The 142925-nt window shown below is 47.4% G+C and overlaps 2 protein-coding genes and 1 long non-coding RNA gene across 6 annotated transcripts; 1 reads left to right on the top strand and 2 right to left on the bottom strand.

Moving 5' to 3' along the window:
- The first annotated feature begins 27499 nt into the window (after positions 1 to 27499).
- PXYLP1 (2-phosphoxylose phosphatase 1) lies at positions 27500 to 104259 on the top strand. Of its 3 annotated transcripts, XM_014789166.2 has the most exons (7): positions 27599 to 27721; positions 28037 to 28169; positions 68403 to 68534; positions 85306 to 85464; positions 86265 to 86391; positions 95271 to 95410; positions 99937 to 104259. In XM_014789166.2, the coding sequence occupies exons 3-7, from the start codon at positions 68456 to 68458 to the stop codon at positions 100869 to 100871; spliced, it is 1440 nt and encodes a 479-aa protein (XP_014644652.1). In that variant the 5' UTR covers positions 27599 to 27721; positions 28037 to 28169; positions 68403 to 68455; the 3' UTR covers positions 100872 to 104259. The 3 variants fall into 3 exon arrangements, with proteins under 3 accessions (XP_004419360.1, XP_014644652.1, XP_087286596.1); XM_004419303.3 differs by lacking the exons at positions 27599 to 27721; positions 28037 to 28169 and adding an exon at positions 27500 to 27570; XM_087430470.1 differs by lacking the exons at positions 27599 to 27721; positions 28037 to 28169 and adding an exon at positions 44818 to 44882.
- On the bottom strand, positions 41166 to 46072 carry LOC147916968 (uncharacterized). Of its 2 annotated transcripts, none has more exons than XR_015552160.1 (2): positions 45103 to 46072; positions 41166 to 43887 (listed from the first exon to the last, which is right to left on the bottom strand). XR_015552160.1 is itself a non-coding variant. In XM_087430471.1 (2 exons), the coding sequence occupies exons 1-2, from the start codon at positions 45338 to 45340 to the stop codon at positions 43879 to 43881; spliced, it is 1158 nt and encodes a 385-aa protein (XP_087286597.1). In that variant the 5' UTR covers positions 45341 to 45446; the 3' UTR covers positions 41166 to 43878. The 2 variants fall into 2 exon arrangements, 1 of the variants encoding a protein (XP_087286597.1); XM_087430471.1 differs by having other exon boundaries at positions 44192 to 45446.
- A 2444-nt stretch (positions 104260 to 106703) lies between the features above and the next one.
- On the bottom strand, positions 106704 to 110291 carry LOC147916967 (uncharacterized). The gene is made up of 3 exons (XR_015552161.1): positions 108338 to 110291; positions 108079 to 108142; positions 106704 to 106831 (listed from the first exon to the last, which is right to left on the bottom strand). It is a non-coding gene; the product is annotated as an uncharacterized LOC147916967 (long non-coding RNA).
- Between the last annotated feature and the right edge of the window lie 32634 nt (positions 110292 to 142925).

Here is a 142925-nt window from a genome sequence, read left to right as displayed (position 1 = left end):
CCGGCTGGGAACTCTCCCAGGTGCTTCTGCTGGTGGCTCACTCCATATCTCAAGACAATGTGAGTTTAACATGCTTTCTAGACTTACCAATTGTGGGCATTATCTGTCAGCTTCCTGATTAACCTGAGTTTAGATAATCTTCTGCAGTCTTCATTTGGACGCCTTTGTAAGTGTAAATACTGTTATATTTCCACTCCTAGGTCCACCATCCTTCCACGGTGTCTTTTGACTCTCCCTTGGTGAGATGAAGATACTAATTTCTCTCCTTATTCCTTCCTCTCAAGCCTGGTCAGCTTTACTTTATGACTTCAAGATTGATGTTCTGTTTCAAAACTACATGTATAGTTCTGTTCTCTGTTTACAGGCTGAGTCTAAAAATTGAAAATCAGGAAGCAGTATTTACATGATTACGACTAGGCAAATATCGATGGAGGCTCAGCCAGCTACTGTAACATGCTGTCAGCACACTGTGTTTCTTGCAGGCTTTTTGTTCGTCCTGGAGTTTCTATTTGCTTTTCTTTTCTTTGTCCTGTTTGCCTATCTCGTATCCTCATTTTTTTTTTCAAACTTTCCATCATATCAGATATTCTAACCAGTAGGGAATTATACCAAAAATATTTAATCAACAATCAACCCAATTTAATTCAATAAATGGGGATGATTTATACTACAGAGCAATCAGAATGGACCAAGTACTAGGCACTGAAGCACGTGGCAGAGTGCTAGAAGCCCCCTGCTGTGCCAGACATTAACTCCTCAGGGTCTGGATCATGGTGAGGTCCAGGAGACTCCTGGAAGAGGCTGGGCAGTGGAAAAAGAGTGGCTCATGTTAGCTGCTATTTAACAACCATTTCAGCAGTACCCCAACTGGCACATCTTGTCTAAACATCAGGCCTGCCAGCAAGTCATTTTCCGCTGAGTCCTCTGGCCATAAGCTCCATCTGAACGGGCTGCTTTCTGGACCTGCTGCCCAGCAGCCATTCTGGACCTCCCCTGCCCTGCTGTGCTGTGGGGGATCCCCTGTGTCCTGGATCCCATGTCTTCTTTTTTGGTTTACCCCCTTGTTTTGCCAAATGTAATACCCAGTTTTGCCATTTTGATATTCAATTCAGGGGATGATATTAAACATATTTAACCACCAACTAATTCAAAATTTTTAATCACTTGACATCTTGTTACAAAGTCACACAAAGATTCTGATATTTGAAAATCTCACTTTTATAAAATTAACATCAGTGACATACTATAGTTGAAGAAGTACTGCATTTGCAATTGCTTGAAAGCCAGCAAACGAGAGAGGGGGCCTCAGTAATCCATCCACAGTGGGGAACACCCATCCTCTTCTCAGGATGCCTCACGTGCCAGGAGCGATACAGGGCTGTCCAGTATATCAGCTGCACCATTATCAATCTGGATATTAAATATCAGGAGATGATTAATTATGTTCTTGTTATTTAGTTAAAAATTAAATGCAAATGGAAGTTTTAAAATTGTCCTCCTGCATCCTAGTGGATCGTCTTACACAAACCCCGAGGCGCCCGGCTCCCACTTTGGGCATCACTGCTTTATTCAACAAACGTTACTGAGTCTCTCATGCTCCAGTCTCCCGTTCTCAGGTAGCTCACTGTTTGGAAGGGAATACTGGCAAGGGAACAGACCATTACAACCAGAGTGATGGGTGATGTGATAAAGGGAAGCATAAATGACTGTGGGAGCACTAGGAGGGACTTCACCCAGGGGAAGGAATGCCTAAACAATTGTTTAGATGGATGTACAGATAAGTGCGTGGATGGATGGAAAGATGGATGGTGGGAGGGATGGATGGATGGATAGATGCATGGATGAATGCATGGATGAATAGATAGATAGGTGGGTAGATAGGTGGATGGATGGATAGGTGGTATATATGTGGACGGGTGAGTGGATGAGTGAGGGAATTGGTGGTGGGTCAATAAACAGGTGTATGGATGAGGTGACGTCACAGAAGGCGGTGGGGAATGAGGGCATAGTCCTGATCAGGGCAATCATCCTTTTCCTAGACTGTGAACACCTGAGGGTTGGGGATAATACCTGAGTCATCCCTTTATTTCCATACCTAGCACAGGCCTGATTCATGGTAGGCCTTCAATAAATGTCAAGTATGTGAATCAATGAGAATCAATGAACACCACGAATTCAGAGAGTTCAGCCAAATCTCTTCCCCTTTCTGGGCCTCAGTTTCTCTGTGTAAATCGTATGTGAAAATACCTGCCACCAGATTTATTCACCCACTTTAGCACTCCACATCTGTGCCTCTCTGAGGCACTTCATGTACATTATCTCACTCAATACGGGATAGGTATTATTATGATTATGCCCATTTAATAGATGAGGCTATGGAGGCTCAGAGAGGCTAAGGAACTTTGAAGTCAGTTTAATGAGATTGAAATCCTGGCTTTGCTGTGAAAACTTGGGCAAGTTACTTCTCAGAGTAACTTGGAACCCTTGGAACCTCTCAAAGATGTAAAGATGAAATGAGATGAAGCATGTCAAGTCCACAGCACCCAGGAGGTAGTTAATGGTGGTTCTCTTTGTTACTCAAGCCGGGAAGTTACAGAGTGAGATTCTGTTCTTTCTATCACCCATGCTGATGCCCTTAAGTTAATTAGCAAAAAAGATTGAAGTTCTGCTTAGGCTATGGTACTTCAACATAGGTAAAGAAGATTTCAACGACACATTTTGAAACTTGTAATGTTTAGAATAGCTAAAATAATCAGCGAGCTGCTATGGCCTTTCCCAGGAAGAAAATGCGCCGTTTCCTTTCCCCGTCTGCCTCCTAGTGGTGAATACGGGCACTGCAGGCTCAGCGGCCGACCAACGTTCCACCAGGGGAGACCGGCTCACCGCGGCCTCGCCAGGCCATCTGGTGACTGTTAGCACTGCAGAGCAGGAAAGCTGGAGCATGTGCTCAGGAAGTGATTGAAAACGCCGTGCCTGGACCTCACGCCCTGCTCCGTCACTCACTGGCTGTGCGACCTTGGGCGTATCGTGTAACTTCCCTGAATGTTAGTTTCCACGTTGGTAGAGTGGGTATGGCGCCCACCTCGGAGAATTTTTGAGATGAATAAGATAACTGAGGTAAACACCTAGCAAGGACCAGGTGCTCCATAAAATATAGCTCCTCTCCTAATAAAATGAAAAATTAAATAGCATGATTAAATTATTACAAGCTGGCTCATTGGTTTCATAGCGAGTAAAGGGCCACAGGGCAGATCAGTTTTGAGGGCAGCGGGAGAAGAGCAAAAGGGATCATTAGGACAATCCAGGGCTTGGGGCACAGCTGGGGAGTATGGGTTTGGAGTCAAGAAGACATTCAAGATCCGACCAATGACCTTGAGAAGTGACCTCTGCTTGTGTCGTGAGGACACAGACATGTGGAGGTCACAGGACACAGCAGAGCAGGAGACATGAACAACAGCAAGTCTTCCAGGAAGGACTGTGGGCCAGGCCAGTCAAGGAGGGCTCCCTGGAGGAGGGGATGTTTAAGCGGGGGTAGGATCTGGAGAGTGAGGCAGAGCTCGAGAGGGTATTCCAGATCAGGGACGGGGAGAAGGAGGAAGCAGGAGCAAAGGTCCAGGGGCTTCATGAAGGAGACCAGCTAGAGAGAAGGCAGAGCAGGAGGTCAAGCCAGACCACCCTGGGGCCAGGAACTTCACCTGAACCCCCTGGACGGGGAGGAGCCTGAGAAAATGTTCAAACGGCCTGACATGGGCAGATGCTGTGCACAGCAGCTTAACTTGACATCTCTGTGCAGGTTGGACGGGAAGAAGAATGACTAGATTTGGTCAAATGCACAAAAAATTCAAAGCCACAATCCCTGAGAGCAGTATTGGATAGCAACAGCAAAGGGACACAGGTGTCTCCTGGCACGGGCTCTTTTCAGCAGGCTCTGCTGGGCCTGCCGCTGGGTACAGTTCCCTCATACTCGGCCAGACCCTGTGCAGGGCTGTAGCTGCCCATCGGGGCCAACCAAGCGGCTCTTCCTCCCGCTGTACTGGAGAAGCGGCAGCTTCTCCCACTGAGGCGGGGCGAGACGCAGTGCAGGGCCAGCCCTAGACCTGCTGAGCCTCGGGACTGCCTGGGGACTGGGGCACCTGTGAAAAACCACACTTCCCCACTCCAGCCCAAAACAGCTGAAGCAGAATCTCTGGGGTTGGGCCCTGGAATCAGAATTGTTAATAGCTCTGCAGGTGGTGAAGAGACTCCTCCAGGCTGAGGGTAATCCGTGAGCAGGGAAAGAGCAGGGAATTGGAGTCAGACGGACCTGGACCCAGGGCCAATAGCAGACCCGTTCCTTTTGAGCTGTACTGCCCTGGGCAAGTCACTTCACCACTGAGTCCCAGGGTCCTACCTATAAAACAGGCATGAAAAACTCTCCCCAAAGGCTGTTGGAGGCTCCTAGCACTGGGCCAGGACATGGTAGATGCTTAGTGGATGGAAGACCAAACCCAGGGATGCCTGGGGGCTCTGACTGCCCTACGCGCCACACGCAGCCTGTGAGTTGATAATTAGGTCTCCCTGAGAAGAAGTGTGTGGAAGTGACTTTGGGGAAAATGAGGCTGGTCCCCAGGAAGGGATGGCCACAGTAGATCCAAAAGACAAATGTCGACCTTTGGCCTGGATGTCCCCTTGCCCATGACGCCATCCCAGCTGGCTCTGGCAGAAACAGTGGGGCAGACAGGGCACGTCCCTGGGGACTCATGTCCAGCCAGGCGCTTTTCTCCCTCTGTCCAGCCCACAGGTACCCTCACCTCCCCCTCCCCTTTCATCTCAGGCAAGCAAGGGCTACCTCCCAGGCGAGCTGCTGGCATTCAGAGTTTCGGAGCCCCCTGGTACCCTGAGGTCTATGGGTGGTTGTGGGGTGATCATTTATGGTGGCTGAACGAGGGCCTAGAGGCAGACCATGGATCCTGAGGTCAGCGCGGAGGGGAGAATGACTGGGTGGGTTGGATTGGATCACTGGTTGGGTATAAGGAGATAGGAGGGAATTGAAGGTGATGCCTGGTTTTGGGTCAGGACAAGGGGTGAGCCAGGAAGGGAGTGGGGAGAAAGGAGCGTACGTTTTACTGTGGCAGGACAGGACACACAGGAGGAGCAGGTTTGGGGTGGGGAAGATCATCAACTTCTAATGGGCGGGAGGAGAGATGTATCAGGATTCGTTTCAGCTCCTGGACACAACAGACTCAACAGCGGCTTAGACACAGCGGTTCTGTCTCGTGTGCCTATTTTTCTTCTCCCATAAAGCAGGCCAGATGGGCATCCAGGGCAGGAGTTGAGTCCCACCAGGTTATCAAGACCCGGACTGCTCCCATCTTTCTGCTCCAGCACATGTGACTGGCACCCTTCACATCACGTCAGGATCCACGATGGCGGTGGAGTCAGATGTCACATGTCCTTCCAGTCGGTGAATAGGAGGAAGGGGAGAGGCAGATGGGATGGGACTCTGAGTTAAGTGAGCTTCTTTTAAGTAATCTCAGAAATCCCCCATGACACGTCCCCATCTATTGGGCAGAATCAAGTCACAAGGCCTCTACTACTGGCAAGAGAGGCTGGGAAATATCATCTTTATTGTGGACAACCAACCATGTATCCAGCTAAACACGGGGGACCTGTTCCTAGGTATAAGGAAGAAAATAGCTGCAAGGAGGCAACCGGCAGTCCTGGCTATAGTCGTCACTCAAGATGTGCAGAATTTTCCAGGGAGAGATGTGGCCTAGAAACAGATGGTTATCCACAGCAGCCTTGCCCAGCGAGGGTTCGCAGGGTGAGAAGCCTGAAGACAGAGTCCTGCAGAACTACCATTTCAGTGGGGGCAGGAGGGGCCTGGGAGGAGCCGGAGGTGCAGGAGGGAAGTCGGGGAGCAAGTGTGAGGTCCCAGAGCCAGAGGAACTGGTCTGGACAGGAAGGGCGTGTTCGCGGATGGAGAAGCGGGGGCTGTGGAGCGTCCGCGGGATTTCACCACAGAGAGGTCGCCGGGGACGGGAAGGGAGCAGGTGTCGCTGGGGTGGAGCCAGGGGAGCCCGCTGGAAGGGTTGGCACTGGAACACCCAGACCATGAGCAGAGACAGCGTCTCCAGATCTTGGCTGAGAACAACGGGAGAAAGGTAAGGCGGCAGCGGGAGATGGAAGAGGAGATTTAAAGAGGCTGTGGGGTTTTTTCCTACCCTAAGGATTGAGAGGGAATTAAGAGTATTTAAAGGCAGATGGAAAGAAGCCAGCTGAGAACGTAGTTAAAACCCAGAGAAAGAGGAGAAAAGTAGAAGAGTGGGGTCCCGAGAAGGCAGGAGGGCGAGAATTCCACCTCAGGTGGCTTGATTCCGGGAAGAGGTGGGCACCTCTCCCATTTGGGGTCCGGTGGGGCCAGAGACTGGAGACAGGTGTTACCGAGGGAAGAATGGTTAAAATTGAAATTGCCTGTGGCTCCTTCCCCACTGCCACCCTCTCCTATCAGAGGGTCAGTGGGGACAAGAATTTCTCTGCTTCCCCTCCACCTGGCAGATACTGGTGGGTAGGAGGGACCCCGGGACGTGGGGGCTCGCAGGAGGTGCCCAATGTTTAGCTGAATATGTTGAGTCTTCAGCAACGTAAAGAGAGGCCTAGGGTAATCCAGGTGTGGAGGCTGGAGAGGGCTACCCCGCTCTGAAAAAGAAGGGGGGCCTCGTGGTTGACAGGGCTGTGAATATGGCAAACGCAGGGTGAGGCAGAGCTGCACGTGGGACTGTGCTCCAGTTGGCAAAAGCGGCTGAGGGACTTTTTAGGGACAGGAAGGCCTAATGTCCTATTTCAGATAGTCTGCCTCTCTGTGCTGTAAACGCCACTGGCCTCCGAAATGATTGGGACAATCTGCCATACCCCCAAATGCTTTGTGAGTGCTGTGGTGACCCTCTCGGACCCCCAGAGTTGGTATAATGATTATTTTAAAGTGAAAACATTTGAGCTACAGAAGATGCAGTGTAGGGGTTCAGAACTGGCTGCCTCCAGATGTGTCTCTTTGGCTTGATTATTTTTAAGGACAAGAGACTCTGAAAGAAACTTTGACCTTCCCCCTAACTACCTAAAAGAATTTAAGACAAAAGGCCTGTCCCCAGGACAGGCCATCACCGTAGATAACTCGGGGTATGGATAGACTGGGAGGGTCCTTGCTAAGCCCGCTTTTATCAAAGTTCTGTTTACCAAACATTTGCTTTTCCATCTCCATGTAAATTGCCTTCCTCCCCTTTGAAGTCCCAAACCACTGCCCCCAACATCCTCCTTTGCCTTTAGCTGAAGATGGTATTTAAGGTGGTGACTTTGGTCGTTGTGGTGAGTTATTCAGTTTTTCTCGGCTTTTGCCAAGTATACATGTTATTAAACCTCGTTTGACTTTCTCCTGTTATTCTGTCTCATGTCAATTTAATTCTTAGACCAGCCAGAAGGACCTAGAGGGTAGAGGAATTGTCTTCGTCCCCTATAACAGAAAGAAATCTTATCTGAACCTCCTTTATCTAACTAAACCTGGCCTCCCCAAAATACAGCTGCCCTTAACCCCCCTGCGAGGGAGTTTCCTGTGAATTCACCTGCCAACAAGACAAACTGCCCATTCCCACTAGCATCAAAAAGCCCAAGAGAACCTCCCACACGCTCCCATTGAAGCCCTAAAAACTCTGCTTTTGTTGAGTTTATATATATTAACCTTTACTGCAGGCTATTCTGTGAGCTTTCCCGTCAGTGGGGGCTTGTGCTTGCACGTTTGTCTTTTCTCCTGTTAGTCTGTCTTTTCTCAGTTAATTTGCAGGCCCCCAACCACCGGACACAAGTTGGGAGAGGAAAAGTTTTTCTCCCAACAGTGGTTTTAAGTGGACACCAAAAAAGTGCAGGTGTGGGGTAGGGAGGAGCAGGCAGCCAGTGCAGGGACAGGAATAGGGCTGAGAGGCGCTGGGGGCAGGCTCTCAGGACTGGAAGGGACCTGAGGGTAAGGGCCCCAGGAATGTGCGGACACTCTTAGGGTGAATGTGGGAAGGGGGTTAAGCTGAATCTGGGTCACACGTGGACACTTGAGGATATGCTGGCGGGATGCTGAAGGAGCCCCTATCTGAGAAGAGCGGGCAAAGTCATCTGACACGGGGAGGGGCAGGGCTGGAGCCTGGGGAGGTTTACCAAGAGCCGCTGTGGCAGTCCGGGGGAAGAATTCCTGGCGGCACTGAGGACCCAGCTGAGGTGAGGTCCACGAGGTCCGGTTCTGCCAGCTGAGGCTGCGATGCCCCCCCGCTGCTCTCAGCCCCGTGGAGGCGGCGCGCAGGAGCAGACCATGGGACTCCCTCGGAGCTGGGGAGATTAGGGGGTGAATAAGATGGCTGGACAGAGGGGCAAGGAGGTTCAGGATACCGCGGAGGGTGGAAAGCTTGACGCCCCGGTGAAGCGGGAACAGCAGCGAGCGCGGGGAGAAGCGCACGTCCAACACAGGCGGGCAGATGTCCCCGTGGTGGGGCAGGGGCCGCGAGCACGCGGAGGGGCGGCTGGAGGGCCAGGGACCGCGCGGTCTGGAGAGCGCGCTGTGTGCGGTCCAGGTGCTCGCGGTGGACCGGGCTACGGCTCTGTGACGGGGGGTCCGGAGGGGCTGCGGGAGTGACTGGCTCGGGTAGACGACAGGTGAGGGTCCTGGGGAAAGGGGCGTCTGCGGCCTGAGAGGCTAGGGTCCTGACCGGTCAGCCCCGTAGGCCCTGGGGGGAGCGAGGAGGAAGGAGAGAGGAGCTGCCCGGGAGGAGGACGAGTCAGCCCCGAGCAGCGGTCCAGGGCGACGCGGGCACGCGGCAGACCTCCCAGAGAAGAGGAGGGGTCACGCCGGCTGGTTTGGAGGTGGCATGAGGAGCAGGGACACCTGGGGTCTGAGGCACGAAGGACACCTGCCTCGAGGAACCCCGTGGAGAGCAGGGTCCTGGGGCCGGACAGTGAAGCAGGCGGCGGCGGAGGCCTTCAGCGAGGGGGTTAAGGATGAAGGGGTTGTTTCTGTGACACAGGGGGTCCAGGGGGCTCAGTGGGAGGGACTGGCCGCTCCTGCCTGTCCAACTGCCCGACTGCTCTGCAAACCTGACTAACAGGTCACTGCGCTCTTCCCCGGCGGACCCTTGAGGAGCCTCGCGATCCTCAGCAGAGTTGCCCGGGAAGTCACTGCCAACGCATCAGATCAGGGGTCGGCCAAGTCCAGTCCACAGGTCAAATCTGACCCGCCGCCTGTTGTTTTAAATAAAGTTTTATTGGAACACAACAACGCCCATTCATTTACTTACTGCCTGCCTGCCTGCTCCAGGGGCAGAGCTGCCTAATTGTGACAGACATGTGTAGCCCCGAAAGCTGAAAGTGTGTGCTATCTGGCCCCTTAAGAAAAATGTAGCTCAGTTAGAGACTGTATGAGAGATCAAACACACCTGCTCTCCCTGGACTCCAGTAATACCCTGCTCAGGACTAGCTGCATTAAAAATTTTTTCCTATATATTTTTTGATGTTGCAAAAGTGTGACGCAGTAAATTGCAAAAAGTGCACTAATTTTCAATATATAGCCACTGAATTTTTACATATGAATATATTTATGTAGTCACCATCCAGATCATGATAAAGTATATTTTCAGCCCCCAGAAAGTTCCTCCACGCCCCTTCTCAGTCCATATCCCAACCCTGAGGTCACCTCTATCACCATTGGTTTTGCCTGTTCTTGAACTTCCTGTGAATGGAATGATAGACTATGTAGCCTTTGTGCCTGACTTCTTTCATTCATTATATGTCTGTGAGGTTCATGCACGTTGCTGCATGTATCAGTACTGGATTCCTCTTCACTGCTGTGTAGTATTCCATTGCATGGATGTCCAGTTTTTACCCATTCTCTTGTTGATGGACGTTCAGGTTTTTCAGTTTGGGGCTCTAACAGAGAAGGTTGTGATGAACATTCTTATATATGTCTTTTACCAGATGTATGCACTCATTTCTCTTGAGCACATACCCAGAAGTGGAATTTCTGGATCACGGAGCAAGTGTTTATCTTTAGTAAATACTGCCAAACAGTTTTCCAAAATTGAGCCAATTTATACCCCATCCATGAACTGCATTTAAACGGCATGAAAACCTGAGCTACTGAAGTGATGGCTCCTGAAGGTGAACTCTCGGGTGTTATTGAGTAAATAAGGGAAATGCCAGTCCTGGAAATTACAGCAAGAATGTGGTTTTGCCCACCTGGTACAAACAAGGGTCAGTTGGATGTCATTCATGCCATGTAAAGTGGACAATGCCTCGCTGGGCTGCGAGAACCTGAGGAATCCAGGCCTGGGCTGGGCTGGGGCTCTCAGGCCACGCAGAATGATGTCTTTCACTGTTTGGCTCACACTGACCGTACTCACAGGAGACTGATGTACCCCTCCCCCAGAAGGGGGTGTAGTCACAATGGTGGGATCCTGACCTGGAGTCAGTAAGGTTCTTGGTCCTTCTCAATGTGTCCATGTGCTGACAAGGTAAAGTCTTAATCATTTAGCTGCTTAGGAAGCATTGACCCTGAATCAGAGAGTCCTAAAATAATCTCCCTCCCATGGCTGAGCTCCCTCTCTAGTGGCAGGACTGCCCAGGACCCGTCTATCCAGGGTCTCTCCTCCTTGGACAACAATAGTTTTCTCTCTGAACCCCAGGTTTTCTCTGCTGCCCACACTCTCTCTGCTGCAGGCTTCTTGAAATGGGTTCATGTCCCTGAATTAGCTGTAGTCTCTCTGTGCTACTCTGGACAGACCAAAAGACATCCCCTGTGGATTCCATTCATCAGAGCTTAGAGTTCTGGGGCCTTGCCATTGTACATGTCATGAGAGTTTGGTCTAGGGCAGACTGAATTTCTATTCCCTTTGGGACATGCGAGTCCAGCAGGAAAATAAACCAAAGAGCTTAGGAGATCCAGCTGGATTCAGGATTCAGACTTGATAAATGAAGTGGATGAGATCACTTTATGAGGGTACGTAAAGCAGAAGGCTGAGAAGTTCATCTTGGAGAAACATCAAAATTTTAGGGCAGAGTGGGTAGAGAAGCAGGACCTAGAAAGAACCATGTGCTTTTTGAAAATGAGAACATACTCATCAATCCTGCCAGCATGTAATAATTATTCAACATATTGTTTCAGAAGGCTTTGTGCTATTAGTATTGGTACCTAGAAGAGCTTCCCCATGTATTAGGCACCAGGAGGACTTTGGACTAGATTCTGTCTCTGATTGTCTACTCTGACCACATTCATTCAGAAAGTGCTTTGAGGGAATCTCTTGGATTCTGCTTCCCGAAAACTGGGGAGCAAAGTTTACCTGGACATCCTCCAGCAGAACTGAGATGTGTGATTGCGTAAATGAGAGCTCAGGAGTAGTGGAGGAGATGGTGTTTCAGGGCAAATACCCAACGTTGTGCGGGAAAAGAAGATTAGATTGTATGAGAACAGAGGCCATATCTACTTTGTCTCCAGTTTTCTATTAAATGTCTGGTTCTGTTTGGTGCTCCATAAATATTTGTTGAGTGGATGGATGGGTGAATAAATGGATAGATGGATGGATGGGTGGGTGGATGGATGGTGGATGGTTGAGTGGATGGATGAGTTGAGTGAATGAATGGATAGGTGAGGGGATGGATGGAGGGCAGTGTGAAGTTTCAGTCACCCGTTTTCCAATACAATTAGATTTGTGCTCTTCCCCTCTCCTGTGGCAGGAGACCACTAAGCAGCAGGACCCACTAAGAAAATATAGAAGTCTTTTACTTAATCTCAAACTTCAAGGACAATAATGCAGATTCCTCTTTCAAACCTGAGGTTTACATTTATTTAACAAAAATATCATACTGTGGAACTCAAACCTTACTGAAAAAAAATAAGGTCAAGGGATTAATAATGTATGTGAATATGTAAAACTTCTAATATATATTTATATTGACTCTAAAAGAACATGATAGTGTACCACTCAAAGAAAACCACACCATTTTAATGGCATTTGAAACATTTTAGGTTAGCAATAATGGATCCTACATAATTAATTCACGAGAAATATTTTCAGGATCTTCCTTCTCTGAAATTTCAAAAATATACCTGTAAATAAATTTTTAAAAGGATTCCTGTACATCCACTTGCCTTTGCTGTAAATACTGTGCATCTGAGAAGCACTATTTTTCATCTGCTTCATCTCCCATGCAAATATTCAAAGTCTTTCTGACATTATGATCAGGGTCCCCAAGTCACAACTGGTGTCACTCGCCATTTGTCCTGCCTCCATTTTAGTGGCTCCCGAGAGTGGAAAAAGGACCCAGAAGTCCAGCCACATAGAGGAGCATTTTGAACTAGAGGGATGCAAAGTTAGGGAGGGATTCCTGTACCTGCCTCATCTACCCCACAGGGTTTCTGGGAGAATCCCTGAAGAAAAATGGACAAGGGGCTGTTTGTCACTTTCTAGGCCCCGTGTATCCCCTGTGAAATTCATGCTGTGGGTGTTGGAAGAGGACCATTCTTCCAGAAAGACTCTCACACACAGGTCAGATTGCATCACTCACCTGCTCAGAAAGCTCTGGCACTGCCTCTTACATGGTGAATATAAGCCACGCCCTCCCCACATCCTGCAGAGCCATCCATGACCTGACCCCACTAACTCTGAGCTCATCACTTACAATACTCCCTTTACTAACTGGGATTCAACTTGCCAAGCTTGATCTCATCCCAGGACATTTGAACTTGCTGTTCCCTCTGCCTGGAATGCTCTTCCCTTGGATATTCCCACTTCTTCAGTTCTCTGCTCAAATGCTTCTTCATCAGAGAACCTTCCTCACCAACCCTATCTAAAATACCACCCACCTCCTGCTCTCTTCCCTTGCCCTAATTTCTTTTTCTTCATGGTAATAATTTATTAATTTACTTATTGCCTGTCTCCTGAATTCGAAGGGAACATCCATGATGGCAGGGAATTGTCTGTCTTGCTCACTGGTGTGTCCATGGAACTTAGAACATCAGTAGGTGCTTGTTTTAGTCACCTATTGCTGTGTAACAAATCATCACAAAGCTAGTGGCTTAAAACAAAAACATTATCTCAGAGTTTGTGTGGGTCAAGCATCCAGGCATGGCTTAGCTGAGTCCTCTGTTTCAGGATTTCTCATGAGGCTCCAATCAAACGCTGGCTAGGGCTGGAGTCTCATCTGAAGTTCTGATTGGGGAAGAATCTACTTCCAAGCACATGTGGTTGTTGGCAGGATCTGGTTCCTGTGGGTTGCTGGACTGAGGGCCTCAGTTCCTTTCTGGAAGTTGGCTGGAGTCTGCCCTCAGTTGCTTGCCAGAGGGTCTTTCCATAGCATAGCTCACAATATGGCATGTTGCTTCATCAAAGCCAGTGAGGGAGAGAGCCCACTAACAAGACAGAAGTTACATTTTATGTAATGTAATCACGGAAGTGTCATCTCATTGGCTTTGCCATATTCTAGTGGTTAGAAACAAGCCACAGGTTCTACCCAGTACTCAAGGGGAGGAGATTATGCAAGGGTGTGAATACCAGCAGGTGGGGATCACTGGGGGCCATTTTAGAGTCTATCATCTGCCACATTATTTGCTCAATAAACACTGAATATTACTAAATCCAATATCAAAGGCGACACTGGGGTAAGAGAGCTGTCTGATTTAAGATTCTTGCAAGTCATCTCTTGCACAATGTAGAACTTCTGTGAAATTTACTTGTTCTTTTCCTAACTTCCCTCTGATGCTTTGTGACCAGGCTGGTCTGCTTGCGTGCACGGGCTGCCCCAGGTTTTGAGGATTCACCGAAGAGAAGTGATCCACACACAACCCAGCCCCTTCAAGAATATACAACTCGAAGATCACCATTCACAGAGCTTATTCCTGATCCACCAGGATCTCTGGAACTGGTGAGTTGCATCCTTGTTTATTCCATGCTGGAAGTGGTGTTCTTCTTGAATGGGCACTTTGCATTTATGAGGTCCTGCTGCGAGCCAAGTTAATAATGCATCTAAAAAAAAAAAAAAAAAAAAAAAAAGAAACACATTGTTCAGCTGAGTAGATCTTATTAACATGATTCAGTTTTAAAAGGGCCATTACTTCTGAGTCTTGATGTCTGGGATGCTGTTAAAGAAGAAGCTTTTTTTTTTGAGTCACCATGACGACAGAGAGACCCCACCTCCCACCCCCCCACCCTCCTGCCTGAATCAATTACAGATTTGTCCTTGTAGGGGACTGGAACACATCCAGCTTATTGGAAATTCTTTTCAGCCTCCTTTGGCAAAACCCCTGGCTTATTGTCCAGAGTGAGCGGGAGTCCCAAATCCATCAATATTCGCTGATGAAGCCGTTGCCATTCATTAACAGGGACTTGATCAGCAGACATTTGTTGATCACTAGGCATGTGCAAGGCACTTGGGGGATTTAGAGACTTCGTCTGAGAAGCTGACAAGCCCACTGCAGTGACAAGTCACAGCCGCCCGAGGCAGCTGGAGCCATGTGGGGCTGACTCTGGGTGGTGCAGACCCTGCTCAGGGACCTGGGACCTGCCAAAGGAGCCTGGTGAAGAATCATGACATCATAATGTGCACGCTGGACAGTTCTGACCTGCGAGGGGGTTCTTGACCTGTGGGGCAGGGCTGCACTGATGAGAGGCCTAAGACAGGGTAGGGGAACCCGCCCTGGGCCTTAATTTTATACAAACTCAACCACCAAATTTCTGGGTCACCTTGGGCATGTCGCTTAACGTCTCTAGCCGTTACCCTTACCCCTTACACGAAATGGGATTACGTTTTTTTCCCGCTGAACAATGATCACATTGCGGTCTGTTGCTTGTTTGACCATGTGTCTCCCCTGACAGGCCTTGGAGCTGCTCAGGCAGTGACGATTCACTGTTGTCTTTGAGGTACCCAGCACAGTGCTGAGCATGTCCTAGGTACTCAGTAAATGAATGAATGGGGACTGGAGACTTCTTGCAACCGCTCCATTCTTTGCCCACCCTTCTATACTGCCATTACGCTGGCCTCTCATTCTTCCAAAGGGATGAGGATCAAACCCACCTTTGGTTCTCCAGGACAGCAGGGAGCACCCCAGTCGTCCCCTGGCCTGCTTCCCATCCCACCACAGCCTACAGCTCAACTCAACTCCTCTGCTTTGGGCCATTCTGCAACCCAGGGAGGGTCCAAGGGAGCGGGATGAGGTGTTGGAGCCAGGTATGATGGATGAGGAGAAGGGAGCAGAGGAGGGAGGGGTTAAGGCTGTTTAGCTCCTTGCTCCCTGTAAGATGTGTCAGAAAATGCTGGGTGCTCTGGGCATTGAGGGATGCCCATTAGCCACCTAGATCTAGCATTGCTCTAGTTTCTTGGGTGGAAGAGATCTTTCGAGCCCCACCAAAGGCAGGTGAATGACATCCAGGCTTACACAGAGCTGGGAATAGTTGGTGTTCCCATCAGCCAGAGTGGAAAAACTTTGTAATACATGGAGAATTGGGCAGAGTACTCAGAAGGGTATTATCTTAGTAGTGGGGCAAAACCAGCTATAGACTCAAGACTGCTCTGGTCCCACATAACAAAGTTTAAAAGTAAAGATTTTCAAAGATCAAAATATTTCTAAGTAACTTTGTGTCCTAAAAAAGTTAAAAAATATTTTTAAAAATACAAGAATATCCAGTACCCATCAAGGTATAATTTACAATGTCTGGCATTCAGTCAAAAATTACTAGGCACATAAAGAAGCAGGAAACTATGTCCCATAATGAGGAGGAAAAAAAATCAATCAATCAAAATCAACCCAGAAATTATATAGATAATAGAATGAGTAGCCAAAGACATTCACATAGAATTAGAACTCTATTATATATGATCATAAAGTAAAGGAAAATATGAGCATGTTAAAAAGAGACATGAAAGATACTTTTAAAAAAAAGCCCCAATCAAGCTTCTTCTTTTTTTTTTGTGAGGAAGATCAGCCCTGAGCTAACTTCCATGGCAATCCTCCTCTTTTTGCTGAGGAAGACTGGCCCTGAGCTAACATCTGTGGCTATCTTCATCCACTTGATGCGGGACGCCACCACAGCATGGCCTGACAAGCAGCGCGTCAGTGCGCGCCCTGGATCTGAACCCAGCCCGCCAGCAGCGGAGCATGCACACTTAACTGCTATGCCGTGGGGCAGGCCCCCCCCAGTCAAGCTTCTAAGGGTAAAAAATTAAATGAGATGAAAAATACACTGGATGGGATAAACAGCAGATTACACATTGCAGAAAATAGATTGGTGAACTTGAAGACATAGCAATAGAAACGATGCAAAATGAAACACAGAGTGAAGAAAGATAGAAAAAATGAACAGGACATCAATGAGCTGTGGTACAATTTCAAGCAGCTTAATATGTGTATAATTGGAGTCCCTCAAAGAGGGCAGCGGACAGAAAAATTTATCAAGAAATAATGGCTGAAAATTTCCCAAATTTAGTGAAAACCATAAAATCACAGATCCAAGAAGTTCAGTAAGGCACAAGGAGAAGAAACACAAAGAAAACTACATCAAGGCAAATCATAATCTAATTGCTTAAAACCAGTGATAAAGAGAAAATTATAAAAGCAAGCAGAGGGATAAAAAGACATTACATAGAGAGGAAGAAAGGTAGGAATGACAATAGATTCTTGTTAGAAACAATGCAAACCAGAAGACACTGGAGCAACATCTTTCAAGTACTGAAAGAAACAGACTGCCCATTAAGGATTCTATACCCATTGAAAATAGCATTCAAAAATAAAGGTGAAGGGGCCGGCCCCGTGGCTTAGCAGTTAAGTGCATGCGCTCTGCTGCTGGCGGCCCAGGTTCGGATCCCGGGCGCGCACCAACGCACCGCTTCTCCGGCCATGCTGAGGCCATGTCCCACGTACAGCAACTAGAAGGATGTGCATCTATGACATACAACTATCTACTGGGGCTTTGGGGGAACAAATAAATAAATAAATAAATAAATAAAAATAAAATAAAATAAAGGTGAAGTCAAAATTTTTTTCGGATATAAGAAAGCTGAAAGAATTTATCACCATGAGACATACAGTACAAGAAACGTTAAAGGGAGGGGCCAGCCTGGTGGCGTACCAGTAAGTTCCTGTGCTCCACTTCGGTGACCTGGGGTTTGCAGGTTCGGAACTCCGGGCACAGACTGATGCACCACTAGTCAAGCCATGCTGTGGCGGCATCCCATATAAAGTAGAGGAAGATGGGTACGGATGTTATCCCAGGGCCACTCTTCCTCTGTAAAAAGAGGAGGATTGGCAACGCATGTTAGCTTGGGGCTGATCTTCCTCTCAAAAAAAAAAAAAGAAAAGAAAAGAAAGGTGTTGTTTAAAACAAACAAAAAAGAAATGTTAAAGGGAGTCCTTTAGGCAAAAGGAAAATAATACCAGATGCAAATGTGGATCTATACAAAGAAATGAAGAGCACCAGAAATGATAATTATGTAATTAAGTATGAAATGATTTTTTCTTATTTTTAAAATCACTTTAGGGGGCCGGCCCCGTGGCTTAGCGGTGAAGTGTGCGCGCTCCGCTACTGGCGGCCCGGGTTCAGATCCTGGGCGCGCACCAATGCACTGCTTGTCTGGCCATGCTGAGGTGGCGTCCCACATACAGCAACTAGAAGGATGTGCAACTATGACATACAACTATCTACTGGGGGTAGAAAAAGGGAAAAAAAGGAGGAGCATTGGCAATAGATGTTAGCTCAGGGCCGGTCTTCCTCAGCAAAAAGAGGAGGATTGGCATGGATGTTAGCTCAGGGCTGATCTTCCTTACTGAAAAAAAAAAAAATCCCTTTAAAAGATAGTTGATGCCTTAAAGCAAAAGTAATAACAATGTATCATGGAGTTTGTAACAAATGTAGACATAAAATGTACAAAAACAATATTGCAAAGGGCAGGAAGGGGTAATTGAAGTGTATTGCTGTAGGTTTCTTATACTGCACATCAAGTGGTAAAATAAAACCAGCAGATAGACTGTGATAAGTTAAAAATGTATACTTTAATCCTAATACAACCACTGGAAATAAAAAACCAAAGAGATATAACAAATAAGCAAACAAAGGAGATCACAAGGAATGCTAAAAAAATACTCAATTAATAAAAAAAGAAGGAAAAATAAAGGAATGGGACAAATAGAAAACAAATAGTAAAATGATAGCATTAAACCCAACCAAATTATTAATCTCATTAAATGAAAATACTTTAAACACCTCAAATGAAAGGCAGAGATTGTCAGAATGAATAAAAAAGCAATACACAACCTTATGATGCTTACCAAAAAACTACTTTAAATATGAAGACACAAATAGATTTAAAGAAAAAGGATGTACCATACTAACACTAATCTAAAGAAAGCTGGAGTGGCCATGTTGATATCAGACAAAGTAGATTTCATATCAAAGAATATTAAAAGGGACAAAAAAGGCCATTTCATAATGAAAAAGAGGCAATTCATCAGGCATACATAACAATCCAAAATGTTTATGCACCTAATAACAGAGCTTAAAAATACATGAAGCAAAAATTAACAGAACTGAAAGGAGAAATAGACAAATACATAATTATGGTAGAAGATGTCACTCCTCACTCAATAATTGATAGAAAAAATAGAAATGAAATCAGTGAGGATCTGGAAGAGTTGAAAAACACTATCAACCAGCTTGACTTAATTCACATTTACATGACTCTCCACCCAACAACAGCAGAATATACATTCTTTTCCAGGATACACAGAACATTATTGAGTTAGACTATAATATGGGCCATAAAATAAGTCTCAGTAAGTTTAGAAGGAATCAAATCCTACAACGTATGTTCTGTGACCACAGTGGAATTAAATTAGAAATCAATAACAGAAAAATAGCTAGAAAATCCCCCCAAGTTCAGAAACTAAAGACACTATTAAATAACCCATGGCTCAGAAGAGAAATCAAAAAGTCTTTTGAACTGAATGTAAATGAAACAACATATCAGAATTTGTGGGATGCAGTTAAAGCAATGATTAAAAGGAAATATATAGAGCTAAATGTCTATATTGGAAAATAAGAAAGGTCTGAAATCAATGACCTAATATTCTACCTTAAGGAATCAGGGGAGCAAAGAGAGCAAAGTAAACAGAAGACAGTAAATATAAAGGTAAGAGCAGAAACAAATGAAACAGAAAAACAACTGAGAAAACCAATGAAACCAAAAGCTTGTTCTTGAAACGCTCAATAAAATTGATAAATCTCTAGCAGAGAGAGGAAACAAAAGACAGAAGACCCAAATTACCAATATGAGGAATGAGAGAGGAGAAATCATTACAGATCCTGCATGCATTAAAAAGATAAGAAGGGAATATTATGAACAATTTATGCGAATGTGTTTCACATCTTAGATGAAATTGACAAATTACTTCAAAGACACAAATTCCCAAGGCTCATTGAAGAAGAAATAGATATTTTGGACAGTCCTATATCTATTTAAGAAATCAAATTCACAGTTTAAAAATTTCCCTTATAGAAAATCCCACGTCTAGATGACTTTAGGGGTGATATCCACCAAACATTTAAGGAAGAAATAGCATCTGTTCTACACAGAATTTTCCAGAAACTGAAATAAGAATGAACACTTCCCAAATCATTGTGTGAGGCCAGAGTTATCCGGATACCAGAACCACAAAATTACTTTACAAGAAAAGTAATTAGATTAATATCACTCATGAACATACATGCAAACATTTTAAACAAAATTTTAGCAAATCAAATCCAGCAACGTATTAAAAAAATAATGTACCATGACCAAGTGGAGTTTATCCTAGGAATCCAAGGCTGGTTTAACATAAAAAATAATCAGTATAGAGCCAGCCCGATGACCAACAGTTAAGTTTGGTGCGCTCCGCTTCGGCGGCCCGGGCTCGGTTCCCAGGCGTGGAACCACACCACTCGTCTATCAGTAGCCATGCTGTGGCAGTGGCTCACAGAGAAGAACTAGAAGAACATACAACCACATACAACTATGTACTGGGGCTTTGAGAGGGGAAAAGGAAGAAAAAAATGAGGAATATTGGCAACAGATGTTAGCTTAGGGTAAATCTTCCCCTGCAAAAAAAAAAAAAAAAAAGTCAGTGTAATTCACCATATTAACAAATAAAAGAGAAAAAACTATATGATCATCTCAATAGATGGATAAAAAAGCATCTGACAGAATCTAACATCCGTTACTCATAAAAACTCTCAGCAAGTTAGAAATAGAAGGGAACTTCAACCTGATAAAAGGGATCTATGAAAAGCCCACAGCTAACATCACACTTAATGGTGAAAGACTCAAAGACCCTCTAAGATCAGAAACAAGATAAGCGTGTCCAATCTCACCACTCTTGTTTAGTGTTTCACTAGAAGTTTAAGCCAGTGTAATAATAACAAGAAAAAGAAAAGGCATCCAGATTGGAAAGGAAGAAGTAAAACTGTCTTTATTCACACATGACATAATCATCTCTGTAGAAAATCTTAAGGGATCTACCAAAAAGCTACTAGAACTAATAAATAATTTAGCAAGGTTGCAGGATACAAGGGCAATATACAAAAATCAATTGTATTTATATCTACTACCAATGAACAACTGGAAATGGAAATTTAAAAACAACATAATTTATAATAGCATCAAAAATGTGGAATCCTTAGGGGTGAATTCAACAAAAAATTGTGTAATACCTGTACAATTAAAACTATAAAACATTGCTAAGAGAAATTAAAGAAGACCTAAACAAATAGAAATACATAGTGTACATGTTTCAGAAGACTTAATATTGTTAAGATTTCTAACCTCCCCAAAGTGATCTATAGATTTAATGCAATCCCAATCAAATTCCCAGCAAGTTTTTTGTAGAAATTCAAAAGCTGATTCTAAAATTTATGTGGAAATGCAAAAGACCCAGAACAATCAAAACAATTCTGAAAAAGAAGAACAAAGCTGGAGGATTGTGTTAGCTGATATCAAGACTTATTATAAAGCTATTGTAATCAAGACAGTGTGGTATTGACATATAGATCAATGGAACAGAATAGAGAGTTCTCAAATAGACTAACAAATATAAACCAATTAATTTTTGACAAAGGTGCCCAGGCACATCTATTGGGAAAGGATAATGTTTACACATGATGACAGAACAATTGGAAATCATATGCAAAGACTTGAATCTCCACCCTGACCTCACACCCCATACAAAAACTAACTTGATTGGATCATAGACCTAAATGTAAGAGCTAAATGTTCTGGAGAAGTTGGAGAAAATTTTATTGGCATTGAGTTTGGCAAAGATTTCTTAAAGAGAAAACAAAAATCAAGAGTCGTAATATAAAAAAATCAACAAATTGAACTTCATCAAAATTTAAAATTTTTGGTCTTCAAAATACATTGTTATAAAAATGCAAACCACAGGCTGGGAGAAAATATTTCTGAAATGTATATCTGACAAATACTTGTGTCTAAAATATATAAAGAACACTCACAACTCAATAATAATGAGACAACCCAATTAAATAGTTAAAAGATTTGAACACACTTCGCCAAGGAAGATATACAGATGGCAAATAAACACATGTAAAGATGCTCAATATCATTAAACACTGGTGAAATGCAAATTAAAACTACACTGAGATACCACTACACGCCCACCAGAATGGCTAAAATTTAAAATACTGACCATGTCAAGTATTGGTAAGGATGTGGAGCAACAGGAATTCTCACACACTGCTGGAGAGAGTATAAAATGGTGTTACCACTCTGGAAAACAGCTTGGCAACGTCTTAAACAATTAAATACATGCCTACCACGTGACCCAGCCATGCCATTCCTGGATGGTTACCTAAAAGCAATGAAAGCACGTGCCCACTGGTACAAGTAGCAATACTTATACACAGATGTTCATAGCAGCTTTATTCGTAATAGTTCAATCTGGAAACAACCCAAATGTCCATCCACAGGTGAACTGATAAACAAATTGTGATATATCTTTACAATGAAGTAATATTCGGCAAGAAAACAAACTATTGACACACGCATCAGTATGGATGAATCTCAAAATAATTATGCTAAGTAAGAAAAAAAAATGTGTACATACTGTGTGATTTTATTTATATAAAATTCTAGAAAATGCAAACCACTCTATAGTGATAGAAAGCAGATCAGTTGTTTGGACTATGGTGGTGATGGAGAGAACCGAAGTGGGCAAATTGAATGAATATTTAAAGAGGGAATGATTAGCAAGACTTGGGAAAGGACTAGAGATGAGAGATACGGAAGAAAAGGATGTCTCCCATGTCTCTAGTTTGCAGACTAGGAAAGGAGGCAAAGGTGGTATTCCCTGAGACAGGGAACAGCAGGTCTGAACGTCAGATAAAGTGTTCAGTTTTAAACATGATGGAGTTTGTGGAGGTTCAGCTGGAATCACTGAGTAAGCAATTGGATGCTCTGGTCTGTTGCTCAACAGAGAGGCCTGGGCTGGAGGCAAAAGACCTCAGAACCCAAGTCAACTCAGCCAGTGTTAAAAAATATAAGAAACCTGAATGCACTAAGAGAATGGGTGACCCCCAACTGGCTTTGGAATGCAATATCTGAAAAAATTCAAGCTGACTGTGAGATAGATAAATTTGTTCCATCCCTCTTTGGAGAACACTGAGATGTTTTCATTCAGTGGATGAATTTAAATTCATTTATGTTTTAAAAATATATGTGGCGTTAAAAAACAACACTTAGTTCAAATGAAAAGGGTCCCGGACTGTTCAGGAGGCCTTGATTCTAGCCCCATTATCACACTGCGATTGACTGGGGGCAAGACAATTACCCTCTGTTCCTTGTTTTCCTCTGGGCATGGAATTCTACATTGGCAATGACTTTCAGCATTTTAAGCCTGTTTTCTCGCTTCTGTCGTTTCTGTTTGGGGTCCTAACTGTAGTCTGGGTGTTATCTGGGCCCTACTTCTCTCACGGACACTGAACTCTGGTTTTTGTCTTCCACGTGGCCATGAGACTGCAGCAAGCTCCACCAGGTTCCACTCTCCTCTTGTCTCCTTCCTGATGGGCTTCTAATTGTAAAATGAGAGGGATGGACTCTTGGTCCCTTCATCCATCCATCCATTCTTTATAAAGTATGTGCCAGGCCCCATTGCAGATGACATAGACGGCCAGAACCCTTGTTGTTAAAATCCTTCAATGATTTTAAGTGAGATTTGTGTGAGTTCATTTGTGCTTGTTTGTTCCTTTTTTCCTTAGAAACATCTTTCAGTTGGGCTCAGACTTTAGACGACAAAAGTGAATATTTAGATCTATGATTCAGCAGATTACTTCAGTTCTTTGTGATTTTGTTGGCTCAAGGTCAGGTTCGGAGCCAACTCTCATTTTTACTTAACACGGTTATTTTGTGTTCTGTTCTTCCAGATTTGTCTTTCTAATTAAATTTCACCCAGATACATGGTAAAATGAGTTTGCTCTACCTAGATGCTCCCAGGAGGGGAAGGGGCTTGTATAATAAGCCTGCTGGGGGTGGGGAGAAAGGATTACAGCTGGTAGTAAGTAAAATGAATAATGCATACATAAATAATTGAGAACAGACCACCCTGGAGCTGGGAGGCCAGGACTGCAGTTGTTAAAAATATACATGTGTTAGGGAGAGTGCAGCATTTTTGCAAGAACCTAAGAAATGACCTTTAGCCTTTCGCAAGACATTTCTCTTCCTGAGGCCCTGGGTGGCCAGCAGGGTGGTGGGAGTGTACATGGATAGTCTTCTCTCTTTATATCCAAGTTTGATGTTCTCTACTATATTATTTGACACAAATTTATTATGGATAATTTTTACTTTCATTTATATGTGTACTTGGTATTTTTTCCAAGTTTTTACAATGAATGGGTACTCTTATAATCAGAGAAACAAAATCCATGATAAATGGAACTTAAAAATAATATTTGTAACCTAGATATTGTGGTGGGCACAAAAGAAATGTTTTGTTCTGTTGTAAGGCAGGATTGCGGGCAGCACAGACCTTTGGGACTTCGAACATGGTGCAAATAAACCACCCCATCCCCTCCCCTAGAGGACTCCCTGGTATTGTTATGTCACCTCAGTCTCTGTCCTAGACTACTTGTCTTCCCTCATAGTAAAGTCCCTTTAAGGGTAGAGACAGTAGCTCATTGTTTCTCTAAGTCTACAGAGCAAGACAAAGGGGGCTGTACAAATATTGGCTCCATTTTTGCTCAACAGATCGAAACTGAATTGAAGATAGGCACCTGCTCCTAGCTGCTCTCAGATTAGGCAGGGATTGCTTGTGTAAAATGGCAACAAATGCTGCCTAGCAGAATATTGATGACTTGAGTGAGCCTGGGACTATTTATATAAGATGGGTGAATTCAGCTTTCAATGAATTTGGAGCATTTCCCTGGGGGCCAAGATGTGTGTGGACAGGACAAAGGAGCAGGCTGGGAATAGAAGGGGAGACCAAGGTTAAAAGACCACCGCACTTTTTCATTTCTACTCTTTTACAGTCACTGATGGGCACCCCTTCCTCTTCTATCAGATGAATAATGATGACGATAGTCACTATTTTGCAGGAACTAATGTGCCAGGCACTGTGCCATGGGCTTGTACTACTCAGGACCCCTCTTGCTTGCAAGTGACAGAAAAACCAATTCTAATTTGCTTGGGGGAAAGTGGGGGATTTATTGGACATACACTTGAACAATCCAAGTCCTGCTTTCAGGCATGACAGAAACCTGCCCATCTCTCTGCTCTGCCTTCCTCTGTGTCAGCTACAATCTCTGGCACAGCCTCCCCAGGTGCTAGCCGGATGGCCACTAGCTGCTTCAGGCCAACATCCTACCTCAACAACCACAGAGGAAAGAGATTTAATGGGGGGAATGGTCTTGAGACGCTTCCCCAGATATATTTTTCCAGTAGGAAACTTTTCTTTTTCTTTCCTTGAGCCCTTTTCTCCTTTACGGCTCAGCCCTGAGGTGTTATCGCCCCAGGGGGCAGGGCAGGGTGGGTACCACCCAGAACACAAAGTCCACAGAAAGCAGGGAGGGGACGCCTTCTCTAGAATGGAAAGGGGGTGCATAGAAAAGCTCCCAGGGAATAGGGAATGTGAGGAAAGAGAGTGGGGAGCATGAGCCTGGGGAGACTAGGATGCCTGGTTCCCTGAGGGGCCTGAGGCCACCTTCTACCAAGTCTTGACGTAGGGATGGGTATCACACAGACAGAAATCCCAGATAGGCTGAGGAGGAAGCTGTAAGCAGAGAGGGCCTGTGCCCCACTTCCTGTTTGGAATTCTGCCCCAGGATGCCCTGTGGCAACACAGCAGGGCTGCAGCAAAGTGAAGTGGTGGTGTGGCATATTGTGTGGGGAAATGGCCCCAGCTGGTGCCCCCGAGTCACCTTTAGTCCCCCTGTGACAGAGAAGGGATCCAGCAGCAGCCACCACATGTTCCCTGTGGGGGATGAGAAGGTACCTGAGAGAGAGGGAACCCACCCACCATGGGGTCACAGTGGCTGGGAGAACAGGATGGACTGGTGACCCACTCTGCCGATGAGCCCAGCCCAAGGCTCGCGGGAATGGTTGGCAAGGAGAAGCTGTTTTTCTGCTGGTCTCATTGCTGTGAGGTTGTGAGCCTAGACCTGCCGGGATCTCATGCCGGGCCCAACTCTACAGCTCACATGGAAGGAAGCAAAGCTGAGAGATGGCAAGTTCCTGAAGGCTTTAGTCCCTGGAACTAAATCCAGGCCTGAAGCCGACGCCCCTGGGCCTTTCATTTACATAAGTCAATCATTTTTTTTGTTTGTTTAAGCAAATGTGATGTGGATTGTCTGTCATTTACAGCAGGAAGTGCCCTGACTAACCATGTGTGGAAGAGGGAAGAACCAGTGAAGGGGCATAGCCTGGAATTAGTGCGAGGACAATCAGGAGGAGCTTAGACAGGGAAGAAGTGTTGGGTGGAATAGGGTGGAGTGAGAGCCAGGTGGAGTCTGGGGTGATGCTAAAGGCGACAGTGAAGATTTTGTGCTGGAAGATACACAGCTCACGGTCTGGGAGGGGTTGTGTCCAGGAGGGGTTGTGTGCGTAGTCATGGCAGGAAGGAGCCGAGGACAATGAGGTGAGAAGGGCAGGTTAGCCGGCTTTGGAAGCAAACACTGACTGGACATTTGAGCCTTCAGGTGAAGAAGTCATCCCAGGTTAGGCTGGGGGACTGGGGAGACCACACAGGAGGCGGAAGAGACCGAATTTGGTGGTGGAAGTGCTGATTAGAGATGCAGAGTTCTAAGCAGAAAACCAGAGAATAGGTAGAAATATGGGTAAAACATCTGGGCGTAGGGTGTGGATTTGGGAGCCATCAATACAGGAGTGAAAGAAGAGGCCAAGTGGTGAGCTAATCCGGAAAGTGCTCCTCCGGAAAGTGCGCCTCCAAGGTAGACAGCAGTAAGTCCTTATGAGAGTCTACTTTGCTCAAGGCCAGGTGTGCTGGGGCACACGGGGGTCACTGTGGACCTCCAACTGACACCAAAGTCCTCTCTGACAGCCGCAGTTGGTCATCTCCCACAGAGAAATCACGTCGGAATCACCACCAGCCGGAACCCAACATTTCAAAGAAATGACCCACAAATACTTGCACATCAAGTTCAACTGCGCGCCTCTCAATGTCTAACAAGGAGTTATAGAAATCACTCAGGTGCTCTGTGGAGCTTCAGAAGAGCGCTCCGAGGGGGCCGCGGGGCCGGGTCGGGGTGGGGGCTGCGCGGGCCGCGACCTCCCCACGGCGCCTACAGACCACCCAGAGTCAGAGCCCCAGAGAGGTCAAGAGTTGACACGCAGGCCGGATGTGGTCGGCGCCGGAAGAGACGCTTGGGGTGGGCTAAAGGGGAGTGAGGGGAGGGGGAGGGGGAGGGCCCGGCGCCGAGAATCGTGACAGTTTGGGTCCACGCGGCAGCAGTCACCCGGCGGCGGACCCCAAACACGCGCCCAGCGCAGCACAGGGATCAGGGCGGTGCCAGGCCGGGCACACGGCCCAAAGGCACCCACTCCAGGGCCCCGGGGCCCGTCGGGTCCGTGTCCTCCCGCCTAGGCGTGCGTCCGCGGAGTCCCCGATCCCAAGTCCGCCGTACGAGGCGCACAGCGCCCCCGCGCGCCTGTGGCCGCAGTCCCTGCGCGCTCAGCATGCCCGTGGCCGTAGCTTTCGCAAGCAGGGAGCTCTGTCTACTTTTCCGTTTCTGGGGACTGTGTGTGGCCTCCCGGAGTCAGCATCCTCTCCGCAAGCCCTTCCACGCCGCTCTCCCGGGCCCGGCCGCACCGCATCGCCGCCTCCAGGGCGGAGCTCCAGGGCGCCTGGCGCGGGGCGGGCCGAGCCCCGAGCGCGGCGGGGTCAGCAGGGGGCGCTGCCGGGTGCCTCGCGGCCCCGCGGTCGGTGCGCGCCGCCCTCGCCTCCCCCCGCGCCGGGCGGAGCAGGCGGCGAGCGCCGAACCGGCCGCGCAGCGGCGGAGCCGGGCCGGGCCGGGACCATGGGCGGTGAGCGCGGCGCGGGCCGGGGCCGGGGTGGTTGCCGTTGGAGCTGAGCGGCGCGAAGGCTCGAGGCGGGCGGGCGTCCCAGGGTCCGCTGTTGGGAGATCCAGGGGTCCTCTGGACGCGCCGAGGCCGGGACGACGGGGCAGGGTCTCCGGTAGGAGCGTGGTTGCGGGGCTGGGGGGTGCTTCCGAGCACCGGGTCTGAACCCCGTGACCAACTCCAGCCTCCATCCCCGCGCCCTCCTCAAACCCCAGCCCCCCGACTCGCTCCTCCTCCAAAACCTCCCCTCACCCCCGCGCCCCGGCCCCCGCCCTCCGACCCGCCGCCCCTCTCCAAGCCCCTGCGCCCTCTAACCTTGCCTACGATTCCCCCGCTTTCTCCCCAAGCCCTCGCCCCCCACTTCCCGGCGGCGCCTCCCCGAAAGCCCCGCTGCCCGCTGCTTCTCCAGCTCCGCGCCTCTCCTTCCTAGCCTTCCTCCACCCGCGTCCCCGCCCCTCCGGCCAGCTCCCGCTCGGCCCCCGCACTCCTGCCGCCCGATTCCAGCCCGAACTCGGGCTCCCAGGAGCCCCCTTCCCTGCAGTTCCGAACCCGCTGGTCTCCAGGTAGGAAGAAGGTGGCAACTCCTCCGCGGCCTTTCCCGGGGGTGGGGCTGGTTTAGGCGGTTACCTGCGCCCGGCGCCTCCGGGAGTCCTGGGGCCCCGCGGAGGGGCCGCTGCGTGCCCGGGTTGACACTTCTGGGGGCTCGGGTTAGGACTGCGTGGTTTAGACCCCACGGCATCGCTTTTGCTCGTGAACCGCGTCTGTCGCGATCTTTTAAAGAAGCCGGCTTTGTCACACACAAAAATTGGATTTGCATAGAGCAGGTTGCTTTCTTTGCGGCTGCAGCGATCTTCCAAGTTGTACCTGTGGGTGGCTGGAGGATTAGCGGTGCAAGGAGGATGTGGAGCCATATTTTCCCGCTTCGGCTGGGCGGTCAGCGGTAGCGAAGGGGCCTCGTGGGGAGCGAAGCTGTCACAGCCTGGGTGGCCAGTGTCTTCGTGGGAAGGCAGGAGTGCTTTGTAAGCATTCAAATAGTAAAATGAGGAGAGACGTGAAATCAGAGCGAGTGCAAATGGGGAAGTGTGGGGTGTATGGCCAAGAGGCCCTCAAGAGGGCTTCACAGCTTGGGGATATTGTTGCTATTTGCAGAAGGCTGAGCCCAGCCTTACAAACGTGACGGGACTGCGGACGGGGCTTGGCAACAACTCCTGCTCCTCAGAGGTGTTGGTGCCCAGTCTGGACATCTGTGGGAAGACAGTGTAAAGCAGATGGTTTGAAAAGCCTTGCGTTCCCAGGAGAGAGGTGGAGAGGCATGGTTACAGCCTGAAAGCCAGTGCCTGAAGCTGCCCCATCCCTTCTGGCTTTCACTAAATCTTGCATTAAATTAATTGCCTATTTCAGAAAAAGCACATATAGGGGGTACTTCTCTTGTAGGGACTAGCTCCTGGCCAGCCCACCCTCACTGATGCTTGGGAGGCTGCTTTTGGGCACCAGTGACAGGATGGGCCACCTGGCCTTTGGAGCACAGCCCTCTGAACATTTTTGGAACTGCCCTCTCAGTAACTCTTTTTTCTATTGATTGGCTTGAATGGTAATTAGCTCAATACTCTTTCACCATTGAATAGGGAATTTATAAGTAATTAGCCCAGGTCACACTGGGGCACAGCAGGCCCCCTCTGAGTGCCCACCAGTTCCTGCGGGAGTTGACAGTCAGATGCCCCGCTGGCCAGGAGCGCCTTCAGGGACGGGGTAGAACCATCTCTGTGGCCCCAGCGCCCAGCCTGGCACCCTCTAAGTGGTAGGTACTCAGTGTTTGTCTGGTAAAGAAATGGATTCCCCTCTTGAATCCAGTCGGAGTCCATAACCCATGTTTTTCCATTTTGCTGCACTGTTTTCAAATTATCTTTAAATTCATCAAATTCTTAAAAAATAGATAACCTCACAAGAGACAAACTCATTTTTGTGTGCATGTCAGGCAGAGAGCTCAATTTATGGGTCACGCTCTGACAGCTGGGCCTCTAACCTCCGTGGGGACTCCAGAATTTCCACAAGGGAAGTCAGTGGTGCTCATCCCAGAACTGGGGTGAGAGGATGACAGGCACTGTGGGAGCTCAGGCTGTTTGCTGGGGGGTGAGTCTTTCATAGCCTAACTTGTCAACGCTGAGCTGTGGCCACAGCCCCCTTCAGACTCCCTCATCCCTGCCCTTGATGGAGGAAGCCCTCAGGGATACCAGGTGCCACTTGCAGAGCCCGGCTGGCTGCTTCAGATTGCACCATCTTGCCTCCAGTGGGTCCATGCCCCGCCCCCCAATAACTGTTTCCCTTGGGGAGCTGGGAGTGCCCTTTCTTGCATATTTCAGGCAGTGTGCTCTGCAGCTCTGTCGGGGGAGGGAGGCTAGTGTTTTGGAAAGGTGTTTCTGTCTGTGGGAGGTGGCTGTGACCCACTGGCAAATGGAGCGAAGTCCAGCTCTTCTGCCTCTGTCAAAGGCCAGCCCTGCAGAGCACAGCCAAAGGCGGAGCAGCGGGCGGGCGCGCCCCATGCCCCCTTTTCCAGGAATCTGGGAAGGGCTGCAATTGAGAATGCCGCTTGGATGTGGGACCCTGCACTGCCCACAGGTTCACGGCTGTAGTGGGCTTATCTTTCTTACCCAGACTGTCTCTGTGTCCAAGTCTGGCTCTTACCCAGAATTCCTGCAGTTGGTGAAAATCTGTTTTCTAGAAGAGGTTTAATTAATGCCTGCAGTTTGTGAGTGAGAGAGAAAGGGAGGGAGTGAGAGAGACTGCTGTCTGGAGGGGGCTAGGAAGAGGATGAGAGAATATCCAAGGTCCTGAACATTCAGAGAGTAGACTCAGCCCGGGACCTGCCCTGGGACAAGGTTCTTGGTTGGTGGATAAGGACGTGCGCCCACATTCTGGTATAGGGGTTTCTGTTAGGAGCAAAGTCACTAAGATAAGAAAAATGGCGGCACAGCAACCTGAAATAAGGTTTGCTGGGCTCACCGTTCTGGTTTCTAGAAGACCTTGAAAGCCAGCTAAGAGCTGGGCTTAGCAAGGTCGGAGAGCACTGAGCCATTTTAAGTTTTGGAATGAGGGTTGTGCCCCTTTGGAAATGGTGGCTTGAGCGACATTGGTCTGGGGTCTGGCCTGGGGGAGCCACCTCACACCTGAGGTGCTGAGGGGAGGCCAGGAGAGAGTGTGGGGGTGTGGCAAAAAGGAAGCAGCTGGGAGGGTCTGCGCCCCTGCCCTGAGTGGGGGGTGGAGAAGAGGCAGCAGCTGCCTTCTGGTAGGATGGTGGGCTTTTGGACAGAAACAGCCTCCCAGAGACCTTTCTTGAACCCTCTGGCAGCCTTGCAATAGAGTAGGGCCTGCTGAAGCCCCTCAACAGGGAGATACTGCAAGACAGCCATGAGGAGGCACCTGTGAACTGGGAATGAATTACAGGGTCTGATCTGACTCTAAAAGGCAGGAGGACCGGGGTGGCCCAACGGAGCCCCAGACCCTGGCCTGCGAGCCTCCACCGCTAGGACCGTCAGGCTGTTCAGAATCTTCTCAGGCCTTGGTTGGAGAAGGCACTGGCTTTTAGAAAGGAACAGGGCAATCAATAATGAAGAGAGGAGCAGTCCCAGGAGCATGGAGGAAGTTAATGATTAAAAAGGCATTGAAAAAAGAGCCTGGAGGAGCCTTGTAGAATAGTTCCTGCAGCCAGGAAGCAGCCTTCACCTGTATCCTCTTGGCTGGGTCATCCATGCATCCCTCCATTCCTTCCTTCCTTCCTCCCTCCCTCCCTTCCTCCCTTCCTCCTCTTCCCCCAGCCCCATCCATCTGCACTACACATGTTAGGGAGCCACCTCTGTGCTGGTACTCTGGGGTGGAGGAGAGTTTGGGAGCCCAAACATATAGTGGTAGCAACTGTAGGAACTTGAAAATTCTGTTTATGTTTGCGCTCGCACTTCCCCAACTTATACATTATGTTGCTGTATTACAAGGCAGCCTTTTGTCATCTGCTTACCACTTTGTGCCTCTGTGGATAACTGACTTCCTTAGAGAGGGCTGTAATCAATAGCATAGAGACCAGAGCTTTAAAAAAACAGACTAAGATGAAAAGTATTGCACCTGGTTTTTACACGCCCGCACCCTCCTCTCCCCTCCACTTCTGTTTGTAGTTAGAATCATCATTTACACCAAATTTACAAATAGCTCGAATTCTATTTGTCCTACCCCTCAATTATATGGAGACATGGTCTTTCTGACCAACAAAACCTCAGCTTTCTTTCCTAGACCTATCTCATTCTTGGATCCAACACCAAACTTCAGGCCTTCAGAGATACAGCAATATCATTTTGAGCTTTTTAATTATAAAATAAAATGAAGCTTTTGCTTGCTAATTGTGTCATCTGCTAATATAGGAAAATCTGAAGTTAGAAGAAAACATTTACTGCCTTGTTAACTTTATGTTTCTAAAATGAAAGAAGCAGTTGAATTAAGGTGGGGAAAAGCTATTAAAGTTGTAGAAATGTCTGGAAGCTCAGAAAAATAATAGATGGACAGTCTTACAGAAATTATTAAGCTTTAAACATTGTTACTAAAACATGGAGAGATATAAACAGGAATTTACATGGCAATATAGGCAAGCATAGAATTTCAACAAGTATAGATTGATGAGTATAGAAATTTTGATCTGTCATTTTATTCAAATATATTAATTATTATGATCATATATTATGCTTATACAGTAGCTTACCATATAAATAGGCAGCTATGTCCATAATCTCATTCAATCCTTCCAGCAAGTCTAGGATCTTCTTAGAGATGAGGACTTGGGAGCACAGGGTGTAAAAGGCTTCCCCTAGAATTCAGATCTCTTGAGGGGAGAAATACCATGTAATCCTAGATATTCCTGCTACAGTTGCTTGATAACCAAATGTGGTTACATGGTCTTTTGAAAATTACAGGTGGTCTCCTGCTTACGTGTAAAAATAATTGGTTTTCTTTAAAATGTTCTGCAAGTCAAACAAACAGAAACAGTGTGTGCTTAGCACCACTAGGAAGCTCCTGGAAGGATTTCTCAGTGTCTGTGGATGTCAGGGGTTTTCTGCTGATGACTTTCTAATACTAGAGTACCTGAGTTTGTGTATTCGGCACAGGGCCGTGGTTAAGAGTGTCGATCCTGAAGCCAGACGGGCTTTGAATCCTGGCTCTACCATTACTAGTCTTCTACCCTTGGGCAAGTTACTTAATCTCTCTGTGCCTCAGTTTCCTCATTTGTAAAATTGAGATGATGATAATACTACCTACCTCATGGTATTGTTGTGAAGCTGAAGTGAGTGAGATAGTACATGACAAGGACTTAGAACCGTGCCTACCACATGGTACATGCTCAAAAAATATTAGCTGTTATTACTAGTCATTCATTCATTCACTCCTTAAAAATACGTTTTTGATGCTGACTGCACTGAGATGATAGACATAGGACAATGGATAAGACACACATAGTCTCTGTCCTCATGGAAAGGAGGATGTTATACATAAATTCACAGCAAAGAACATGAATGGCAGTACAGACATTTCCCAGGTGGCACTCACCTGGCTTCTGGCCACCTATTCTAGGCTAGATTGTGGCCTATAAAGGGTTGACCATGGGGGAGGCGGGAGCTGAGGATCTTCAGCTGGTACACACTGGTATGAGGTAGCCTTGCCAGCCATTTAAGACAGGCACTCATTTGATTTGTCTGTGGCTGACACATGCTGGTTGTTAATGGTTTAACTATCACTCTGGGCCTCAGGTTATTAGTGTGGCATGTGATAAGAGACTGTATTTAGTCACCTGGTTTGCCAGCATTGTTCTCGGTCCTGATCAATACACCAAGTGCCCTGGGTACTGCTTTGGACGGTTCTTCAGCTCCAGAAGCCCACGATACCATCAGAGACCCAGTTCTCTGAGTGGGGAATGGCACAGCTGCTCCTGAGGGCTGGCAGGGGACTAGCCCGAGGCAGAAGGCCAGACCACCATGTCTCTTGTGTCTGCCATTTCCAGAACCTTCTTGACCTGAAAGTCTCTGGGAAACTGTCGATAGGCTTGGGTTTAATAACTGGTCCTAGAAAGGGAGGTCCTTCCTCCTCAGACCTCGCCCTCCCATGCTCCATGTGTCCTAAGAAGAAACTCCAGCATGGCAGCCTGCCCAACTAGCCTCAGCCGGCATGAAGCTGGCCTCCAGCAATGGCCTGAGGACTAGAGGAACCTCCTGTGATTGCTGAGCACTTCTCTGCTGTGAGATGAGCACACCCTCTGCTCTACCCTGAAACGCTCTGCACTAAGTTGGCAGTCAGACCGGAAGCCTGGTAATCAGTTCTCTTTGTGGGGAGTCTGCTTATTTTTATTCGTTTTTAAACTACTGGAATTTGAAGTCAATGAGGCTTTGTCCTTTGTTTTTTAATACGTTCCCCCCACTTGGAAAATGAAGAAATGGCAAATAATGCCATTCATTTTTGAAAACCATTTATTCGTATGTAGGAGAATTGAGTTAAAAGGAGGAAAAGCTTTCCTCTAGTTTCCAAATGGTTCTCCAGGTGCACCAACTTCTCTGTTTTGGTTGCCTCTTGATCTCTTGGATGGGGTCATCTTTTGTCACCAGTGTGTCTCCATCACAGTTCCTAATGGAGACAGACCTGAAAATCAAAGCTTGGACATTGCTGGTTGAAGGTCATGGCATGGACGGTTGATTTTTTTGGCTCTGTCTTCAAGGTGAAAAATTACTGTGTCTTCTTTGAGAAAGAAAGTATATTTTAGGAGATGGCTAACGTCAGCAGGCAGGGAGATCTCAGCAGCCTGCTTTGTCCTTGGTTCACATAATTTCCAGCATTTCTACGTTAGAGGCATATGATTTTTTCTTTTCTCCTCTTTTGCATCTTGCTGTAATGACTGCTGATTATCTTGAACAGCTGCATTAATTGATGGTGTTGAATGACTCAACATGCAGTAAGTAATTGCAGTGGGCTTGGCTGAGCATAGCGCATTCTTTTTACTTTTTAGCTTGAGGAGTGTTGGCTCTGTGTGCGGTTTGCCAGGAAGGGAGTTAGGTGGGAACTCCGTGCCTCAGTGCCTGCCCACCGCCTCCTACTCACGCCCCCCTGGGACGTTGAGTGTCATCAGAGCCTCCATTCCCACTGCATTCAGATTGTCCACTGTGGGCCTGTCTCCCCAGCTTGGCTGGGAGCTCCTGGAGGGCAGGGGCCACACCTAGCTCATCTCTGAATCTTCAGCCCTTAGCACGAGGTCTGGCAAGAAATAGGCCTCAATAAAGGTTGGGTGAGTGAATGAATGGTTGCAAAGCAGTTAGGATTGTGTTTGGCTGCAGGTAACAGAAAGCCCTACCTTAGTGGCTTAGGCAAATAATGGTTTATTTTTCTCCTGTAACAAGTTGTCTGAAGGTAGGTGGCAGCTGGCATTGGTTTCAACAGCTGATGTCTGTCTGGACTGAGACTCTCATTGTTTTCTTGGCCTTTCCTTCATGATGGCAAAATGGCTGCTGTAGGAAAGAGGCTCCAGGCACACTGGTACATTTTATCGGGAAAGCAGACATTTTCCCCAAAACACCCAGCAGGCTTTCCCCGACACATCATGGCCAGAACTGTGTCACGTGACCACTCCCAGTTAAAAGGGCCATAGGAGTGTTTAGCAGGGCATGTTGCTGCCTAGAATAGTTAGGTAGGCTCACTGCGGAAAGAAACAAATCCAATACATTTAATGACCCAAATATGATAGACATTTACTTTTTGCTCACACAAAGTCCACAATGGCTGTTCCTGGTCAGTGGAGGGGGGGAGGGGGAGGGGAGGGGCTGTCCTCCAAGAGGTGATTCAGGGACCCAGGCTCTTAAAGCTACCATGCTCCTTTGCATCAATCAGAGGAAGAGGAAGGAGCATGGAGGATGGTGTGTGGGAGGATTTTATGGGCTAGGCTTGGAGGTGGTGAATTACTCCTGCTGGCATTCCACTGGCCAGGGCTCAGTCGAATGGCCACACTTCCTGCAAGGGAGGCTGGGAAATGTGGTCCAGCCCTGTGCCTAGGGGAAAGAGGGGATGGCTCTCATGGTTAGCTGGCAATCTCTGCCACACTGTCTCCCCCAAGATCAGTATTCTCTTAGCAAGGAAGCAGGAATTAATATTGAGGGGCAACTGGAGGTGGCTGTCTTAGAAGGAAATGCTGGACTGAGAAGGCTCCAGCCAAAAATAGTCTGTATTCCCAGATCCTCTGTCTTAAATCCCTGCTTCTGTTCCCACCTTTGGGAACTGGGCCAGCAGGACAAGGGAAGTTCCTCCTTATCCCTCTTTCTTGACCCAGGGCGTGTTATTAACAGCTTTGAGGGGCCGAGTCCTAGTTGATCTCTCTCAGCAGTTGGATGTTACCCCAGAAGAAGTGGCCTTCATCCCCCTCAAGACTAGTGGAGCCTATGAGAGCTCCGAGCCTGTGAGACCTCCTTGCCCATGAGCCTTTCAAGTGCCCCCACTCACTCGGCCTTCCACAGTTTCTCTTCCTCTCCGGCCCCCACCCAGTCCACGTCGGGAGAGAGACACAGCCAAGAGTGACCTCTGCTTCTCACTTAAATCCATGGAGAAATATTGTCCCACCACTTCCTGCTATTTTTTCTCAAACACTGATGAATGATCCATTGATCTGTTGGGTTTAGGGCTTTGTTCCTCTTCAGTTTGTTGTAGGTTTCAATGACAGGTGCTTCTCCATCGACCACATCCTTCTTGGTGTCCTTGTTTCTTCCCTTCATGTCTTCCTGCCCACACACACCTACTGAGTACCTGCTGCTTACCCAGCTCTGTGTCCATCTGGCCCTGGGGAGGGTAGGCGAGGAGGCTGACATCAGCCTGTGGTCTTGATGAGTATTGTGGGAGGGCGATGGTTGCCCAATATCTGAGGACCTCACCCAGCCTTGGGGTCAGGGAGGGCTTTTAGGGGGAGGACGCATTTGAACTGAGTTTAAGCAGTTAAAGGTCTTAGAGCAGGAGTTAAGGTCAAGAAGGCATCTGAGCCAAGAGAGTGAAGTGGGCACAGACACTGAGTTAGGAGAAGGGGCTCTCGGGGTTCGTGGGGAATGGTAAGTAGTCCAGTATGCCGGAGTTGGGGTGGGATGGTGTGTCATTCACTCATTTAACACTGCTATACTCCAGGCCCTGGGGTTGCTGTGGTGAACAAGACAGATAAGGTCCCAGCCCCATGGGAGATGATGCTGCAGAGGAGGGTGGGCCAGAATCTGAGGAGGTCTTGGCTGCTGTCCAGACTCTGCTCCAAAGGGTTTGCTGTTCGCAGCCGAGTAGGATGTGGGCCCCATGGCTTGTGCCATCACCTCTCGTGCCTCATCCCTTTGTCTCCGATTCTCATCTGGTCCTTTGCCCGAGCATTACTCAGGCTATAAAAATAGAGGCTGGCACCAGAACACCAGCATGTACTTGGTGAGGAAAGCTGAAGCTGTCATTGTATATCGAGATACGTGCCAGCTACGTTTTTGGTGGAGTACTTTCTTGGAGCCTCAAGGATGAGGTTCTAAAGTTGGCTTACAATTTTTTTTTTTCTCCTTTTAACTTGTACCAGTACTTCTGGCTGCTTGGCTCAAAATATGTCCTGGTTGTGCGCCTTACCCACCCTGTGAGCACATTGAAATGAATATTTAACGCTGAAATCCACCAAGTGAGGGCACACCTTGCCATGGGCCGGCCTGATTGGAGGGGCTGGATCGTCTCCATGGGGCAGTCCATCAAGGGTTCTGATGAGGTCAGCACGGCCTGAGAAGGGACCAGCCCTCACCAGCCTACAGAGTGGTGCTCATCTCCCCGAGGAAATGTGGGCTGAGCCAGGGTTTCCAAGAGCTGTCAGCTGCCCTCATTGTGATGAATGGCCCCAAGGGTGGTTTCCTTCACTCTCCCTCCCCAGCCCTGTTTGTTAAGGTGGAATTGACAGTGCTGAGGGGCAGGGTGCAGAGGGAGGAAGTTTCGTGCTCCTCCAAGCCCAGAGCTGAGTGTATGGCACTTTGTTTCCGGGTAGGGGATGCTCAGTCCATAGCTGAAAACTCAGACCAGTGCTGTGATGTTTATTGGGTATCTTCTTGGTGCCAAGTGCTGTAGGGAATGTACATAATAATAAAATGAGGAGGTGGAGGATTGTTATTACCTGTGATATTGTGATTTATAATAAGAAATATATATTTGTTCTTTGACCCTGTTTCTGTCCTAGAGCTCCTAAAACCCCTGGAATTTCCCGTGAGGAGACCATAAATGCCTCTTTTGTTATGTTAATGAGGTGGCTTTTGGAAAGCCCCCAGGTAGCCTAAGGATGGGGGCTGGTTGCCGGGAGAACTAACCACATGATTAGAGGGTTGGAACTTGCAGTCCCACTCCCAGACCTCTGGGGAGGGGAGAGGGGCTGGAGGTTGGACCAGTCACCAATGGCCAATGATTTAGTCCTGCCTGTGTAACCAAAGCCTCCATAAAAACCCAAAAGGGTGGGGTTCGGAGAGCTTCCGGGTTGGTGAACACATGGAGATGTGGGGAGAGTGGTGCTCTGGGAGAGGGCATGCATGTTACGTGCCCTTTCCCCATAACTTGCCCTATGCGTCTATTGCATCTGGCTGATCCTGAGTTATGTCCTTTTATAATAAACCGGTGATCTAGTAAGTAAAATGTTTCTCTGAGTTCTCTGAGCCACTCTAACAAATTAATTGAACCCAAAGAGGGGGTCGGTGGAACCTCTGATCTATAGCCGGTTGGTCAGAAGCATAGGTGACAACCTGAATTGGCAACTGGGGTCTGAAGTGGTGGTGGGGAGCGGTCTTCTGGGACTGAGCCCTTACCTGTGGGATCTGATGCTGACTCCAGGTGGATAGTGTCAGGATTGAGTTGAATGATAGGACACTGAGCTGGTGTCAGAGCATTTCTTGGTGGTGTGGGGAAAACCCACACACATTGGAATTAGGTGCAGAATCGTTACCATTCTAAGTGCTTTCCAGGAAGTATCTCATCTCATCCCTTCCACGACCCCATGAAGTGGGTAATTTACATTCCAGTGGAATATAAGCTCCAGAAGGGTAGGCATTTTGGACCCATTTGGTCCTTCTGATCCCCAGTTCTATGACTGTACTTAGCATAGAGCAGATGCTCAGTAAATATTTGTTGAATGAATAATTGAATCACCATTGACAGGTGAGGAAACTGCTGCTCAGAGAGATTAAGTAACTTGTCTGAGATGCCACAGCTGGTAAATGGTGGAGTAAAAAGCCTGGATCTCAGTCCCAGGGAGGCACCATGAGCTGTGACTTGGGGTCCCCAGCCCCACTGCCCTTAGAATGTGGGTGACTTCTAGGATAGCACTGTAGGAAGGCCCACAGCCTGCCTGGCCTGACCTTCTGACCACAGGCAGCGCCACCATGGCAAAACCGACCAGTTGAGTGACAGTGAGGTACCAGCCCCCAAATGTCAAGGCCTGGCAGGTTGTCTGTCTTCTTGCTGCCAGTGCCTGGCTGCCACTCAAGGGTGGGATGAATATGCAGGAGCGTATCCCTCAGCAGCTTGAGAGCGATGTTTTTGGAATGCCGCCTTCATCCTGTCATGCCTGTTCAGGAACCTTCTGTGGCTCCCTACAGGAACCTAGTCTGGTGCCAACTGTTCTCCACCCTGTTCACTGCTGAGTCACTGCATGAAGCCTGTCACCAGTCAACAGTGCAGGGAAGGGTGGGCTTCACTCGCCTCTGCCGCTGCACACCTCCTCTATCCTCCTCGGAATGCCTGCGCCCTTCAGGCATGCCCACTGACATCCTCCCGCCCCTTTTTGTTTTAACACGGCTTCTGCCTCTTCCCTGAAGCCCTCTCTGACCAGCCCAGTGCAAAGAGGCCCGGCCACCAGCCCCTGCAGCCTCAGTCTGTCTGTAGGGTGCGTTTCCTGATGGTGTTCTGCAGCCCTGGGCTCTGCGAAGTGATGAGGCTTCTGCTGAGTGGGGCATGAGGCCCCGCCCGGTGAACTCTGCTTTTATCTTGCTCACCAGTCAGGTTCCGCATCAGGTTGCACGTTGCGTTGTGTTTCAAAACCGCTGGTGTCTTTGTAATTTACCATGTACCCACTTTGTGACTTCTTGCTTAACTACATTGTTTAAAAGTAATTTAAATACATTTACAGCTTTCTTTTTTTTCTGATTTTGAATGTAATACATGTTTGCTTAAGAAAATTTGGACAATGCAGAAAACTACAAATGAGAAGTCTTCTAGGATCCCACCACCTGCTTAAGGAGTTGTAAGCCAGTCGTCTGTCTTGCAGTTTATTTGTTTTAAAGAAAATTAAGATTACTTGGAATCCCAGCTACAACCACTCATAACATTAAGGGCATATTTTCTCTTTCTAGTTTTTTTTTTTTTTTTAATTATTACCTTTACTCATTTTAAAAAATAGCAATAGGTTCACAATTCTAAAGAAAAATAAAAAGTGCTACTCCCACCCCTGTTTCACACCATTCAGTCCAGTTTTGTAACTTGTCTTTATAACATAATTGAGTTCAGACTGTACATGCTATATTATAGCTTGCTTTTTTGACTTAACAATACAACATTTTCTTCTGTCATTACTAATCATTTTTTGTTATTTGTACACAGCACGTTGTGAAAACAAAGCAGTGAGTATATGAGTAAATCTTGAAACATCCACAGTAGAGACGCCCCCTGTTAATGGGGGCTGTCTCCTTCCAGACCTTTTTCTGTAAGTTTACTTGTTTTCTTAAAATTTCCACATATATGTTGAGATATGCCCATGTATGTTTTACCTACATGAAATTCTACTGTGTCTATTATGCAACTACTTGCACACTCTCTCTCAGCTGTTTTTAACTTGGCAGTATCTCCCGGAGGTTTGTCCACGTCTACACCAAAGTCTGCCTCTTTCTTTTTTAAGGCTGACTCATGTTCCATTGTGTGGACAAACTAATTTTATCCAACCGTTTCCCTATGGATGAACATTTTGTTTCTTTTCAAATTTTTATCATTTTTCCTACTGCTGCTTTGTACACGAGTGAGCATTTTTTGAGAATAGATGCCCAGAATACGAATTCTTGGGGCAAAAGGTGTGTGTATTTATTGTAACGAGACCACCAGTTCTTCTTCACAAATTCCATTCCGATAACCCTCTCACCGAGTGTGTGAAAGAACTCGTCCCCGTCCCCGTGGAGACTAACATTCACTAGAGATGAATGATCTCTTTATCTTTTGCCAATCTGAAGGGTGAGAAATGCCACGTCATCTTTAAATTTGTATTTCTTTCCATCCTAGTTTTCCAAGCACATATATATATATATACACACACACATTTAAAAAAATTTAGAATCGTGCAGTGCATGGTTCTGTATCCTTTTTTTCCTTTTCACATTAAAAATTTTCACGTTTTCTTTCCCCCATCATTGCATTGTCTGCAAAATCTCTATTTTCAGGGGTGCTGTCTTGTGTGTAGGATTCCAAAAAGGAAATCTAACTCTAGTCTCGGGAAGGCGCGGACCCACAGACACAGGAGACCGAGCTTGATGCAAATGCACGAGGTTTTAATTAAGCGGAGCTCCGGGTCGACACGTATCTCTCGCAGGAGACAGAGGGGTCGACCCCGAACCTTAAGGGGCAAGCTCTTTTATAGGATTCGGAAGCATAAAGCGGGAAAAGGTTGGCGCGGTCTTACATGATTGGCTAATTTAAAACATTTAAACAGTTACATTTTATGGCGCGAATTGCTATGGCGCGAAGCAATTATCAGGTTACACACACGCGTCCCCATCTGGACCCCCTCCACCCCGACCCTCCCAAACTTATCCCTCTGGAGCACTCTCTTGTTCTCAATTTTCCCCGAACAGTTTAGGGCGAGTCTTCTATGAATAGAGTCAGTCAGGATCGATAAACGTTCCCCCTTATACCAGGAATCCTTAGGGTGTGGAGGTGCCTGTCTCTAAGGTATTAACTTTTAAATTTTTAATATAATTTACTTCCTTCATTCCCCACTTCTTCTTTTGTCCCTAGTTCTAATCTTAGAACTTAGTTTTCGGTGTCTACTATCAGTGGCTCATTGTGTGGGAGAGCTTGGTAATGGCGTTGGAGCATCATAGCATGTACTGCATGGACTCTTTTTTTTATGAAAGCAGTAATTTTATTGAAAACACACGGTCCGAAGACCAAAAGTAGACAAAGAATCAGCAAGGGTCCTGCTAGGGAGGATAGTAAGGTCGTCATCTAGGGGGACTTAGTGAACCAGGATTCAAACCAGCTCTGTTGCGCCTCCCTGCTTTGCTGCCTCATGTCTAATCTTTTTTTTAATCTTTGCATTGAATCTCGGACTACCCCTGTGTGATCTGCATAGAAACAGCAGTCTTCTTTAAGGGCCGCACAAAGTCCTCTCTCTCTTAAAAACAGCAGATCTAATCTTCTTTTATTCTGGAGCACTACTTCAGACAGGGAGGTGAGGGACTCTTTTAATTTAGAGATGGACTGTTCTAAAGTCTTGAGGTCTTTATCTATAGCATTGCTCAAGGCAGTTAATCCCCTTTCTCCTGTGACTAAGGCCGTAGTGCCAGTCCCTACGCCCGCGGCAACTCCCAGTCCCAGGAGTACAGCCAGGGTGAGGGATACTGGTTCTCTTTTCTATAATCTGGATCTCTGGTCAAATTTATCTTCGAAACTATTGGCAGTATGATAATAAATTCTAGGCACCAACTGCACAAGCACGCAAAAATCTTGTGACGAATTGAATACGCTAGTTGAGATGCAGGGGGTTAGGCCCGTGGTGCAGGCCCACCACCTATTGGGTCCTGGTACTAAAAAATGACCAGGAGTAGTCGGAAGGCTGACTTTAATTTTATTACATAGAGCTTGGTAGCCTGGGGGAATTTTTTTTAAGCATAGTCCTGAACCGGTCCCCGACACATCCGTTAGGGTTAGCCGCCCTTTTTTGCCCCAAAGACAAGTCGTGTGGTCTGGGGTGTTATTATAGACCCCCATGGTGGCAATTCTTTCATAATAAGGGGGGCTGACCGCTAGGCATAGCCAGCATGATTCAGTCATTTCAGGGTTGGAATCATTTAAGGCGTAGTAAGCTCCTCATACTAAGTTAAACAGTCTGTGCCATCTTTGCTCAGTAGGTACTGCGGGAGGTGGCGTAGATGGTGGTCGCAGAGCAGATCTGGTGACCATATCTACGGCCCCATTTAGGGTTATGGATTTTACCTGGGGGGGTTTGGGGCTATTTAACCCTATCGGTCTGCTGGCGGGGGATTTTTGGGACAGAGGGGGCCTCTGATCGGCTAGGATCCCGTTTGGCCCTATTGGTCTGCTGGCGGGGGGTTTTATTTTTAATCTAATAGAGAAGGTCAGGCCATCATCGTACCGTTCTTTGTACAATCTTATTCCCCATGAATGACCATTCCCGATCCAGGTTTTAATTGTTTTTCTCTTCCCTGTGAACTGAATGGTTAAGGGGTGGCACCAGGTATTGTATTCTGAGCCCCGACTCATCTGGTGGCTATAATTTGCTCTAACCCTGATTAAATCCCAAGAAGAGGAGGGTTCCCAATAAGTAGTCCCACTGGTTTCACATCCCCAGTTTTTACAGTAGAAGTCTTTTTTGCCCCCGCACCAGGAGTCAATTGAACGAGGTCTGTGGTGACCGGGGCACACGTAAAAGGGGTATGCCTTTAGTTTACCCTTGTGATGGGGGGAGTGGCATCCTCCGGCTTGTTTTGCCCCCCTTCGTCGACCCATGAAATCCCAGTCGGGGGTTCTTATAGCCAGTTTACAAAGGTCAGGGTGTAAGTCTGGCCACCATGTCTAAGGGGAAGCAGTTTTTTGGATTGACCAGGTTATATCTCTTACCTGGGAGACGACTTGCCACGTGAGCAGTTGAGGAGCGTGGGGATTAGGATTGGACGACTTGCTCGCCGTTTCCATGACGCAAACGCAGCTTAAGAGGGTTATCAGTCTTTTCCACCTTCCAGAGATCTGCTGCATTCTGGGGTGCCTTCTTTACGTGTGTGGCGTGAACCCAAGAGGTTATACCGTCCACCTTGACTGTTGTGGGCGTAGTGAGGAGCACCACGTAGGGCCCCTTCTAACGTGGCTCTAATGACCCCGTCCGATGTCGTCTCACAAGGACAGAGTCTCCAACCTGGAATTGGTGCGGGATGAGCAGATCACTAGGCTGGTAGGCCTCTTTTAGCTGGTTCCAGATGTCGCGCCTGACGGCCTCGAGTGCTTTTAAGCGGGCTGACAAAGGTATAGAAGGTATAATGTCAGGGTCATGTATCTTTATTTGTGCCAAAGGGGGAGGGGTTCCATAGAGGATTTTAAAGGGTGTAAGTTTTAAGGGTCCCTGTGGGGTGTTCCGGGCGCGGAACAGGGCAAAGGGCAGGAGGGCTGTCCAGTCACTATCGCCGGTCTCTATGGACAATTTAGTTAGGGTCTCTTTAATTGTTCTATTCATCTTTTCTACCTGGCCTGAGCTCTGGGGTCTATAAGCACAATGTAATTTCCAATTGATCCCCAGTTGACTGGCCAGTCCCTGACTTACCTGGGCAACGAATGCAGGACCGTTGTCAGATCCAATTACTTTTGGGATCCCGAATCTCGGGAGGATTTTTTCCAATATCTTCTTGGCTACTACAGAGGCAGTCTCTTTTCGGGTGGGGAAAGCCTCTACCCATCCCGAGAAGGTATCTACAAATACTAGAAGATATTTATTTCCATACCGGGCCGGTTTGATTTCAGTAAAGTCTATCTCCCAAAAGGTTCCGGGCCTGTCTCCCCGGAGTCTATGTCCAGTGCGGTATTTGGTAACTGCAGCATTTGTGAGAGCGCAAGTTCTATAATTTTTATAAATTTTTTCAGCCGCCTTTCTCAAATCTGGTACCTGGTACGGGGAGGCCTCAATAATTTTAATTAGTTTCTGAGGGCTCAAGTGGGTTAGCCGGTGTAGATGTGATAGATATTCTCGCCCTTCTGCAACGGAAAGGACTTTCTCTTCTTTAGTTAGTTCCCCACCGGAGACAGTTTTGTTGACCTTAGCTCCCTGGAGAGTCAGGACCATAGGTCCTAGTGCCGCCCGCTTGGCTTTCAAATCTGCTAAGCGGTTCCCTTGAGCTATGGGGTCGGTGCCTTTCTGATGACCTGGGCAATGGATGATTGCCACCTTTTTAGGCAAATGTATAGCCTCTAGGAGGCCCAGAATCTCTTTTTTATTTTTGATATCTTTTTCGGCCGAGGTAAGCAGCCTTCTTTGTTTATAAATAGCCCCATGAACATGGGCAGTAGCAAAGGCATACCTGCTGTCCGTGTATATATTCACAGTCTTATTTTCAGCTAACCTTAACGCCTGTGTCAGGGCGATAAGCTCAGCCTTTTGTGCAGAAGTCCCTTCCGGCAAGCTGCTTGCCCACAGAGTCTTTTTCCCGTCTACCACAGCAGCCCCAGCCATCTTCTTACCTTCTGCCATAAAGCTGCTGCCGTCGGTGTACCAATTAGGGGCCCCAGCCCATGGCTCATCCGGCAGATCGGGTCGGGTCCCCGTTTCTGATGCCAAGATGTCGCCGCATTGGTGAACAGGTATTTCATCATCTGCTTCGGGCAGTAGTGTGGCCGGGTTTAAGATGGCCGGTGGGGCGAAGGTAATTCTCTCAGTTAGGAGCAGACTTTGGTAGTGAGTCATCCGGGCGTTAGTCATCCATCGATCTGGAGGCTGTCTGATAATGTTTTCTAAGGCATGGGGGGCTACTACGGTTATCTGTTGGCCCAGAGTTAACTTATCTGCATCTTTTACCAGCTGGGCAGTGGCGGCGATTGCCCTTAAGCAGGAGGGCCATCTACTGGCTACCGGATCCAGTTTTTTTGATAGATATGTGACTGGGCGCTTCCAGGGCCCAAGGGCTTGAGTTAGGACTCTCCGGGCGATTTCCTTTCTTTTATCTACATACAAGGTGAAGGGCTTGGTCAAATCTGGTAGGGCCAACGCGGGTGCCTCTAATAATGCCCGTTTTAGAGTCTCAAAAGCCTTCTGGTGCTCTAGAGTCCAGACAAAGTTCCCACTTTCCTTAGTCAATGGGTACAGTGGAGCAGCCAGGGTAGCAAACCCAGGGATCCACAATCGGCAGAAGCCGGCTGTCCCCAGGAATTCCCTTACCTGGCGAGTGGAGGTTGGGGCCGGAATCTGGGTCACAGTCTTTTTCTGTGCGTCGGTTAACCACCTTTGGCCGTCTTTTAGTGTGTAGCCTAAGTAGACTACTTTTTCTTGGCACAACTGTGCCTTTTTTTTCGACGCCCGGTATCCCAACTCACCCAACTCGGCCAGGAGGCGCTTGGTCCCTTCTTCACAGTCTCCCGGGGTTTCCGCCGCCAACAGTAGATCATCTACATACTGTAAAAGAGTCACTTGAGGGTTTTTAACCCTATAATCAGTCAAGTCTCTGTGGAGGGCTTCATCAAACAGGGTAGGGGAGTTTTTAAAACCTTGAGGTAGTCTCGTCCAAGTCAGTTGTCCAACGATCCCCATATCAGGGTCGCGCCACTCGAAAGCAAAAAGTAATTGGCTTTTTGGGTGAAGCCGTAGACAGAAGAATGCATCTTTCAGGTCCAAGACAGTGTACCATTTTCGTGATGGGGGGAGGGAGCTGAGTAGGTTATATGGGTTTGGCACGGTAGGGTGTAAATCCTGCACTCTCTTATTTACTTCTCTCAAATCCTGGACCGGCCTATAATCATTAGTTCCAGGCTGTTTTACAGGCAGGAGGGTGTTCCAAGGAGACTGGCAAGGAACCAGGATTCCTTGTTGGAGCAGCCTCTGGATATGGGGGCGGATTCCTTCTCTGGCCTCTTTGCTTATTGGGTATTGACGCACCCTTATCGGGAGGGCTCCGGCCTTAAGATCTATCACGACTGGGGGAATTCTCGTAGCCGTCCCTAGTCCCCCGGTTTCAGCCCATGCCGTTGGAAATTCGATCAGCCACTTATCGGTATTGAGCCGAGCTCTAGGCTTAGGCTGCTGATGGAGCCGATATTTTTTCTCTAGCTCCAGGGCCAATATCATGGTGGTAGGTGCGGACCAGGATACTGTAGGCCGAGGTTGAGCAAAATCTATTTGAGCTTTCAGTTTGGTTAAAAGGTCTCGACCTAGCAACGGGGTCGGGCATTCAGGAATCACTAGGAAGGAATGGGACACTCTTTCTTTCCCCAAGTCCACTGTCCGGGAAGTAGTCCATGAGTATTGTTTCTGCCCAGTGGCTCCAACAACCAGAGTCTTTTTAGTTTTTAATTTCCCCAAAGGTTGCTTCAGTACTGAATATTCAGCCCCAGTATCAATCAGAAAACTCACAGGGGTCCCCTCAACAGTTAGGGTTACCCTAGGCTCGGGGAGGGGGCCCGAGCCCCGTCCCCGCTATTTTTCGTCTTCTCTTAAAGACAACACCTTGGGTGTGGCCCTTTTCTTGGGGCATTTCCTTGCCCAGTGTCTTCTCTCCTTACAATAGGCACATTGGTCTTTGTCCAAGGGTTGCCGTCTGCGTGAGCCTGGTCGTGGGGCGTTGCCCAGGTTCCCTGACTGTCTGTGATCTGGCCCTGTCGCTTTTATCACTGCGGCCAGTATTTTAGTTAGTTTTTTTTCTCGTCTCCTGTCTCTCCTGTCTTCCCTCTCCTCAGCCTCTCTTTTCTCTCTCTCTCGCTTTTTCTCTTTACTCTCCCTTTTATGATACACCTTTTCAGCCTCTTTTATTACGTCCCGCAGGTCGTAGTCTTGCAGCCCCTCTAGCCTTTGTAATCTCCTCTTTATATCTGGGGCTGACTGTCCAATAAAGGCCATAATGACAGAGGCCTTCTGCCCTTCCGAGGACGGATCAAAGGGCGTGTACCTGCGGTAAGCCTCCATCAATCGTTCTAGAAAAACGGAGGGGGGTTCAGTGGGTCCTTGCTGAATCTCTCTTACCTTAGCCAAATTGGTGGGCCGCCTTGCGGCCCCCCGGAGACCCGCCACTAGAGCCCGGCGGTAAGCGGACAGCGACCCCCTACCTTCAGCCGTGTTATAGTCCCAGTTGGGTCGGTTGTGCGGAAACCCTTTTTCCGCCTCAGCTATCGTTGCCGGCTGCCCGTTGTTGCCTCGGATATTCTTTCTTGCTTCCTGTGTGATTTTTTCTCTCTCCTCCGTGGTGAAGAGTGCCTGTAAGAGCTGTTGACAGTCATCTCAAGTGGGCTGATGGGAAAACATTAGGGACTCTATCAGGGCGGTTAATCCGGCGGGGTTTTCTGAAAAGGGGGGATGGTTATTTTTCCAGTTATACAGGTCTGAGGAAGAGAAAGGCCAGTACTGGAGGGGTGACAGCTGGTTGGGCCCCGCAGGAGCTCCATACTCTCTTAGCGGGAGCGCCACCGTGGTATCAGGCCCGTCCGGAGTGGCTCCTGGCGGCCGGGTTCCAGCGGGGGGACCCGAGCCAGCCGCCCTCCGTCCTGATTGCGATCCTGGAGCGGGGGAGGGGGAAGGGGGAGGCGAGAAAGGGGGCCATTCGGGAGGAGGCTCAATCTCAGGGTAGACCCCGGGGGGGGGGGAAGGGGTCTCCGACCCCGCTCTTCGAGCTGATTTCGATTTTGCCGTGTCTCCGCATCCTGCAGCGCCAGGACTCGGGGGCTTAGTTTTTCTGCTTTTACCCATGGCTTAACCCACGGGAGTGGGTTCTGCACCAGATCCTGCCACACTGTAATATATGGTCGTTGGTCAGGATGGGACCCCGGTTTCTCCTGGAAAACAATAGCCCTCACCGCGAGGATAACAGTTAGATTAAACATCTCCTCAGGGGGCCAACCCACATTGAGGGAGGGCCACTCAGAGGCGCAAAAAGTCTGCCAACGCCCTTTTTTTATTTCTACCGACAAATCGTGCGCTCTCGCTCTCACTTCAGTCCAGTGGTCTAAGGTCAAAGAGAGGGGGGTCGTCATAGTCTGTCCCATCCCGTCAAATGAGGTCCACGTAACGAACAAAAACAGAACAATGAACATCAAAAACACAGCAAGACAAAAACAACTTTGCCCGGTTGGTGTCTGTACAAGCCAACCGAAGGCGGTTTCAGACGGGAGGGGTTTTCGTGTCCTCCCTGGGAAAAAGAGTGCCGTTTCTTTTTCTACCTGAAAGGGGGTAGTCAGGCTTTCCTGACTCCCCTTGTCCCTTGGGGCGTCCCCCAGGGTTGCAGCCTGCAGTTCCCAGCACGTCTGCCACTGCAGCCGCTGGGCCCTCTCGGCCCGAAGCGGCGGCTGCCCAGATACCGAGACCAAAGCAATGCTTCGCGGCGCCGCACACACTCGCACACCCAGTCACTCAGGCTTACCTCCAAGGGGTCTTCGGAGTCTGGGGTGACCGCGCAGATCCCGGACGAGCCCCCAAATGTAGGATTCCAAAAAGGAAATCCAACTCCAGTCTCGGGAAGGCGCGGACCCACAGACACAGGAGACCGAGCTTGATGCAAATGCACGAGGTTTTAATTACGCGGAGCTCGGGTCGACACGTATCTCTCGCAGGAGACAGAGGGGTCGACCCCGAACCTTAAGGGGCAAGCTCTTTTATAGGATTCGGAAGCATAAAGCGGGAAAAGGTTGGCGCGGTCTTACATGATTGGCTAATTTAAAACATTTAAACAGTTACATTTTATGGCGCGAATTGCTATGGCGCGAAGCAATTATCAGGTTACACACACGCGTCCCCATCTGGACCCCCTCCACCCCGACCCTCCCAAACTTATCCCTCTGGAGCACTCTCTTGTTCTCAATTTTCCCCGAACAGTTTAGGGCGAGTCTTCTATGAATAGAGTCAGTCAGGATCGATAAACGTTCCCCCTTATACCAGAAATCCTTAGGGTGTGGAGGTGCCTGTCTCTAAGGTATTAACTTTTAAATTTTTAATATAATTTACTTCCTTCAGTGAACTATTGCAGATCACCTGGAGTGGTCTTCATCTTAGTACATTTAGGTCCTTCATCTCCAAAGACTCTGAGAATGACAAGTAACAGAAAAGAAAGGGAAGCCGAAGGAACACCCTCTGCTGAGAATGGATGTAGGATCTGTCCAGTAAATAGGAGCCAAATTAAAATCAGAATTAGATGTTTGCTCAGGGGCTCGTCCTTTAGGTATTTGGCAGGGAGGTGCCTAAAATATCACCATGAGCTCTTGCTGTGTGTAAATATTGAATACCTTATGTCAAATATTGAGAAGCTTCATCTGTTTCATATGTTCCATTATGAAAAACAAAGCACGCCTTTGTGTCTTATGTTTGGAGAGAGGGACTATGGGGCTTCCAGAGTATTTAACATCCTGAAGGCAGTGCGGTGTAATGGAAAGAGTATGGAACTGGCCAGTCAGAAGGGCCGGCCTCAGATTCTAGCTCGTCCCCTGACTGCTATGTAAACCTGAAGAAGACGCTCAACCTCTTAGATTCCCTGGGGTCTGTGTGATGAGGATGTCTGAAGCCTGGTGGAGGACAGGCTAGTAGTTAGAGGCCAGTTCTGGCTCAATATTAATGAGAACTCTAAGAATTAGCACCTTCAAATAATGGGATTGGCTGTTGTGGTATCATAAAAAATAAATATTGGGTCTTTGTCCCAGCTTCCCAGCACACAGCTCCTGAAATCCTTGGAATCTGCAGAGTGCTGAGTGTCTTTTATATGCTAATGAGATGACTGGTAGTTGGGGGCCCCTAGGTAGCTTCAGGATGGGGGCTGGTTGCCAGAAAGACCAAGGCTTGATGGAGGGGTTGGAAAGTTCAGCCCCACCCCTGACCTCCTGGGAGGGGAGAGGGCTGGGGGTGAAGTTCGGTCACTAGTGGCCAGTGGTCTGATCAATCAAGCCGGTGTAATGAAGCTCCATACAAACCTCCAACAGTGGGGTCAGAGAGCTTTCAGACTGGCGCACACTCAGGCGCCAGGAGGGTGGCTGCCCGCAGAGATCATGCAAGCTCTGTGCCCTTGCCCCATACCTCGTCCTGTGTATTTCTTCCGTATGGCTGTTTCTGAGTTTATTCCTTTCTTGTAAATCTACCATAGTGCTAAGTAGTGTTTCCCAGAGTTTTGTGAGCTGTTCTAGCAAATTATCCAACCTGAAAGGGGTGGAGGTTGGTGGGAACTGCCCTGACTTTGTAGCCAAGTTGGACAGAAGTGGATAACCCAGGGAACTGATTCTTGGGACTGGCATCTGAAGAGGTGCAGTCTTTGGGACTTAGCCCTTAAACCGGTGGAGTCTGACACTGACTCCAGGTAGTCAGTGTCAGAATTGAATTGAATTGTAGGCCACCCACGTGGTGTCCAGAGAGTTGAAGAATTGGTTGGTGTGAGAAAGAAAACCCTACACATTTGGTGTCAGAAATGTTGTGAGTAAAAATAGCTGAGCTGTATGTTGCCCGTCTCCAGAAATGGTCTGACATGCTGTCAGCCAGCTCCCTGCCAGGCTTCGCCCAGTGCTGGAGACACGCGTGTGAACAGACAGACGCCATCTCTGCTGTCAGGGGGCTTGCGGTCAATCGCAGGAGACAGCCGGGCATTTCAGCGTGGTGATTTGATTATGTAGTGATGGTCCTGAGAGGTGACATGAAGGAGAAACTCAGGGTGACTTGAGAGTGTCAGATAGGATGCTGATCTAGACAGGGGAGTTCAAGGGCAGCTTCCCTGAGAAAGTGAGCTTTAAGCTGGGGTTGGAGGGCTGATCAGGAGACAGCAAGGCAGGAAAGGAGGAGGGACAGAGAAGAGGAAGTGTGCTGGCTGGGGGAAGCAGAAAGGATAGATTGCTGGTGGCTGTGGTGAGCCTCTCTGTTCATTCATCCATTCATTCATTCATCCAACAAATACTGATTGAGCCCCTGCTCTGAGCCAGCACTGTTCTTGGCCCTGGGGATACAAGAGTAGGGAGCAAGACAAAGTCCCCAGCCTCACAGAGCTCATATAGCTGCAAAACAAGTTGTCCCCAAACTCGGTGTCTTAAAACAACCATCACTTCACTGTCATCCTCAGGATCTGGGAGTGGTCTGGGCCTCGCCAGTGTTTCTCACTCGGGTCTCTCACACCGTTGTTCAGGCGGTGGCTGGTCTGGAATCATCCGAACGTTCCCTTTCTCACGTGTCTGATGCCTGGGCTGGGAAGACGCCACACTTGGGGCTGCGTGGGCATCCTCGTCTCGGGGGGCCTCTCACGTGGTTTCTGCACCATGGTGGCCTCAGAGCTCCAAAGCAAGTGGTCCAAGAGAGAGAGCCAGGTGTAATCTGCAAGGACTTCTCTGACCTGGCCTTGGAGGTCACGCAGCATCATTTCTATCCCATTCTACTCATCAAGGCAGTCCCAAAGCCTACTTAGGGGACCTAGGACCCCGTCTTCATGGGAGATGTGACAGAATTTGTGGACATGCTGTAAAACCACCACATTCTCATGCTTTGCTTTCCTGAGCATTTCAGCCTTGGCTTCAAGCCTACTTATCTGCTGCGGCTCACCAGGGTCTTCCCGAGAAGGCAGTCTAATGGCCTTGGGTCCTGACTCCAGAATGTCTCTTGGGGTCCTACCTCCGTCCCCAGCCCCAAGCAGCTCCAGAAAGGTACTTCTCCATCTCGGGTTCTTTCTTGTGGGGAGTTGGTGCCCCTTGTGGACTGGCATTCCAGGCACCTGCCCAGCTGACCCACCTCCTAACTGGGTTGTCAGAGGACATGCATGGACACAGGCCCCAAGTCCCCAAGGAGCAAGGCTCTTCTATGGGGCTGAGAGATGGCCAGGATGGCTGGGGGCTCTAGTGCGGGGGCTTGAGGTGAGGCTGGACTGACAGTGGGGCCTTGTAGGCCATGGCAGAGTTTGGTCATCATCCCAAGAGCATTATGGGAAACTGCTAAAGGGCCAGAGTTCTGATGACCACCTGCCAGGAAAATTATAGAAGACAGTCCTGAGAAGAACAAGATTTTATATTATGTTTTAAATTAATCTGTCAGAATGATTTATTTTTCTTAAAAAAGAAGACTTTTCAGGTATGTTCCTAACGAGAATAGGAAACGTAGATCCCCATTCTGATTGAGTCAGTTATAACAAGATCAGTGATATGGCAGTCTGTGGTTAGTTATCATGAGGTTGGTGGGCAGAGCCAATCTTCCATAACCAACAGAGTTCACGATGCTGTTACTGAACACAATCTATGACAAACATTCCTGCCACCGTGAAGTCCTGCAACACCCAATGAATAGTGCAACAGTTAACAACGAGTAGTGCCCAACTAATAATGCAACAGACCTTGCAAGATGACTATTAAAACAAACCTCTAGATATTACAGGTTAACTCTGCCCTAGGTAGTAGACATACTTAGAAACTCAATTTAGAAACTCAATTTTATTATGTTAATATTGCAGAATAAGTATTTGCTCATTTAGCTTAAGTTTGTGGAAACTGGTGTACAAACAAGGATCATGGCTACCCCAGTGCTTTGCATTCTCAAAAACACTTGCGTCAACAGCTTCTTCCCCCACGTTTTTCATTAAGTACCATCGCCTTTTTTTTTTTTTCCCTAAAATCCCTAGTAACTTACAGGTAAGTATGACCGACTCTGGAAAACTTGAAAGGGCCTGCTGTCCACTGAGTGAGGTGGGTGTCTCTGTTCCAGGACCTCGACCTCTCTCAGCTTCAAGGCAAACATAATATCCCAGATCTCAGAGTGACTTAAAGATGTAAATGGTCAGAACTCCCCCCAAAATGTTGCCTGATAATAAGCTTAAGAGATTAGCCTCAATCTGTACATTTAAATATTCCTGGAAAACTCTTGCTCCAAAGAAAAAAAAAAGATTTTATTGGTATATTTTCAGGCCAGTATCAGACCTATGAATGGAAAGGAATTAACCATTATTGAGCTATTATGACTCAGGTGTTTTATGTATATTATTTTGTTTAATCTTTATCAAAAGCCTATATATATGTGCATAAGTATTAGTTAGGATTAGTGTTAAGCTGCTATAACAAATAAACCCTCAAATTTCAGTGGCTTAACACAATAGATTATTTTTCCTTTACAAAAACAGTCCAGTTTGGTTCCATACGGTGGTGTCGGGTGGGAGTAAGTGAAAGGGGTGGGTCCCCTGCTCTGCGCAGGGATTTGGGGACCCAGGCTAGTGGAGCTATGCCTTCTACAACATGTGGTTTCCAAGTTGGTCTTTTCCTTTTGGTAATTTTATTATTCTTTTAACACTGCATTCATATTTACTCTACATCAAGTTATATCCTATCTTTTTTTTTCACAGTTTTATTGATGTATAATTGACATATAACATTGTATTAGTTTAGGTATACAACATAATGATTTGATAATATATATATTGCAAAATGATTACCACAATAAATCTAGTTAACACCTATCACCATACATAGTTACAAATGTTTTTTTCTTGTGATAAAATCTTTTAAGATCTACTCTCTTAGCAATGTTCAAATATACAATACAATATTGTTAACTATGGTCACCATGCTGTACATGACATCCCAGAACTTATTTATTTCATAACTGGAGGTTTGTACCCTTGATCACCTTCACCCATTTCCCCCACCCCCACTGCCCACCTCTGGCAACCACCAAACTGTTCTTTGTTTCTGAGTTTGGTTTTTTTTTAATTCCGTCTTGATTCCACATGAGATCATACAGTATTTGTCTTTCTCTAACTTATTTCACTTCGCATAATGCCATTAATGTCCATCCACGTTGTCGCAAATGGTGGGATTTCCTTTTTTTTTTTTTTTTTGAGGAAGATTATCCCTGAGCTAACATCTGTTGCCAATTGTCCTCTTTTTTGCTGAGGAAGATTGGCCCTGGGCTAACATCCATGCCCATCTTCCTCTACTTTATATGGGACGCTGCCACAGGATGGCTTGATAAGTGGTACGTTAAGTCTGCACTCGGGATCCGAACCTGTGAACCCCAGGCTGCTAAAGCGGAGCAAGCGAACTTAACTGCTAAGCCACTGGGCCAGCCCTGGGATTTCCTTCTTTTTTATGGCTGAGTGATATTCCATTGTGTATATCTATATGTGAATATCTATATGTGTGTATATATGTCTCAGTACATTTTCTTTATCCATTCATCCATTGATAGAAACTTAGGTGGTTTCCATGTCTTGGTTATTGTAAATAATACTGTAACAAACATGGGGATGCAGATTATCTCTTCGAGATAGTGATTTTGTTTCCTTTGGATATATACCCAGAAGTGGAATTGCTGGATCACATGGTAGTTCTAGTTTTAATTTTTTGAGGAATCTCCATACTGTTTTCCATAGTGGCTGCACCAATTTACCTTCCCACCAACGGTGCACAAGGGTTCCCTTTTCTGCGCATCCTCATCAACACTTGTTATTTCTTGTCTTTATGATAGTAGCCATTCTAACAGATGTGAGGTGACTTCTCATTGTGGTTTTGATTTGCATTTCCCTGATGGTTAGTAATGTTGAGCACCTTTTCATGTACGTGTTGGCCATCTGTATGTCTTCTTTGGAAAATTGTTCAGATCCTCTGCTCATTTTTTTAATTGGATTATTTTTTTGCTATTGAGTTGTATGAGTTCTTATATATTTTGGATATTAATCCCTTATCAGATATATGATTTGCAAATATTTTCTCCCGTTTGGTAGATTTCCTTTTCATTTTGTTGATGGTTTTCTTTGCTGTGCAGAAGCTTTTAAGTTTGATGTCCCATTTGTTTATTTTTGCTTTTATTGCCTTTGTTTTTGGTGTCAAATCCAAAAAATCATCGCCAAGACCAATGTCAAGGAGCTTACTGCCCATGTTTTCTTCTAGGAGTTTTATGGTTTCAGGTCTTATGCTCAAATCTTGTATCCATTTTGAGTTAATTTTTGTGTATGGTGTAAGATAGTGGTCCAGTTTCATTCTTTTGCATGTGGCTGTCCAGTTTTCCCAGCACCATTTATTAAAGAGACTGTCCTTTCCCCACTGTATATTCTTGGCTCCTATGTCATAAATTAATTGATCATATGTGTGTGGGTTAATTTCTGCTCCATTGATCTGTGTATCTTTTTATGCCAAACTATACTGTTTTGATTACTGTAGTTTTATAATATCTTTTGAAATCAGGAAGTATGATAATCCAGCTTTGCTCTTCTTCCTCAAGATTGCTTTCGCTATTCAGGGTCTTTTGTGGCTCCATACCACAAAATTTTAGGATTGTTTTTTCTATTTCTGTGAAAAATGCCATTGGAATTTTGATAGAATCTGTAAATCACTTTGGGTAGTGTGGACATTTTAACAATATTAATTCTTCCAGTCTATGAGCACAGAATATCTCCCTTTATTTGTGTCTTCTTTGATTCCTTTCATCAATGTCTTGTAGTTTTCAGTGGACAGATATTTCACCTCCTTAGTTAAATTTATTCCTAGGTATTTTATTCTTTTTGATGCAATTGTAAATGAGATTGTTTTCTTAATTTCTCTTTCTGATAGTTTGTTGTCAATGTATAGAAATGCAACTGACTTTTGTATATTGATTTTTGTATCCTGCGACTTTACTGAATTCATTTATTAGTTCAGTTCTGTGGTGGAGTCTTTGGGATTTTCTATGTATAGTATGTCATCTGCAAATAGAGACAATTTTACTTCTTCTGTTCTGATTTGGGTGCCTTTTATTTCTTTTTCTTGCCTAATTACTTGGGTTAGGAATCCCAGTACTATGCTGAATAAAAGTGGCAAGAGTGGACCTCTTTGTCTTGTTCCTGCTCTTGGAGGAAAAGCTGAAAGCTTTTCACCATTGTGTATGATGAGTACCATTGACTTTGAGGCTTGTGTTTCATTACAGCTTTAACCTGAGCTGAGTCAAAGTGTTGGAGTTTATAACCCAGTGTTGTTTCCTACTTTATTGGAAAGGAGCTGGAACTAGAAAGCAATTCAGATTCCTTCGCACGCTAAATGTCTGTGATTCTGTGTGACAGTGCTCTTAGCTGTTTTTGCTCTACCCGTCTCTTCATAAGTGCAAAGGAGAACAAACAATAGTTTTGAGAGCTTGTTTGAGGATCAGAATCAGAGAACTCCCGGATCTCAGCACAGGGAGGGCTTCTAGGGGTTGCCCACGTCGGCCCCTTCACAGTATCCCCAGCAGGCAGCGGGCCACGTGTGACCACCTCCATGGGCAGGAAGGCTCATTCTGTACTGACACTGAAGCTATTCGCCTCCCACTGAATCAGCTGGCAGTTTTCTAAAAGATATTTAAGGGCATGGAGTTCCTGCCCACTGGCCCTGGCAGTGGTAGCAATCCACTGAGGGCTGGTGCCCCACACCTCATCATGATCAAGGCATGGAGTGGGCTGGCAGCGAGCACAGGGTTTTGTTAGAGCTCTGTAGGTGGGTGTGCTCCCAGCCGAAAAACGCCTCATTGGGCGAAATGCCTTGATCTGTGGCGTGCATAAGTACTCCCGACCATGTACCACGCAGAGCAAAATCCTGTTTCTGTGTAGTATTAACAGAAAGTGCAGCTTTCACAAAGCGTAAGTGGCCTTGGCCACCTGCCCTGCCAGGTGTGCTTGATTCATGTCGCACCGCCGTGATTCTCAGGACCTTGTAAGCTCTTTTTTGTTTGCCTTTAAAAATTTGACTTTTACCACTTGAACCTACATTGTACACCACTTGTATTTCTAGGTTTACAGCCCTGCCTATTTAATCCTCTTGTGTGCTTTCCTTGACATTTTAAGAAACTTTTAATTGGTGCAGTTTGCTTGCAAAATAAAAAGAATCAGCTGTATTTTTAAAGTGACTTTGCTGTGAGTAAATCACGCCAACTGCATGTTCGTCTTTTGTCATTGAGGTGCTTGTTAGGGTTGATCTTGACGCTCTCAAATAAGAATGCCAGCTTCAGATGTAGCTACTTCTAAAACTTAAGAAAGAGCAAAGCAGCAAAGTTGGATGGAACACAGACTTCTCCCAAAATGTCAGAAAAGATAACTGAAGAATATATAAAAAGTGAAAATCCTGGCTCGATGAATTCGTTATTTCGGTCTGTTCTGGTCCTGCAAAATGATCAGCTGTCTTGAGAAGTTTACTCCTCGTAGAGCTGGAAACACCTCAAAGGAGAGGGTGAGAGGAACATGTAGTTCACAAATGAAGAAGAAAAACTTTAATATTCAAGGACTTAAAAATACTAAATCTGCAGATTATCTGCCTCAAATTCTTTTTGGAAAGAAACGGTAGATAAATAATTCACACTGCCTATTTAAACACACGTGAAATGTGGAGTAAAAGGTCTTGTTAGTAGAACAGGTACAGTCAGTAGGCTGAAGGATGCTGCTCTGCTGTTTGTCACTGCCGAATTATACCTGAGCAAACCAGCACTGATGTTTTTTAAACATATAATTATGACAGTATGTGCTTTGATTGCTGGATCTGAAAACAGCTGGTACTGTCATCAGATGACGGGGTTTGAGAATAATTTTTTACAATAATTGTGTGTGTTGTCACATCTTCTCCAGTTGTGGGCTGTTGCTGACAGCCCCCTGTTCCCTTGTTTCTAACAGAACTGTAAGTCTGTTCAGGCTTCCACCCTTGCCCTCCCTGTGCAGGCCTCCGCCAGTAGGTGAATCCTGGTTGGTTTCACCCAATTGTGACCCATTCCCCGGGGCCTGGGATTGGTTTGGGCATGGGCGTGTGACACAGTTCTGGCAGTTAGATTTAGGGGAAGTCCGCTGGAGGGTTTCTGGAAAGGCTTTCTTGCTTCTAGTAGCAATGCGCAGGCTTATCCCTCCTGCCTCTGCAGATTGCAAGTGTGGCTGTAGTGCCTAGGAGCGTGGTCACTATCTTAAGACCCTTGAGGGGAGCCATTCTAGGGACAGGACACACACAGAGGATGGCAGACGAGCCCAGAGACGGAAAGATCCTGGCTTCCTGATGATGCCTGTGAGTTGCTGAATTAACTCACCTGGAGCTGCCGTTCCTGACACAGTAATTCATTAATGTGAGAATATTGGTGAGTCCCTTTGTGTTAGCTGGGGTTTTCTGTTGCCTGCAGCCAAGCCATCTTCATAGATACATGAATTATTTAAGATAAAGCAAAATATAAACCTCAAAAAGAACGAAAGTTACCATGACCATGGCTCATTGATACCAGATCTACAACTGACATTCAGCCTGGTCACGGTTGAAATTTTTCTGCCTAATGCATTTCATCATGAATGTGTGTGTGCTTCTTCCCCATCACCTACAGGGGGAGCCGCCGTGAAGAGGACCAATGTCTTTTGGTGCTAGTGGCAAGTTCTAGTTAGAATGTTGGTTTGGCTGCTTTAACAGAAGTGAAAGAACAATGACTTAAAAAGGTTTTGCGATTGATTTTTCTCTCCCAAAACGACTGGAGCTGGTAGGCAGGCAAAGAGATGGGTGGCCTGCCCCATGGGGTCACCCAGGGTTCTTCTTGGTGAGCCACTGGGATGTTGATCCATATGCATCAAGAAAGCTGGCTCACTACACGCCAGTGATTCAGAGAATGGGTAGGGGGAAGAAGGAAGGTCAGAGGGGGACAGGACAGGCGGCTTCCTTTTGACCCGAAACTGCACACATTCCTTCCAATCACAGCTCATCGGCCAGAACTTGATCATACGACAACAACTAGTTGCAAAGGACTCTGGGAAATATTATCTCTAGCTGGGTGGCCATGTATCCAGCTAAAACCTAGAGGATTCTGTTAGTAAGGAGAGAGTAGACACTGGGGGACAGTTAGAAGTGTCTGCCACATAGTGTGTCCTCCACAGTGAAGAGGAAGAACGTGACAAAGACAGAGCACTGGGTGCCACTCTCTGATTGTGAAGCAAAGGTTTGAGCCATGAGGGCCAGGCTCCTCAAGCAGCCTGAAGCCTTGTGCCAGTTCTGACCTGTCCCGGCCTCTCTTCTCGTCAACCGAGGCATTTGAACCAGGTGGTGTTTAAAACCTCTTCAAACTCTGGCTTCCTCTGGCATGGTCTCACCAGCATCCTATTTCTAGAGTGGGGGCAGACAAGGGGGCAGCAGGGTGAGTACCTCATGTGTAAGTGGTAGGTATTAAAACCGTAAGAGAAGTCACTGACTGCTAACTTTTATTGAGCACGTATGGAGCCAGGTGCTGTGCTGTGTCCCTTACGTGTACTAACCCCATTAACCCTTATACAACCTATGCGATGGACTCTATGATTGTTCCCATTTCATAGATGGGGAAACTGTGGCTCAGTAAGGGTTGGAGAAGGGTTCTAGACCTAGCCAACTGTCCCCTGAGACCACGCTCTTAGCCACGCATTGTGGGAAGGACTGGGACTTGAGGTGGGATTTGTGGGGTGTGGCCAGATCATAGCGAGCCCTGAAAGCAGGGTAGAAGAGCATTGGGCCTGATGCTACCCTTTATCCAGGGCCAGCTTTGGGATCCGTCTGCAGCGTTGATTGGCCTCCTACGCGTTATTCCATAGCCAGGAGGTGGCTGTTGCCACTCCTGTCACATCTGGGCATGATGTTGTTATGGGTTACATCACCCTTCACTACCCCAGGGTAGAAGACTGGCTGTGCTTCAGGAGAGTACCCAGGTAAGAGAGCAGCCCTGGGAGAGTCTGCTGTGGGACAAAGTGCAGAATGTTCAAAGAGAGGCACACCACATTGCTAGGAGGCATGAGGAGCAGGGAGGTCTCTGGGCCTGCTCCTGTCCTGTATTTCCGAAGGAGGCTGGTGCTGGGAGGGGATAGCACCCTGACCCTAGAAAATGAGGATCAGTCCACGAAGTTGGCCTGTCCCTCAAGCTGGCAATGCTTGGTGGTGTGGGTCCTGGAATCAACCCCTCTTCCTGATCCACCTGGAGGTCAGTGGCTTTGTGCCCAGGGAGGACTCCAGTGAGGGAGTGGGCGTCAGTGCCTGTGCAACTGTTGGTTGGTGCCTGGACTAACCCACCTCCCTTCCCTAGCTCCTCTCACAAACTACGCAAACCCTCCTACTGCCGCCCAACAGTCTTAGTGCTGTTTCTGTTTTCCTAAAATGCAATTACAAATGCACCAGCTCCAATCTGCTCTGGAAGCTTAAGCTCTCCCCAAAAGCCTACCCACCCTCTCTGGGCCTCGGTGCTGTCTCCTCCCCAGCCCCATCCCCCTCCCCGCACGCCGCGCCCCCCATGGCACTGGTTTCATATGGCGTGATGGTCTATTTACTCATTGTTCCACTGACCAGACTGTGAACTTTCTTTTCTTTTCCACCTTTTTTTTTTTTTTTTTTTTTTTCTGATGAAGACCAACCCTGAGCTAACATCCGATGCCAATCCTTCTCGTTTTTGCTGAGGAAGACTGGCCCTGGGCTAACATCCGTGCCCATCTTCCTCTACTTTATATGGGACGCCGCCACAGCATGGCTTAACAAGCGGTGCATCGGTGCGCGCCCGGGATCCGAACCGGCGAACCCCGGGCCGCCCCAGTGCAGCGTACGTACTTAACCGCTACGCCATCGGGCCAGCCCCTCCACTTTTTTTTTTAACTTTTAATTTCAAACATACTCAAAAGCAGAGAGGATCATATAATGCACCCTCAAGGATCCATCACCCAGCTTCAACAATTGTCAACATTTTGCCAGTCTTGTTTCACTGATTCTTCCTCAGCCTGCAGCCCCCTCCCCACCCCCCCCAAGAATATTTTAAAGCAATTCCTAGATCTCATATCATTTCTCCCATAAACTTTGATACATTTCAGCTGTGGGCTTCAGGAAGGCAGAAGCTGTGTCCTGTGTCCTGAGCACTTCAGATGGTGCCCAACGCGTATTGGCTCTTGGGAAATAGGTTGGTTTGAATCAACTGATTGACCAGATGAACGAATTGGTTTCAACCTTTAGAACTGAGCCTACAAATTAGCTGGAATTTGAATAACTAGAATGTGAATAACTGCTGGGAGCCCACAGCCTCTTTGGTGCCTATCCCGTTGCCTGAGGTTTCCAGGAGGTTCTGGAATCTGTCTGTCTGTCATTGATCAGACTTGAAGCTTGGTTTATTCTTAGCCAAGCATCTTTGATTTTGCAATTAAACTTTACTTTGAGGTGACCTTGGACAAGGGAGGACTATTAAGATGTAGCTTTTACCTTTGCTTGGTTCATATTTAGTTCACATATTATAGACTTGAGGGTTTTTTTAAAATTATAATGCCGTATTTTCTTAGGCAAAAATGATTAGGACAAAAAAAAAGTCAAAGTATAGAATACATTTTAAAGCATTTTTTTTAATACTATCTTTCTATTCCTGGTAATGGTATTTCAACTACACAAATGAGAGATCATTGAACGTACATTTTTCTTTTAAGCAGTTGTGGTCATGTTTGAAATCCTAAATTCTGTACCCTTTGAAGGGGACCCTGAGACCACAGTCAGTAGATGTGGCATTTCCAGCTCTTATGAGGAAAAAAACCAGGCCAGGGCTTGGGCTTTGGGACTCCCTGGTGGTAGACCAGGAGCTTGTAAAAATGCCTCTGACATGCTCCTTTTTCCTCTTCGTCCAGAAATGGTATTTACCATAATATAATGGGAACTGCCTATTAACTAGTACTTTTTTTAAGAATCTTATTCTAAAATATTTTCTTTTACTGTTCAAATCTGTTGTAAAGTTGAATTGAGTTGGCTGAGTTTTCTGGGGGTTTTTTTGCTGTTTCATTAGGAATTCAGAGTTGTTCTTTTTCTGGACTAAGGTATTTTTGCTGTGTGGGTTTAGCACAGGGGACTAAGGCTATGCCCATAGACATCTGATGACTGGAAACTGTTATATGTTCAGCCTATAACAGAAAACAGTTGTTTCCACTGAAGTGTTTCCACTGAAGGAATTGGATTTGGTTGTGATGCCATATTGAGCCAAGAGCATCTTTGCCATGGAAGGTGATGGGACTGGAGAGATGTTTGAGGATTAGCTGTAGGGGCTATACTGAAGAAGGTTGTAATCCCTCAGCGCCTCCCCCTGATGGTGTGGCAATGAATTCCCATGGACTTTACTTTCTGGGTATGAGTGAGTGGGCTGTGAGGTTTCTGCCATAGGCCCAGAGTCCTGGCTGTCACTTGGCGTGACTTGGACAAGTCTGATGGGGTGTCTGCAGGAGCTGCAGTAGACCCCAGGGGTGTGTGCCTGCAGAGCCCCCATGGAGGGAATATGCAGGAAGATGGCCAGAAGGGAACCTGAGGATTACGTGACCTCTTGAGTGGCTGCATGAGCCTCCTCCCTAGGGATGGAAAAAGAGAAAGGGGGCTCTGGATAATAGGGCTGCAGCTGGGGCCGCAGAGAGAGCCCATTGGCTAGTAATCCTTATCTTCTTAGGATGGGGCCCAGCAGAAGCTGAGACAGATGTTCCAGGCTGGAAAAAAAACCTGTGGTGAGGCAGGGACACCACAGCTGAGTCAGCCCCAAGGAAGGCTTGCGGTGGTGGAGGAACCAGAATGGGGCTGCAGATGTGGCTGCCTGCCCTGACGGATGGGGCTGGGGCCGGTGAGGAGGGAAGTGGCCAGTGACCAGGATTTAGAAGAGGAACCACAACATGGGGCAGAGGCAGAAGCTCAGGGGAAGGGGTGAATCTTTGTGTTTAGATGAGGGTGTAGGGGTCGGTATGATTCCTCCAGAGCCCGGGAGTCAAACACAGCACGTACTGACTCTGTGCCACGTGCTCTGCATATCATGATATTTGCTCCTCACCACCTTCTTGCTCTTTCATGCTCTTATCCCCAATCTTATTTAAAGATCAGGATCCTGAAACTCAGAGAAGTGAAGCCAGGCAGGTGTCAAGTGGGCACACAGAAAATAGCAGCAGATCAGGGAAGTGACCACAGATCTGCTGGTTTCTGGAGCCTCCACTACATCAGGGCTCCCCTCAGTGTCTTCCACTGAGGAGGTGGCCTCAGTGAGGAAATGCCCCAGGGCAGGACCATGCTCCCAGTTCCCACACTGGACACACATGTGTACATACACACACTGAAGCCCAGCTCCAGCTGCAAAGACAAACTTGAAATCCATGTGAAGTTTGGATTACATCATCATTGTTTAGCCACTTTAAAAATTTAAGATCAAAGCATGACCTTCCCCTCCAAGTTTTCTTGGGAAATCGGCTCCTGAAGAAGGTGTGTGTTTATCCTGGGGCTCGGTGTCATCATCCCTCCCGACCTGGGCTGTGTGCACCCTAGGCTGGTCCTAGCACAAATGGAAGTAAGGAGATTCTGACCATTGCTTAGCATTTGGCATTTGGAGACTGCCAAAGGGAGTCAGACAGGGAGAGTGCAGAAACTCAGAGAGTATCAGGGGAAAGAGTGGGTGTTCCCAGATCCAGGCCTGTGTCATCAAGTGAAAAGCCAAAGATCTGCAGAGATGTCAGTAGCCCAAAAACTAAAAGCAGTAAGGCAGTCACATGATCCCGGCCATCTGGTTCACCCAGCGTATCCTCAGTGTGTTAAATCTGGAGCTAAATATAGCCCCTTTCCCCAAAAACACTCAGCATATTGAAGAATGTAGACAAGATGGAGCTTTGCATGTGGTGCCTGCAGATGAGGATCTGGAGACCTAGGCCCTGGCTCAGAATTTCCTGGTAAAGATGCCAGGTATTTCCTCTTTATTGGATCAGTTAGCTTTTGCTTTGTCTCAAGCTCCCAAACTTAGTGGCTTAAAACAGCAACCGTTACACTTGCTTGTGATCTGGGGCTTGGCCATGCACTTCTCTTGGTCTGGGCTGACTCTCCTGATGTCCACCTACTGGTGGTGTGGCTGGGCTGGATGGGCTGAGATGGCCTCACTCACATGTGTGGTGATTGGCAGGCTGGTTGTTTGAAGAGAACCTCAGCCGGGACTGCTTGCCTTGGCTCCCCGTGGTCTCTCCTCCTCCAGCAGCTGGCCTGGGCGTCTTCACGGGATGGTCTCAGTGTTCCGAAAGCAGCAAAGGAGGACAAGCCCCAGTGCATAAGTACTTTTTAAGCCTCTGCTTGCAGCTTGTTTGCTCTTTTCCCGTTGGCCAAAGCATATACCTTGTCCAAGCTTAGAGTCAGCGTGGGAGGAAACTACACAAGGCAGATACAGAAAAGCATGAACAAATTGGGGGTCATCACTGCAACAAATCAACCATGCTAAGATTTAACTCAGGAAATAGCAGTTGTCTCCACCCAATGCCCGTCTGAAGACATCTCTGAACCATGTTGTGATTAATCCTCGTACGGAAAGGCAGTGTCAGGTAAAACCATAGGCAGTGTGCTTAGCAGTTCTAGTGGCCTCATCTGCCAGTGAGTGTAATGGAAAATCCCCCGAGAGGCTGGAGGCAGGAAGTGGTTGAAGGGCCAGAGCTGGCCTGGCACCCGAAGACGGGCCCTCACCTCCCACACCCAAACGCAGAGCAGCCAAAAGGCAGGTCTGGTCTCTGAGATGCTGAAGCACACCACAAGCCTCAGAAGTCAGGGTGGTGGTTTCCCAGGTTGCTTCCCAGGCCCAGAGTGAGAGGCTGAAGACAGCGTTCGAGCCTGAGCAACAGAGGGAGGGATATGGACAAGAAGACGTGAGCGTTCAGTACTCACGTAGCTAGAGGAGCCAGCAAACAGGTTGAGAAACTCTAGTCCTGTTTCCCAAGAGGAGGGAAGAAGCCACAAAGTGAACTGGTAGAAGATGGGTGGGGAATAAAGCTAGCAACGGCTACTTTCTTTTGAATGTCTGCTGTACGCTGGGGATTGTACTTAGCCTTTTAATTTAGTCCTCACAACATCCGGAGGGAATTAGTCTCCGTTTACAAATGAGCAAACTGAGTCTCAGAGAGGTTAAGTGACTTGGCCTATGTCACTGAGCTCAGTGTTGACCCAGGTCGGTCTCACTCCATGTGCTGTGCCCCTTTCTCTACACCACGCTGCTGATGTGGTCCCACAAGAAAGAGCATCTTTAGGCAGCAAGGACTGTTATTTCCACTAGTAGTGGAACTCTGAAAGACCCCAAAGGCCATCTGCCAGGCAGGAACACTTGAAGACATTCGTGTAAAGGAAACGGAGACCTTCCAAAGACGGCATTAGCCTCAACAGAAGGTGGTAGCGTAACAGAAGGGTGAGGAAGGCATGAGGAAAAGCCCCAGCATATTTATTGTTGGGGGTATAGGGACCCCCGAAAGGAGACATTTGCTCTGAACCTTCTCCCCATTCTGTGATCTGATCTCCACCCACACACCCCACTCACCTTCCCCAAATTAAAAAGATCGCCTTATAAGAAGGTCATTGATAAAGCAGAATAAATCCGATCAGGAGTGAGATAAGGAGAGGTTCTGAAACCCACAGGCTGTTTAGCCAGGAGCAGGTAGCCATCCTTGAGTATCTAAGAAGCTGGCACGTGCCAACAGTTAACTTATCGTGTGTTGATCCACAACTAGAATCAGTGTGTGGACATGTGAAGGAGACACTATGACACATAAAAAAGAACTTTAGAGGCACAGAGATCTTGTTTTGTATCTTGTTACCACGACTATTAATAACCTTGTGCCCTTGAGTTTTGGTTTTCTGTCTGCACATTAGACACGCACATGCCTGTTCTGCAGAGCGTAAATGAGGTGACGTCAAGGGCGGCTGGCTCCCACTGTGCTCAGTAAGTGGAAACCCAGGGAATGGCTAGTTTTGAGCAGTTAGAAGTTCCTGGTTCCTGGAGGAGCAGAGCAAAGGTCGGAGGCTGCCTGGCAGGAGGCTGCCTCGGGCCTCCCACTCTGGTGGAAGGGTGGCTGAGGGAACACTGACGTTCTGCCCAAGTGGGGTATGTTTTGAAAACACTGTGGCCAGTGTTGGCAGGTGAATGTTGTCACCTTCCATGCTCATCCCCTGGGGAACTCGGCCAGGCAGTATAGCCTGTCCAGAGTGGAGGGCAGAGAGACTGTGACTTGGATTTGACTTCGGTTGTTTTCCTTTGGGGGGAGTTTACTGTTGAACCATCAAAGGAGCATTGTCAAGGACACTCCGAAGGTCAAAGATACAAGAGAGTGGACTATGATGACTCCCAGAGGCCTCAGGCAAGGATTAGGGGCCCAGAGCTACCCAGGCTTGATGTTTGATATCTAGGATTGGGGTTTGTCAGCATCAAGGGTTGCCACAGGAGGGAACACATGCAGGGCCACAGTCAGATCAGATGGGCCCACGTTCTGTCTCTTACTGTGACCTCGGCCTCCGCGGGGGTTCAGTGCAGAAGTCTTGGCTGTCGTTCCCCCCCAAGCACAGATTCTGCTGAGCTGCCTTCGGGTCTGTGCGTGTCCTTTCAAACGCCCTCAGGTGAAGGCTATGGGGAGTTTGAATTTTGGAAACAGAAAACATTTACTTGGGGTCCCAAATATGTTAACTCCTAGGTGGGATCAGCTGTAGTGTGTTCTTTTAGCCAGAAATGCGGAGAGCTTGTAGGCTGGTGAGTCCCCTCCAGGGCAAGGAGAGGAGTGTCCCCAAGAGGGGTTGCAGATGGTCTTGGGACACTAGGCACTGGCTGTTGGTTAGGGGCAGTGACTAAAGGGACAGAAGCAGGGCCTATCTGAAGGTGTAAAATTGGGATCTGTTTGTTAACAGAGACGCTGGTTGCCGGATGTACAGGCTCAGTTGTGCAGTACAAGTGTATTTTCATCAATCTTTTAGCAAATGTTCACTTTTGGTGGAAAGTCTCTGACAAATGCCTTTAAAGGAGTGGTTCTCAAACTCCCCTGCAGGACCCTTCGGGTGGGGGGGTGCCAAGCAAGAGACTCCAGGGCCCTGGCTCCTGCTTCATTCTCTGCAGATAGGCTTTTTTGAAAAACAACTTCATAGAGGTATAATTCACATACCATACAATTCACCCAAAGTGTACAATCAGTAGCTTTCAGTATATTGACAAAGGTGTGCAGCCCTCACATCAGCAAAGGAACCTTACCTGCTGTGTCTGTCGGGGATCTGAAGGAGATTGTATTTGAAGGAGGAAAAGATTCTGCCACGAAAATCAAGTTTGAAATTACTGTTATAATCAGACTGTAGTTTAAGAGCCTTTTCTGGAGAGACTGTGATATTCCAGTTCTATTTTAACCCCCAATGAGCACCAGGAAATGAACTTGATATCTAAGACTGATGGAGTAAAACCTGGAGCAACCATACACTTTTTTCACAGAAGGGACTTTTAGGGCTTCCTTCAGCATTTAAAAAAAAATCCTTTTGCACAGTTCTAGTGTGGTTAGAGGAGATTAGAATGGTGGAGTGGGGCTGCAGGAAGACCCGTGAATGCAGCTGAAATAGGCCCAGTGCTCCAGGGTAGCGGGAGGTCTCTAACAAGTAGACGGGGCTCCTTGGTATAGGAACAAATCCTCTGGCACACGGCGCACCCCAGCTGTCCCTGCAGGCCTTGCTGTGGGACACGTGGCAGTGATTGACGTTCAGGTTAAGAAGACCAGAGTCATCTTAGCAAAATCTTCATCAAAAAAGGTGGAGGATTTAGAAGTTGGGGGTCAGAATGGGTGAGCGTGAGCTGGTCCTTGTGAAGACTTCATCATCTGACCCACCATCAGTGCTCAATAAGCTTCCTTACGGTTTCCTTTGGGAAGGTCAGTCCCTGTTGGTGTCAGATAAACAGAGCATTCGCGAGCTGGTTTCCTCTTTCTCAGTTGAAGGGAGCATCCTCGGCCGGGCTTATCTGGGGGCAAAGACATGACCCACAGCGCGCTATTGTTCTCCACCTAGGATTCACGCTTCCCTGCCAGAGGACTGGCCTAATTGGATTATTTTCAGTTGACAAACTTGGTTTTCCACCTCGGAACACATGTTTATTGCCTCTGCTTTATTCACAGGACTTGTTCCCGATTTGAGGTGAAACCATGAAGAGAAAATAGAACAAATAATAATGCTTTTCCGCAATCGCTTCTTGCTGCTGCTGGCCCTGGCTGCACTGCTGGCCTTCCTGAGCCTCAGCCTGCAGTTCTGTAAGTATGGCCGGGTCGGGGGAGGCAGGGGGCTTTGTTCTGAAATAGAGGGCCCTCGTGGGGAGGAGACAAGTAGTTTTTCAGATGAACGATGAGGCTAATGGTGGATGGTCTGAGTAGGAATCCTAACCTGCTGAGCGTTGTTCTGGGTGTGCTGTTTGGGCCGTGAGGAACAAGAGGGCCTCGCTGGGCCTAGTGACACGTTTTTGGCTTCTGCATGGATTCCTAAACTGCCTGGTTATTCTAGATTCTTGGTCAGATTCCCAAGGCAGAGACACTGAGTGGCCCAGCTTATTTCTCGTTGTGCTCTCACAGAGCAGAAGTGTGTGGCCCGCTGGTTGGTTCTTTGGTGTTGGGTGTCCGTTTTATGTTCAGTGAGCTGTGGGGCTGGAGTTGTTGGGGAGGGTGGGGGGATTAGGTCGCCAGGCAGCAGGGACTGTGTGTGGGAAGTCTCATGTGGTGAGCCAAGAGCTGATGAAACCAGTCTGGGACCTCAGCGCCCAGCACTTTGGCCTTCACTGTGTACAGGTTGGGCCCCAAATCTCTGCACCCCACTGCTCCCCCGAGAGTGGCTGTCCTCAAACACAGATCCGGCCCCAGCAGCTCCTTGGTGGCCGTGGTCTCTGGGAGGCCCTTTGCCCTCTGTGACTCCTCTTTCCCCTTGACTCTATGCCATAGCATTGCCGAGTTGCGTGGTGTTCTCCCCCCGCCAGCCTGTTCTCTGCGCCCGGATCCCGCTGCCCCACTGCCTGGAGTGTTCGCCTCCTCACCTCCCTCCCCTTCTCCCCTCCACTTAGTTCACTCAGCCCTTTTCTCCTCCAGGAACCTTCCATGACCCCCCAGCTGAGTCTGGTGCTTCTTTGATGTACATCCATGATGCCCTGAACCTGTTCCCCTCCTGCACCAGCCATGCAGTATCGTAATTCTCAGTTCTGTCTTTTCCTTCTGCAAGACTGTCTGCTCTCTGAGAGCAGGCACCCTGTCCTGTTTCCCTCTGTACCCCGGGAACCAGCACTGCCAACCACACAGTAGGTGTTACATGAGTGTTTGTTAAATGAATGGGTGAATCTACACCTGCTCTGGAAAGCAGGCTGACCCTAATTCCTTTCCCTTATGGTGCTGTATATTGAAGCTGGGTAAATGTCTGTACGATGCTGAGAATTGTGTTTTTGCTGTTGCCTGCCTTCACTCCATTTTACCACCTCACTCTGATGGGTGGGAGACAAGTGGTTGGCACCTATCTCTGCCTGGGACGACTCTGCGAGGAGGTGGCGTTTCTGTCGCAGTTTGACTGATAGAAAGGAGAGCGTGTGGCTCAGTGAGTGGGATGTTCTGAGTGCGCTGAGGACATGGGACAGGCTTGGCATTTAGAATAAGTTGTTTGAAGAGAGGAGGCTTTGAGCGAGTTTCCCTGATTCACCTCCAATTTGTGATATATTCCATGCACATGTCTGCTGCATATGACAGGCCATTTCTAATAGTAAAGAGAATTAAAAATACTCATTTTATTCTTCCAGAATAGGAAAAGAGGTCAAGAGAAGGTGGGCATAGGAAGTTTAAAGATACTCCAGATGGTTAATGAACCATAAAATAGGAATCCTTTCCAAAAACTGAGTTAGGACTCTCAGTAGTTTGTTTATAACTTTTCATTAAAAATTTTCCATCCTTTGGTTGGAGAGGTAGGAGGTTACAACCAACCTTGATTTTTATTCTGAGAAGCTGACAGGTTCTGAGCTGTGAGTGTGGGTTACTTGTGTTTGCTGCGTTTCTGTTGCATGAGGTGGTTTTCACGTCGCTGAATTGGCCTGTGTGTTTTGCTTATATAACTCTTCTGAAAGTACCTTCTGTTTGAGGAGGGCCAATTTTCAGCCATACTTTTTTTAAGGAAAATTTTGCAGGATAAATTAGCCTGCCTGGGTCTGAGCTCTTCATTCTCGGATACGTCGGAGTTCGGAAAAACATTAAGATATGGACGTTCTTACTGCTCTTCTACTTCTAGGTAAACTGTAACTTTGCAATTCACCCATTTCTGTGGAAATAGTGTTTAATTGCCTTATTTGTTTAATTGCTTTATTGGTTGCTAATTATTGTGGTGTAAGAAACTGCGCTAATCCATAAGACAAAGGTACACACTTAAGTAACACTTATAATTGGTCCTTACCCTAAAATATATAGGCTTTCTTCACCATTTCTTTTGACTAATTTTTGAATACCAAATTAGCAATATAATTATTTTAGGTAATTATTTGAGGCAATCAAATATAACTTGTTTTCTCATGCTTTAAGTGAACAATGTAGTTTTATTTGTTTTATAAAATGATTATATATTTTATTTTGTGTGTTGGTAGTTTTCTTTTTCTGATATTTTGAATATGAGGAAGTTGTGACCTAGGTTACAATTAGAAAATCAGGCTGTTTAAATAAGCATTTCTTCCTCTTGGTACAGAAAGTGGGTACGTGAACCCACATATATTTATTAAATATGTGGGTGTTTTTACATGTGAGCATATGTGTTAGGCATTTTTCTACACTGTTGGGGTGGAAGTGGTAGGGAAAGGATACACAAAAGATTACAATACAGTTCCTAGGTTCTCAAATTATGTTTATTTTAAATGGTACTAGTGACTTGCTATATGCTAATAGCCTTTAAAGAAAATCATTCATTTTGTGGTTTCAAGTCCTTGGTGTTTTTGAGTTTGGGAATAGGGACATTCTGAAATCCTTGACATTCGAATAGTAGAAGAGAACAAGTGAGGCATAAATATCTTTAGTTATTCCAGTTAAAATGCGTACAAGTGGAAAAATAACTTCTCAAATTGAAGGATTCCTTTAGTGCAACAGGGAAAGACCGTGGGCTGTGAGGACCTGTGAATGGTTAGTTACGGTTCTGCTTCTTCTGCTCATTTGTGATCTTCCATTTTCCTGCCTCAACCCAGCCTTTCCTTCATGCTTATTTTATGCTCATTTCACTGTGTTCCAACTGGCATTCCCAAAATGGCAGGGTGACAGGAGCGCAGGCTTTGGAGTCACTGCCTTGGATTTGAGTGCCACCCTGCCGCTTAGCAGAGTGTGCCCTTGGGCAAGGTCGACCTCTCGGAGCCTCTATATCTTCTTCTGTAAAATGGAGTTACTTGTTGCTTCTTTGCAACACTGGTGTGAGAACGGAGACCTTGTGGGAAGACCCTTGGCTCAGGGAAGCATAGGCAACACAAGCCTTTTAAGCAACAGTACAGACTCCTGTCACAATGCACCGTCCTCAGAGTCCAGGGCTCTTGGTGTCCTAAAGGCTGCCGCATCTTATGTGACTTCAGCCACTTGTTGAGAGAGCTTTTCAAATATATCATACGTTTATTTTTCTTTGCTCAGAGTTCATTGGCCATGATACAGGTCAGTCTACACTGGGCACATGGCACCCATATCTGGGGGGTCGCCTTCTTGGGCAAGGCCCTGATTGACCAGAGCGGCTTCTGAGGGAAATGTCTAAGGTGGACTGGAAATGCAGATCCCCAGGTGGAAGAGGGGAGGGTTAACCTTGCGGAAGTGAAAGCCAGGGTTGTCTTCAGTATCTGAAGAGCCTTCTCTGCAAGAGGAGTTGGACCTGCTCTGTGTGGCCCAGGTGACCGTGGAGACTGTTTCAGTTAGGCATAAGGTAGAGCTTGCTACAAGTCAGCATCATGCAGAGGCAGAATGGGTGGTGTGCAGACTCGGGAGCATCTCACTCTATGAAGAGTAGAATAGTAGGCAGGTCATTGGACCTGATCCCATTTAAAGTCTCTTCAGACCCCCAAGTTTTATGATTTTGTCTTTCCTTGTTGAGTCAGTGTCATGAGTATGCACAACTTTGTCCTTCTGATCTCTCAAGGGCCACAGGAGCTCTCTGTGTAGGGGAGGAGAATCACAGGCAGACACTAGGAACACAGTGTGCAGTATGCTGTGACAGGTAGGAGGTGGCAGCACCTAAGGTAAGGTGGGAAAGAAAGTGGACCCTGGAGCCGGGCTGCCTGGATTGAGTCTCTGTGCTGCCACTTCCCAGCTGTATGACCTCAGTCATGTTATTGACCCTCTCCATGCCTTGGTTTCTCGTCTATAAGATGCGGATAATGAGAGTTCCTATTTCATGGGGTTAGTAAAGGATTAAGTGAGCTGATATTTATACAACACCTAGAATAGGTGTAATCTGATTACTACTAGTAGTAATCATTATATGTATGTTTGCTAGAAAAAGTGAATTAGAGATAATTTATGGCAGGGTAATATGGGAGGATAGAGGACAAGAAGCTAATCCAGGCTGGGAAGTCAGGGAAGATTCCCAGAGGAGGTGACATCCGAGGTTCATCCGTGAGAGATGAGTAGGAGTTGGCCAAGGAGGAAACTGGGAAGGGCCTTCCTGGCACATGGAGGTGGATGTGCAAAGGCAGAGCAAGAGAGAGGCAGGACGAGGTTAGTCGCCTGTATGTAGCTGTGAAGTTGGACAAAGGCTGGGGCCACCTCCATCACCACATTATATCCTGAAGGTGTGGGGAGCACTGAAGCAGGAAAGACACCATCAGATTTGTGTCTTGGAAAGAACACAGTCCGGTACAGTGGTCGCCAAAGTGTGGTCTCCTGAGCACCTTGTTAAAGGGAGCTTGTTGAAATGCATATTCCAAAAAAAGAGAGCACATTTTATGCCCCTCCCCACAGAACCAGAATCTTAGTGAGAGTGGGACCCAGAAATCTGCATTTTTAAACAAGCTCTCTCGGTGAGTCTAATGTACACAAAATTTGGGCACTACCTATTCAGAAGCTGATGGGAGGGTGATAGTGGGAGGCAGCTCAAGGCCTGTTTTGCTCCTCCATTAAAAGGCTGAGAGTGGCTCCAATGAAGGTATTGGCCCTGAAAGGAAGAAGCAAAGCCAGAGGTGTCAGAGTGATGCTGTGGACCCACAGCTATTTGGAGGGTGTGGTGGGACCAGAGTGATGAGAGAAGGGGAGGACACCACCGTGACACGTAGGAGCTGGCTCGGGTAGTTCAGTAGATGCTTGCTTCATTCATCTGTTCATGCATTCCTTTACATGAACATTTCATCTCCATCTGGGATACGTGTGCTGAAGCCTGAAGGAGATGCCCAGAACATAGACTGAAAGATCAACCATGTGGGGCTGATGGCTCCCTGGGTCTGGACGACGAGGCCCAGGGAGAGTGCTGAGAGCAAGAGGAGAAGAGGATGAGGACGAGGCAAACAGACAAGCTGGGGGCAGAGCAAGGGGGGACTTGGCGGAGTCGCTGAGGTGCACAGGGGTCATTGGGGGTACCCAAGGCCCAGTGGGTGCAGTGGCCTGCGGGAGGGTGATTTCAGGGGCTGAGCCTGAGGGAAACCCTATCCAAAGCCGCTGTTTGGGGACTTTGTGTTCACTGTTTGAGAAGCCCTGGCTTGGGAAGACCACCTCTCCCGGCAGTGTGGGGAAGTGGCTCCAGACCGACAGCCTGTGGATGTGTTTAGTTTGGCCCAACCAGTGTTTTCATATTTTTAAATTTATTTACCAGTGTTTTAAAACTAGGCAATTTCACATAAACTACCTGCCCCTCTTTTAAAAGCCAGACTGTCCAGCAAGCCGAGGCCCATTTGCGGGGACAGTGCCTTGCAGGGACAGTTAGCTGGAGCAAGCAGGTGGGTAGGGGCTGCCCCCTGAGGGGGAGTGTGAGCTCTCCCTTTCTCCTCAGTCCCCATCTGCCAAGGAGCAGTCAGCTCCAGAGTTGTGCTGGTAGAGGGAAAAGAAGACAAGGCAGAGAAGAAATCTGGGCGGACAGAGGAGCCTGGGTGGACAGGGGGACCTGGGCGGACAGGGGGAGCCTGGGCGGACAGGGGGACCTGGGCGGACAGGGGGACCTGGGCGGACAGGGGGAGCCTGGGCGGACAGGGGGACCTGGGCGGACAGGGGGAGCCTGGGCGGACAGGGGGACCTGGGCGGACAGGGGGAGCCTGGGCGGACAGGGGGAGCCTGGGCGGACAGGGGAGCCTGGGCGGACAGGGGAGCCTGGGCGAACAGGGGAACCTGGGCGGACAGGGGAGGCCTGGGCGGACAGGGGGTCCTGGGCGGACAGAGGAGCCTGGGCGGACAGGGGGTCCTGGGCGGACAGAGGAGCCTGGGCGGACAGGGGAAGGAGGTCGTGAAGGAGACAGAGCAGCAGCGGAGAGGTGGGGCCCCAAAGCCAAGGGAGGCAGGTGACCCGCCCCAAGCTCTAAGGTGGGCAGCTGAGGAGCCCCAGCTTAGCCAGCTGTGTGTGTGTGTGTGTGTGTGTATGTGTGTGGTGTGTGAGTATGTGTGTGGTGTGTGTGTGTAGTGAGTGTGCATGGTGTGTATGTGAGTGTGTGGTGTGTGTGAGTGGTGTGTGGTGAGTGCAAGGTGTGTACCTGAGTGTGTGGTGTGTGTGTGATGTGTGTGAGTGGTGTATATGAGTGTGGTGTGTGTGTGTCCAGTAGTTCCCCTGGCACTTTTCTTCCCTGCAGAGCCCTCAGCCTCCTGTAGCCTTCAGCCCCCGTATCCTCTCCCTTCTGCTTCTTTGGGTCTGTGGTCTGCTGGGAAGGAGATGACTAGCCCATGCTTGGTAGAATAGTGTAGAAATTAAAGGAAGATTGCCTCTGAGTAGGAGAGCGAGGAGCCCCTGGAAGGTGCCTGGGTGTTGTGACACTCGACTCTGCCGTTCAGACTCTGGCTTCCTCAGCCTCGGCCGCTCTTTGAGGATGGCTGTTAGCATGTGCAGCTCGACTCTCTGTGGCCCCCCTGAAGGTCCATGCATGTGGTGGCAGGGATTTTGCTGAGGCACAGATTCGGAGCTCCTGCTGAGCAGGCCTGGTACTGCCCTGGGGGGCGGGGGTGGGGGGCGGCTCTGTCATTCTCTCCTCTTCATTTCCAGCTACCGCGTAGAGTTAAATATCTGTAGGTAAAAAAAAATTTGTAGATAAGTGGCAAAATTAAGTCTGAAAGTGAGCTTTCATCACGACATCTTAAGCTTCTGTTGTAGTCATGTTGGAGGGGGCGACAGTATCACGTAGCAGGCCCTTCCCTGAGCTCAAAATGGGCACAGTTATGTCTGTGGGTCATTTCCAGTTTTCTTCCACGATGAGGACATTGTTCTTTCTCTCTCCTCCCTCATTCCTCCTCTCCCCTCCCTCCCTCTCTCTTCCTTCTTTCCTCCCCTCCTTCCTTCCTTCTTTCCTTCCTTCCTTTTTAGCTTCTGATCTTACAGAAGTTCCCCTAACAATAGACGAGCAGATAGCAATGTACATTCACAATGTTTGTTGCAGCCTGGCTTACAATAGAATTGGGAAGGCCACCACAGTGTCCAACAGTACACACTCCTGCATCCGTTAGACCCTGATTACAGAGACCTGTCTGTGTTGACCTGGAGGTTGTCCTTCATATATTAACTAAAAGGACATAGGGTACTCTTATATGGGGATACTTGTGTGTGTGTCGACTCTGCAGTATTGATAAGAAGGGGACTCTCCCATTTTAGAGGAGGGGAAACTATCAGGGTTAGTTAGTAAACCTAGAAAGTGGCAGTGAAAGTAGGCAGTGAATTCAGGAGAGTGTCTGCAGGTGCCACAACTGTGTGAGGAGCAAGACGAGAGGAGAGAAAGCGGCAGGATGACTGTGTTGGAGTAACCACTGAATGGAGGTGAGCCTGGGCACGGTGGGTGTAGCCCAGGTGGAGTCTGCTGCCAACTCTGCTGACCAACGCCCTGTTGTCTTGGCAACAGGGCTCCTGCCCTAAGTTGATGACATTAAAAAAAAACGAGAAAGTCCACCTTGAAGTGAAGTAAGTGGTAATCAGTGCGGAGCCCTGTGATGTGAAGGCAGCCCCGCCCCCACTGTGGGGGAAGGGGATGGAGGGGGCAGTTTGTGCAGCTGCTCGGGACTGAGGGCTGGAGGGCAGCATCTGACCCTGAATAAGAGGGTGAAGTCAGGTGTGCACACAGAGAGCTCTGGGACCCTCTCACTGTCCTCCCGCCAGTGTGGCCACGGTGCGCTGTGCCTCGCTGGGACCCAGCAGAGCCAGGCTGCCCCCAGTGGGAGGGACAGGGAGTGGGCCATCACATGTGGCCCTCTCTTTGATGTATCTGGCTCAGGCTCCAGCAACACCTCTTACCTCCCTCCCTGTTTAACTGTGTCCTCTGAGGGGCTGGACCCCACTGGCCAGGGGTCTGCCTCTAGGGAACCTGGAACCCAGCCAGAGCTCTGCCTCTCCCCAGCCAGGTACCTACCAGAGGATGGGATGGCCGGTCTTCACAAGGTCCAGCTACCTGAGGGTGCAGGCCCGTCCCTCAGCCGCATTGTCTCTTTCACTGAGGTGGCCTCCCCAAAGCTCTCCTGCCCACCTGGCTGGCTCTTCCTTTTCACCCTTTCCACAGAAGGCAGACGACTGGCCGCCTTCCTGGGCAGTTGGTTTGGTGGCCTCAATGGGGTGTAGATCTTTGAGACACAGAAAACTTATTCGTTCCTCTTGGGGGAGGGGGAAAAATGTCCTTGAGCCATGGTGACTCTGTCACCATTCCCACCAGAGCAGGGACAGAAGCACAGGTTTAGCCTCCTGCAGGACATCCAGCCACATATATACACTAAAATGTCCACTGTGGGTTTCTCTGGGTGGTAAGATTATGGGTGATTTTCACTTCTTTTTATACCTTAGTGTTGAATGGCTATTTTAGGATGAACACATGTTTATATGAATTGTAAAGATTCCTTTTCATTTTGAAAAAAGAAAAATCTTGAGGGTGTTGAAATTGGAAACCTGTTTCCAGGTATATGAGTTCTTAGCCTGAGTCCACGGATGTCTGCATTGTCTCATGTGGTTTCTGGGGTCCTGTGAACCCCCGGAAACCAAATTCAAAGCTTCTGTATGCAGTCCTTTTTTAGGGGTGAGGATCAGTAGCTTTTGTCAGATTCTCAGAGGTGAGGCAGGGGGCACCCAGGCCCTGCGATGGTTAAGGATGGCTGAGGTTCTTTTCATAGTTCTTTTGGGGGCCTGACCTGGACGTCTCTCTGATTTCTAGTTTCTGTCATGATTCGGGGTCCTTGGTGCTTGCATCATCTAATCCAAAGGGCCCTGTTAGGTCGAGGCCAGTTATCAGTGGCCCCTGAGGAGTGTGAGGTTTCCTGGCCCCTCTGGGAGGCCGCAGCTGGGCTCAAGCTCAGGCCACAGTGGGACCCCTGCCCCTGCGCTCTGGCAGTCCAGTGGGCTTAGGTCTCAGTGGCAGATGTCAGAGGGAGGGTCGGGCAGGGAGGAGATAAGAGCTTGGGAGCAGCCTGGGGCAGGAGCTGAGCCCCCAGCCCTGTGAGTCACCCCTGCTGTGGTTCACTGGCTCCCTAAATAGGACGAGGCTGATCACTGGCACCAAAAGCACCTACTGGATTTTACCTCACAGTGATTCACTTGAGGCAACAAGGATGAGGAGTGAAGAATGGTTAAAGATGAGGATAACAGGAAGGGTTGGTGTTGTGTTGTGGCCCAAAGTGGATGGATCAGAAAGGGAACTGTGGATTCAGCTGTGTGATCAGTCTTGTCTATGTAGAACCAAGTCTCTCAAAGTGTACAAATGGGAACTTGATTTTTCACATTACAACTGTAAACCTGACTTCTACCCCGCCTTTAAAAGCAAATGACCAGAGGCAAATAACAAAACTGTGGGCTCTGGTGTTGTGGTTCTGGTTTATATTTGAGAATTGCGCACAGACATTTTTATATTCAATGCAGGGTTGAGGCAGAATGGGCATTTAAGACAACTTAGTGGATTGAGGAGCACTCAGGGAATTGCGGGAATTGCCTGTAAGAGCAAATCATTATTCTTTGGCAGGCCAGTGAAAGAGACTTCGAGAGCCTTTTGGATGTCGGGAGGAAGAATTGGGAGAAATCAGATGACAGGACTAGGATTAGTTTGTGAGCAGCCACCATCGTGGATAAGCTGAATCTATGTAAGGGAGTCAGTAAAGCTGCTAAATTTGGGGTGGTCGAGAGGGGAGGGGCGACTGGGTCATTGAGCTGTGAAAGGCGTGGGCACAGGGTCAACATCCCTTGCTGATCCCCAGGTGAAGGGAGCACTTTTTAAGAGCCTGTAAGGAATAAGAAGAATCACCTCAAGGGGAAGTACCACTTCCTGATCCCTTTAACATTCCAGGCACTTCATGGTCTGTCACAGGTGATGTCTAAGTCACCCTCACCACCGCCCTGTTACAAGTATCATCATCTTCATTTTACAGATGAAGGAAATGAGCCATAGCAAGGCAGGAATACCTGCCCAAGGTCACGCAGCTAGGAAGTAACAGAGCCAGGACTTGAAGCCTGGTCTTTGTGACTCTGTGGCCCCCAGCCCCATGCCACCTCCTTGCCTTCAGAACCATGGACAACCGTGGCAGCAGAGGTGACTGAGGACAGACTTTAGTGGCACAGGAAAAGAGGAGTCCTAAGGAAGAGCTGACTATAGCCCTAGGGAGGTGACCAGCCCAGGGCTGAGGTCCCGACAAGGGTGAGGCAGGCTCTGCAGCTCGGAGGGTAAAAAGCAGATGGTGGGCCACACCTTTGCTGGCGCATTCAGTGCTGTGACCTGTGAGCGGCAGAGCCCAGAGTAGTGGAGGCAGAGCTGAGCCAACACTTGAGCTCCTTCATGCCCATCTGCACTGGGATACCTGTGGATCCCGGACACCTAACTTGAATCTCCTGGGATGTCAGTGTAATCAGAGGAAGAGCTGACAACTAAAAACGCATGTGCAGGTACAGCGAGAGGCAGCCCAGAGCCGAGGGCAGGGACGACAGGAGGCGGGGGTGCAGAGGCCGCCTGACTCCCTGTGAAAGTGACTCTTTCACGTGGGGAAGCCTCTCTTTCCTGGAAAGGGCCTTTATTGGCATGATTGGCTAGTGTCAGGTTCCCGTCCCTGGAGCAGTCAGCTTGACGTGGACAGGGTCCTGGAGGTGCAGCATGACAACCCCCACTACGCCACATGGGGTTGGCGTGGAGAGGAGCCACTCCACAGGAGGAAAGGACGGGCAGTGATCTGACCCAGGATGGGGCCCCCACAGTGTTCTATCAAAGTCGATCCTTAGGCACCTGTAAAGGGCTTGCATACAGCAGGTTCTTAAGGCTGGAGATGGTGGAAGGAGGCCAGTATGCATTTTGTTTTAGATTTTTGTCCTCTGCCCTGGGATGGAGCCCCGATATGGGGAGATGAGCTAGAGAGCATGGACATTGGATTAGTGCCCTGGGGGGAAAGGCATTGGCCTGTCTTTGTGCAGGTCAAAGTGACTCTCAGGTCATGGGCTGGCTGCAGACACCTGGCTGTAACATCACCTCCTGACTCTGGATCACCGAGTTTGTGGAAGTAACTAGGGTGGCCCGAGGCCCAAGGCCATACAGGGGCTTGTGGCCTAGGAGCCTGTGCTGATAAGTTATGCTCTGACCCTGACCTGGGCCCTTTCTCTGCTCTGTTCCATGGGGACCATCAGTAGAATAAACAAAAACTAAAGGAAGCAAATCGTCGAAACCTCTCCCTGCAGACATGTTCAGTATTGGCTCCTGGGCCAAGTCTTGGTGATAGGGCGTATTTTGCCCGAAGCTGTTATTGACCCCTCTTGTGGTGACTTCCCAGTATCTCCTTTATATCCAAGTCTTTACTACACCATTCCTGCACCTGCACCCCCAAACCAACGACCAGGGTGTGCAGAGGCCAGTTCCCCCTTAAGGCCCATATGCTTTCTGCTCCCCTTTTCTTCTTTAATATCTCACAACCCTCCTCAACAGGATTGTAAGCTCCAGGAGGCAGAGACCTTCTCTTATTCTCTGCAGAGTTCCCAGCAGATGCTCAATCAGTGTTGGATGGCTGGATGCAAGATGCATCAATACCAGAACTGGGAGGTTAGCAGGCCTGGCTTACAGGCTGCGGAACCCTGGGCGAGTCCCTTGCCAAGCCTCTGCCTGAGCTCCATTGCCTGGCTGGTGGCTGCTCTTCCCAGGGTGAGGTCCAAAGCCTGAAGAAGCGGTGCGGGCCAGTTTGGCTTGTATCCTAGTCACAGCTACAGGAACGTTTGCTAATAACTTACATGGAGTCATCCTCTGTGCCTTGGGGAGGGTAGGGTGGGGAGATGGGAGGGGCCTACGTGGAACAATGCCTGATTGTTACTCGTGATTCTAAGAAGTTTGCTAGTTGCTTTTACCAGTGAGGGGGCCCAAGGAACTTCCTTAGAGGTAATGTTCTCAGCCTCTTCTTTGACATTGAGATCCAACTTTATAAAGGAGGTTATAGATGTGCCGACAGGATGGAAGTGATTGCAGATGAGATGTGCAGGTAAAGCAGCCATGCATGAGAGAGACTCGTGTCCACAGGAGGCGTATGGAAATCTCCTCTGCTTGGAAATCACACCTCGGGGAAATTGCTTGCTGGTTGGGACCAGGAAATTGCTTGCTGGTTGGGACCGGTTAATTATCAGTAAAAGAGATCTCCTATTTTGTTATTCATGTGGGCCATGGTGGTACAGTAGCCCCAGGGCACTCACCTAGATTCGTGGGGTTTTTACACCTACACAATGAAGCTGCTTATCCTTCCATCTGTTTGCCTGCCCACTGTCCCTTCTGATGCCCACACAGTCCCTTTTCGTTGCCTGGTGACATCTGAACTGCTGTCATCTGCTTGGGGTCAGCGGATTTTCAGTTGTCCCACAGGGCAGCTGGAGGAGCTGGGGACATGGGTGAGGCCTGCCAGGAGAAGCACTGGAGCCCCAGGCCCTGTATTTCGAGTCTGCCCCCCAGCCCCCGAGTCTGCCCCTCAGCCCCCTTTGTCCAAGTGAACCAGGCAAGCCCGGGAGAGCTGATGTGGCAAGTCATGCAGGACAGAGGCAGCCTCCAGCCTGGGGTCTCAGGCTCCTTCGCAGCTGACCTCTCCCAGGGCTCCCTGCATGTCAGCCCTGGTGGAGCTGCCTGGATCAGGCCTCAAAGGGTATCTTGAGCCTGCTTGCTGCCTCTTGCCTGCTGTTTGCCCATGCTACACTGCCCTCTCTCATCCTCCTCTCCTCTTCCCCACGTAGCCAGCTTCACTTCAGCCTTTCAGGCCCAGCCTGGGTGTCTTCTTCAGGAAGCCTGCTTGGATGATCCTCACCTCCCAGGCTGGTCAGAAAACCCTCTCCCTTAGTGCTCCCATGGTGAGGATTCAGTGAGATATTTCATCAAAAGCATGGAGCACAGTGCCTGGCTCAGAGCAGACCTTGTTCAACGAGCATTTATGGAGGGCCCGCCCTATGCTGGGGGGCGGGGGAGTATAAACAGGAACGAGACATCGTCCCGGCCCTCCAGATGTTTGGGGTGGTGGGTTGACAAATTGTGGGCACCCCTGCTTACATATACTGCAGTGTGAGCCAGGATGGCATCGAGAACCAGATGGGCTCATAGAAGAGGGATGTTGAAACTGGGGATTCAGGGTGGGCTTCCTGGAGGGGTGACCCTTGGGATCAGTTATGCAGTTGGCCAGATTTGGAGAACAGAGATGGGGTGCGGGTAGAGTTGCCAGCAAAGGGAGGAGCATGGGTGAGAAACATCCGGGGAGTAGGGGTGGCTCTAAGAGTTCAGGACAATGAGAACCAAGTCAAGGGCAGGGATGCTGGGAGATGGAGCGGTGGGGGAGGTCTCAGCCACGGCTTCTGTGCATCAGAACCTCCCCTGAATGTCGTCTCTGGGGGCCCCCTCGAAGGGCCCCATGTCAACTGACCCTGCGTCCTGTTGACTCAGGAGGGTGTGAACAGCACAGGGTAATCTCAACAGCTGTGGGCGAGGCCGACAGGCCCAGATGCCAGAGGAAGCAGCAATAAATCTTTCTGGATGGAAGGTCCCTGATTATCACCCAGTCTTTATCTGTGGCTTTCAAACCACTGCTTCCTTGGGTCATAGGTGGGTCATTTGGACCCAACTACCAGTTCCTGTCTTAGTCCACTGGGCTGCTTAACAAAAATACCATAAACTGGGTGGCTTATAAACAACAGAAATTGATTTCTTTCAGTTCTGGAGGATGGGAAGTCCAAGATCAAAGCACCAGCAGATTCAGTGTCTGGTGAAGACCCTCTTCTTAGGCATCTTTTTGCTGTAACCTCAGATGATGGAAATGGGGAGGGGGCTCTTTGGGGTCTCTTTTATAAGAGCACTAATTCCATTCGTTAGGGCTCTACCTACATGACCTAATCACCTCCTAGAGGCCCCACCTCCAAATGCCATCACTTTGGGGGTTAGGGTTTCAACATGTGAATTCTGAGGGGACACAGACGTTCAGTCTATAGCAGTTCCCAAGTGGCAGCCCCACTTACTTCCCTTACTCCCTGTGCTTACAGATAAACCAGCAAACCCATGCCCCTTGGTCCCTGTGTCACTCATGTTATCATGTCTCCTTAGCTTCACTTGTCCCTGGCCCAGCCTCAAAGGGAGTGTGCCCACAGGCATGGCCAAGGGGCCAGAATCTGGTACCATTTCACAGAAGAGCAGAGTCAAGGACTGAGGGGTGCTGCATAGCCAGAAGAGTGGGGTCATTAAGATGCTGCTTTAGGACACCTACTTTTCCTCATTCCCTTACTCCGGCACAAATCCCCCGTAGTAAATTACCTCTGACACCTGAGCTGTGTGTTAGCAGTTCTGGCCCCTTCCAGCTGCTAGGAAGAAAGTGCTCGAGGACCAACCAAAGGGCTAATTTTGAGTTGGTGAAGGGCCAACTCTGTAGCTCTGTGATTGTTGTTTTAACACAACTAACACGAGTAATGAATGAAAATATTCTAGTAGTAAAAAAAAAAGTGCATCTAGGCATTATAGAAAGATACATATATTTTTATACATACAGGATATATGTAACATACGCTTACTGTACATATGTATATACGTGTGTGTGTATAAAACAACAGACATTTATAGAAAAACAAAAGTAAAAATAATGTCTTCACCCCATCCCACTCATTGCCCAGAAGACACCACTGCTGTGTTGTGATGGATGTCCTTGTATTTACATGATAAACAAATGCCTGTATATTCATACATTTATCGTTTGTTTTTTCTTTCCACAAAGAGGATTATATAAACATCCAGTGACTTGGTTTATTCACTTCACTTCATTTATCTTTGATTCTTTTCCATTCTTTTTAACTGTGGCAGAATATTCCACAGTATGGATGTACCATTCTGTTCTGCTAATGATGGATATTTAGGTTGTTTTCCTTTTTTGTTATTACAAACAGCACTGCAGTGAATCTCTTTGGCCATTCATCTTTGTGGTTTGAATTGATATCTTTGTCGAATAGGTTCCAAGATGCAGAATAATGAGATCAGGGATAAAGCACATATAAGATTTTGGGGGCTACTGCCAAATACTCCTTCCAAAAGGTCATTCCAGTTCCCACTCTCTCCTCAGTGTGTGGAAGTGTAGGTTTCACACTTTTGCTGGGACTGATATTATTATTAAAACATGATTTTCCAGTCTGATGGGGGGAATCATATGCTATTGTTGTTTTATTTTGTGTTTCAGCTATTATTGTGTAGGGGGTTCCAGAAAATCTTCGATGCTACAAAGAGGTTTCCCATACATGGAAAGATTGGGGACCACTGACCCAGAAGATAGACTTACATCTGCTTATAAATAATTGATAAAGTGTATTAACCAGGACTCATTTGGTTGAAAGTAACTGAAATCCAACTGAAACTAGCTTACGCAAGAAAAGGACTTTCTCAATTTACATAACTGGGACACCTAAGGGAGGTTCTGGCTTCAGCCACAGCTGGACCCAGGGCCTCAAAAGATGGATGTCCTCAAGTCTTTCTTTCTCTCTTTCTCTGATTAACTCTCTTCATTTGTTGGTCTGGCTTGTCTCTACTTAGCATCTTTCTCTTCCACTGCGGACAGAGGGTGACCATGGAGGGACAGATGGCTGGGGCAGCCCCAAGTTTCCATTCTTAGAGATCAGCATACAGAATTCTAGTGTCTGTACAGCTCCTCTCTCCAGTCATTTGTCCACCCCCAGCCAGGGGACAGGGACGTTGTGATTGACGGTGGTTCAATCAGAACCACATGGGGAGGGGAATGAGTGGTTCACCAACAGAAAGAGGGGGGCCAGATGGACAGACATAGCAGACTGCAGGGCCCACATGTGACATCCTGGAGACTGTTGGGGAGAAGCTGCCTGGAGGCAGAGGGGTGAGCTGGAGATGGGGTTCCATCCACCACCTACCCCTTGGGCAGCTGCCTCAGCCTCACTGTGGGTCCATGGCTTTCTCTGTAAAGTGGCCTCATGAGGATTAATGAGTCATGCCTGTGGTTGGGCTCCGGGGGCCACAAAGTGTGAAGCAGATGATATCAAATGAGACATGTCAGACACCATATCTCACACTTGGTAGGTGCTCAGTAGGTGGTGGTTTTCTTCCTTAGTATTTATTAGAATTCGGAGGCTTTTAGGAACAAGGTGATCAGGTTGCATGGTGTTGGTGTGTACATTCTTCCCCACGGTGAGCGAGACCCCTTTCTCTGGGGTGGCCTGCCCAGTGTTGCATGATAATTGTTGGTGAGGAGAGGGCGATGGCGTCGAGAAAGAGACGGGGCCCGGTGGGGCTCAGGAAACAGTTCTTGAATGGGAAGCTGACTTCTTGCTACACTCAAGTCCACCCTGATTCTGAGGGATAGAGTAGCTAGTCAAAGTGGAAACCCAGCTGCACACTGGGCCCCTCCAGCTGGTTCCCCATGGCTACATGTGTCGTGACCTGCTCTGCTTCCCTGGCAGTCCACCTGATCCCGGTGTCAACAGCTAAGAATGGAGTGAGCAGCAAGAGTCGAAAGAGAATCCTGCCCGACCCGGTGACGGAGCCCCCGGTGACGGACCCCATCTACGAAGCTCGTCTGTACTGCAACATTCCTAGCGTGGCTGAGCGCAGCATGGAAGGTAGGCCTGGCTGCGTTGCCTGACTTGGTACCCAGACGCATCCGCTCTGGGGCTTGGTTCTTCAAGCAGCACCGCACGGTGGCGAGGAGCTGGGCGGCCAGGGCTCCAGCCCTGCAGTTGCCACTAGGCCGTGCCCTTGGGTGAGTTCCCGAGCCAGCTCCTCACTGTGAAATGGAAGTGACTAGCATCACCTACTCCCTGGGCTCGGGGGATTAAGTGCCTGCGGGGAGCAGCACACGGCTCGTGAGAAGCCCTCCACCAGTGTTTGCCGTTATCGTGATTTTTAGTGAGACATCAGCGAGATGGACAGGTGGCCCTGGCAGGCCCTAGGGCATCACCCCAGCCATCCCCTTTTCCGGGCCAGCTCTCTCGGGACTTAGGACGTCCACAGGATGCCCTGCTGGCGTCTTGCAGTGACGGTGTGGGAAAAGAGGATTTCTGCGTTGAGTATTGCTTTTTTGAAAGAGAGTGATGAGAGAGAATGATGCTGAATATTTATCTGTTTGTCTCTGCCTTGTTTCCTGAGAGCTCGGAAGCGGAAGTCACTGTTTCCAGCATTTCTGTGGGCCTCCCCTAGTCTGTGGATGGGAGTGAGGCCACATGAATAGTCTTGCTCCCATTTCACTAAGCTCCAGCCCCCAGAGCCTCTCATGGTCCCCTGCGCTGCCTTGTGAGGCTGTTCAAGGGCCCCCCACCCAGCACGGCAGCCATCCACCGTGGTCAGCCCTCCCCACTTCTGCGCAGTGAGAAGGGTTGACACTTCCCGAGTGATGACCAGACGGTGTGCTTCTCTCTCGCAGGTCATGCTCCGCATCATTTTAAGCTGGTCTCGGTGCATGTGTTCATTCGACATGGGGACAGGTACCCGCTGTATGTCATTCCCAAAACGAAGCGACCAGAAATTGACTGCACTCTGGTGGCTAACAGGTAAATTGCACTTCTTCTAAAAGTCATTTTCAAGAATCTGTATCTCTGTCCAGATCAAGATGCTGACTGGAGAATCAGTGGATGGGGGAGTGAACTGCACTGGCTGAGTGAGTACTGTTTGCCAGGAGTCTGATCTTCAGAACAATCTTGCATGTTAATGCCGTTAATTTCACAGTTGAGACGACAGAGGCCCAGAGAGGTGAGGACACGTGTGTAAGGCCACACAGCAGATAAACTAAGATTTGAGCCCAGGCCCATCTGAGGCTCACTCTCCCACCCTGCTGTCGTTCACTTTGAGAAACAGCTAGGACACAGGGCAGTGAGCACTGGGTTAGGAGTCCTCAGACCCTGGCTTGGCAGTTCCAGTCAGGGCAGCAGGTAAGTCCCTTAGTCTCTCTGAGCCTCAGCCTTCTGTTTCTAAAATGGGGATGACGATGCTGGCCGCACAGGGTTGGGGTGAGGCATAAGTGAGATGACAGAGGGGAATATGCACTATCAGTTGCAAAGCCACATAAACGTAAGATATTACTTCGACCTTTTAATTTTTCACGGGAGTAGAGACAGCCTGCTCTTGGTTGAGAGCCCTTAGGATGAAAAATAATTGAAAAGAGAGTGGAAATGGTGCGTATGGAAATGGCATGGCTCTAAAATTAGAGGCACAGTTAGCAATAAGATGATGGGCCAGGCCTCAGCAGATGTGTCTGTGGGCACATAGCCTCCCGAGCAGAGTTCACTGAATGAGGAGAGGGGACAGAGGGAAGACGTTACTGAGATGGAATGCTTCTGGGTGCCAGCCCGCCCTGGGCAGGGCCAGCCTGCGGGAACCACAGATTGCCTCCCTGCAGCCGGGGCTGTTCTTTCAAAGTGGACTGCAGTGTGAACCCCAGAGTTTCAGGTTAACTCTTTGCATCTCAGCTTTCTCATTGTCCAGTCTTGTGGGGAAGATTAAGCGAACCATTTCATGTAAACATCATGAAATGCTATGTGACTATAGGCCTTCATACACTTTTTCATTTCCTGCTGGAGGTCCCGAAGCTCGTGGCCTGGGTATTTGTGGCTCTTTTCCATGTTTAGCAAGCACGGATGTGGGTCCTAGTGTCTCGTGGGTTGGACAACACCCCGGGCCGAGTCCACCCCTTGTCAGAGTGCCGTGCAGACACTGGCTTTCTTCCCCCAGTCTCTAGCCTTCTGTGCCAGCCTCCCTGCTGGGACCCTCTACCCCTGCCATACTCCCTTCTTGCCAGCCTTGCACCCCTTCAGGCCTTTGTACCTGCCGTCTGGCTTGCTTGGCCCCCATCCTTGCTTGGCCCACTCCTACAGCTGCTCCAAGGCCCCCTGGGATGCTGCCTCCTCTGGGAACCTCTCCTGGTGTGTTAGGATGAGTTCTCCCGCTTGTATCGGGCACTGCCACTGCCCCACTCAAACAAAAGGGGGATGTATGGGAAAGGTGGCAGAACAAAATTGTTAATGGCCTTTGGACTGGCCTTAGGCCTAGGGCAAGGGTGGAGGCCACTTGCTGTGCTGGGAATTTAACCCTTTAGTTTCTGGATCATGGGGATGGGCTGGAGCACCCAGGGTGGCAGGAGGGCACAGGGTCGGGTGCAGGGAGGGCAGCCCGAGGAAGTGGCTTTGCTCCCTCAGGTACAGCAGAGTTTCAGTGTGTTAACAACTGGCACAGTCCTGTCATTGCACACTGGCTTGGACATCTGCCCTTTGAACAGCCTGGGGACAGATGGGCAGCTAGGCCTCTTGAATTGGCCAGACCCAGGGCAGCCTCCAGGTCTTTGTGGACAGGACCATGCCTCAGCCCTGGCAACTCACAGCTTCTGCTCCCCTTTCTCTAGCTGGGCTTCACATTCTCTAAGGTGAATTTGACTGACTCAGCTCAGACCAGGGTTCTGCCCCCAGACCAGTCAGCTGTTGCAGGAAAGTCCCTGGGCACCGCGAGGCCTCTGGGGGCCACCCTGGCTGTTCTCAGAGAAGGGGCCCATTGGGCAGGACCACCTGGCAGCATGCAGGGCCACCTCTGTACACCTTGGTACTTTGCAGCTTGTCCTCCCAGCATCACTGTCTCTGCCCTCCCTGCACCACTGCTCCTCAAGGGCACTGGGTCTTCCTCCTTCCTGAATCACCAGTGCCCAGCCAGAGCCTGGCATAAAGTAGTTGTTGGACTAGGTTGGTTGCAGAATGAATTCAGGACCTCAGTGAGATCACAAGTCATGGTTGCCTATCGTGTATTCCTATCATGTGCCTCGTAGTAAATTGGAGCCTCAGCCGTGGGATCCTCTGAGGCCTTTGTACCCTGTGTGATGTAGGGCAAATCACTTCACCTCTGAGTCTCAGTACTCTGTTCTGGAATGTGGGGATAGTATGTATCTCCCTTGGAACATCCTTGTGAAGTCTAAGGTGGTGGAGTAAAGCACTGAGCCTGGTCCACGCTGAGAGCTTGGTAAGTGGTGATGTGTCATTTGCCGCAGCAGCCTGGAGGTCTTTGGGGGCCCAGCCTCTGTCCTCTCTGAGTGGTCGTGGGCACTAGGCCAGGCCAGGTCCCAGGGCCCTTCTTTCTGTCACAGTGGTGGCAGGATCCTCTGACAGGCCCGTTTCTGGAGCTCCCACCTGAGAGGCACAGTCCCTGGGGACCGGCCGCCGTGGCTGCCTCTGCTCTCGTTTTCCTGGGCCTTGATCCCTTGGCCTAGTTTTATCTTACTGAACATTCTGTATTTTTAGGAGCTACTTAAAATTCTTTGTAGAAAGCGGGTGGAATATGCATGTTTAATTAATGTCATTTAACGAATTCCATCTTCAAAAGCAAGAAAAGTTGCCTTCTGATTATAAACATGCACTTCGAGTAAGAGTGAGCAGGACTCCCAGCCAAGGGGATCCACCTGGGGCCTCTGAATCCCCTGGGACTGTGGGATCCGGTCACCAGCAGTGCCTGCTGCCTTCCCAGCTGCTAGTTCAGGTTCAGGAACTATTCATTTTTATGGCCTCCTAAAAGGCGGTGAGTCCTGGAGTGTGCCCATTGCTCTAGTCCAGTGAACTGGAGCCTCTGGGCCCGCAGGTAGGGGTGCGCGAGCTGAATCAGCAGAAGCCTGATGTATGTACAGGTCGGTTGCCCCAGTGTCTACCTTCACGATGACACATTCCATGGCTCTCAAAGTCTTTGTGGTGGAAGCTGCCTCTTCGTGACTGCCACGTGCCTCATGACAAAGATGCTATTGTAACCCTCATAGGACTATGTTTAGCTAGCAGTAAGGTTATTACCCATTGATATGCCGTGTTTAGTAAATGCTTTTTTGCATTCATGAATATAAATCAGATACTATTTTCTACATTCAAGGAAGAAAAGAATATTCACTTCAATCAGCATTTATTCAATAAATTTTATTTTTAAACACCTATCATGTGCCAGGTTCTGTCACATGCGCCTGGCTCATGTACCAGGAGGTGGCATATGAGCAGGCACCTCAATGAAGTGAAGGAGCCAGCCCTGTGAAGCTCTGGGGGAAGAGTGTTTCAGGCGGAGGGAACAGCAAGTGCAAAGAGCCTGAGGCCGGAAGAGCTGGGCACGTATGAGTAACAATAACACCAGTATGTGGTTGGGCTGGAGGAGTGAGGGGGAGAGAGTGGGCTTCTAAGGATTTACAGAAGGAAGGCTGTTCCTGCCTTCAGGGGCCGCCTCACCCTGGAGGGACAGACCTGGTGCCTGGAGCGTGGTGAAGCCCTCGGTGACTGGTAGCCAGCACGGGTGGCGGCAGCAGCAGCAGCGTTAGAGGAACAAGTGGAAGAAGAGCGGGAAGTAGACGTGGAAGTAGTTTGGGTACCGCATTTGGGGGCATGAGCCAGAAGGGGGCAGCCTGTCTCAGTCTGGGGCGGGGAGGGCAAGTGGGGTGGTAGATGAGGGAAGGCCGCTGGGAGAAAGGGACCTACAGGGTGTGCAGGAACAAGTCAGGTGGCAGCTGATGATAAACCGTACTGGGGGCAGTGAGACCTACCTGTGCAGAGGTGTGGGGAGGTGGACAGCTCAATCCACAGGCTTGAGCATGGAGCGGAGAGATGGGTAGGGACTAGGTCACCTGATGCTTTGAATGCCCAGCTAGGAGTGTGGACTCCAAGCACGAAGGCAGCGAGGAACTGGGGAGTGAAGGGACAAAATTATGAAGATCTCTGGCCGCCATGATGTGGAGGATGGATTGGAGGCTGGTGGTGGTGTTTACATTATTATGGGGATAGCGATCCAGAAGAAAGACTGCACACGGAGTCAGAGCCCACGTCCTTAGAGCAACCTGCAAGGCCTCCTGTGCTCACCCCTGACCCGTGGGACCTCACCGGCTGCCCTTCTCGCCCTCACTCACTGCTTCAGCCACATTCTCCTTGCTCTCCTTCCCGCACACAGGCCACTGCCGTGTCAGGGCTTTTGCACTGACTGTGTCCTCTTTCCAGGTGGCTGTTCCCCGCGTAGCTTTATGGCCAGTTCTCTCACCTCCTACAAGTCTTTGCTCAAATGTCACCGTCTCAGTGAGACTGCTCAGAACACTCCAGTTAAAATTACAGTGGACTTCTCCTTCCGTCCAGGTCTCCCAGGTCCTCCTTACCTGCTCTTTTTGATAAACGCATCAACATTTCCTAGCATCTCTTACTTTCTGTTACCTTACACACACACACAGACACACACACACGTATATGTTCGTTGTATGTTGTTGTCTGTTTCCCCAGGCTAGAGTATAAGCTCCTGAGGGCAGTGGTGTTCATTTGTTTTGGTTCAATGATGCTGTATCCCAAGTGCCTAGGACAGTGCCTGGCATGTGGGAGGAACACGATAAATATTTGTTGAATGAATAAATGATGGAGGGTGGAACTCAGGGAGTGGCAGCAGAGACGGCAGCAGGTTGTCTGAGAGAAAGTTACAAGGTGGGATCGATAAGCCTAGGTGACAGTTTGGGTGGGAGTACGAGAGAAAGAGGGGACAGTGCCGGATTTCTGAATGGGCATCTGGCCGGGGGTGGTGCCCCTCCCCGGCGTAGAGGGGAGGAAGGGACGGAGGTTATGAGGACAGGTCTCCGTGCTAAGTTTGAGCTATCATCAGACATCCAAGTGATAATTTCTAGAAGGTAGTGTGTGCCATGTAGTTGCGGGCACAGGAGCATTGTCTTGCTGGGAGATAGAGGCTGGTTTGAGAGTTCAGCATGCAGATGGCAGGGGAAGCTGTGGGCCTGAATGGGGTCACACACAGAGCCTGCAGAGTGAGGGAAATGCTGGGAAACACCAGCCTGTAACAGCACAGAGAGAAAGGACGGTCCCAGGAGGAGATGGTGACGTTGCAAACAGGGAGGAGGCGGGAGGGGCAGTTAATAACGTCAAGTAAGGCAAAAGGCCCAGAAAGCTAAAGACTGAAAGGAGTATACTGAGTTTTTTTTAGAATTTCATTTTATTAATAATATAAAATAATAAATTCTTTAACACAAATTGTAAAAATCTTTGGTATGAACTCATTCCAGTCTCCAGCCATGAAAGCTTTTCTGAATTCTGATAACAGTGCCACTGGTCTTATACCTCTTCTCTGCTTGTCTTAATGTTCTGTGCAGAACTCAGTAATTGCTCAGATTATAGCTAAAGCACAGTAAATTTCTCATGGGGGTGTAGATTAGCCTTGGGGTTCTGTCTCAGGTTTCATGGCATAAATAGGTATGAATGATGCATATAAAAATGTAAATAAGAACTCTGAAGTGAATGGTTTGAAGACTTAAGATAATAGCACTTTTGATTCTTTCAATTTCAATAGGAAAGCAGATTTCCAATGAGGCTACAATAACATGAATTTTTCCTGAAGAAAAATCTGTCCTCACAGATATAATCATTTCTATGTTAGTTGGGGTAAGGCTGGGCTTTTGTGACAAAGAGACTCAAGAATACATTGCCTTAAATAACAAAGAAGCTCTGAGATGAGAGTTCCAGGTTTTATGACTTGGCTTCACCTGGTCCTTCAGGGCCCAGGTTCCTTCCAGGTTGTTGCTCCCACCACACCCTAGAGATGTCTCCATGACTGACCCTGGGTTGTTGCCATGCCTGGATGGTGGCCAGCGGGAAGGAAGAGAGTGTGAAGGAGGCACGCCCCATGGTCTAAAAGCCTAAACCTGGAAGTGGCATACATCCTTCCATTCCATTCGCAAATACTTGGTCATGTGGCTCTGCCTAACCACTAGGACCTCAGAAATGGGATCTAACCTAGTTCCCAAGAAGAGAACAGACATTAGTGTACAACTGTTAAAGAAAAACCAGAGCCAGAGAGTAGTTAAAGTAGTAAAAACATATTTTATTCAGGAACTAATGCAGTAGGGGAAAAGAGACTTCAGTATAGAACTGGGCTTGATTCCAAATACAGCATGGACAAGTGGGAACTTGTTATAGCCAAGGAGCAGGGTGGGGGCTAGTGGATGGAAAATTACTCAGAGGAGACACCAGGGGTGAGGGGGGATTCTGGCTAAACTGACTTGACAGGATTCTTGCTGAAGTCAGGCCTGGGTGATCAGACACCACCTGGGGGTGAGGAATTTGATCAGATATCGAGGCTGATCAGATATCAAGAGTGGGAGATTCTGGCTAAACCAACTTAGCAGAAATTTTGCTAAAACTGGGATTGCAAAGAAGAAGTCCAAAGGACATGAAAGTCCAAAGGAAGAGGGTTCAGAGGAGCCAAACTAAAGTCTGGTCAAAAAAGAGTCTTTGTCACAATTAGTAGTCTCACCCACAAAGGCCTTTATTTTTAATATTTCCATCAAAATCTGATTTTTTAATAAACACTATGGGGACTTGCCATCTTCATTGCTGCAGATTATGGGATGCTTGGACTTTTCCTGAGGTGTCTAAGGATGGGGCACTTCCCAGTTGAATTCATTCACATGTGTTTTGGGGGTATCTACCATGTGCTGGGTACCCTCTCGGTTCCAGGGATGGAGTATTGGACCAGGCAGGCAGGACCTGGTCATTCAGATCCAGGACACACCGAGGACTTGGGGTACCTGGTTCTCTTCCTGTGAAAAAGATCCAGCCATTTATTATCTCTTCTGTAAGTGAAGTTTTTCTTCTATGAATCTTTATCTTTCTATACCAAAAACAAGTTTTCATGAACACAGTTAGGTATTAACACATCACTAAGCAGTCAGATGCCCTGAAAACCCAGGACGTCTCTGCAAACACTTTCAGTTGTGAAATTTCATTTCTAAAGTTGGCAGCAAAGCTTTCTCAGATCTTTAAAAATCACCAACTTGAAATAATGGCCTGGAGCAGAACATTTGACTCCTGTTGATGGACAGCCTTTGTTTATGTGGATTCATATTGGCAACGTCATTATCAGTCTGGAAATTTTATTTCCCAGTTTGCAAATATTTATGTGTTTTAGCCTCAAGAAAAATACCATACCCTCTGTTTTTATGGAAGAACATAAAAATCACCCTGAGGCAATCCAGGGTGATTTATTATACTATACTGTGTATCCGGATTAGCAGTCTCTAATTTTAAAACATATTTTTTAAAAGATGGATTTATTTTTTTAGCTTTATGTTTTTAAAAGATAATAAACCCATTTCAGCAGCCATTTTAAAAGCATTGCCACAGTTAATTGGGCTTTCAGACAGCAAGGGTCTGCCATCAGCACAATCTATCTTTCCTTCTTTTCATGCTGATTTAGTTTAATTGGGAACTACTCTATCTGTCCACTTCTGTTCCTCTGGAAAATGTATATACTTTCATAGGCCATTTCATTATTCAGAGAAAATGTGTATATATTCATAGGTCATTTCATTATTCAGGGAAATTGTATATTAGTGACTGGAAAGATAAATTAAATTTTGACTTACCACATGTACTTCATAGCAGAAATATAATGTCAGATCTCATAAACAAACTTTTTTAGCTATTCATTACCACCCCACATGAAATGAGATACTGTATGTGCAAAATGCATAGTGAAATGTAGAGAGCGGTAGAGACCTTGGTTAATTTAATCAGTTAATTTTCTTCAAAAGGTATTTTCCAGCGGTCAGATAAGTTAAGGATTAGGGGTTGCCCAGGTGAAGGTTGGGGTAGGTTTTCTAGGAGGAAGGGACAGCATGTGGAGAGTCGGAAGCGTGAAAGAACCGGGTGTTGGGGGAACAAAAGGCGGTTGGCTGCGTGTGGCCAGAGCACAGCCTTAGAGTAGAGAGGGCCAGGGGCCCTGAGCCTCAGAATGAGGTGGGGCCAGAACAGACTGACAGGATGTGCATGGCTGCTTCCAGAAAGTGGCAATGTGGAATAGCAGTGACGAGTTGAGGTTGCCTTTTAAGTCGGTCTCTCTGGCTGTGGAGAAGGCTGGATTGGACTGCAGGTGGACCTGGGGGGAGCCCATGCCATCCAGACAGAAGCTGCCTGAGCCATAAGCCAGGCAGTAGCTGCAGGGCTGCAGGGGAGAGGGGTGGAGAAGCCCCAGGAGGACACATCTGCAGGACTGGAGGCAGGTGGCATGTGTAGGGGCAGGGGAGGGAGAAATGGAGGAGGACTCCCAGCCTAGCTTGGTGGCGGTCAGAGGCCTGGAGAGGGAGACAGGAGGGGCGCAGGTTGGGGACCGGGTGGTGGAGGGCAGAGCTGACTTCCACAGTACCAAGAGTGATGGGCGCTTCAGCAGGGGTTCGGGGCTCAGGCTGGCCTTACGGAGCCAGGATTTGATGTGTAGGTGTTCAGTGGCCGAGTCATCATGAAATTGAAATTTAAAAGTGATTGAGCCAGTACCTATTATTGTGGGTGAGGAGGGGCACGGCACACTTGGGGTTTTGCTTGCTGAAGTTGAAACCGCTTGGCCTGTTTTAGAGCACGCTGACCACTAGTTCTCTGTGTTGTCTCTTTAGGAAACCGTATCACCCTAAACTGGAAGCTTTCGTTAGTCACATGTCAAAAGGACCCGGAGCTTCTTTCGAGAGCCCCCTACACTCCCTGCCTCTTTACCCCAACCACCCGCTGTGCGAGATGGGTGAGCTCACGCAGACAGGTACGTGTGGCTGTCGTTCACTGACTTACCTCCCGCCCGCTCCTCCATCTGGCACACATCTGGAGTGGAGACTTCTGGGCAGGGCGCTCGCTGTGGGCTCACAGGGGTGAATACGGACCAGCCCCGCAAGTGGATCTGAGCCCAGCAGGGTATCTATTAAACATCCGATTTCTAAAAATTAAAAATAAACTTTTTTCTTATTATAAAAGCGATATATGTTCATGGAGGAAAAATTAGGAAAGACAAGCAAAAGGAAGAAAAATTTAAAGCCCGCGTAACCCCACCAAAGAAATCAGGAATCTTTCTTCCGGTGTTAATGCATGCACGCACACATGCGCACGTGCACAGTGGTATCTTACTAAACACACTATTTTGTAACCCACTCTTTCACTTAACAATATATCGTGACAATCTTTCCCTATCAATAAATAGTCATCAACAACATCATTTCTGATGGCTACATATTATTCCACTATGGGTGGGTCCTACTTCATGTCACCAATCCCATGTTCGTAGATACTTCAAACGAAACACGTGATAGGGTCTCAGGGAGAAAAACGTGTGGCAGATCCCCACTGAGCATGGGGTAGTGTGGCTGAGCGTGCCCCTCACAGAAGCCCATCTTTCCCTCTGCAGCCCTGTTCATACCATTGTGCAGCCAGGTCACTGTCAGGGTAGGTGGGTGAGTTAACTGTGGGGTCACTTTTGTTAGGAAGAGAAGGAACTGGTGGTGGGAAGTTTCCAGCATCCTACTTCTTCCTCTCGGGACCTCAGAGGACCTTTGCTTTGGTCATCAGCCTTTTTGGAAGAATCGGGAGGATCGATTGCCCATGTTCTGCTTTCTTGTTCCACCAGCATCTAAGGACTTCAGCTTTGATGGAAGGAAGGTCTCTGTCCGAGAGTTGCCCTGTTGGGTTTCGCCATGTTTTGAAAGCCCTTATTATTGGGGTGAATGATAGTGAGTGACAGAGTGGGGCAAGCTGAAGGCTCTGCAGGACCAGCCTTGAATAAGGAGTTTTGTCAGAAGCTTTTGATAATTAGTTCCACATGCACAAACTCCACATTAGTTTAAAACAGGAGTTCTTGTCCTACCAGATCCAGCATCCCTCTTATTAGCACGTATTTTGTGGTGCTTGCTTAACTATCCTGAAATGAAATTCAAATATAATATAACCTTTCCGTATATGTAATTTAAAAAAAAAAAACTGTTATATTGGGCACCCTAACTGTAATATAAAGGAGAAACAAAAGGATGCTATTTATTATGTTATAATATGTATAATATTATATTTTAATATGCTATATTATTATAGCATGCTAATTTATTATATATTTCTGTGTATCTCAGTATAAATGCAGAGCACACCTACCCCAGAAAACAGAAGGAAGTGACCAATTGCTTACACTTAAGTGTGGATTGGTGACTGACAAATGCAGACGAACTGAGGGATATTGTATTGGTGACTCTAATATCATGTCGGGACATGATGTTTTTTGACAAGTTCTGATCAAAACAAAATACAGATGTCCCTTAATTTATATTGCGTTTCTGGAAAATTCAGTGGATGTTAATGTTGTGCAAAAATGGTTTTCTGTTTATAGACACACAAGAACAGGTTCTAGGCTAAAGTATTTAGACGAGTTTTTCACGTGTGGGAATGTCTTGTGGTACATTCAGAAGTCATGTGAGACAGAGAGCAGTTCCTGGAGACTGTCAAGCCCCCTGCCCCAACTAGGTGTCAGGAACATTCCTCCCCATATTACTGTGACAATCCAACCCCCAAACCCTCCTGAGGGCAGAACCCTGCTTGCTGAGAACCACTGGTGAGACACTCTGGTTGCAAGTAACAGAAACCAACTCAAGCAAAAAAGGGACACTTATTATTATAAGGATTCAGGGTGACTCACAGACTCTAAGGGCAAGAGACTGGACCAGGAATAAGCAAGCTGCCTGTCCCCACCTCTATGATTTGGCTGTGTGTTTGTCAACAGAGTGACAGTCCTAGCCACACCAGAGATGAACTTGCTCGGCCAAGTTTTTGAGAGTGAGAGTGTGATGGGTCCTGAGGGTCAGGGTGACTGTGCACTGGGCAGTGGGGGCCCAGCCTCTGGGTCCAGGGGCTGTTCCCTGAGAAGAGGTCGGGGAGGTGGCCTAACACACTTAGAGACAATCATTCATTCTGACCTTTCTTCTCAGTTGATCGATTATCATCATCATTTTTCTAAATTAGTATTACTGGAGAAGTCATTTTTGCAGTACTATTTGCTCCTGTTCCCTTATTCTCTCTTAATGGTCACTTGGATCTTTTATTTTAAATTTCATTACAAATGCATAGCTGTTATAATAATCATTTCTAACTGGCACACTTTTGGCACCCCACAGGCACTATATAAGATAAGATGGATCATTAGTGCCTCCCCCGTTCAAGATGCTTTGGTAGCTGCTGAGTGTCGGGGAGGGGTGGCTGGATGAATAAGATGCTCCCGTGCCTGTCCTAAAGCAGCTGCAGCTGCAGTGGGACAGCGCGCACGGAGACACTAACTGGACTGTGCAAGCTGCACGGTCTTACAGGGTCAACACAGGCTTTGGGGTAGACAGACCTGTAAAACGGGGCTAATGATGTTTCCAGCAGGGCTGGTGGTGAGTTCAATTGGAGAGCACGTGTAAAGTGCCCGGCACAGGGCGAGCAGGTGCAAGGCTCAGTGAACACAGCTAATGTCCTAGAGGTCCAGCGGCCTATGGGAACAGGAAGGAATCGTTCATTCGACCTGGGGGAGGAAGAAGGAAGACTCTACAGAGCAGTATTGGAGCCAGGTGCTGGATGAGGAACGGAGAAGGGGAAGAGCATGAACAAAGTCGGGAAGATGTGGCTGTGTCTGGAGAGTAAAAGAAGCCCTGAATGCTAGAACTTAGTATTTCTGCATGAAAATGTAGGGAGGAGGGGCTGTGAGCAGGGACTAAGAGCACAAAGTTGGGGCCAGACAGGGGCTTGAGTTCTGGCTCTGCCACTTCTGAACTGTGAAGGGCTCAGGGCCCCAGTTTCCTCATCTGTAAAAGAAGGAAAATGGAAATAATAATAATAATATGCCTTCTTTATTGGGTTTTTGTGGGCTTAAACGAGAAAGGTCTGGCACACAGTAAGCACTCCAACTTTAATACATGTGCTCTCAGAATATAAGGTAGGCCCAGGGGTGAATTGGGGCCAGACACAGATTCTTAATGTTCGTCACTCATGGTTTGCCTCTTGGAGCAAATTGTTTTGGAAATGCTATGACTGTCCCAGCCCACATCTCGGAGGAATTCTGCTCTCAATACTCTTCATTCAGAGTAGGACCTACACATCCTTCATGGGTTTTTTCTGAGCTGTTCCCCTTCCTGGGCCAACACAGTTCCCTCTGTCTCATGCATTTCAGCCTTAAGTTGTCTCCTCTCTGTGGTGGAGCTTTTCAAACCATTTGGGCATCTGAATAAATGACATTAACTGGTCAAAGGGCTGGCATGTGGTTTACACTCAGAGAATTCATATCTGTGACTGAAATTCCATCCCCTTACATCCTATTGGTGGAGGGCGAACTAGCTGTTATCTTGGATTGCCTCCTCCTGCTTGAAGATAAAGCTTTTTTATTTTTATTTTCAAGATAATTTGTTACTGTATTGTAGTAGTTCAAAAGTAAAACAACTAAAAGGTAAACTTAAAATTCTTCCTCCTACCCGTGTTCCATCCACCCTATTTCTGTGCCCCCAGCATCCCCAGGTACCATTGATAGTAGTTTCTTGTGTATCTGTCCAGATTTTCTTTATGCTCAACACATGCAATTGCAAATACATGTTCTTATTTTCCCTCATTTTTATTTAATATAATAATATATAATATAATAATAATATACATACTGTTCTGTACTTGATTTTATCCAATATTCTATCTGGGTATCTGGGAGAACATTCCGTGTCCATACAGAGAGTCTCTCCTTGTTGATGAGTTGGTAAAGGCCCGGCAGGATTAGGCAGAATGCACCTAGAAGGAGAAGCAGAGAGCCTTTGGCTGGGAGAGTAGGGAGGGTGGGGTGAAGGAGGGAGCTTCCAGCAGTGAGGGGACGAAGCAGCCAGCGCTGGCTGACTGACTGACTTTCCCTGACTGACCTCTGTGAGCTCTCCCCGCTCACTGAGGAGTGCCAGTTACAGCCTAGACATCCACCAGCGGGGTAGTTCCTACCCTCTGAGGCCCGCCAGTCATATCGCCTCCCCCAGGGAGGGGACTAGTCAAGAGGGAGGGATCGAGGCAGATGGTCCTGTGCCCCCCAGAAAGGCCGTGGGTCCAGAGGACAGGGCCCCACTCTGCTCATCCCTTCATGGATAACCCCGAGGGGCTCCCTTCACAAGCGGCTTCCACACGGTGGGGCACAGGCCCGATTATTTTCTCTTACGCTGATCTAATGCATTCCTGAGTTGGACACTGACTCAATTTCCCTTTGCCATTCCTTTTGCTAAGCTGGCGGTAAGGAAAGCGTGTGTCCCTCTGTTTCAGGAGTCGTGCAGCATTTGCAGAACGGCCAGCTGCTGAGGGACATCTATCTCAAGAAACACAGACTCCTGCCGAATGACTGGTCCGCAGAGCAGCTGTACTTAGAGACCACGGGGAAAAGCCGGACGCTACAAAGTGGGCTGGCCCTGCTTTATGGCTTTCTCCCAGATTTTGACTGGAAGAAGATTTATTTCAGGCACCAGCCCAGTGCTCTGTTCTGCTCTGGAAACTGCTATTGCCCAGTGAGAAACCAGTATCTGGAAAAGGAGCAGCGTCGGCAGTACCTCTTACGTTTGAAAAACAGCCAGCTGGAGAGGACCTATGGGGAGATGGCCAAGATTGTGGATGTCCCCACCAAGCAGCTCCGGGCTGCCAACCCCATTGACTCCATGCTCTGCCACTTCTGCCACAATGTCAGCTTCCCTTGCACCAGAAATGGCTGTATTGACATGGAGCACTTCAAGGTGATCAAGACGCATCAGATAGAGGATGAGAGAGAGAGGCGGGAGAAGAAACTGTATCTGGGGTATGCACTCTTGGGCGCCCACCCCATCCTGAATCAAACCATCAGCCGGATGCAGCGGGCTGCAGCAGGCAGGAAGGAAGAGATCTTTACCCTCTACTCTGCTCACGATGTCACTCTGTCCCCAGTTCTCAGTGCCTTGGGCCTTATGGAAGCCAGATTCCCAAGGTTTGCAGCCAGGTTGATCTTTGAGCTCTGGCAAGACATGGAAAAGCCCAGTGAGCATTCCGTCCGGATTCTTTACAATGGTGTTGATGTCACATTCCACACCTCTTTTTGCCAGGACCACCATAAGCGTTCTCTCAAGCCCATGTGCCCCCTCGAAAACTTAGTCCACTTTGTCAAAAGGGACATGTTTGTGTCCCTGGGTGGTAGTACTAATTATTATGATGCATGCCACAGGGAAGGATTCTAAAAGGTACTCAGTGCAGTGCTTATAGAATCTGTGCCAATACAGAGGGATGGGAAAGGTCCACTTTTTTCGAACTGTCCATTGCAAAGGGTACAAGATTATCTATTTTTAAAGGCTAGAAATCGTGCTTGGGAGCCACATAGATGGTTTGAGTTGAACAGTAAGGACGTTGTTGTAATTGGGTACGTGAGTTACTTGGTAAACAATGGCCAGTTCACAGAGAAAGAAAGGTATTTTGTCATAGCCAGACTTTGCTTACAATGCCAGAATATTTCAATGCCCAGAGTTGCCAATCGAAATATGTATTCTTTTGATCTGCCATGGTACTGTATGATGGAACCAGCAAACCTCAGCCAAAATTTTCTTAATCTGGGACAGTCTTACCTTGTCCTTGTTCAATGAAAAATTTCCAAGTTATTTATATAAAATAGGGGTTGGCAAACTTTCTGTAAAGGGCCCAAGGGTAAATATTTTAGACTTTGTAGACCACATAAAGTCTCTGTCACCAGTATTCAACTCGGCCTTGTAACGTAAAAGCAACCACAGACAACACATAAACGAATGAGTGTGGCTGTGTTCACAGGCTGCACAAAACAGGTGGCGGTGGGCTAGGTTTGGCCTGTGGGCTGTAGTTTGCTGACCCCTGATCTAAAAAACAGGCTCTACTCCAACTGCACTTTTAGCACTTTGAGAACCAGTTGAATTCCAAGAATTATTCTGTGGTGCCTCCAGGAACTGCTAGAAACACAGAATTTGGTCTGTATCTGACACTATAACGAAACTTGAGGGGAAATAGACATTGAATCATAGAAAAATTATTAGAATAATACTTGATGTTCATGATGATGTGGTATAAGATAGTTTTAAGTATGTTTTAAATATTTGTCTGCTGTAGTCTCTTTGCTGCATATGCCGAAATTTTTGTATCCCATTTAGTATTTTTATAGTCTGGGAAAATATTTTCTAAGGCCAGTTTTAGATGTGCTCCTATTCCTATGTAATATTCACTTTACTGCACCTGCTTGATGGTTAGAAGGGACCCAGAAGCTGAATTCAGGCACTTTCTTCCAATAAAACTAATTATGGCTCATTCCCTTTGACAAGCTATAGAATTGGATCAATTTTTAAACCATTTTCATCAGTTTCAAATGGTAAACTCTAATTGATTTTTAAATAAGTTTTTGGAAGAACTTTGTTACTAGATAGTTAAATAATCTTTATAAGGTATTTTATATATTAGAAGCAATTATAATTAAATCTGTGATTTTGGAACTAAAATGGTGCTAGTTCTGTGTGAAGAAATGTAAAGTGCTAGTGAGATTCTCCAGCGTCATTGGCATTCCAGCCTTTTCTCTTTCTGTCCAGTGTTGCATTTGAATACATCTATTTCTATTAATAACTTTTTGAAGAATACTCGGATGTACAACTAATGGTTTGTACTTATAAGCCACTCTAAGTTCTTTTCAAGTGAGTTCCAATATTTAAATTTTTTTTAAATAAAGAAAACGTTTTAAATTAGATAACTCTATAGTACGTGTGGCGAAGGGAGGGCCAGGCCGCCTGGCTCAGCGAGGGTGATGGTGGGACTGCAGTCCTGCTAGGGGCTGCAGAGGGGCCACAGCTTCCCTCTCTGACAGCAGCATCAGGGCTCAGTGAGCCTGGGGAACATGTCATAGCTGGTGGTCTTGGACTGGGTTAAAATTTATCTTAATTGCTTCTTTTACTGCTGAAAATCATGTGTTGTCTCTCGAGTATTTTTTTTTTCGGTGAGGAAGATTAGCCCTGAGCTACCATCTGTTGCCAATCCTCCTCTTTTTGCTGAGGAAGATTGGCCCTGGGCTAACATCCATGCCCAGCTTCCTCTACTTTATATGTGGGACGCCTGCCACAGCATGGCTTGATTAGCGGTGCATAGGTCCACGCCCAGGATCTGAACCTGCCAACCCTGGGCCACCGAAGCAGAGTGTGCAGACTTAACCACTACACCACCAGGCCGGCCCCTCTCTCGAGTATTTTAAGCCTAATCAGTTTTTTTTGCTCCTATTCACAATATATCTGAATTAGAACTGCTAAACACAGCTTGAAGATTTAAAAAGTGAATTAGAAGATGTTTTAAAAATCAGTTCACAACATCTGTTGGTAAAGGTAAATATTTTGGGTAAGAGCCAACATTAAAAGTGCAGATATAGGTTTTGCCTCCCAAGACATTGGGTATACGTAGCATCAAAATATCTTCCTCAATATCAAGTTCTGAGACATTTCATTCCATAAACAGACACTGAGCACTTAGCTGAGATGAATGGATTCAGTCCTTGGTTTCTGGGCAGCGGTCTTAATAAGGCTTAGTTCGGGCCGGCCCCGTGGCTTAGTGGTTGAGTGTGTGCGTGCCACTACTGGCGGCCCGGGTTCGGATCCCGGGTGCGCACCTACGCACTGCTTCTCTGGCCATGCTGAGGCCGCGTCCCACATACAGCAACTAGAAGGATGTGCAGCTATGACATACAACTATCTATTGGGGCTTTGGGGGAAAAAAATTAAAAAAATAACTAAAATTATTAAAAAAATAAAAAAATAAAAACATAAGGCTTAGTTCATGGCAGGTGTGGGTGTGTACATGTGCATCTTCAGCTGTCTGGTTTTTATGATTAAAATTAATACATGCACACTGGAAACAGTCAAACAATACTGAAAACAACTTCAAAAGTGAAATTCTCCTCTAATCCCATCTCTAGAGAGAACACTGTGAGCCGTTTGAGAGATTCTTCCAGAAATTTCCCATGTAGATGCCGAAACACAGTGTATTTGCAATTTTTTAATAGGAACAAGATGATTTTATATATATTGTTCTGTGACTTGCTTCCCTTTAAAATATATTTTATTCATTTGTTTGCTTTAACAGTATATCTTAGATGTATTTCTCATTAAATTGCTTCCCTTAACAGTATGTCTGGGAGATATTTCCACATTGAGATAAATAGAAAGAGAGAAAGAGAGAGCTCTTTTTATAACCACTGCATAATATTTCATGATACAGATGAGACATATTTTTTTAAATCTCATTAAAAATGAATGAAATTGACACTTAAAACCAAGGTACTAAAATGGGACCACAAGGCGTTGACATTCACAGAACAAGGCAGAGGGTAGCAATCGTATCTGTGGATTTCCTAGCCCATCTGAGCAGTTAACCCTTTTCCAGTGTAGCTGTAGGTATTTATTAATATGTGTAGAGTATCCTGGGCTGTGCGCACACTCCGCTGCGGCGACCCGGGGGTTCGCCGGTTCAGGTCCCGGCTGCACACCGATGCACTGCTTGGCAAGCCATGCTGTGGTGGCGTCCCATATAAAGTGGAGGAAGATGGGCACGGATGTTAGCCAGGGCCAGTCTTCCTCAGCAGAAAAAGAGGAGGATTGGCAGATGTTAGCACAGGGCTGGTCTCACACACACACAAAAAAATATATATATATGTGTGTGTGTGTGTGTGGAGTATTCTTTCTCTAATTTCACTTATAAACAGAATTGAAGAACTTAATCTAATATTGCTATTAAGCCTATTTGAGGGTCTTCGTAGCTATAGCAGAATTAGACTTTTGAAAGATTTGAGTGATGCCTTTTTCTAGAACTCAAAAACACTGATGCAGGAGAGACAAGGATGCATGCTTCTGTTTCTCTGAATCTTCAGGAAGCCTCTGAACAGATTTAGCAGCCCAGGCGAGTGTGGGTGTACCCTAGTGTGTTTAAGCACAGCCACAAGTAGAGAGCAGAGAACAGCTGAGGTTTACACTGCAGTTCTGGCTTTGATCACGGCTAGCACAGATTCCGGCCATTGCTCAAGGCCACTGGACTGAATGTTGGGGTTGAACCCCTGTATACTGCCTGCCCAGTGGCCAGCTCAGATGAGTCACAATAGCTTCAGCTTAAGGGGAACCGGCTGAATTCGTCAGAGTGTCTGGTCAGGCCTTCCTGGCCTCTGAAGCCCAACTGCCAGCTGAGACCCGCCTTGATGAGGAGCAGGTATCCCTGAGGGGCCCACAGCTCCTGTCAGAGCTGCACAGCCCCTCAGCAGAGGGATGGCCTGAGGCCTAGCTTCTGGATACCTCTGTCAGTGGTAAAGTCACCATTTCTGGGTCGTGCTTCCCTCGAGGGGCCCCACAAGCATTTCTTTATCAACCTAAACAACCCTCTGAGGAGGGTCCTATTACCCTTATTACAAATGAGGAAACAGCCTCAGGGGTGAAGTCACTTTTCCAAAGGAAGAGTCAAAGCCCAGAGTCTAACTCCAGTTTCCGAGACACTGGTGAACTTTACAGCCATGTACCGTGTAACACACCACAGAAAAGGTTTTTCCTACACTAATTTAATCCTCCCAATAGCCCTACAAGATACCATATTTGCTGGCGAATATCAATAAGTACTAAAACAATAGTTACAAATTTAAATCTAAATGGTGAGGAGAATATTCCAACTCTGCCTCTGACCATCTGTGGTTGCTATTTTTGTTAAGATAAAACTACTTATATAATGTAAAATTCATCTTTGCAGTGATGTTATATTATATTCAGCCACTAGGGCACAGCATCAAATATAATTTTTAGCCGTCAGGGCCCAGTCTTGCATCTGTAAAGGAGGTAAGGTGTTTGGGGATGTGTTTTATTAGGGGGACCAGCTGTCCCGGTTTCCCTGGGACTGAGGGGTTTCCCAGGATGCGGGGATTTCACTGCTAAAACTGAGCAGGTTCTGGAAACTGGGACAAGTTGGTTACGCTCCCGAGTAACGGTAAGACACGCACCAGGTAGTACTGTCATTCCCACTTTACAGAAACGGGGAAGCCTGATGGGGTGACTCGTCCGAGGTCTCACATAGCTAGCTGCTATGTGCAGAGCCGGGCCCCAAAGCTGTCGTTCATTTAACTTGAAGGACCCTGTTCTTAAGCAGGATATGACAGTGCCTCTCTGAACCATTTAGGACTGTAGGGTTACATGCAACAGAAACCTGATTACAGTGGTTAAACCAATAAAGCCTTTCATTTTCTCCCCCGGCTCCACCATGTCGTCAGCAACCCAGACTGCTATTTACATCTTACTGGCCAGAATGGGGTCCTGTGCCCACCTCCATTGCAAAGGAATCTAGGAAAGTGAGTATTTTTATTGGCACGTTGCTGTTTCAAACAAATCAGGCACCTCTTAATAAGGAAGAAGGGGAAAGCAGACACTGGGGAGAGAGCTAGCAGTGACTGCCACATCCTCCAAAGCTGCCCATTAGAACTGAAGGTGTGGTGGGCACTGCTCCGCCCAGATCCCCCACTTCACCACCTCCTCCCCCGGCGGCCGGGAATGTGCAGGCCGCCAGTGCCTCTTTCCCAGGGCAGCCACATCCAATGGCTGGACAGGGCAGGGATTTAAAGCCTGGGGGATTACATCCCTGAAGGGCCACCCCCAGTTCGCTGCTCCCCCCGGGGTCCGTTGAGGCCTTGTGACTGCATTGCAGCCCAGGTCTTCTGCCTCATCCTGCTTCCTCCCCTTCCTTCACAGTGTTGACCTGAAGAACACTCCCCAGTAAACTTCCTGCACACAGACCTGTCTCCGAGTCTGCTTCCTGGGAACCGACCTGCTACAGAAAGCAAGCAAATCCTAGGGGCTGAGGCCTCTGCTGGTCTGGGCAGTCAAGCTGGAGCCATTTATTTGAAAGGGATAATGTATCTACTGATGACAAACTTCTATCACTGCCTGTTGCTGTGGAGGCTAAGTGAGCACACATGAAGCAACAGGAGAAATCTGGTCCTGGACAGTCCCAAGCTGACTGCACAGGGCTGTTCCACCAAGACTTACCATTTGTTGAGCACGTCCCAGGAGGTGGGCACTGGGCCAGGCACTCAACTGATGTCGTCTCTAAGTCTCACAGGATGAGTCGGCATTCGCCAGCTCCATTTTACAGGTAAGGAAACGGGCCCAGAGGTAGCCATCTGCCAGGATCACACCATCAGTAGTAAGTGGCAGACTCGGACTAGAACTGGATCATGCTAGACTGCAAAGCTCCTCCAGCTCCCTCAGCACAGCGCCTGCTCTACCCCTTACTCCCTCACCCTCGTACAAGGGAACAAGTAACAGCCAAGCCTCTACCCTACTCCAGGGAGTGATCTCTGGTAGACATTCATGTTTCTAGCTTCTTTCGATTCTCTTTCCCATTTTTTTCTAATGCAGCATTTCCAAGAAAGTAGGATCATCTTATAATGGGTTGTTTTAGCCTGGGTTTCCCTGAAAGCAGAGTCTGAGGAAAAAAACCTCAGTGTTGGCGTTTATTAGGGAATGTGGTCCCAAGGAGCAGAAGTGAAGGACAGGGAGGCTGAAAAGGGGAGGGGAAGGCAAAGCGAGGATGCCCGCTGAGCAGACCGCCGTGACTGGGGCCTCCAGCCTGCAGGATCCCGGGAAGCCATATGAAATGTGTCTCCCAACTGTTCACCCGGGGAAGAGAAGGGGAAACATTTATGCCCCAGCTCCTATCCACAGCTGGGTCCCCTGTGCTTCTGGATTGAACACTCAAGAGTGCCTGGTGGGTTCACCTGGGCCCTCCAGCATCTGGCATCCAAGGAGCCGTAGGGCAGGAAGCAAGAGAATGAGATGCTGTCAGATCAATGCCTGCCTGGACCTGGTCGCCACAACAGTGGCCGGGAAGACATGAGGCCGAGAGGATTGAAAGTGGGGCAGGGGGTGTGTCTGATGTGAGGGTGATCCAGCGTTCATTGAGCGCTTTATGTGCCAAGCACTGTGCTGTGCTTTATAAGCATAACCCTGTTCATCCTCACAGCAACCCTGTGGCTTAGAAATCCTCACTATCATCTCCCATTTTTAAGATGGGGAAACACTGAGGAGAGGTCACTTGCCAAGGCCTCACAGCCAGGCAGTGGCAGAACTGGCAGTCACAGCAGGCTGACCTCAGAGCCCTTGTTCGTGATCACTACACTGTCATATCACTTCTCATGGGTCCCATGTGCAGTATGTGGGAGGACTTACTAACACATAATAAACACATACTCAGTATTTCTCTCTGATGTACATGGATTACACATTTGTGTCAGCGCAAATCAAATCATCCCATCCTTGTTGAAAACCCTTGGCCCTCCACTGCCTTCTAGAGAAAATCCAAGATCTCTAAGGTGACTCACAAGGCCCCTCGTGGTCTGGCTCCCACTGACCCCTCCAGCTGTATTACCTGCAATAGTACAGGCCAGAGCGGTTGTACACGGACTGTAGTTGTTGACATATTTCTTGCATGCCTGAGAGAGAGAAAAGGGTCTCAGTGGGATGTCAGCTTTGCAGAATCTCTGAAGGAGACAGTCCTGTCGGGAAGTCCCCGGGGAAATCCTCCTCAGGACCTAGCAACCTCCCAGTCCTTCCCCTTCCTCCCCTTCCCCATCTATGTCTGGAGTGTGATATCCCAGAAAAGGAAAGAGCCTTGGAACCATACAGACCGAGTTCAAATCCTGTTCTGTATCACTTCCCAGCTGTGAGACCTCGGACACGACATCTAGTCTCTCAAGGCCGCAGATTCCTCACCTGTGAACAGGGAAGATCCCCCCCCAGGAGAGAGTGCACGCAGCACCCCACAATGGCAGCAACCAGTACTGCCCCCAAGTTACTCTTTCTTTTAACGGCTCTGAGTCACCCAATCAGCTGGAACCAGACTATGTCACTGCCCATTTTTTTAAGTCTGGAAGCCCACCTGGAGGCATAGCATCACGCTCTAGGCACAACGGGGAGATATAATTCCCCGCGCTCATGCGCTTCCCTTTGGGAGAGAAAAGAACTGGAAGCTTCTGAGTCCTGCCTTTGTGCCCAATGCTGTATTTGACACCTTATATAAACATCTCAATTATCCCAGGGGAAATGAAGTTCATTGCTCGTCTTTCCCCATGTTGCCTTCATTATCTTTTTCTAACCTCCATCTTCCAGCTTTAGTTAGAGTCGCTGTCCATTGCTTGCAGAAGCAGCAGCTGGCCACAGAGTTCAGCAAAGGAGGCTTTAGGCCATTGGTCTGGCCCCTCCCTGGCCCCTAGAGAAGCTGAGGCAGCAGCCTGGGAAGTGACATGCATCTCGACAGAAGGCAGATCCTACACTCAGTACCTCAGCTTTAGGGAGCTGCTTTCCTCCATGCTCCTGGGGCACACAGGTAAGGTGCTCCTCCTCCATTCTCCCTCCCCCCGCCATTGCCCAGTGCTGCTGTGCCCCTGGCAGCAGTGCCCAGGAAAGGCAAGTCCTCCTGGTGGGCAGCCGGCTGGCTTCCTCCCAGCTCGGAGCCAAGCACATCTTGGTTAGGCACTCCCCAGATGAGAAGTCCTTTCAGGAGCCTTTCCTCAGAAGCGGGCCAGAGACCGGGGCTCCCATAAGCCTGAAGTAGAGCCCAGGAGGTGTGCAGGGTGAGGATGTGAAGGGACACCACACTGCCCTCTACTGGCAACTCCTGCTGGCCCTGGTTCTGCAGCTTTGCCTCTTTCCTTGTCCCTACACCACAACAGGCCTCTTTCCCAGCAAACTGAAGCTCCCTCTGGTGGCCTAGGAGCCAACTCTTCTCTCCACCTGCCTACGTTGTCTTGAGGATATAGCAGTAGAAACACACTCCATATCTAGATGGTCTCACCCCAACTGCCCTTTTGTCCGACTGATGAACCAACTGTTTAGCATTCTCAACACCTGGCTCCCTGATGGACAGACTGACTCTTAAACTGAACTTCTGGCTGATCTATCTTGATGGACTACTGTCAATCTGAAAAATTAATTCTGAGTGACTGACTGGCTGATTAAGTTTCTAAACCATAAATCATTTGATTGACCTACTGGATTTCTAATAAATAAAATTTTATAAGCTTGAACTGCCTGCCTGGCTGACACTTCCACTAACCAGCTGAAAGACTGCCCAGCAGAGGACCTGCAACACTGACAGTCTGGCTCCATAACTAAGGGTAACAGATGGATGGGAAGAGAGGCTGCCCTTTCTTCACGCCCTGACTCCTCCGGTGGCTTGGAGCCCTACCCTTCTCCCCTCTGGAGCCACTTGAAGACTGCAGAGAGGGCAACCAAGAAACTGACCTACCTCTAGTGAGGTTCTGAACCAGGGCCCCACAGATGGGTTTCAGTTTTGTTTTCAAAATAGTGTGGATATAAAGATGTGTGTTTATCTGGGAAGGGTGTTCTTGGAAGAGTCCAGCACACACAAATATGTTCAGAACTACTGCTCTGGGAAGATCCTCAGCAAACACATTCAGATAAGCAGAGCCCTCACCTAAATCCAAGCCCCATACCTCCCTCCCATCAAGCCAGGGCGGCAGGAAGATAACTAGGACGAGTCAGAGAGTCATAGTGGACATGGATGTAGTAGGAAGGATAAAGGCTGAGCTGTGCGTGAAGTTTCCAGAGAGAAGTCCGAAGAAATCAACCTGTGTCCTTTTGGCCTGGAGGCCACACTTACACCAAGATGGCAGGGCATCCTCAGCTCTGGGCAGAGGCTCTTTGAGCTTTCTGGGGTAGGGAATATGTGTGTATGCGATCATGAGGAGCTGCGTGGCTGTGTGTATTTACACACCAGTGCGCTCACTGGGGTGGGTATAACAGAGGAGCTGTGTGGCTATGTGCGTGAATGCCCTCTGAGTCAATGTGTGCATCTGAATAATTTTGTGAAGGGATTTTCACATGTGTGCTCACTCCTGGACCCCTTGAGTCTTTTTTGGGGTTGAGACAGATTATGAGTCAGAATTTCACTAGGTAAGAATAGAGAATATCTGCAGACATGCCAGTAGCCCAAACCAGAAATCTGGAAATCCTCAACTCCTCCCTCTTCCTGAGCCCTCATCATCCGCTCAGTCCACACTGCCACTGCTACCGTTGGCTCTCATCACATCTCCCTGGACTACTGCTCCGTCTCCAGTGCCCTCCCGGAGCGACTCTTCCGAACCACAGCCACACTGACCTTAATAAAATGAAGTTAGGGCCACAGCGCGCCCCGCCTGAAACTGACAACAGCTATACACTGTCGGGGGATAAAGCCCATCTCCTCAGTCTAACTCGAGGGCCCTTTCAAGGTCGTGGCCCTGGTCATTGGGACTCTAGGCTCTCGAGGTCCCAGAATTTGGACGCGTCGCGCCTCGGCCTGGTCCTATGCCACACCCCAAGGTATGGGCTCTGATGCTTCGTCCTCCGGGCCCTAACGCGCTGCCCTAAGTCCTGCATCTCGGAAACCATCACATGCCGCTGTCATTGCCCAAGGACAAGTGGCAATTGTAACTGATGGAGGACCCAAGTCCGTCAGTCACGTTGCCCCCGGAACGCCTCCCCAACCGAACGAGGAGCCTGAGCGGCCGCAGGTCAAAAACCGGCCAGGCATACACACTTTTCTTTCTTGCGTAGCAGAGCCATAGACGCCCCGACGCGAAAATGGAAATGCGCGTGCGCACAGGGAACAGTAGGAACTATGACTCCCAGAATCCTCCTGATCCGGACTCCATTTCCCAGAAAGCTCCTCGTGGTCCCCACCCCGGAACTGCGTTATTTTTCGGAAAGCGGAAGGTGGGCGAGGCTGGCAGTAGAGGCGGTTTCTGAAGGGGTAGAACGGTTGGAGGTTCTGCGTAGAGTTTACCTCCAGGGGTCGTTCGTGAGTCGGAGACGCCGGAGCTCTGGAGGGAAAGGGCCTGGGCATAGCCTTTCTGCGCTTGGCCGTGCAGTGTTCCGGCTCCCTCTGCCTGGCACAACCGGGCCCGCCTCGGCCTTGCCCTCCCCTGCCTCCCCGGCTCCGTCGGCCCGGGGCCGCTGCAGGCTCTCCCCCACCTCCGGGCGTCTCTGGGGTAGAGGCCCGTAGCTGGATGGTCCCGGGTGCCCATTGTTCTCGCCCTGCCTTGCCTGTCTTCCTCTGGGAAGAAGTGAGACCTTGGCCCTAAGGCCGTAACCCCCAGGGCTCCACGGATGGGTCTCACGGCTCTTCCGCTGCTTCCGGCAGTGGCTGCGGGAGTCCAAGCTGTGGGTAGTGGGGACAGGTGTAGACAGTAGCAGGGAGCGGAAGATCTGTGGTTCCTGACATGCCGCCTCTGTTCCCAAGAAGATGACTTTCCTATGGCACTTGCCCTCTGGCTGTGTACGGCCTGTCCGGCACATGTCCTCAAATGCCTGGACTCTGGAGAAAGTCAGCCTCCTTCCTCAGACCCTAGCAACACCTGTCGGCCCTGCTGCCTATTTGCACCTTTCCCCTCAGAGGCCGCTTAGAGCACGTGGCTAGAAATGCACGCAACTGGTGGGACTGGGATTGAGATAGGGAGTTTGGGGCATTTGAGGGAAGGAGTGGACTAAGATGGAACTGCAGGACATTTGAGGGACTGAAAGTTACTGGAGCAAAATGGGAGGGTTAGGGTGCAGGGGTGAGGGAAGGAGACCCATCATTGCTGTATGTCTCAAAAGGAAGAAATATATGTTATCTCTATGCAGGCAGATGAAGAACACATTTTTCAGAGCTCTGGTTCTCTATGAGAGACGCAACCTATAGTGATTTGTTCTAAACGTGTTAAGTGAAGTGTACACTTCATCTGTTCCTAGGGAGCTACAACCACTGGTAACTTGTACAAGACAGGTGCAACAACTACAGTCTTCTCAGAGTTGCCTGGCACTCTGCCCCTCCTCCTCCCCCTTCCTACTGCTGGTAACTAGGTGTTGCTCGATGTTGCCACATTCCTCTGTGCTAGCTGTGGAGGTCCCCGAGACCCTTTTAGGGGATCTGCAAGGTCAAAGCTGTTTCAAAATAATACTAAGATTTGTTTGCATTTTTTGGTGTATTAACATTTAAATTTAAAATGATATGGAAAACTGCTAGCACCTTGGCGTGAATCAAGGCAGTGGCATCAAACTATATTTGTGGTTATTGTATTTTTCACCGAAGCTTTTTTCTGGAGAGGGAGAGCCACTTTCACTTAAGAATGTCCTTAATGAAGCTGTAAAAAATATTCATTTTACTCAATTTTGAACCTTGAATAGAGGTCCTTTTGAGATTCTGTGTGACAGAATGGGAAGTATGCATAAAGCAAGTTTGCTGCATACCAAGGTGCTGTGTTTGTCTTGAGGAAAGTGTTGGGAAAGGCAGTCACATGTGCAGTCTTTCAACCCCTGTACAGTTGTGTAAGAATGTGCTCTGGGCCTGGAACATTTCCTTGCAAAGAGAGAAAGAGCTCTTATAGCCTGTGCCGGGTGTATCTTTGTTTGAGAATCTCTTTCCCTGTTCCGGACTTAATGTGTACTTCTTTGTTCTGCTAAAGCGTTTGTGTCATATGGCACCTGACCACCCCTGCTGCTACACCTGTTCCTGTGGGGAGGGAATCGAGTCCTTGGTTTGTGGCGCAGGAGGAGTGCACGCAGACCATGCCTGCTGGCCATGGGGGCACTCACTCCTGAAGCTGATCTTGCCCTGTCTCTTCTCTATGTGAGGAAAGCATTGTTCCATCCAGTGCCTGTGTGAGTCTTGTCTTGCTTTGCAGCCCCAACACCTGCAAACCATGCAGCGGGCTGACATCTTGGGACTGCTGGTCAGTGGCAGGTGTTGTTATACCGGTTGCTGTCCTCCATGAGGTGGGACTCCTGCCCTGGAGGTAGTAATAGGTGTCACTTGCTCAACACAAAGCAGTTCTGTGCTTGTGTTGATTTGCTGGCTGAACTAGATTCTTTTCCAAAAAACGCCCCTTTTACTAGAATGACTGACAGTGTGATTATTTGGACTTGGGTATTTGGTAGACATTTTCTAGAAAATGAACAAAGCGAGCTTGTCACTTCAAGGGAAACAACTTACATTATTTGTTACCAATGATAAAATTTGGTCTTTCAAGCAAAAATTAGAATTTTGGAAAATATGTGTCTGCCATATATCTTGACAGCATCCCAATACTTAAAAGATTCTTCTGATGAGCTTGGTGGTGATATTAGCAATAGTGATTTTTTTTTATATTGAATAATGAAATGTGTCAACATTTGGAAGATCTGCATAATCAGTCTCTTAGATATCTGTGGTTGCATAACAAATTACTCCAAAACGTACTGATTTAAAATAACAAACATTTATTATCTCACAGTTTCTGTGTGTCAAGAATTTGGGAGTGGCTTATGTAGCTGGTTCTTCCTTAGAGTTTCTCCTGCAGGGGCAGTGAAGACGTCTGTTGAGGCTGCAGTCATCTGAAGGCTTGACTGGAGCTAGAGGATCTGCTTCCGAGAGGTGCACTCACGTGGCTGTTGGCAGGAGGCCTCAGTTCATCACCAGATGGACCTCTCCACAGGGCTTTGAGTATACACACAACTTGGCAGCTAGCTTCCCCCAGAGCAAGTGATCCAAAAGAGAGGGAGCAAGATAGGAGCCTCAGTGTCTTTTATGATCTACCCTCAGAAGTCACGCTTTGTAATTTCCACCACATTCTATTCATTAGTGTGAGTCATAAGTACAGCCACACTCAAGGAGAGGGAAGTTAAGCTCCACCTCTTAAAGGGAAGAATACCAAAGAATACACAGACATATTTAAATAACACTACGCTTAGTGAAACAGTATTTTCCAAATGACCTGCATGATGTTACAAAGCCATGATGCATGGATAAAAAATCTATTCTAATTGCAAGATAGCCCAATGGATTTTTAACGTAGCAGAGTATGAAAGGTTCATTGATGTAGTTTTAGGTTCCACATTGCTTCTAACTTTTTAGAAGCTATCATTTGTTGAGTTCTGGTGTAGTATCAAAGAAGAGTATCCACAATTATGTGAAAAGGCTGTTAAAATACTCCCCTCATTTCCAACTGCATATCCTTGTGAGGCCAAATTTTTTTCATATGCTTCAACCGAAATAACATTAGAATAGGCTGGAATGCAGAAGCAGATATGAGAATCCAGCTGTCTTCTTTTAAGCCAGAGAGAGATTTGCAAAAATGTAAAACAGTGCTGCTCTTCTAGTTATTTTTGTTTTGGAAAATATGTTTTTCTTAAAGTGTGTGTGTGTGTTAACATGTATTGGATTTATTATTGTAATTTATAAATGAATTAAATATTTTTAAATTTTCTCAGTTTTAGTTTCTAATATGGTAATTATTGCTAGATATAACCCATATAAACAAAAGCTCTTTGGGGTCCTCAATAATTTTTAAGAGTGTAAAGGGGTCCTGAGACCAAAAAGTTTTAAGATCACTTATTTGAGCAATCATGATGGTCTGCAACCTTTGAAATAATATCCTTGATATAATAATTTAGGTATGGGCATGTGGTGCCATTCTGGCCAATGACATATGAGGTGAAGGTGTTGTGTTCAGTTTAGGGTATTAAATAGAAACATAAACGAGGTCTTCAAAAGGATTGGTAATGTTCTGTTTCTCAAGCTAGATGATTCATATGTGTTATTTATTAGCCTTCTATATCTCTTACATATTAAATTATGGGGTGTGAAATATTTTATAACAAAAAATTAAAAGAACACATGGCAGAGAAGATTCCCTTTCCTCTGTGTAAGCATCATGTCTGTTTTGCAGCATATTCATCTGGTATATTGGGCCTGAGTGTGCGTTGTTTGGCTCTAAAGAATTTTGTTTACATTTCTTGGCTCTCTGAGTCTGTGGCTGCAACATGTTTGTGACATTTGACTTGTAACCTGAGAACCCCCAGACCTCTAGCCACATGTGCAATCTCACCACATTCGCAAGGCTGCCAGTTCAAGTCATACAAAGTCCCTCATAAAAAGACCTCTGCTTCTGGCTTAGACCCTCTCCCCTCTCTCTCCTAGGGTCAGGCAGGATACCAACATGTGTCATACGTCACATCATCTGCCAGGTTCTCTCACCTAAAGCACTCATAAGAGTAAATATCTACTGAGGTTGCAAGCCCATCAATTCTGCAAACTGCCACGCTCTGAATCCATGTTAGACTCCTTTTAGGAACTTGTCTAAGCACCTTCTAAATGGAACCCCACAATAGGTACAAAGGCAGGCTCATTACATTGTTGAGTGAGTGGACCCTCTTCCTGTGTGGTCACCTCTTGTGGCTCCACGGTCCCTCAATCTCACCGAAGGGCCTGGGGCTATGAAACCAAGGTTTCTGGGTTTCTTCTACCCTTCTTCTTAATGTAACTTTCTCAGAAATTCATAAGTCAATTAGTAAAATTAGGGAATTAAACAATCCAATTAACAAGTTTGAGTCCATACCTGAACAAAATCTGGGCTTTACCATCATGGATGAGGGGGAATGACTATTGGGTAGGCGCAAAAATATCTGCTACAATTATCTGTATGTATGTATATTATAAATCTTTCCACAATAAAATATATGTTTGTGTGATTAGGAAAAGAAAGGTAATGAATATGAGGGGAAAATGGACATAGAAAATTAAGAAATGCAGTCACACTTCAAGGTATTCGAGACAGATATGCTGGTAAAGGAAGCAGACCCATTTGCTGAAACCCAATTTGCTGATCAATACACCATATTTACTTGCTTCTTTTACCTGTTTATAAAGTTCACAGCGTTCATGCTGGATGAAATTCTAACAACTTTTGAACGTTTCTTCAAAATCTTAGTTGGCCAGTATCCCATTATATCTGCATAACAGCATTTTAAGGAAGATTCAGTCTATCTCAGCCCAGTTAGAAGGCAAGGGATATTGAGAAGAAGATATTTGTGAGATATATAAAAGACTAATGATCCAAATACATAAATCAATAAGAAAAAGGCAACCCAATTGAAAAATGGACAAAGACTATGAACAGGCAATGCACAGGATCAGAAATACAGTTAACCAAAAAACATACATGACAGGATTTTCAACATTACTAGAAATCAAGAAAATAAAAGGTAAAACCGCAATAAGATGTTTATTTTCACACAACATATTATCAGATAGTTAAAAAGAGTAATAGGGTTAGTGAAGGTATTTTTGAGATCAAGCCCATTCATAGAATTCAACGTTGACATGAGTGTAAACTGGTACAGCGTTTTGGGTAGGCAATTGGGCTGTATTTCTCACCGCTAAAATGCCTATTCTTTGAGGTACTGTGGGAGCTGAGGAAGAGTGGGAGGAGCTAGGGGAATACATATATGCTCCAGAATGGATGTAATGGGAGGGACTAAAGGCCTGGCGTGTAAAGGGAGGGATCTGTAGGACTGGGAGTGATTTGGAGGGACTGATATTGATAGGAGGGGGGGAAACGGACAAAGGCTTGGAGGAACCAAGAGGTAGTTGAAAGAATTGGGGGAAGTGAGAACAAATGGCAGTGGGAGGATTAAGAGGAATTAGAAACAACTGAAGAAACTTGCTGAGAGGGACAGGAAGGGAAGGGGTGGGATTGGCGGGCACTACGAAGGTAAAATGCAAACAGTTGGCTTTCGGTGAATTGACATAGAGCCACGGCAAACAGGACCAGTTAGCTTTGAGCAAGGCCCCTGTGGAAGAATGAGGTTTGCTAGCAAACAGGAAACACTGACTTTCAGAGTGCTACGAGCTGTGCCTTGCAGAGTTCTTTTACTTCCTCTGTTTTGGCTCTATTATGCTGTAGTTTGCTTCTAATAGCAACCTGAGATCTCTGAAGACTCCTTAGTCTGAAGCCTCTGATGGTGAATGGCTTGTATCTTCCCATGTAATCCTAAGGTGCAAAATGGACATTTCAGTTGCCTCTAGTAGAAACTTCCTTTGTTGCTGTTAAAACAGGGAGATGCCCCAAATGCTGGGAGGGCACGAATGGAGGCTGTCCCTGCATTAGAGTGCAGGTATGGCTAAGGGGTGCAGATCGCATGACTCCCACTTCTCTGTTGGTTTGGGGCAGGCATTCCTTTAGGAAGTGGAGGGCCCGCCTGTTGCTGGCTTTCTCTGTGGTTCACGCCATTTTCCACACAGTGAATCACAGAGAAACCAGACAGCAAGAATCTGCAGAGGAGGGCTGTTATGGGCTGAATTGTGTCCCCCAAAATTCATATGTTGAAGCCCTAACATCCAGTACTTTAAAATGTGACTGTATTTGGAGATAGGGCCTTTAAAAAGGTGATTAAGTTCAAATGAGGCCATTAGTGTGGGCCCTATTCCAATCTGACTGGTCACGTTAAGAGTAAATTTGGACACACAAATGACACACCAGGGATGTACACACACAGAGAAAAAACCATGTGAGGACGCAGCAATAGGGCAACCATCTGCAAGCCAGGGAGAAAGGCCTCAGAGGACACCAACCCTGCTGGCACCTTGATCTTGGACTTCCAGTCTGCAGAACTGTCAGAAAATTAATTTCTGTTGTTTAAACCACCCAATGTTTGGTATTTTGTTATTCCAGCCCTAGAAAACATCAGGTCTAAAGGCTTAGGGACCTGGGAAAATAAAAACTAATTCAAGTCCTCCAGCTAACTGTTACTGGAAACTATTTGAAAGCTTCCTTTGAGTATCGAGGAAGCCCCTGCTGCACTCTCATACACATTTTTACCTTTTGTTCAGGAAGTGTGGCGCTTGCTCTTACGTGGCCCTAAAAGTTCCCAGGTTGAGCCAGTTACCAATCGTTAAGTTGGTTATGAAAAATAGGGATGCCTGGCCCATCAGTCTGGGTCTCTCAGGTACCGTGTCTTCTGACTCTGCTCAAGGATTTAGTCCTTAGCTTTGTAGATTCCAAAGCAAGATCAGGTCCAAGTGAGTGATTTCCATGCTGGTTCTAAAAATTAACTGGAATTTTAGTTTAGTAATGAGAGCTATATTTTCCAAGAAAACTAAAATATTCATGGTAAACTAGTCATAAGCAATCTTTTCCTATTAAGAAGAGCTAAGTGGAGACAAAAAAAATTCCACCCTGGAAACACCCTTGTTCTTCAGAACTCAACTGAGAGTCCCTGACCTCCCTGGTAAGCATTGGATTGCCCGGCTCTTAGGTCCCAAGGAAGTTTGTATCAGAAACCGCAACTTGTAGTATTTTAATTAGTTGTTTATAAGCCCGCATTTCCCATTAGACTGTGAGCTCCTAGAGGAAAGAGATTATGTCTTCTCTATTGATTTATCTTCAGTGGTATGTGGACCACAGTATGTGCTCAAACAAACAGACAAACCAGGAGAATGAATGAATTAGTTAAGTTGTGATATCACATGTCTCTTCTAAGGGATCAGCCTTCCAAACAGACCAGGAGACCAGGCAGTCATCTCCCCGCCTGCACAGTATTGGAGATACAGTGATAAAACCTTCTTCCTCGGCTTCTCCTTCTCAGTCTCTTAAAGGATAGTCACCTTTCCACAAGTGGTTGTCTGTCTTATACCTTTCTGTTTTGTTTGAGTTTAAAAGTGGTCTTTTTCCTGATTTTATTTACAAAGAGACTCTTAACTCTTACCATTAAACTATCTCCAAACCACAACATAGAATGAATTATTTCTAGGAGAGTCTTCTAGAAACGTCCCCTATAGACTGTGATCCCTATGGACTCCATTTCCTGACCTGGTTTCCAGATGTTTAACCCATCTCACTTTTGGGTTCGCTCACCTCTGTCCACTGACTGCTCTCCCTAGCACTCTGACCAGGCTGTCACACTCCACACGCCAATTCTTCAGGGCTAGGTTAGGGATCTGAGTGGGATCATGTAGACTGATGGGTATCAGTTAAACAAAGGATATTGGATGAATATTGCGTCTGGGAAATCCAGAAACTTCAACTCAGTTTTTAGAGGTCAAACACAGTGAAGAAATCAGGAACTCAAGAAGCTGATTCTCAACCAAGTGCAGAACAGGCAAGGGCCTCATGTTCCCTGTTAGGGCAGGACTGGAGGCCTGAGTATAGATGGGTCTGAGCCTAAGGAAGTGGATGGTGACATGGTCTTGCTAAGCTGAGAGAAAGAAAAAGGGAGAGATAACCCTAGACCAGGAAAAGGGTGAGGGAGTAGGTAACCACTTGTTCCATTGGAATGTTCTTTGGGCCCTGGTCTTCCAAAGAAACTAGCTAAACTCAGCAGACTCAAGTTTCAGCATTGCCTTTTTCTTTGTATAATCCCTACCTAAATGCCAGTTGATTGTTCAACGTGCCTCCTGCATGCTGCTGAATTTTAAGATCCATGAGGGCATGCATGCTGCTGTACCCTCAATACCCTCATCCAGAACAGTGGTCCTCAACACATATTTGCTGACTGGATCAATAGTTGTGTGTATGTGTAGATGGGTGTATGAATGAATCTATCTATCTGGTATATGGTGCCTGCTCCTACTTCCCACGGCTATTTGTGATTCTCTCTATAATAGATCCCTTTCTCCATCCACCTGCCCCCTGATGGCTCTGAAAACCCTTAGTCATTTGGCTCAAATGCCCTAGCTTTGGAGACTAGCTACTTATTAACTAAACCGTTGCACCACTCGCTCTTATAGCCTTAAATTAATTTGGGTTAATTCTTAACTGTTTCCTTTCTGTACATGTGTCATTGAATGCTTTGCCTTTATCTTATTTTCCCCAATTTCCTGTGCATTTGTGGTTTTCTACAGGAGCTCTCTACTAGAGGCCTCAGGCAGCCATACCAAATGAGTGTAGGCACTTAAGTTTTCTAGTGGGGCTCTCCGGCTGCACTGGGTCTCATCCAACTGGTCCATCCAAACATTCCCACCCAAGCTTATTTATGCTAGAGGAGGAAGAATGCCTTCCCTAGAGCCAGTTCTTGGGGAAAAGAAGAATTGTTGATATAGCCAGAGTCCAAAAAGAAGAACGATTACTCTGCAACAGCTAAAGGTCGGTGACATACTTTTTCTCCAACTCGGTGAAAGCTGTCCATGTTTGCTTTCTTTCCCCTGAATTTCATTAGTGTATTTTCTCCAAATGACCTTTGGAATAAACAGGAAAGAAAGATTTTAAATCAATAGCATAAGCTTCTTGGAGGACTGAGAGTTTATGCATCGATTTCCCATCATCTAGCATAGTGCCTGACATGTAGATGCTGGATGAAAGTTTGATGAAGGAAGGAAACAAAGATAGGAGAGAAGGAGGAAGAGGAAGCATTTGGAGAATGGGCATGAATGGAAAGAATGTTAATGTATTATTCAGAATTAATGTGATGACAACAGTCATGTTTTCAAAGTTAATTAGGTACATTCTCACTGATTCCTAGAATCAATAAAACAAACTAAGTCACTTTGCAAAATGAAGGATGTATTTATAAAGATAAAATAGTAGTAGACAACCAGAATAACAACTAATTTACTCTTTGAAACTTAAGCATAAAGGTAAACAACAGTGGTCATAGTTTAAGATAAATTCAAAACTCGTAGTGTAACAGCCATTTGTTCCATCTATACCAGTTCTCAAAAGCAAATTAAAACAACCAAAAACTTTATTTATGGATAAATGCAAGCTGATCATGGAGGTGATAGAATTGACTGCAGCTGGTTGGTCTGGTATTTAGAAAAGGTCAACTAATCAGAAATGGTGCTCCGAGGAAATTTGCAAATATCTAGGCTTCCTGATGTGGAGAGAGATTAACCACACGGTAGTAATTCAGCAAACACGCAAAAGTATTTAATTATGTGTCAATTCTTAGTCCAGGAAAAAAAAGATTAAAGAAATTAGCTTTTTTTTTTTTTTTTTTTTAGTATCAGTCTTTATTTGAGATCCCATGGGCTACACAGTTCAGGTCCAGCAAGCCAACTCTAAAAGACACAAACATTGCAAAGAACATACCACCATGATGGAGGTAGAAGAGGAATTAAGACATATAATTTATAAAATCAAGATCTCAAAACTAAGGGATCGTTTCTTCAGCAATTCAGATAGCAATATATATTAAAGTTCTCAATGTTAGGAAAAGTCACTATAATTTTATATTATATAGTTAAGTAGTTAAAATAACTAACTATTACTTTAGTTTGGGGAAAATAAAATGTAACCTGGGAGAAAATCTAAAAACATCTCCAAACCAAATTCAGAGAAACTTCGCTTTTGACACCAGTCTGGCAAAGATTGTTAACGAAGTGTGTAATTTGTTTTGAAGGGTTTGCAAGAGTGATTTAGACTATCATGATCAGCACAACTGTATTATAAAAGAAAACTGTTGATAATGTAGGTGGATGATGACTAGTGACTAGCAAAAAAGCCTGCACCCTTTTAGCTGCTGTAGGTTGATCCCAAAGTTGTAATAGGATGATTAAGGCTTTACGTGTGCAATAAATTTCATCTGTGAAACTGATTAATGCAAGAGTTCAGTGGGTCTGAAACTTCAGGCAGTGATCATCTTTGCCCTACCTTTTACTACATGTACTGCTATTTAATGTTTTTTTCTTTAAATCAAAATTTTTTTTAACTTAAATATATTTAAAGGGAAACAGTGTATATTGCCACCTAAAATCAACTCTGATAGGCACTGTTTGAAAAAGACTTCAGTAACAAAATACAGTCATGCACCGCATAGCAAAGAACCACATATGTCACGGTGGTCCCATGAGGTTAGTACCATATAGCCCAGGTGTGCAGAAGGCTATACCATCTAGGTTGTGTAAGTATACTCTGTGATGTTCGCACAACGACGAAATCGCCCAACTACTCATTTCTCAGATGGTAACCCTGTTATTAGGTGACACATGACTATAATAATAATGATAATGATAAGTTAAAACTATTTCAAAACTAGTTCTATGAGACAGAGACATACTGGTGGAGAAGAAATCATGATCCTTAGAGTTCATGGGAAAGTGTTGGGGTAATTCGTGTGCTCAAGTTACAGTTTGCTCTTTGTGGCTTTATTTAAGAAGCAAGTTAATGTTTATGTGACATTGAAGTTCAAAGTCCAGGCCATAAGGAGGAAAACAGAGAGAGAGAAAAGCAGTTTATGTCACTTTCTTGCTCTTTCTTACCCTGTGGAGAGGCCCCAGGAGGTGGCAGGACACAGACGCTGGAAGGAACCAAAGCAGGGGTGTAGGGCCTTATCTTACCAGATTTCAATAATTTTTAATGAAATTATAAAATTTATACTGCTAAGATACAAGTGCTATGATTCCTGACTCAAGTGGCAGTTATTCTTGTTGGAGTTTCATTATGTCTTTAAATCATAATCTTTTCTACCATCTTGGTATGAAAATCTTTACTTTTTTTTTTAATCTGTGATCAGGTTGTATGTATTTACAGTGATGTTCTTGGTTCATAGACGAGAATGCTGTTATTGTAACAATGTACGATGTTATTTATCTGTATAACACAATGAAACATCATCATTCTTTTCAAGTAATTCCTTTTTGATTCCTCCCTCTTGTGAGGGGTTTTCACTTATTCCTGACTTTTAAGTTAGGTCAGCCTCATAAATGACACCAGGAAGGTGGACAAGGGGTGAGGGCTTGCCAGATGGGCCCCTGGACAAGACATCCCCCCAGGCTTGCTTCAAAGGGAACCTCCATGCCTGAGGCAGCAGTGACCCAGTGCCTCCCTGGCGGGAAGTTGCCACCTGCATTCTAAAATCTCCTCATGTGGGATTTTGAGGTGCCTGTATTTGGATACCTTTAGAAATGTTAAGTCCCATAAAAGTTCCCTTTAAAGTCAGGCTCCATAGTGGACAGGTCTGGGTTTTTAAAAGAGTGTCTGAAAGACAGGAAAGGAAGCTGGAGAGAAGTTTCCTTCAAATGAAAAGGCAGGATGAGATTTTGCAAGCTAACTGCATCCTCCTCAAGGAGGTGGAACACAAGTCCCCTGCTTAAGTGTGGGCTGCACGTGGTGACATCCTTCCGGAGGGCACAGTATGGAAAGCGGGGAGGGGAGGAACTGTATAGCGGAGAAACTTGACAGACACCACCTCAGCCAGGGGATCAAGGTCGGCATCAGCAGTGATAACTCCTCTTGGTAGGATGCACCTTGACATGATGTGGTGCAGAAGGCGCTTTATCTCTATGGTCTTCCTCCCAAAAACCTATAACCCGAGTCTAATCATGAGAAAAACATCAGACAAACCCAAATTGAAGGAAATTCTATAAATACTTGACCAGTACTCCTCAAAACTGTCAAGTTCATCAAAAACAAAGAAAGTGTGAGAAACTATCATAGCCCAGAGGAGCCTAAGGAGACATGACAGCTAAATGTAATGTGATGTCCTGGATGCTTGCCTACAATGGAAAAAGGACATCACTTAAAAACTAAGGAAATCTGAAGAAATTATGGTCTTTAGTTAATAATAATGTATCAGTATCGATTCACTAGTTATGACAAATGTACCACACTAATGTAAGGCGTTCACAAGAGGGGAAACTTGAGTGTTAGATATATGGGAATTCTCTGTACTATCTTCTCAACTTTTCTCTAAACCTAAAACTATTCTAAAATAAAAAGTTTATTAAAACAAAAAAAAAGCCAACTGGCAGAGAAACCACTGGTTGCAAAACTGCTGAGACGCTTCATGACTTCCAATATTTCCTGAAAATCCTGGAGGAACTTTATAACCACATCCAGAACTAAGTTGTGCCTCTGGTGGTTTTTACCCCAAGATTAATGGGGACAGATTCTGGTTGTACAGTCTAGTGCTTGAAGTTACTTAAGAGGGGAAAGCCAGGAGAAAAGGCAAGGATAAATCATTTAATATCTTCCTTCCTTCGTTCTTTCACACACACGCCTGCACCAAAACAGCGACACCCTCTCCCCCAGTTCCGCTCTCCCTGTCCCCTTCATGGGCCTCTCTGTGTCTATCCATCCTTAAAGGTGGCGTTTCTCACACACTTTCATATACCCACTCTCCTACATTTTCCCTTCTGTGGCTTCATCTCCCACTTACTTGCCAATAATTCTGTGATTTATAAATAGACCCGTCTGTCTAGGGACGGCCCCACTCAGATGCCCCACACTCACAGCACGCACTGGTACTTAACGCTGCCTGGAAACTTGCTGAGCCCACTGCTCTTCTTTTAATCCCTCTTTTGATGAATGATGCCACCACCCACTCAGCCACTCAAATTAGGAGTTCACCCCGTGGTGAACTATCCCACAAAGCCCCTCTGTTACCAAATCATCCAGATTCTGCCTCCTAAATGGTTCTCAGAGCTGAGCCCTTCTCACCAACCTTAGTTGGGCCTTAGTTCAGCTTCTTATCATGTCTCACTCCAGAGACAGCCTCAGGCCCCTGGCTGGGCTCCCACCTCCAGCCCCATCTACCCACCCCACCCCTGCCTACACAGCGTGTCACTAAAACACAGACACACCTGACTGCACTACTCCCCTGCTGACAACCCTCCAAGATTCCCTGTCACCCCTAGAATAAAGGCCAGGCTTGTCAGCCTGGCACACAAGTCCCTTCGTGAATTGCCCCCTGTTGTCATTCTCACCTCATCTGCCATGTGCCCAAACTCACCTTCTGCTTCTACCACACTACAGGGAATTCCTTTTCCCAATTTCTTCCCATGTCCTCCTCCTACTTGGTCAACCCAGACTCTTTGGGGATGTTCTCTGAGCCTTCGAGCTTAAGGTGGGTGTCCTCCAGGGCTCCTCCTCAGTGTTCTCACAGGTGCCCCCCTCCCTCATCCTATCCCCCTTCCCCATGCCCATCCACCATGCACGTCTCTGGCATTGCATTCATTCATTCAGTAATTGGCTAGTCTAAATACTAAAAATACAGCAGTGAATAAAACAACAAAAAAATCCCTGCCTTCTTGGAGTTTTCATTCCTGGCACTCTCCCTTTGGTTTGATTTTCTGGTCTCTCCCTTGGAAGTTCTTTGAAGGCTTGACATGTACTTATATGCATCTTAAGCGCTTAGCATTGTACCTAGCACATAGTTGGTGCACACAAAATACAGACGGGGGCTGGCCCAGTGGCATAGTGGTTAAGTTTTCGTGCTCTGCTTCGGCGGCCCAGAGTTTGCAGGTTCAGATCCCGGGCGCAGACCTAGGCACCACTTATCAAGCCATGCTGTGGCAGCGTCCCATGTAAAATAGAGGAAGACGGGCACGGATGTTAGCCCAGGGCCAGTCTTCCTCAACAAAAAAAGAAGAGGATTGGCAACAGATGTTAGCTCAGGGCTAATCTTCCTCACACACACACACACACACACACACACACACACAAATACAGATGAATACATAAATGAAGACCCCTGATTTTGTTCTTCCCATCTGTCACATCACTCAATGATCAGAGTTAGAGAAATGCCTTCAATGTGCTGGGGAAAAATAGTACATCACCCCATCCCCTCCCTAAGTCCTGCTCACAACTTAGTTGATATTTTTTCCCTTTGAGCAGCACAAGTTTAGTGACATGTCTGCATGTTCTTCTCTGAGGGTTCCACTTGCCTCTGGAGGAAACAGTACTTACACAGTCAGAATATTATAAATGCTGGTTGTTTGTTTTTAATTTTAAGAATCAAGATCTAGATGAAGCACAAACAATTATATTTCTAGAACACAACATAAAAGTCATAGCCCTGCAACTAGAAGGATGTGCAGCTATGACATACAACTATCTACTGGGGCTTAGGGGGAAATAAATATAAATAAATGTGGAGATGGACTACCTTTAAAAAAAAAAAAAAAACTCATAGCCCTTGGTGCCATGTAACAGTCATAATAAGAGTGCCAGAGGTTAGGGACAGGTGGAGGAGAGTGAAGTGGAAGGATGCTCAAAGCAGGTTGATTTCCTTGTCTACAAAAATGGAAGTCACACGAAGCTGTCTTACACTGATGCAGCAAGAACTAGAAAATTATACTTAAACCTTTGTTGCTTTTCTTTTCATTGGACAGTCTTTGGGACTGTTTGAATTTTTAAAGTCAGGTACACACTGTTGTATTTATAAATTTTACATAACTAGTTGGACTAGAAAACCAGTGAAGGGGAGATGGCCTGTTTGTCGTGGACGAGGGGCGGCACAGTCACCAGGAGGTTGGTTTGAGTTCCCCCCTCTAGAGTAGGGGCAGCGCTGGGAGGTGGAGGAGTGCAGTGTTGACTGCAGCCGGTGACCTCAGGGAGGTCTGGCCTTCCCGTCAGTGCTGAGTCACTGGCTGAACTGCGGCTGACACGCTCTCCTGACTGTAAGGCCACCATGGTGCCCCCTCCCTCGGCCCCCAGGTCCTCAGGAACAGACTCCTAGGAATTCAGGGAGGTGCTGGGAAGACCAACACAACCTCCCGGAAAGGCCTCACCCACCGACGGGGGCTGTGCGGTGGCTGTCCTTCCTCTCTGTCCCCTTATCTGATGATGTCGTTCTCATCCGCCTTTCAGAGCTGTTGGACAGAACACTGGAACTGGAGGACCAGGATGAGAGGGTGGCCACATACCTCCTTGTCCAGGGACCTTGTGCAGGACACTCAGATTCTTTATGCCTCCATTTCTACCCCCACCGCCAATCACGTCCTCCCCATGTTTCTGGATTCTTATGTAGGGGACAGAGAGAGAGAGAGAGAGAGCTGGCCAGCCCAAATGTGTCACCATCAAACTGTGGTGAGGGAACCTCTCATACCGTCTTCCTGGTGGCACTTTGTTGCATCGGGGTCTCCCTTCAGGGCCGGCAGGATGGAGCGCGGCCCTCACCTTTACCCAGCTTACCGCCGATGCTCACGCCTGCTTCAAGAATGACTGTGTGTGCGTGTTTGTGGGTTTGTTTCACTGTGATGATTTTGGAGAGGTTTCAATGTAAGGCCGTTCTCTGAATCCCTTTGGCTGCCAGTGTGTAGGCCATGGCTGAGGCTGGGAGGGAGTTTGGGTGTCCCCCTTTCCTGGGTTTGGGCAGAAGGAGAACGGTCTGGGAAGCACTGAGCTGCTTGGACACTGCTCTCACCAGCCGCTGAACGAGTTTTCTGGTGATCATGTGTTTTTGCTGGAGAAGATTCTTCTGGGAAGGCCTGTGAGTCAGGACCCCCAGAGTCCTCGGCTGGGTGACTTCAAATGAGTCACGTGCTTCTTGATGCCTGGTGAATAAGTGGAAGACAATGCAGCCACCCTCACCAGTCTAGAAGGCTTGTGACCCTTTAGGGGGAGGGTTAGTAATGGGGAAATGTGTCATCAACGTTTCCCTTGGCTGACCTTTCGCCTTTCCTGCAGACCCATGTCAGACGCCACGTCTGAGCCCCGTGACGTCTGATTTTTGCTCTTATCTTGTTTTTCTTTCTCCTAATGTTTTTTTTCTCCTAAGTGAAATCATTCAGGGCTCTTGATGGTCTCTGAAATGAGTTGAATTTTCCTAGCCTGTCGTTCAAATGCTGGCCCCTGCCCATTTTCCCACTTGGAACGCCCTGTTATCTGACCAGATCCATCAGCAATCTTCCCTGAGCACCCCTCGGACATTCCACCCTCACTCCGGCTTCTCCTCTTGGCTGGATGCACCCACATCCCCCACCCTCAGATTTTACTTTCTCTTCTTGTGTAAATCTATGGAACCCTGCTGAAGCCCCATCTTCTCTGGGGAGGCTGCCCCACCTGCTCTAGCCCTGGCCACCTCTTCCATCTCTGAGCCTGGAGCCCTAACTCCTTGTGACACCCTTGAACCTCGCCCAGGCTCTGGCTCATGGCTGTTGGCACCTTATCTGCCCCACCTCCTGTGTGTTGGGGACGTGTCTTTCACTTCACTGTATTTCCAGAGCATTTCCAGAGGTGAGGAAGGGCTGTAGTATGTCTGTAATGTGTAAACGGCTGCTCCTTGATGTCTGCCTGAGATAAAGATGAAACGATCTGCCGCCCTGAGCAGCGCACCGTTGTTTGTTCCCAGAGCCCTCGGGTTCTAGAGGAGCCTGCAGCTGAGAGTGGGGGAGCCGCGCAGAGAGAAGAAACACAGAGGTCCCCTCGGCTTATATCTCTTCTGTATTGAGGTGTCAAGTAACATTAATTTGAAAGAAAAAAAAGGATTCTATGCTAAAACTTTGAAAACCATTGGACTCCTTGTTATTATTTCCATGCCTAATGTGATAAATGGTAGAAGAAATGCCTGCTGTTGAAAAGTGTGCCTGTAGCACCAAGAAACCATCTGAGAAGGAAGGATGTAGCCCACAGAGTGGGCATTTTACATGGGACCAAGAAAAAGTATCTGTCCTGGAGAAAGGGATTTCTTAGACAAATGAACTTGCCAAGAGTATCTAAATTCTAGAAGTTCACATTTTGGGCCACAAGCGATTGAAGCTCTGCAGTGAGGCCTCCAAGTGGTTAGACCTGTCTCATCTGTACCGGCCTTCACAGGTGGTTGAGGCCCCAGGGGACAGTGTAAAGCCTGGGCCTCACACCATTTGCTCCAGTAAAGCCTTGTTTGGATGCAAGAGACAGAACCAAAACCACCAGCTCAATGAAAAGCAGCTGGGGGGTGGTGCAAGGACGTGGGCAGAGGAGACCGGGGACAGCGCGTCAGGTGCAGCCAGGCACAGGAGACCTGACCAGGAAAGCTGCTCACTGCCCGGTTGCTCACTCCAGGCTCACCTCATCCCTGCTTCTCTCTGCCCTCCTCTGCTTGTCATCCACCTCTGTGTGTTCAAGGTGGCCACCAGCCCAGAGCCTACGGGTCCTCATGGCTCCAGAGCCTGCTGCCATCTGATCGAAGACTGGCTGCCCCTCAGATCACATTTGTAAGAGGGAGACCCTGGGGTTGGCTGGGTACAGCACTCACAGAGTGGTCCACTTCCTGCCTAATTACTGGAGAAGGCAGGGTCACCCCAGGGTCAAGAAGCACCAATAGGGCAGGCTGGCTGCAGGAGTGTGGGAGCCAGGCTATCCAGGACAAGAGAAGTGTGGATGGGGAAGGAGCGTCTGGTGTCGCACTGACCCTCACGGACACGGAGACCACCAGTGCTGCAGTTGGCAGGGGTCTGAGCACACGTGTCCACTGTGCAAACACAGTGATGGGGCAGCGGATATTTTCACTGTCAGAGTCTATCAACAATTGTAAGGCCCTTGCTTCCTCCAGAGGCTGCAGCCTTGTCTCCTCCTCATGGCATGGACTTTGCAGCGTAGGACGGGGTCTAGTTGGCTAGTTTCTTGGCTTTGGCAACAGGGGAAGTCAGATAATATGAGGCCTTCATACACAGGGCAGTTGCATCTTACATACAGACAGGGTGGTGTCTGAAGTCAGCACATAAGATGAAAATATATTTAATCTGACAATCCTTTAAATCACCCATAAAGTATGGGACACAACATCACTCGGAAAGCCCACCGCAGCAGTGTTTCTGCTAGCACTAAAGCAGACCATGGTTTTTGGTTGACAACCAGGAGATGTAGTTGGTTTGCATTCAGTGGCCATGTTTTATGAAAAATCTTTAAATATTAGATCTATTCTCCGCTAGAGAGAGCCAGATGGTAAAGAAGCCCCTGGTAGCTGAGCACCCCCCGGGGAAAGGCAGGTTCCCTCTGAGGCATCTCCTTATAGGAATGTAGGGGGAATGCGCCTCAACATGAAGTCTTCTCCCGCCCCTTCCCTCCCCTCCCCCACTTCTTCCTTTCTGCTAAGGATATATGGTTAAATTGACTTAAGTTTGTTGTTCGTGGGATGAGATGTCACTGTGAAAGCACAGTACCTCTGTCTGTCCACCCATTTGGCACTCGTGCATCTTTTCTCCACATGAGGATAGGGCATCCTTTCAGGCAGGGACAGTGTCTTGTTGTTTGCAGCATCTCTCTTGTACCTTCCCCAACCCCAGGCACCACCAATCCCAACCCTTTGCACATACTATGTCCTGCTTACGTGTTCCTTGGTTAGCTGGTCGATTCTGACCTTGCTGTGCTTGGTTCCCCTACCCAAGAAGTGAACCTTAACTAAGGAGGGAAAAGAGTGTATTAAAACAAAACACTTGCTTGATTTTGAACAATTAGCTAACAATGGAGGGCGATTTTGAACAATTAGCTAACAATGGAAGGCTCATCCTTCAGATTATCTCCCTAAAAATGATGGGCTAGATCAGTGGTCTTGAACTTGGCCAGCCATAAGAATCACCAAAGAAAATAGATTCTGATTCAGTAGTCTGGGGGCAGTTCAATAATCTGCATTTCTGACACCATGGCCACAGCTGCCGTGCCCCCACCCAGTGCTGATGCAACCAGCAGGCAGGACCACACTGCGCATCATGGGAAAGCGCTGGCATTAGAGAAACAGCCCCACCTCCTCACCCACGAACTGAGGATAATAATGGTCCTCAGTGCCTGTTAGGTAGGTTTGTTGTGAGGACGAAATGCCTTAACATTTGTGAAGTGTTTAGAGCAGTGCCCGACACAAAGAAAGTACCATACAAGTGTTTTTAAGTAACAATAATTTTAAAAATCCCATGCCAGTTATCTGCCAGTGCATTCTACTCCCATACCTCTGAAACAAATGACATCAACTTCCCCAGATGCAGGTGAAATCCCGGGTTGAATCAGCTGGAAAACAAAATAAGAAGGAGCGTGAATGTTACTCATGATAATTTTACCTGCCCAGGAGCGCAGATAGCCCGCAAGATCTGGACCACATCTGCTGTCCCAGATGGCACGGTGCCCTGACTGGGACGGAAGAGACAGGAACAGCCCCCACAGGCATAAGCCTTCCACAGTGGTTGCCCCCAGCACAAATTTCATTCTCCTCTGCAGGGCCCAGCTCGCCTCCTCAGATTGGGTCGCCTCCCCACAGAGGTCTCTGCTGAACTCTATCACATGTTGACCCCAGCTCAGCCTCTGTCAACCACGTTACTCATGCTGTTTCATCATAACGGTTATCACTGTTTAAAATGATCTGATTTACATCTGTCTACTATGTCTTCCCGGCTAGAATGTAAGCAGACCCGTCTCACCCTCTGAATACCCTGGCGCCTACACTGTGCTTGCACACAGTAGGTGTTTCACAAATATCTGTGGAATGGCGTGTACAACAACAGTGTCAGAGAGTTTGGAATTGAAGGGGAAAATATAACACACTTTCTGTTTTGCTTAGCATCACCTTTCTATCTCTCGTTACTGGGAGCTGGGAGCCCTTTCCCAAGGGCTTGGGGTCTAAGGCAGACCGTCCTGTGTGGGAGCCGCTAAGCCCAGGAGAACGGCCCTCCTAACTTTCCCTGGAAGGCTCTCAGCCCTTGCCTAACTGCTGGCGCATGGGACATTTATCTTAAAGTCTTAGCTAAGAACAAAGACGCTGGCTGGTGCCTGGACGACCCTCATTCTCACAAATATTCGCATGCCCTAGATGGGAGGCAGAAAACCCAAGCCACTTGGGCTTCCCAGCCAGAGCAACTGGCATGCTTCTCAACTTACTTTTCCTGACCGTCAATTACAAAATTTACTGTTTTATATATCCAAAGGGAACATGGGCTGGGCATCTCAGTAGCTCAAATCAAGGACAGAAAATTCTTAATTGGGGGTCACAGATGAATTTATAGGTACAACCAGCCCCGGCTTTTGTGTCGTGTTTCTCACCAGGAACCCTGTTGGCATTTGGGCTAGGATGTTACTTTGTGGTGTGGGATTTTCTCACACACTTGGACATTTAACATTCCTCTCCCTAGGGGAACTAAGAGTCTTGGTGACAGCAACAAAAAATGCCACCAAGCATTTCCAAACACCCCCTGGGGGTGGGACTGCCCCATTTGAGAACTGCTAGTTAGGGGAAAGTAAATTGCTTCCTTTTACCTTAAATATGGTGTTTTAGCATCATCCTGTTTGGAGAGTTTTAAAAATTAATTTTTAATTACATAAGTAATACATTCTCTTCTTAAAAATGTATTCTAGATAAAGCCAAAGTCTCCTTTGATGCCCACTTCCAGTTTTAGTCACCTCCCCACTTCTCTGGGGAAATGAGTACAAGTGATACAGTTTCTATCCTTCCAGACCCTTTTCTCTGTGTTTACATGCATATATAGAAACTGGGGTGCAAGTACAGTGGGGTGTTTTTGCTGTGCGATGTTCCCTCGACAATATGTGTCGAAGATCTGTGCATGTCAGAACACGTAGAGAAGCTTCATTCTTTGTAGCATCTGTGCAGTATTTTACCGTGTCGATAGGCCTCTTAGCAGAGAGCTGCAAAGGAAATTACTGCCCTGGATGAGGTGTCGCCTGTGGTCTAGTCACAGGACCAGATTAGACAAAAGCTGAGGTCATTCTGAATCATCACCTCCAACCCTGCTGCCGTCCACAGAACAAAGCGATGCCTTGACTTGAATTTGGAAGTAGTATCTCTAAGCCTGCCTATTCTGGCTGGTGTATAAACCCAGCTCTGGGAGTCTCCTACAGTGAAATAGATTCATTTCCTTCTTTAGCCTCCAGCGTACTGTTTTCCATCAATAATGTCTGGTTCTGAGAAAGCAAGTTTGATGATTGCCTTTGTCCCTCAACTAAGTAATGCATAAAGAAGGGTGTTTACTTTCGTGGGTAATTGTAGATCTATAAAGTGAGCACCTAACATCAGGCACTTTCATCTCTTATCTCTAAGCCTCACAACAGCCCTTCACAGTAGGTATTACGAGCTCATTTTTATAGATGAGAAAACTGAGACTTACAGAGATTAAATGGTCTGCCCAAGGCTGTTCAGTTAGTGAGTGGAGAGCCAGGGCACAAACCCAGGGCTTGCTCTCAGATGGTAAATTATGATACCACCAACTTATTTATTTATTCAACAATATTTATTGGATGTCTATAATGTGCTGGAAATGGTACTCAGCACTAGGAATACAGCAGTAAACAAAGTAATAAACAAAGATGCGATCTCTGCCCTCACGGAGCTTACGTTCTAGTGGGGGAGATAATTCAGAAGTAAACAAACAGATATATACTGTAATTTAGGGAAGTGAAGCACCATCAGTGAACACAAAGCAGAATAAGGGGACAGTGAGTTGCAGAGGGGCTTCTTTAGAAAGGGAGTTGGCTGTGACCTCCCTGAGGTGGTGACATTCAAGCAGAGACCTGAATAAAGCAAGGTAGTGAGCTGTGCTGAAATCTCAGGTGAACCAGTATTGTAGGCAGACATCAGTATGTTCAAAGGCCCTGAGGTGGAGCCTGCTGGGCATGTTCAAGGAACATAAGGAGGCCAGCAAGGCCAGACTGGAGTCCGTGAGGCAGAGAGAGATGGAGGTCAGATCAGAGAGGAAGCCAGGCCCTGATCACTTGAGTTTTCTAGGCCATGGTTAGGACTTTGGGTGGATACTGAGTGTGATGGGAAGTCTTTGGAGAGTTTTGAACAGGGGAGTAGTATGATCTGGCCTAAGTTTTTAGGGAATCATCCTGGCTCCTGTGTGAAGAAAAAATTGTAGATGGGGTAGAGTAGAGTCAGGGACATTGGTTAGAAGGCCATTGTAGAAATCCAGGGAAGAGAAGACAGTGGCTTGGGCTGGAGTGGTAAGCTTTGGAGAGAGTAAGAAGTGGTTGGATTTGGGGTATGTTTTGAAGTTAGAACTAATAAGGCTTTTTGATGAATTGTAACCTTTAAGGAGGAAGAAGAGCAGTTAAGAATGACTCCTGGATTTTTGCCTGAGCATCTCACTGGAGGTGGTACCATTTGCTGAAACAAGAAAACTTGGTGGGGCCGGCCCGGTGGCTTAGCGGTTAAGTGCGTGCACTCCGCTACTGGTGGCCAGGGGTTCGGATCCCGGGCGCGCACCGATGCACCGCTTGTCCGGCCATGCTGAGGCCGCGTCCCACATACAGCAACTAGAAGGATGTGCAACTATGACATACAACTATCTACTGGGGCTTTGGGGAGAAAAAGGGAAAAAAAGGAGGAGGATTGGCAATAGATGTTAGCTCAGGGACGGTCTTCCTCAGCACAAAAAAAAAGGGGGCTTGGCATGGATGTTAGCTCGGGGCTGATCTTCCTCAAAAAATAAAAAAGAAAACTTGGTGAGGACGTGGAGAAATCAGAACCCTCATATATTTCTGGTGGGATTGTAAAACAGTAAAGCCACTTTGGAAAACATTTTGGCAGTTCTCCAAAATGTTAAACATGAGATTACCATAGACCCAGCAGTTCCACTCCTGGGTGTATACCCAAGAGAAATGAAAACATTTGTCCACACGAAAACTTGTGTACAAATACAGCGATTATATACTATGGATGCTATTCATAGCAGCATTATTCATAACAGCCAAAAAGAGGAAACAACCCAAATGTCCATAAACTGATAAATGGATAAACAAGCTGTGGTATAACCATGCAGTGGAATATTGGTCCGTAGAATTGCTTGGGAAGTGGGTTTCAGGTGAGAATGAGAGCCAAGGACAAAAATCTCTGAAGCGCCAATACCGAGAGGGCAAGAAGCAAAGGAAGAGTCTGTGATGAAAACGGATGGTTGAAAGTAGAAAATGAAGAGAGAGTTGATATTATGAAAACCAAGGGAGGACTTCCAAAAAGGAACTGCTTAACGCAGGCCAGTGCTACAGTGAGGTCATTGGCGAAAACCAAGGCACAACCGCCAGACAAGTGGATATCCGTGATTGCAACAGGGTCTGAACACACCAGCTGTAGAGACATTCCTAGAACAATTGAGGAAATTGGAATGTGGAACGTGTATAAGATGATATTATAGAATTATTGTTAATTTTATTAGGTGTGATTTGATTCTATGAGTGTGTAGGGAAATGTTCTTATTTTTTAGAAACACCTATTGAATTATTTCAGGGTGAAATGTCTGAATGTCTGTAATTTATTGTATAATAATTCAGCAAAAAAATGGATGAAACAGTTACGTCAAAATTTAATAATGGTTAAATCTAAGTAATGGACGTATGTGTTTATTATACTATTCTCTCTACTTTTCTGTCCATTTGAAAACTGCAGAAAATTTAAAGTTATCAAACAAACAAACAAAACCTGAAAAGAGGCCCCTGGATTAGGCGGTTAGGAGAGCCCTGATGACCCCAGAGAAGACAGCTGTGGTTGAGAAGTTGGTGTAAAACACAGACTGTAGGGGATTTGAGGTAAGGCTGGGGAGTGGGCATAAACACTCATACAAGAAGTTTAGTTTTGAAAGAAAGGAAGCTAGAGAGGGCAACAAGGTCAAATGAAATTTTTTTTTTTAATGGAACCATCTGAGTTTGTGTACAATCAGCAGGGAAAAGCTAGTGAGAAGATAAAGACTGAAGGTATTGGTGAGAGAAACAATACTTCCGGGCGGAAGAGAAGAAGGATGTGAGTGAGAGCTCAGGCAACGTGCTCAGCTCAGGAAGGGGAGAGGACTGTTCCTTTCAGCCAGGTGGGAGGGAAGTATTTGGTGTGAAGAAAATTTAATGAAAGCGAGCCAACCTGTAACGTCGATATATGGAGCTGTTTTCCATCTCCATTAAGAACAAAATGTATGTGAGTGTTTATGTTTATAACATTGAATATAGCATCAGAAACAAAGCTGCGAAGTATTTCAACATCGGCTTCTTACATTTTGGGGAGAGCACACTGTCTTGTCGGGATTGGTCTATGAGAACACCAGCTGTGGAGCTTGCTGGGTTGGAGGAAGTTTAGGGCAGGAAGATTGCAGGTGGCAACAGGGGAACCATCAGGGGTCAAAGTGGTAATCCTTCCCCGTTCGGGGAAAAGATGCGAAATTCACAGCAACCAGACCCCAGGAGTCGGGCCAAACTCCAGTTTCATCTTGTGACCTTCCTCAGAACACCAAGAGGGTTCCACCCAAGGGAACGGGACAGCAGTATCAGTTGGGGAGTTCTGGGCTTGGTGTTAAGTCATAAACGTCAGTGCGGTGGGCAGCATCAAGAGCAGACACAGAGCCTAGGAGATGAGATGATGACATGGCGCCAAAACATGAGTCCCCTTTAGAGGGTTAGGCCACAGGGCTGGACTCCTCCCAGGAGGGTGGAAGGTACGAGATGGGGGAGAGTAGGAGATGGGGAGAGGACTCTGAGCAAAGGTGACCAAGTATGTTTCTCCCTTGGTGGCCACAAATTCTGGAAGACGGCACCTAAGACCATCACAACATGCTTAAGCTTCTTGTTCACGCTTTGTCTTTGTCTTCTGGTCTGTACAGGTGGGGAGAGGGATCCTCAGCCCTCTGTTGGTTGAAGATTCCAGGGCAGGCTGGGGCCAGCACAGAGAAGTGGACCAATATCTTGTGCAATCACAGTGGAGCCAGGACCAGGCAGGGATAGAAGTCTGATCCTCCTTCTGAGTCAAGAACATCCACAAAATCTCTGCCTCAAACATGGTATAATCTTGAGAAGCTTTCGTGGCTCAGATTCACATTGTCTCCTTTGTCTTTATGCCCCCGTGACATGTTCCGTTGTGTGAATTCCACAAATGAGGCCACCAAGCATTCTCTTGTCAGTGATTCTCAAACTTTTCTATCCAAAGGCCTGTGAACAGTAGAGGAGGGAAAACTTGGATCCTGGGAACTCTGGGGGACATGGCTCTAACAGCACATACAAAGCACAAAATTTATTCCCAGGTTATGTCCCGGTAACCTTAGGAACCCAAGTGTACTTTGTATTCTAGTAATAGTAGGACAGAAGACCTCAAACTGTGGTCAGCTTTGGCTATGTTTTCATCAACTTCATATTAGTTTTCTGTTGCTACTGTAGTAAATCCCCATAAACTTGGTGGCTTAAAATACACATTTATTATCTTACCACTCTATAGGTCAGAAGTCTGGCATGGGTTCCCCTGGGCTAAAGTCAGGGTGTCTGCAGGGCTATGTTTGTTTCTGGAGGCTCTAGGGGAGAACCCGTTTCCCTGCCCTATCCAGCTTCTAGAATCTGTCCCCATTCCTTGGCTCGTGGCTCTCCTACTCCATCTTCAAAGCCAGCAACCTCGTGTCCCTGTGTCCCTTCTTCCATAGTCACATCTCCCTCTCACTGACTACAGCTAGGAAAGGTTCTCTGCTTTTAAGGACTCATGTGGTTACATTGTGCTCACTCAGATAATCCAGGATAATCTCCCCATCTCAAGGGTCATGACCTTCCTCACATCTTTTTGTGACATCTTTTGCCATGTAAAGTAAAATAGTCACAGGTTCTTGGGATTAGGACACGGACATCTGTGGGAACCATTATCCCACAGCTGCTATGGCAAGAAGTGTTTATGTCAATTCTAGGAAAGAAATGAACCCATCTTCCCAAGATGGTAGGCAGGCCTAATGTATTTCTAAACACTTCTTGACATTAAGGGATCTAGACTTGACTGTATATTGCCAAGAGTTAGCAACCTCCCCTAGATGTGCTATCAAGAACTTTTGCAAAAGAAAGAAACTGGATAAGACTTGGTGTTTGGGTGGGCTGAAAAGATGAGGCACCCACTCTGGATAGATGTCTGGCCTGGGAAGAAGCTCTAATGGTGGTTTCCTTGGGAAAGGGAGATGCAGTGTGCCTAGGATGGCAAAACATTTAAAAAAAAAAAAAAAGGCTCTGGGAGCGTTGGTCAGTGTTGGTCCAGGCCGGTCCTGGGGACACAGGTGTGGAGTGACCACAGGGCTGCCCTTATGGATGAATGCGTGGGACTCGACAGCTGGTATTGGACTACCAGTGCTGGGAAAAGGTGAAGTCTGCCCCACGGGGGATGCAGGGATGTGAGCATTAAAGAATGGAGGGGTTCTGCTAAGGCTGCGGCTCATTCTGTCTTATGGCATCTGAAGCCAAGCAGACCTCATGCTGCGAGGATAGAGTTTTCTTTTCCCAACCCCATCTGTCTGCATTTGAGATTCATAGTGCTTCTGTCAATTCAACTTTGACTCTGTTTCATGTGAACTAATTATTACGCAAGGAGAGTATTCTCCCATCTCTTCCCTGGGTTCCATCTCTTAGCTTCCCCACATTGGCGCATTTCTTCTTAAACTCAGAAAAGCTGGAAGGGTGTGGTGTGTGGGTGAGTGTGTGTGGGTGTATGTTGGGGTGGAGAAGTGGGAGGGTGGGAGCTCACACCTCTCTCAAGTGTCCATCCTGGTGCCTGACACACGGTAGCTTTCCACTGTGAGTGTCTTTCCCCAGCCCTCCCTCACCCGTCCTGACAGCTTAGCTCCCCCCCAAGCCCTGACCCCCTAATCCATGTGGCAACTGAAACCACGCCCATGGAGTTCCCAAAGGCTTCCCAGGGGACAAGATCGCCCCCAGCGAGAACTTCTGCTCAGAGCTGTGGGTGGAAGGCAGTGTCAGTCCTCAGCAGGGCTGGCGTGGCAGTTTCTGGCTCACTGAGGCTTCTGGGCGGGGAGCCACTGCTCTCAACGGCTCCTGTGATTTCTTACCAGTTAAAGCAATCACCTCCAAAACTCCTACTGTTCACCTTTGGCCAGATTATGCCCAAGGTGGGGCTCACCTCAGAGGGTCTCCATCCTGGCTGCACATTGGAATCAAAGGGATCTTAAAAAATGCTGACACCTGGCTGTCACCCCAGAGAATCTGATTTGCCTGTCCTGGGTGTCCAGCTGTTTTAATGCCCCCCGTGATTAGCCAGTGCTGACTGTCAGTTACTAGGAGATTTTCTTGGTGAATAACCTTGAGGCTGGGGAGGGGGTGAGGGAGCAGCACTGACATAAATGCTTCCCATTAGCTGGGGATGTCCCTTCATTAGCTCCTCCCCTTCAAGTTATTCTACTCTTTCTCCTTTTCTCCCTTCAACCCATTTTAACTACTTAGAATTAATTGTATATTTCCCTTTTGTTCATCCAACCTATTATTCTTTTGCCACAAAAGGTGAGGATGAACCAGGCAGCAGAGTCTACAGCTTCTTAACGTTTCTATTTCCCCTTGGCTAGAGGTCTTGCTGAGGGAGCAAAGGGGAGGTCGGGTGAGCTGCTCAGACCCGGGGTAAATAGAAAACGAGTCAGCACCCCACCAGGCTCAGGCTGGCCCACTCCACACAGCCAGCCCTCAGACTTTCTAGAAAGCACAGGCTGAAGGTGTCTCTCAAACTCTCCAGTTGCCTTTACGGCTTAATGCTCACATCTGAAGGAGACCAAGACTCGAGCCTTCTCCACATACCCTGCAGATTTCAGAGTCTCTGAAAGAAGGCACTGTCTGCTCTGAATGTTTTATTCTGCCATCTGCCAGGAGGAAATTAGTGTGGGAAAACAGCCAGCTCAGCACTTCCACTGCTAGCTTTTATAAGGGAAGAGTCAAGGAACGGTTCTTCATTATTTGTGAGGCCTAGATTTCGGAATATTATCCTTTTATATTCTAATGGAATTGACCCGATAATCTTGAACTTAGGTGTTGTTGGTTTAAAAAGCCGTGCAGTCCGTGAGTTCTGCATGGGTGGGCATTTATGCCTTCATGGGAATTGCAGTCGTGCATCTTAGAGTCAACACCCCTGGTGTTGGGATTAGAGATGAAATGAGAGGAGGAAAATGGTTCTCATGTCCAAAGGTGGCTGGTTGATGTGTTTCCTGATTTAAAAAAAAAAAAAATGTCATTTAATTGTAAACGATAGCCATACTAGCAATAGTTTATGGCTCATTTGAACCCGATCTGAATCCATTAAAATAGTCCTGGCTCAGTTGGCCAAGACTATGGCTCTAATTTAATCTGCATACGTACAGAGCTGCAGAAGTATACGTATATGTATTTATATCACGCATAGACACTTGTCATGTACTTAACCTAAGGAGCGTCCACATGGTATATAATACGATGTATGTGTTGTACAGGTCGTGGGCCCATTTGCTTTCAGATCCGTTCCTCGTCCTTCACCTGCTCTGCCCTGTCTCAGGGGGGCTGGCCACTGCAGACAGGTTTCCCAGGCTGCCAGGTCACCTGAGTTCCACTTGAGCTCAGCCAATGAGAAGCACCGGAGTGGGAGGCAGGGAAAGGCCGGGGTGTTTCTCTCTAAGCCTCTTGCCCTTGGATGATCCCTCTGATAGTAACTGTAGCAAGGATCCAGCCCCATCAGAAAGGCCTGCTGTGGTTCCAGCTGCCATCAGTGACCCCAGCCTCTGGGCTCTGGTAATACCATCTCCTCCAATTGTCCGTCCTGCCCGGGATTGGGAGTGATTTCCCACTGTCACTACTCTAGACTTCTCAGATCATCCGTCAGCTGTGTAACCAATTCCCTGCCTTAAATACCTTCTGTTTTCACTATGTGTCATGGTTTCTGTTGTTCTGGTTAGACTCTGACTGGTAACATACATCATAGTTAAAACACATTTTCCTGTAACAAGGATTAGCTATTAGCAAATTCCTTAATTAGGTTGTGGTTAACAATCTGTTATTATCTGTAATTACTTGTTTGAAGGGTAGTTTGTTAACTATTGAAGTTATTTTTACTTGCCAGTAAAATTGTAAAATGCTTAAATTTCATAAATGCTTGTGAATGCCACCATCTTGAGCTTCAAAGCAATGGCCTAATTTTACTCAATATGTTCATAAGATAAATGTAATGGAAATAGTGAATCATAAGCCATTCTTACGTTATTTAAAATAGAACTACTCCTGTATTTTGCAGAAAGAGCCCACATTCACTCTTGAACTAATATACATACTGTACTGACTTCCAGCAATAGTGTCACGGAGGAATGATCTGGTAGTAGTTACAGTAAATGAAATGCTCATAATAACTTTGGAACTTGGAAGTAATTTGTATCTCCCTCTTTAAATGATTTATTTTTATCGTTACTTATCTTTCCTGAACCTTTGCCTAAAACCCTCTCCCCTGCTGCATGCAGATTCAGTTCAGCTCTAGCATTCCAGGAGGGTAATGCACTAGTAGACTATCTTTTAAGAGCCTTCCACTAAAGCAAGTCACTTTGGCTGCGGCTTCCTTTCTTCCTTCCCTTTGCCATCTTGGCCAAGCTTAAAGGAAGCTACAGGTATAAGAAAAGCACGTTAAAAAAAGCCAGGATTTCAAACATGGAAGCTGGCACTGTATCTGTCAAGAGAGTATGTGAACATCTGATTAAAGATGGCAGATCAGGCATGCGTGATTTTATCCTCACCAAGATCCCACTAAAATGATCATTTAAAAAGTGATGAATACCCAGTAATGGCAGAGGGACTCTCAGAAGATAAGAGATTTCAAAGAATTTCTGGAGGGTAAACATTAGATGGAGGAGTGGTGCCAGAAAAAAGAGAACAGTGAAAGCTAAACTTACATGAGTGGGAGATTGGAGGATAGAATCAGGAAGGAAATCTTTTGCAAAACAGAACTGGGGACACTGGGCAATTCATAAACGTCAGCTGCGTGAGTGATGGGGCTGAAACCCTGGTGACTGATAAAAGAGCACCAAGGAGCAGCTGGCCTCTCACCCCACTTGGCAGCCATAGGTTCTCCCCCTGCATCTCTCCCTCCCGATAAAAACCAACAACCTGTTCCCCTCTCTACAAAATGTGATGGCCCCAAAGATAAGACCTCTGTCATGCTGGCATTTAGGAGTTCCCTAGCTAAATAGCTGGGTTTCTGCCAAGTAATCATAGTAAAAGTAAGAGAAGCAGCAAATAGTTCTATAGCACTATAATGAATACACTACATATCAATTCCTTTAATGCTCACAACAACTCTGGGAAGCAACTGAAGCACAGAGTGATTAGATATCTCGCCTAAGATCACAAAGCAAGTAACTGGCAGAGCTGGATCACCACGAGGTAAAGGCCCGACTAATAAACCCCATCCGGGTGCAAAAACCAAAAAGTACCAGTTAGCATCTTCTTGCCTCATTCTGAGGTAAAGACGACTGAGGATGACCAGATATTGGAAGAAAGGTCATGACATGAAAGACATAAAAATAAACACGAGTGACCTAGAGGAACGAGTAAAGATAGCAAAAAATAGAAGGGAAGAAAGAAATCTCCAATTAGTATTCTCAGAGAGATTTGAGAAGATATTGCATCATATAAGAACAGAATGCAATGGAAAAGGAATAATCAGAGAAGTGTGAATAGCCTCCGGAAATTACAAACACATTTGTAAAAAAATAAAAAATTCAACAGAAGCATTGCAATATAAATTCAAAGAAATCTCCCAGAGTAACGACAAAGAGATAGAAATCATAAGAACAAAGAAAGGAGTTGTAGAGGGCTAATCCAGGATGTCCCACATCTGACTAATAGAAGTTACAGAAAGAAAAAATGGATGATGGGAATATGACATTTCCCAGAGGTGAAAGACATAAGTCTCCTAGATATATGATCATTAAATTTATACATCCAAGACATAGAAAATGTCCTCTATGACATTTGTAATCTGTTCTGTGACCAAAACTAAGTCTTTTGTGCTCTTTCAATAGGTTTAGTCTAAGAGTTAAAAATG

Source organism: Ceratotherium simum, chromosome 5 (genome assembly GCF_057802395.1).
Source record: "Ceratotherium simum simum isolate JZ-2026a chromosome 5, ASM5780239v1, whole genome shotgun sequence".
NCBI lineage: Eukaryota > Metazoa > Chordata > Mammalia > Perissodactyla > Rhinocerotidae > Ceratotherium > Ceratotherium simum.
The sequence above is the reverse complement of the archived record's forward strand: the minus strand, read 5'-3'. Positions and strand labels throughout refer to the sequence as shown.

Bases quoted from the DNA above. Each gene is read 5' to 3' on its own strand.
- PXYLP1 (XM_004419303.3), top strand. From the start codon at position 68,456: ATGCTTTTCCGCAATCGCTTCTTGCTGCTGCTGGCCCTGGCTGCACTG. The intron at 68,535-85,305 runs GTAAGTATGGCC...CTTCCCTGGCAG, and splicing joins GAGCCTCAGCCTGCAGTTCT to TCCACCTGATCCCGGTGTCA. The intron at 95,411-99,936 runs GTACGTGTGGCT...CCTCTGTTTCAG, and splicing joins GGGTGAGCTCACGCAGACAG to GAGTCGTGCAGCATTTGCAG.
- LOC147916968 (XM_087430471.1), bottom strand. From the start codon at position 45,340: ATGACTAACGCCCGGATGACTCACTACCAAAGTCTGCTCCTAACTGAG.